This window comes from Megascapheus bottae, chromosome 17 (genome assembly GCF_031878675.1).
Source record: "Megascapheus bottae isolate mThoBot1 chromosome 17, mThoBot2.hap1, whole genome shotgun sequence".
In the NCBI taxonomy this organism is placed as follows: domain Eukaryota; kingdom Metazoa; phylum Chordata; class Mammalia; order Rodentia; family Geomyidae; genus Megascapheus; species Megascapheus bottae.
Window position 1 is genome coordinate 11,901,073 of NC_143525.1, and position 132,345 is coordinate 12,033,417.

General features: G+C 51.0%; 12 protein-coding genes across 36 annotated transcripts in view; 5 read left to right on the forward strand and 7 right to left on the reverse strand.

Moving 5' to 3' along the window:
• Positions 1–217: 217 nt before the first annotated feature.
• Nlgn2 (neuroligin 2) lies at positions 218–16,962 on the reverse strand. Of its 2 annotated transcripts, XM_090349684.1 has the most exons (8): positions 16,297–16,961; positions 12,994–13,694; positions 8,543–8,593; positions 6,359–6,508; positions 5,836–6,021; positions 5,531–5,723; positions 4,316–4,912; positions 218–3,193 (listed from the first exon to the last, which is right to left on the reverse strand). In XM_090349684.1, the coding sequence occupies exons 2-8, from the start codon at positions 13,448–13,450 to the stop codon at positions 2,320–2,322; spliced, it is 2,508 nt and encodes an 835-aa protein (XP_090205810.1). In that variant the 5' UTR covers positions 13,451–13,694; positions 16,297–16,961; the 3' UTR covers positions 218–2,319. The 2 variants fall into 2 exon arrangements, with proteins under 2 accessions (XP_090205810.1, XP_090205811.1); XM_090349685.1 differs by lacking the exon at positions 8,543–8,593 and having other exon boundaries at positions 16,297–16,962.
• A 719-nt stretch (positions 16,963–17,681) lies between these two features.
• Positions 17,682–18,829, forward strand: Tmem256 (transmembrane protein 256). Of its 2 annotated transcripts, none has more exons than XM_090349687.1 (4): positions 17,682–17,891; positions 18,175–18,206; positions 18,418–18,498; positions 18,585–18,829. In XM_090349687.1, the coding sequence occupies exons 1-4, from the start codon at positions 17,807–17,809 to the stop codon at positions 18,726–18,728; spliced, it is 342 nt and encodes a 113-aa protein (XP_090205813.1). In that variant the 5' UTR covers positions 17,682–17,806; the 3' UTR covers positions 18,729–18,829. The 2 variants fall into 2 exon arrangements, with proteins under 2 accessions (XP_090205813.1, XP_090205812.1); XM_090349686.1 differs by lacking the exon at positions 17,682–17,891 and adding an exon at positions 17,903–18,082.
• Positions 18,830–25,765: 6,936 nt separating this feature from the next.
• Positions 25,766–31,539, forward strand: Plscr3 (phospholipid scramblase 3). Of its 6 annotated transcripts, none has more exons than XM_090349689.1 (8): positions 25,766–25,884; positions 26,356–26,536; positions 26,809–27,044; positions 27,121–27,163; positions 27,263–27,483; positions 27,725–27,886; positions 30,422–30,583; positions 30,760–31,539. In XM_090349689.1, the coding sequence occupies exons 2-8, from the start codon at positions 26,530–26,532 to the stop codon at positions 30,814–30,816; spliced, it is 888 nt and encodes a 295-aa protein (XP_090205815.1). In that variant the 5' UTR covers positions 25,766–25,884; positions 26,356–26,529; the 3' UTR covers positions 30,817–31,539. The 6 variants fall into 6 exon arrangements, with proteins under 6 accessions (XP_090205815.1, XP_090205818.1, XP_090205816.1 ...); XM_090349692.1 differs by having other exon boundaries at positions 26,360–26,536; XM_090349690.1 differs by lacking the exon at positions 25,766–25,884 and adding an exon at positions 26,021–26,147.
• A 58-nt stretch (positions 31,540–31,597) lies between these two features.
• On the reverse strand, positions 31,598–40,003 carry Tnk1 (tyrosine kinase non receptor 1). 2 transcript variants are annotated; one of them, XM_090349696.1, is made up of 12 exons: positions 39,728–40,003; positions 39,533–39,603; positions 39,259–39,450; positions 38,016–38,171; positions 37,630–37,913; positions 36,904–37,177; positions 35,394–35,488; positions 34,316–34,480; positions 33,977–34,056; positions 32,524–32,807; positions 32,344–32,439; positions 31,598–32,256 (listed from the first exon to the last, which is right to left on the reverse strand). In XM_090349696.1, the coding sequence occupies exons 1-12, from the start codon at positions 39,966–39,968 to the stop codon at positions 32,143–32,145; spliced, it is 2,052 nt and encodes a 683-aa protein (XP_090205822.1). In that variant the 5' UTR covers positions 39,969–40,003; the 3' UTR covers positions 31,598–32,142. The 2 variants fall into 2 exon arrangements, with proteins under 2 accessions (XP_090205822.1, XP_090205821.1); XM_090349695.1 differs by having other exon boundaries at positions 31,598–32,439.
• A 17,269-nt stretch (positions 40,004–57,272) lies between these two features.
• Tmem95 (transmembrane protein 95) lies at positions 57,273–58,791 on the reverse strand. 4 transcript variants are annotated; one of them, XM_090351599.1, is made up of 7 exons: positions 58,606–58,791; positions 58,339–58,395; positions 58,064–58,144; positions 57,949–57,969; positions 57,717–57,797; positions 57,538–57,625; positions 57,273–57,403 (listed from the first exon to the last, which is right to left on the reverse strand). In XM_090351599.1, the coding sequence occupies exons 1-7, from the start codon at positions 58,769–58,771 to the stop codon at positions 57,370–57,372; spliced, it is 528 nt and encodes a 175-aa protein (XP_090207725.1). In that variant the 5' UTR covers positions 58,772–58,791; the 3' UTR covers positions 57,273–57,369. The 4 variants fall into 4 exon arrangements, with proteins under 4 accessions (XP_090207725.1, XP_090207727.1, XP_090207728.1 ...); XM_090351600.1 differs by having other exon boundaries at positions 57,292–57,403; positions 57,543–57,625; XM_090351601.1 differs by lacking the exon at positions 57,717–57,797.
• A 603-nt stretch (positions 58,792–59,394) lies between these two features.
• On the reverse strand, positions 59,395–61,461 carry Kctd11 (potassium channel tetramerization domain containing 11). Its single transcript, XM_090349713.1, has one exon. It carries the CDS (start codon positions 61,382–61,384, stop codon positions 60,683–60,685), a length of 702 nt encoding a protein of 233 aa, XP_090205839.1. The 5' UTR covers positions 61,385–61,461; the 3' UTR covers positions 59,395–60,682.
• Positions 61,462–62,714: 1,253 nt separating this feature from the next.
• On the reverse strand, positions 62,715–75,806 carry Acap1 (ArfGAP with coiled-coil, ankyrin repeat and PH domains 1). 2 transcript variants are annotated; one of them, XM_090349707.1, is made up of 22 exons: positions 75,725–75,806; positions 75,120–75,177; positions 71,669–71,788; positions 71,434–71,487; positions 71,285–71,343; positions 70,850–71,033; positions 70,667–70,711; positions 70,447–70,542; positions 70,292–70,366; positions 70,105–70,214; positions 67,411–67,462; positions 67,221–67,321; positions 66,745–66,868; positions 66,446–66,657; positions 65,874–65,943; positions 65,629–65,723; positions 65,377–65,543; positions 64,728–64,900; positions 63,917–64,026; positions 63,717–63,827; positions 63,358–63,407; positions 62,715–62,878 (listed from the first exon to the last, which is right to left on the reverse strand). In XM_090349707.1, exons 1-22 carry the CDS (start codon positions 75,775–75,777, stop codon positions 62,778–62,780), a joined length of 2,220 nt encoding a protein of 739 aa, XP_090205833.1. In that variant the 5' UTR covers positions 75,778–75,806; the 3' UTR covers positions 62,715–62,777. The 2 variants fall into 2 exon arrangements, with proteins under 2 accessions (XP_090205833.1, XP_090205832.1); XM_090349706.1 differs by lacking the exons at positions 71,285–71,343; positions 71,434–71,487; positions 71,669–71,788; positions 75,120–75,177; positions 75,725–75,806 and adding an exon at positions 71,195–71,282.
• An 805-nt stretch (positions 75,807–76,611) lies between these two features.
• Positions 76,612–81,395, reverse strand: LOC150051048 (uncharacterized). 3 transcript variants are annotated; one of them, XM_090349709.1, is made up of 9 exons: positions 80,381–81,395; positions 79,940–80,044; positions 79,763–79,834; positions 79,107–79,195; positions 78,486–78,737; positions 77,549–77,707; positions 77,324–77,434; positions 76,905–77,057; positions 76,612–76,758 (listed from the first exon to the last, which is right to left on the reverse strand). In XM_090349709.1, exons 1-9 carry the CDS (start codon positions 80,821–80,823, stop codon positions 76,700–76,702), a joined length of 1,443 nt encoding a protein of 480 aa, XP_090205835.1. In that variant the 5' UTR covers positions 80,824–81,395; the 3' UTR covers positions 76,612–76,699. The 3 variants fall into 3 exon arrangements, with proteins under 3 accessions (XP_090205835.1, XP_090205834.1, XP_090205836.1); XM_090349708.1 differs by having other exon boundaries at positions 77,543–77,707; positions 80,381–81,098; XM_090349710.1 differs by lacking the exon at positions 76,905–77,057 and having other exon boundaries at positions 77,543–77,707; positions 80,381–81,097.
• Positions 81,396–82,092: 697 nt separating this feature from the next.
• Neurl4 (neuralized E3 ubiquitin protein ligase 4) lies at positions 82,093–99,439 on the forward strand. 8 transcript variants are annotated; one of them, XM_090349702.1, is made up of 30 exons: positions 82,093–82,392; positions 83,339–83,783; positions 83,974–84,039; positions 84,188–84,486; positions 84,646–84,757; positions 84,843–84,931; positions 88,007–88,079; positions 88,199–88,463; positions 88,706–88,887; positions 89,672–89,757; positions 89,881–90,043; positions 90,133–90,331; positions 90,413–90,489; positions 90,577–90,655; positions 91,184–91,359; positions 91,444–91,575; positions 92,407–92,552; positions 92,886–93,110; positions 93,209–93,307; positions 93,389–93,550; positions 93,744–93,908; positions 95,183–95,341; positions 95,893–96,072; positions 96,182–96,269; positions 96,637–96,744; positions 96,868–97,012; positions 97,165–97,277; positions 97,348–97,513; positions 98,688–98,739; positions 99,362–99,439. In XM_090349702.1, the coding sequence occupies exons 1-30, from the start codon at positions 82,108–82,110 to the stop codon at positions 99,383–99,385; spliced, it is 4,560 nt and encodes a 1,519-aa protein (XP_090205828.1). In that variant the 5' UTR covers positions 82,093–82,107; the 3' UTR covers positions 99,386–99,439. The 8 variants fall into 8 exon arrangements, with proteins under 8 accessions (XP_090205828.1, XP_090205830.1, XP_090205823.1 ...); XM_090349704.1 differs by lacking the exon at positions 99,362–99,439 and having other exon boundaries at positions 83,339–83,530; positions 83,765–83,783; positions 98,688–99,312; XM_090349697.1 differs by lacking the exon at positions 99,362–99,439 and having other exon boundaries at positions 98,688–99,312.
• A 37-nt stretch (positions 99,440–99,476) lies between these two features.
• Gps2 (G protein pathway suppressor 2) lies at positions 99,477–102,398 on the forward strand. The gene is made up of 11 exons (XM_090349711.1): positions 99,477–99,564; positions 99,774–99,937; positions 100,260–100,369; positions 100,453–100,565; positions 101,047–101,126; positions 101,216–101,298; positions 101,457–101,610; positions 101,694–101,783; positions 101,867–101,946; positions 102,035–102,130; positions 102,236–102,398. The coding sequence occupies exons 2-11, from the start codon at positions 99,844–99,846 to the stop codon at positions 102,317–102,319; spliced, it is 984 nt and encodes a 327-aa protein (XP_090205837.1). The 5' UTR covers positions 99,477–99,564; positions 99,774–99,843; the 3' UTR covers positions 102,320–102,398.
• An 80-nt stretch (positions 102,399–102,478) lies between these two features.
• Positions 102,479–107,291, reverse strand: Eif5a (eukaryotic translation initiation factor 5A). 3 transcript variants are annotated; one of them, XM_090349714.1, is made up of 6 exons: positions 107,127–107,291; positions 105,079–105,264; positions 103,685–103,789; positions 103,369–103,500; positions 103,208–103,281; positions 102,479–103,074 (listed from the first exon to the last, which is right to left on the reverse strand). In XM_090349714.1, the coding sequence occupies exons 2-5, from the start codon at positions 105,241–105,243 to the stop codon at positions 103,219–103,221; spliced, it is 465 nt and encodes a 154-aa protein (XP_090205840.1). In that variant the 5' UTR covers positions 105,244–105,264; positions 107,127–107,291; the 3' UTR covers positions 102,479–103,074; positions 103,208–103,218. The 3 variants fall into 3 exon arrangements, with proteins under 3 accessions (XP_090205840.1, XP_090205842.1, XP_090205841.1); XM_090349716.1 differs by lacking the exon at positions 107,127–107,291 and adding an exon at positions 106,761–106,862; XM_090349715.1 differs by lacking the exon at positions 107,127–107,291 and adding an exon at positions 106,294–106,483.
• Positions 107,292–128,833: 21,542 nt separating this feature from the next.
• Positions 128,834–132,345, forward strand: part of Ybx2 (Y-box binding protein 2) — a 6,311-nt gene continuing 2,799 nt past the window's right edge. The window contains exons 1-3 of one of the 2 annotated variants that reach the window (XM_090349719.1): positions 128,834–129,147; positions 129,748–129,811; positions 131,143–131,176. In XM_090349719.1, coding sequence (XP_090205845.1) covers positions 128,877–129,147; positions 129,748–129,811; positions 131,143–131,176 — 369 coding nt within the window. In that variant the 5' untranslated portion in view covers positions 128,834–128,876. The remainder of the gene's footprint in view (positions 129,148–129,747; positions 129,812–131,142; positions 131,177–132,345) is intronic. The other variant, XM_090349718.1, reaches the window with a different exon arrangement.

Sequence of the window (132,345 nt, forward strand, 5' to 3'; positions counted from 1 at the left end):
CTTTGAACTTCAACCCTTAGACCTCAGCCCTGAATATGGACATGAGCCACTGGCATCCAGTCAGCCATGTACATTTGATCTTCATTTGCCAGACCATTTCCATTACCATGTCTACTTTACCCCAGCACTCACTCTGCCTCCTCTTAGACCTCAGTCACTGAAGGAGGATTGTACTCTTTCCCCATGCCACCAGCCTTCTAACAACAGCAGACACACCAACAGTTAAACTTTTATATTTACAATATTGTCTTCATCTTTTGCCAGGTTTAAAAATGTGTACAGAGCCGCAAAGGATGGGGATAAGGACATGGGATTGTTCTGGAGGGGCTAGGCATTGGAGTCCGTGGCTGTATCTTGGGGTCCCCCAGTCCCCCTCCATGCCTCACTGGGGGTATCTGCCTACAGGGCTCAGAGCCCAGGTCGCTAGCATTTGGAGGGCATGGTTGTTCAAAGAGGAACTAGACCGGGTAGAGGGAAGGGCCAGAAAAGAATTTTTCCATGAGTGGAAGTGGGAGAAAAGGACAGTTGAGGCAAAGTTGTGGGACTCAAGGCCAGAGTCTGTGGATCTGGGTGTCAGTGAAAGACAGCATTCTACTCCGACTCAAGTCTGGCACTAGCATTACATAGGAAGCCACACAGCACATGAGGATTCATTTGCTCCCTGGCTTCCATTGCAAACCCTTCCTGACTTCCTCTTTCCACAGAGGACCAAACCTCCAGGAAGTTGCTTTTCATTGCTTTCAAATTCTTCTTGCTGATATCTGCAACAAACCCTGTCCTCACAGCCCCTCCATCTGCTCCTTAGTGCAGGTGGCCTCATTCTCCAACCAACCTGTCTGGGAAACCTTTTTTTCCTGGTCCTTTCCTCTCCTCCACCCATTGCTCCTTTCCTTCAGCCCTGCTGTCAGGGAGGGTAGGCTGGTTAAAGGATGGAAGGAGAGAGGGTTGATCTGACCCTGAGATGGGGGACAGCTTTAAAGAGGGAAACAGGGATGGAGGAGAATGGGGAGCAACTAGGTAAGAAGACACAGGCGCGGGGAGGGGGGAACCTTCTTAGCTGCCACATGCCCCTGCCCTGTGTTCTATCTGCCTTGCCCTAAGACTGGGGAGATCCTTGGCACATGTTGAGGGTTTTCCCTCCCCCAAACATATCTATTCAGTTTGGCACAGATGAGCAATGATCTGAAGACTAAGGAAAAGTCTGTCCTCTGGCCCCATGAGGGCTTTGGTAAAACATGCATGGCCTCTGTGGGTGGCATGTGCCATGCCCCCCTCTTTTCCTACCCTGTGCCCTCCAATCCAGCATCTCAGAATTTGTTCATCCCTTCCACCCCATACCCCCAGCTCTGTCAACTTGAAGCTTGTTCCCACTTGCTGTGTGAGTAGGAATTGAGTGCTGGGCTGGAGGCACGAGAGGGGGTGGTAAGGGGGACGCAGGGAAGTGCTGGGGAGAGAGGGACCCTCTGCCTGGGAAACACACATCCACATGCAACATGTTCCCACTCAGTGAAATGTGTCCTGGACCATGGGGAAATGTTTCCGGGCAGCACCGGGATGTACAGATCTCCGTCCTTTCCCTGGCAGGAAATCTGTATCTGTTGTCTGTGGAAGGCCAGGGTCTCCCAGGGAGAACGTGCTTCATCTGACTTGTGCCGTGGGGGAGAAACATGCTTTTTCAGGAGTGGCTGGGGGCGGGGGTGGGGTGGGGGGGAGAGTGGGAGTTGGGGGAGGGGCTGTGATTTCCTTGCTGCCTCCCAGACACCACCTTGTGTTGTTTGGCGGCCAAGGGTCACTTTGTGTGATCACATCACTTCCAGGGTCGGGGGTGGGGGGGGGTGGGGAGGGGACAGGAGGAGGAGGAATGGGAAGAAGGCATGAGGGAATAGGATTCTGGGGTACAAATCCCCACAGAAATTCTTCGAGAGGGCCAACATGTGTCCAGGGTGGCAAAACCAAACCGAAACACCTCACCCTGCACATGGGAAAACACCACCCCCCCATGAGGAAAGCATGCCTCCACATGGGAAAACACTTCCCTATTCCCACAGACTGAAGACTGGTATCCCAATAGAGGGCAAAAAACAGCCCCCAGGGGTTCAAAGGTCCAGGTCCAGAGAATGGGCCTCTCTGCATGGGGGGAAAAACAAAAACAAAAAAACAAGCATCCCAGTGAGGAATCCAATGTCCACCTTCACGCTGATCGATGATGTGGGACAACTCCACAGGAGACACGCCCGATGCCATGTCCTCCTCCCTGCCTTGGAGTGGCCTGGGCAGGGGAGGGTAGGGGAGGGGAGGAGGGCCTCCCCAAGCCGCCCCCTATACCCGAGTGGTGGAGTGGGGGTGGGGTAGCGTGTTGTTGTGGCTGGTAGCGGCGGGGGGAGGTGGAGGGAAGGGCCCAAAGGGATGGAGAGAAGGGGGGGGTGGTGGCGGTGGTGGCCCCAGGCCACTGGGCAGCAGGGTCAGGGCCCCCGGGGCCAAGAGAGGCACATCGTCTGGTGCTCGGCGCAGGGCCAGGGTGTAGTCGGGTGGGCAGGCAGGGCGTAGGGCCTCAACAGGGTCCACCCCAACGCCGCCACCCCGCTTCAGCTGCAGTGAAACCAGCTCCTCTTCCGGGGGCAGCTCACGGCCAGCAGCGGGAAGCAGGGGGCCCCCACCGGGCATGCCTGACCCGGAGCCTCCGGGCGGGCTGAGCCGCCGGCACCGTAGCTCCTGCCGCCGGTCCCGCTTGTAGTAGAGGGCAGCAAAGGCCAGGATGTTGAGGAAGAGGAGGGAGGCACCCACCGCCACGGTGACACTTAGCTCCGTGGAGTAGTCTCGAGAATCCCCAGGGAAGCGGTCGTAGGCCCTTGGGCCTGGCTCAGGCTCAGGCTCAGGTGGCAGGGTGGCAGGCGGTGGGGGCCGACGTGTGCCTGGGGCACCAGGAAGCGGGGGAGGCGGCCAGCGCGTGGCATAGGGAGGCAGGCGCGTGGTGGTGGTGAAGAGCTCCGTGTGCAGGTTGTGCAGGTGGGGCACCAGCTCGAGCCAGAAGGCTACCTTGTTGGCACGGTAGTTGTCCCGCACACGAGGCTTCAGGCCGATGTGTAGGTACTGCTTCTCCTTGCTGTTGAACTTGCTCCATACCACCTCCTCGAAGCGGTTGGGCTTGGTGTGGATGAACTTGGTGTCCTGGGGCACCGGCTGGTTGGGGTCACTGTAGGTACAGGAGAGCAAAAAGAGGAATGTGAGGGTGAGGCTCCAGAGGAAGGTTGGTAGTAGAGGGGAAGGAATGGACAGAGAGGCAGAGAGATGGGGAAATAGGGAGAAAGTCAGTTACACAGAAGATCTGAAGATCCCCAGTTCAAAGTCAGTCAGACTCTTATCTCCAATTGAGCACCAGAAACCAAGAAGTAGAGTGTGTGGCTCAAGCAGCAGAGTGCTAGCTTTAAGAAAGAAAGGAAAGGTTGGCCTGGAGTTTGGCCTAGTGGTAGAGTGCTTGCCTCGCATGCACCAAGACCTGGGTTCCATCCCTCTGTACCACATACATAGAAAGAAGCCGGAAGTGGTGCTGTGGCTCAAGTGGTAGAGCTCTAGCCTTGAGAAAGCCCAAGGACAGTGCTCAGGCCCTGAGCTCAAGCCCAGGACTGGAAAAAAAGAAAAAGAAAAAAAAAAAAAAGAAGGAAAGGAAAAGAAAATGAAGAAAGGGAGGGAGGAGGAAGGGATAGATAGAGAAAAGAGAGAGAGAAGAAAACCAGCTACAGGAAAGTCATAGAGGCAGAAAAATAGACAAGGATATGAAAAGACAAAAGAGATTTCCAGAGGCAAGGCTGGAGAGACAAAGAGGGAGGAAGACAAACAGCCAGAGAAAACCAGAGATGAGGACAGAGACAGATACCTAGTGAGACAGAAGCTGAGACTGAGAAAGAGGCACAGAGAGAGAAAGACACATGAAAGACAGCCAGCAACAGATAGCTCACAGCCAGCTACCAGAGGTGGCCAAAAGTAAGCAGATCAGAGAGGAGAGGGAAGAGGTGGCAGTGAGCTTCAGGCACAGAGACAGTCCTTGGAAACAGATCAGAGTGGTCAGACGAGGCCAGAGCACTGGTGGGAGGTGGGAGTCAGTGGGGTAAGGAAGCAAGAGAAGAAGCAGAGCTAGACACCAAGCCAAAGCCACCAAGGGAGCCCAGCCACAGAAAGGACAGGGACCTCTGCTCAAGTTCCAACCTCAGGCCTGGTATAGAGAAGATGTTCAGTGGTATTGGTTGGTCTCCACAACCAAGGATGGTGAGGGTACTTGAACCTGCAGGGGTGCCCCCCCAGACCCTCTGGCCCTCACCCAGTCTTGGCGAAGTTGGTCCAGTAGGTCATGACCACTGCGCTGAGCATGACATCATTCTTGGAGAAGTTGCAGGGGAAGAGGTCGGTGGCGCCCACCATGGGCACCCCAAACACATAGGGCAGCTCATCTCCATGAGCCGCGTCTGCCCACTCTGGCCGGCCCTCGGCCTGGCAGTGGTGATAGAAGGTGTAAAAGTAGACAGGGGATTGGTAGTCAGCATGTAGCTTGGCGGTGGCCACGGCTGGGGCCACCCATTGGTGGTCGGTAAAAAGTGCCAGCAGAGTCTTCCGTCGCATCTCGCCATTGTCCCGGTCCGCCCAGTCTGTGTACATGAACTTGATGGTCTCCCGAAGCACATCCTTGCCCTCTGGGTAACCATATAAATTGTCCACAAAGTTGGAGACCGTAAAGTCGAAAGCACTGGCGGACACACCATCTTCACTCTCTGCCGAATCCTCCACGAACTTGAGGCCCTCTCCCTGGTTGACACCAATGAGCATGTCGTAGTTGAGGAATTCTCCCTGCTGCATGAGGATCTCAGGGTCATCAGGGACCACGTCGCCATCCACCACGGGCCCAAAGGCAATATGGTAGCTGGGGAGAAGGGGAAGGCTCTCAGTACCTGCTCACTGGCCTCCTCTGAGCCCAAGGGTTCACTAAGCCCATATGTAGGCCCTCTGCCTGAAAGACCCTTCTCCCCTACTTGAAAACCTCCTAGAGACCCAGGCACTAGTAGTTCATGCCTATAATTCTAGCTACTCAGGAGACTGAGATCGGAGGATCATAGTTTGAAGCCAGCCTAAGCAGGAAAGTTCATGAGACTCATCTCCAATTAGCCACCAGAAAACTGGAAGTGGTACTGTGGCTCAAAAGTGGTAAGAGTACTAGCTTTGAGGAAAAAAGCTCCGATACGGCAAATGCTCAGGCCCTGAGCCCCATGACTGACCAAACAAACAAACAAAATCCCCCCAAATCTCCAGGAGTCCTTCAAGGCACCTGTCCTTCCTGAAAATCTTCCTGAAGCATTTCGTGGTACCCTGGGCTTATGTGGCCACCTCTACTGAAGGAAGGCTGCTAGAAGAAGGCCACCCGATGGGCCTGAAGCCCACATCTCTTTGCCCATGGAATGCCTGTGGTCACCTTTCACCTTAGCCTCCTTAGAAACAGGAAGGAGAGTGAAGGCTTAAACCCAGGCCGCTCCCACCCCCATACCGGGCCGGCTGAACATCCTGGTCCACCAGTTCCCGGGATGGCTTCCGGCGCAGACATTCCACAGCTTCAGTGCTATCCTCTCGGTCACAGCCCACCTTGGCTGCCAGCAGCCGTGTGTATTTGAGCGGCTGGTAGTTGACAGACCAGCTGGAAATGGCAGTGCCACTCTGGGCAATGGCCTTCTGGAACAGCCCTGGTGGGACAGGCAGATAAGGGGCTAGGTTATGAGTATCAGCCAAAAGGGGAAGGACTTGGTAGGGTCAGGGCTGTGAGAAGAGTGGGACTGGCTAGAAAGGCTGCAGTACCTTCCGAGTGGTGGGAGAGGATCAGCAAGTTGACACAGGAGGCCCCTGCCCCAGATCCAAAGATGGTGATGCGCTCAGGGTCACCCCCAAAGTGGGCAATGTTTTCACTGAGCCAGCGCAGAGCCTGGATCTGGTCCAGGAGCCCATAGTTGCCTTTTGCAGCCTGGTCCCCAGTGCTGAGAAAACCTGGGGATACAAAAAGAAGGGGCTCCCTGGAGGCGTCAACAGTACCCTTGCACCCTTTCTGGGTCCCTTAGTCCAGCCTAAAACCCATTCCACTGAGTTTAGTAAAGCTGCACCCCAGGCTGTATATAGAGGCCCTTGGAATCATTTGGACCGGCCTGGCCAAAGGAACCCCAGGCAGGACTTGAAGTTCAATAAATCTAAGTCCAGGAGTGTTGTTATACATATCCAAATGGTTCTTGGTAAAGTTCCCCACCCCTGAAGAAACCCTTCCCACAGGCCTGCCTCCTAGGCTCTTCCCCCTCCCCCTCCCCCTGCAAAGATGGCCACCCACCCTCACCTAGCACCCCAAGGCGGTAGTTGAGCGTGGCTACGATGACATTGCCATAGGCAGCCAGGACTGAGCCATCAAACATGTTTCCAGTGCCCTCCATGTAGGAGCCGCCATGTAGGAACAGCATCACAGGCTTCTTCCCAGAGTCCCGGATATCTGCGTAAGGAGAGGGTGGCAGGTAGGCCAGGAGATTGGGGATAAGGACACACAGTCAAGACCAGAAGCCACATACCAGAGCTCTCAGGCCTACTGAAGACCAGCCAGGAGCTCAGAGGACTTGTCACTCCCATCCCTGGGGGGGGCAAGACCGGATTCCCCTTCCTCCCTCCCTCCCCAACTATCCCTGGAGGGAGGTCCCTCCTAAACCTCACCAGCATGGACCCCAAGTACATCACTAGATGCTGGGCCGACCTCCCAAGCAGCCCAACCGAGGCCAGGATGGGAGGCAGCTCTCCTTAGGGTGCCTGCTGGAGCCCAGGACCCCTCCACACACACACACACACAGTAAATCTCCCTCCTGGTCCTAGCAAGAGGGCACTGAGGCTGAAGGTGCTGGGAGGGTCCTGGCATTTCCTCAGACTCATGCTTGGGCCCTGACTCTACATGGCACCCTGGTCTGTGGGTGAGGGGTGTCAAATCCTAGGGTCCCTAGGGGCCTGGTCTCTTCCCCGCCCTAATTCCTTTCTAGGTCACCTCCCTAGTTACCATGGCAACCCCCAGTCTAATTACTGTGGCAGGAGGAGGCAGGGTGGGAAAGAGCCTGCCTAATGAAGTCAGGGTGGAGCTCTGAATCTTAGACAGCCCCCCTCCATATACTGGCCTGAGCTCTGGATCTAACACCGGATCACTCCCCTGCTCACCCCTTCCCCAAGGATCCTTTAATAACTGCCACACATAGTAGGCCCACATACTGTTCTCAGGATTGGATAGGGACTGAGGGGCGACAAATTCCCAAAGAGGGTGGGAGTCTCAGAGAGTCTGCCAGGACCCCCAAGGTTATAGTTTTGCATCCACTGGAACTCGTGATTCAGCCACAGCATCAGGGCTGGACCACCTGGGCTTTCTTTAACACCTGCCACCTCTGACTCACCTAGGTGCTCCAACAGGAGCTATGTTTGGACCCAGCTTAGCCGGTCCTCAGCACCTGGGCCACTTCCCTCATCCCTCCTTCAAGCCAGAAGGCCAGCCAGTGGATTCCTAGGACATTGCCCTAGACCCTTCCCACCTAGTTTCTGCCTCTGTCTTTTGGGGCCTAAAGTAGTCTCCTGCTCCCAAGTGGCCAATCCCAAATGTGTCACCCCCAAATCCTCTTTGTTCCTGACTTCCCAGCATTTGCCAGCGGGAATCTCTCTTTCCCTCCAAAGCCCTGAGCTAAAATGTCTTTGGTTTCTCACCCTCCTCCCACCACCCCTCTCCCAGTGTGGGGGAGGGGAGTCAGAAAGGGAAGGTTCCAGGAAGAGGGGCTGGGGCAACAAGAATTCAAAACCAACAACAAAAAAACAAGATCAAGAAAGAAGAAAGAAAGAAAGAAAAAACAAAAAACAAAAAAACAACAACCAAAAAGCAAGAAGCTCTGGGGCAGATTTCAACAAGAAAAGAAAAAAGAAAAAATAAAAAGCTCCATGTTGGAAAAAAAAAAAAGAAAAAAATTCTTTGCATTTTTTTTTCAAAATTTTGAGGTGAAACTTCAAGATATTGGGCCCTGTTTTAAAAAATTTCCAAATGTTTTGATTTGATTCAAATGTTCGCATTTTCTACCTGACTGGCGTTTTGATTTCTGATGTTTCAATTGTGTCATCAATTTGCCAACTTTAATCATTTTTTTTTCCAAATAGTACTGTTTCTCCAAATTAATTTTTTTTCTAAATGGTACATTTCATGTTTCAAAACAGTCCAAATTTATTTCAAATTTGAAATATTTTAGTCAATTTCTTCTGATATTCCAATTTCCACCATATGTTCACCATAGTTTTCTTGCAGGTTTGCTAATGGGTCCAACATTGTTCAAATTTCGTTTGAAGTTTTCGTACTTCTTTTTTTCCAATTAAAATTTTTTCTTTTTTTTTTTCTTCTCTTTTAGTTAGGAGAACAACTGAGGGGCCTTGGGGGCTTTGGGGCATTTAGTTAGGGGCAGGGCCATAAATTCCTCTTATAAGCAACCACATGCAGCAGCGGGATTTTTAAATCTACCTGTGTCTGGCGGATTGAGCGTCGCCTCCTCACGTTTTTTTGTGAGCGGACCTAAGACCGGGAACACAAAACAGAGAAAAAAGGACAATTTTGTGGGGAAAGATGGGGGGTCAGGGGAGGTGGTGGATGGGGAGGGGAGGAGAGAAAGCAGAAAAGGGGAGGGTGGGGAGAGGCAGAAAAAATAAGCCAAAAAAAGCAAAATTTGTTCGCAAGAAAAAGAAACCAAGAAAAGAGAAAAACGTTTCTATAACCCAGTTTTGTTCCCCTCCCCAGAAAAAGTCATGCCCCAAAGAAAAGGTGGGTTTTTGTGGGGTTTTTGTTTGTTTGTTTTTGAGGGTAAGATGCCTGAGCGGTCTGAGGCCTGTCTTAAGACATATGGACTCTTGGCTGGAAAGAATTTGGTTTATTGTGTATTTGCTAGTTGCTGGAAATGAAAAGGTGTTAGCGGGGTGGGGGGTGGGAGGAGAGGGGCCCTGGAGACCAAGGCTGGCTTGCCACCCAGGCCACTTCCCAAAGGGACAGGCAAGTGCTGCCTGCTGCCCCACCCAGGCTGTAGAGAGAGGCTAGGCAGAAAAAGGACTGCTTCCCTCTAGAAGGCTCTGGAGGGCACTGGGCAGAATGGGGTTGGGGGTAACTTCCCCCAGCCCCACTGCTCACAGGCCCCAGAAGCCCTCTGCTCCTCACTGAAAGGTTGAGTAGGTCAGCTACGGCTGCCCACCTACCCAGCCTTGCCTGCTGGCATTTCCCTTTCATCCATACTCACAGGCCTGGCTTATCACCCCACCCCCCCAGAATGGGCAAAGCAGGGAAAGGGGTCATCAGGTCTTGCCCTCCACTCCAACTTATCCCCCCCACACTCCCTCCAACCTCACCCCTTACCCAGGCCTCCTTTTCTCCCCCCACCATAATGGTAAACTTCTCACCAAATTTACCCACCCCCTCCCCAACTCCACTGTCAAAGAAACCTCCGCCCCTCTTGATGGGGGTTCATTCTGCAGCTGAGCCCTGGGCCAGTGTGATACATGGTGTGTGTGCACACATTGGAAAAGGTATTGAGAGGGACAGCATGTCCAGTGGAAAGGCTCCCCTTTGGACTCAGAGATTGGCACCAGGTTTCTTTCAGTTCAGGGAAGAGCTGGAACCCAAAGACATCAGGGGAGGTCTCCAGGCTGAAGGCTTCATGAAGGCATGGGCCTTGCCAGCAAGGCCCAGGCTAGCTCTGAAAGATTTCCCTGACAAGGATGGCCCTTATAAGGACCAGTTGGGAATAGACTCTTTGTGAGATGATGTAGATGGGGATGAAGTCTGCAGGATGTATGCAGGCTTGAGAGAATATGGTGTGTGTGTGTGTGTGTGTGTGTGTGTGTGTGTGTGTGTGTGTGTGTGAAAACCTCTTCCTCCCAGAGCAGGTGTGAAGAGTCAGTGAGATCACCTAAATCAGGCCCCAGGCAGGTCTGCAAAATGCAATGGTTAAAAATACAGAAGGTGTGGAGGGAAGCAGGGGACAGGCAACTTGTATGGAGGTGTTAGGAGGGGACAGACAATTTGAATAGGTGTTGGGATGGACAGTTCAGTGGGGAGAAGTGTTGGTGGTTCACCTGTCCATAAGAGCCTTTGTAAAAGTATTGGGACATAGTCTAAAAAAGTGGAGTTGAGATGAGAGTGTGGGTAGGGTACTGGGAAGAACTCATAGCTGGGAGGGTTCTGTGATAGGTGGCCTATGAGAGGGTAGAAGGGAGCTTGGAGTGGAGAGCTCTTTTGCAGGGGGTGAGAGAGTGAAGGAAAAGGGGAGGATAAATGGGAGATTAGGGTGCTTAAAGTCAGTGGTTTATGTCTATAATCCTATCTATTTAGGAAGCTGAGATCTTTGAAACCAGCCTAGGTAGAAAAGTCTGTGAAACTCTTATCTCCAATAAATTACTAAAAAGGTGGATGGAGGTGGAGCAGTGACTCAAGCAGTAGAGTGCAAGCCTTGAACCACAACAAAAAAGTCTGGGATAGCACCTAGGCTCTGAGTTTCAAAGCCCTAGGACCAAGGTGAGCACACACAAATTCAATTGTGGGAGGCAGGTGTGGGAGGGGCCCAGGGTGTGTGGTTTGCATGGGAGACAGATGTGGGAGGGGCCCAGGGTGGGTGGTCTGCATGGAGGCAGGTGTGGGAGGGGCGAGGATGTGTGGTTTGCATGGAGACAGATGTGGGAGGGGCCCAGTGTGGGTGGTCTGCATGGGAGGCAGATGTGGGAGGGGCCCAGGTGTGTGGTCTGCATTGAGGCAGGTGTGGGAGGGGCCCAGGATGTGTGGTTTACATGGAGGCAGGTGTGGGAGGGGCCCAGGGTGTGTGGTCTGCATGGAGGCAGGTGTGGGAGGGGCCCAGGATGTGTGGTTTACATGGAGGCAGGTGTGGGAGGGGCCCAGGGTGTGTGGTCTGCATGGAGGCACGTGTGGGAGGGGCCCAGGGTGTGTGGTCTGCATGGGAGGCAGATGTGGGAGGGGCCCAGGTGTGTGGTCTGCATGGAGGCAGGTGTGGGAGGGGCCCAGGGTGTGTGGTCTGCATGGAGGCAGGTGTGGGAGGGGCCCAGGGTGTGTGGTCTACATGGAGGCAGGTGTGGGAGGGGCCCAGGATGTGTGGTTTACATGGAGGCAGGTGTGGGAGGGGCCCAGGGTGTGTGGTCTGCATGGAGGCACGTGTGGGAGGGGCCCAGGGTGTGTGGTCTGCATGGGAGGCAGATGTGGGAGGGGCCCAGGTGTGTGGTCTGCATGGAGGCAGGTGTGGGAGGGGCCCAGGGTGTGTGGTCTGCATGGGAGGGGCTCAGGGTGTGTGGTTTGAATGGAAGCAGGTGAGGGAGGTGGCCAGGGTGTGTGGTTTGAATGGAGGCAGGTGTGGGATGTGGTCAAGGTGTGTGGTCTGCTTGGGATGTAGATATACTTGAAGAATTTATCTGTCAAAAAGGTATGCAGTCTCTGCCTGAAATACAGTACAAATGATCTCCAGGTAGCCTCTGGGGTGACTGATGTGTGGAAAGGAGTGGTGTTGGGTACTGCATAGTGCACATTCAGGATTATGAAGGTATGGGGGTGAGTTGGTGTTACTGGGGTGTATGAAATATATTTAGGGTCTGTGTGAGTGATGGAATACCTACCATTTCAGGAAGTCCAGAGCATGGGTACTCTGAAGGTGTTCAGAATTGTGACTTGTGAGGTGTCAGAGCACACGGTTGGTGTACTGTACACGGCTGGGAACATGATCTGTGTTCAGTAGTGGAGACTCTATTCTACTGTGTGAACTTGAGTTTTGGGTCCATATGTAAGGTTGTTGGAGACAGCCTGAAAGGAGGGTGCAGCAGTGGACTGGCTCTGTGGAGTGTCAGCACGCTTTGGTAATGGTAAAATGGTGTATCAGAAGGTAATGTGGGGGCTGCTTATGAAGAAGGTTTTGGGGGTGGTTAGAATCTGTTGTAGATAGCTGAAAGGTGTTCTGATTAATCTTACTCTGTAGGTTGGTGGGTAGAGAACTATCTGGAGGCGTGAGCTGGAGCTTTAGAGAAGTCCTGTAGTAGCCAGGAGTTCATTAACAAGAACAGTAGCTCAGAGCCCCAGGGAGATGTTCTGCGAGGGATGGGCAGGGTGTGCTGGGAGTGGAGGAGCCAGTGGCAAGGAGTTTCTCTGACCCTTCAGGGCGGAATCTCTGTATAGGAGATAGAAATCTCAGCCAGCCTGTTAATCCTAGCCACTCAGGAGGCTGAGACCTGAGGATTTCAGTTTGAAGCCAGCTGAGCAGGAAAGTCTGTGAGACTCTCATCTCAATGAACCACCAGAAAACCAAACGTGGCACTGTGGCTCAATGTGGTAGAGCACTAGCCTTGAGCCAGAAAGCTCAGGGACAGCACCCAGGCCTGACCGATGAAAAAACAAAAAAAAAAACCCTCTTATACAGAGATAGAAAAGGAAGGAGGGAATGAATACCATCAACAAAGGCATTCAGCTTAGTTCAGGGGCTCTGCCCCGGCCCCCAGAGGATGGCCTGATGTCTGCTTAGCTAGCTCAGGAATGTGGCTACAGTGGGTGAGTATGTCCAACTCAAGTTTAGAAGGGAGAGCTGGGGCAAGGCTGGAGCGGGCATAGGGCAGGCGATGGAACCACCATCAGAACACCCAGAGATGTGAGGGGCTGGCTGCGTGCTTCCGTGGAAAGAGGGCGAGTGGGCCTAGTGCCTGCTTACCCTTACCATAGTCTCCAGGGCACAAGGACCTGGCGAGGATGGCTGTCTGAGCGGCTCCTTTGGCTGCCTGGCAAGCGCCCTTACCGTCCTCGGAGGAAGTGCGGAGACTGCAGGGGCTTTCTGCTCCCCCCAGGCCGGCCCGGGGCGGGGCGCCGGTGCAGCGCCCGAGGGTGTGCGTGCGCGCGTGTGGGCGGTGTCCACGGGGGCCCCGGCCTCGTGCCCGCGCCCTTACCGTCCTCGGTGGGCACGTAGAGGTTGAGGTACAGGCAGTCCTCGCTCTGGTTCTGGACATAGGTAGCGGCCGCCTCCAAGTTGTCGGTGAACCACACAGGTAGCATGATGGCCGGGAGGGCCCCGTGGAGGTTCTGCGGGCAGGCGGGCGGCAGGGTGGTGGCGTTGCGCACGCCGGGCCACGAGGCCGGCGCCTCAGGCGGCTGGAAGCGGCGGGCACCCAGGGGCGGCGTGGCGTAGGGCACGCCCAGGAACTGCACGACGGGGCCCAGGATCTCGTTGTTGAGCTCGCGCCGCACTCCGCGCACTCGCCCGTAGGCCGTGTTCACCACCGGGAAGCGCTCCTCCCCGAGGCTGCCCAGCCCCGGGCCCGGGCCGCCGGGGGCGCCGCCGCCGGGACCCCCTCCCCCCCGTTGAGCCCCAGCCAGCCCCACCAGACACAGCGCCAGGAGCCACATGCTGATCGGGGACCCCCCCCTCCCTCCCCGGGACCCCCCCCCTCGGAGAGAGAGAGAAGGGGGGGGAGAGGGAGGGAGGCCCCCCTCGCCCCAGGAGGGAGGAGGGGGCGGGGAACAGGAAGGAGGAGGGGGGCTGGTGGGGACCTAGGTTAGACTGGACGGGGAACAGGTCTGTTCCTCTCCATGGAGGGGGCAAGGGGTGGGGAAAGGGAAGGAGGCCCGAGATGGTGCAGGCAGGCCCGACCTGCGGGAGGCAGAGTGCCGAAGGGCAGGGTGTGCAAGAGACAGACAGACAGGACGGACGGATACAGAAAGGTAGGAGAAGGGAAGGGAAGTTGGATGGGACGGACAGTAAGGGGTGGGGAAAACAGAAGAGACAAGTGGTTAGTGACTTGGATTTCAGACCAAGTGGTTCCGTTCTTCCACTCCTCCCTCCCTCCCCCAGTGCCTCCCCCCTGCCACCTCCCCCCCCAACAGAGACCCAGGTTGGTTGAGGAATGGGAGTGGGATGTAGCAAATACCAAGACAGGAGAGAGGTGAGCACCCTAAGCCTAATGCTACCCTTGCTAATTTATTTGTAACTATTTACTTATTTATTTATTTTTGTGGTGTGCTGGGGGATCAAACCCAGGGCCTTGGGTATGCTAGCATTCCCAGCTTCTTTATCCCTGACAAAGCTAGGCTCTCCCCAGGGGCACAAGAGTCCCCACCTCCTTGGGAGAGGGAATGAGATAGACAAGGAAGAGAAAAATAAAAATACCAAGTCATTAATTAGCAGGAAGTGGCGGGTTTGTTTATACGTGTTAATTACTCCTGAGCTGTAATTTCATGGTGCTGAACCCCCACCCCAGGCCAGACTGGGGCCTTTCTTTGGACTGTACTAATCCAGCACCTTCTCTTCCCTTCAACATACCATTCCCTAAGGATTTGTGCAACCTGGGACCCCCTTCCTCCTCAGGCCTTTCTATTTCCTTCCTCGGAAGTTGGGGTGCTTACAGGCAGGAGTTAGAGTAGGGAGGGGATGCCGAAGGGGCAAATCCGGGGACAGATGCGTGATCCTGCAGCCGGTTGCTGGGCGACGGGATGCTGCCCTGCAATGTTACCTCGGCAACGGGCTGCAGCTTTAACCCTGGAAAGGGGGGGGGGCGTCTAGAGAAAAAGGGGAAAGGGCTGTGTTGGTTGTGGGGTCCACTTAGGGCATGAGGGAAAGGGCAGAGGCATAAGGCAGAATGCTTGAATTTCCCCAATCTTAGCACAGAGGAAGAAGTATATATGTAGATGAAAGGGGAACCTAGGGGTACAGAGAACCATTAAAAAAAAAAACCTCTACCTTTCACCTCCCCACCACCCCGTTCTTAACTAATCATAGCCCCAAGCTCTAGTGACCAGACCTTTAGCTGGGGAAAAGGGCTCAAATAAGGCAGCAAATGAGCCTACTAAGTACCCCCTCCCACTCCACAGGCTTGAACCCCCAACACCTCTTCTTTGCATAGCATTTTGACCTAGGTACTGGGGGCATCCTTAAGCTTTCTTCTTAATCCAGCCCATCCCATCCATTCACTCCCCCCTTCCCCTTGCCAGCTCTGCCACCTTTGCTGCTCTGAAGCCTGGGTAGCTCAGGGCAGCAGGGGCAGGACAGGGAAGAGATCAGACAAAAGGGGCAGACACCCAGGCCATTTCAACAAGCCCCCACTGCCCCCCCTCCCCAAAACCAGCCGCCAGAGCTGTTTGCTGACACGGGGTTTTCAGAGCCAGGCGCCAGCCCGCGGGTGGCTCTCTGCAGGTGTCAATTTATTCCAGAGATGAGGACACAGGAATCCTCACCACTCACACCCAACCATGCCCTCCCCCTCTTTAGGTCTGGTTAAGCTGCTTTGGTCTTCCATCACCTAGGTGGGGTGAGCTGGGTTTACTCCCCTAGGATTTCCACTTCTTATATCAGGCTGGGCTCAGCCACCTTGCTTCCCCCCCCCATCAACTGGGCCTGCTTGCCACCCCTCTTCTTTAGGGTACTTTGGGCCCCTGGCCTCCTCTCCTCTGGCCAGCTTTCTCCCCCGTATTCCCTCCCCCTGGAGGCCCCCTTCCCTCTCACTGTATCCCCCCCATCTTTCTCTTCTCCATAGCTCCCTCAGAGCATCTTTCCTTGGCTTTTTCCGGCTTGCTCCAGCTCTTGCCTTCAGTCTCTCGCTCTTTAGTCTTTTTCATTTCACTCTTGTACATCTCTCTCCTTGGTGCTCCTCATCTTTTTCTCCTCCAAATACCTTCCCCAGTTTCTCTCTCTCTCTCTCTCTCTCTCTCTCTCTCTCTCTCTCTCTCTCTCTCTCTCTCTCTCTCTCTCTCTCTCTCTCCCTCTCTCCCTCCCTCTCTCTCCCTCTCTCTCCCTCTCTCTCCCCCCTGTCTTTCCATGTCTCTGTCTCCCCCATTTTCTCTCCCCATCTCTGCCACATCTTCCTCCCCCTCCTTCTCCCCATCCTTCTGCCGCCTTGCTCTCTCCATTCCAGTCCAGGCCTGACTCCTCAGTCGGGGAGAGTTGAGGGATGGGGGCTCAGGCCGCAGCCCCCCCTCCTTCCCGCAGTGGGGAAAATGGCTTGGCTGGGAAGGGGAGGAGGAGGGGGAGGGGGAGATGGGAACACACGGGGTCTGTGGGCCCATTCAAAGGATCATTCATGGACTGGAGAGAGGCAGAGACAAAGAGACCAAGACGCAGAGACACGGCGAGAGCATCCCTAGGCGGAGACACGCAGACAGAGCAGGCTCGGGGAAACCGGGCGCAGGGAGGAAGACGGGGAGGGAGACCCCAGTGGACCGCCACACAACCCCCCTCCCCAGCCTGACTTAGCTCCTACCTGGCTCAGCCCTGGGGCCGTGGTGCCTCCATCCAGGGCTCCGAGTAGGGGGCGGACGGGCTTCGGGAGGGGGGCGACGGCCTCTGAGCCCCCGCGGCCCCGCAGGCCCAGCCCCCGCCCGCAGCGCCTCACCCGGCGGGGGAGGGGGATCGCCCCAGCCCCGGGGGGGCGGGGCCGGGATCCAGTCGATCCCCGGGAAAAGAGAGCCTAGGGTATGAGGTCAGGGGGAGCCCGAGAACAGGGAACCCCGCAGTGGGGACAGCAGAGCCAGGAGGGGGCAACGAGACAGTACTGGGCAGGAGATCCAGTGGCTCTTGTGCCGGCTTCGAGGGACCAGAAGGCGGTCCAGGCGGATGATCCTAAGGGATCGGGTGCTGGAGGAGGAGTCCACGGCAATCCCCAGGGGCCCGGGGCCTCGGAGCGCAGGATCCGCGGTGTAGGGGCAAGGATCCAGCCGGAATCCTCGGGGAGGGGGAGGGATCTAGTCGATCCCGAGGGCGGGCGGGAGGGGGAGGTCCAAGGAGCCAGAGGAGGGCGGGAGCGGTGTCCAGAGCCACAAGGCAGAGGTCGGCGCTGCTCCTAGGAGGAAGGCGGGGGTGGGGGGGAGGCTTCTGGGGACGCTCAGCATCCAGGAGGCCCGGACTCCTGGTTCTGCGCGCCAGGGCCCGCCCGCCCCGCGTCCATCCCAGCTAGAGAGTGATGATCCGCCGGCGGAGCAGCCGCAGCAGCCCCGCGCGTCACCGCGCGGCCGCCTCCCCCGCCCCCCGCCGAGAGAGCGGCGCACACCCCTCGTTCGCACCCGCCTGCCCGCCCGCCCTCCGGAGTGTGGGGGGACTGGAGACGGTGAAGGGGGCGGGAGTGGACAGACGGACGGATGGACGTGGCTGGCTGGGGCAGGGTGGAGACATTTTTCCGGATCTCCCACCCGCGCGGCTCTCGGGGTGGGGGGGAAAGGGGGGAGAGATTTGAACCACAGGGGGCGGGGCACCACAAAGTGGGCGGGGTCTGTGGCATAGAGGAGGGGCCATCCACGAAGGGGGAGGTGCTTGGTGTTGGTGGGTGGGGCTTAGGATACTGGCACCGCCCCTTTTGGCGAGTGGGGGCCCAGTTCGTGGCTGAACGGGAGGAGCCTGTGGAGAACGGGGCGGAGCTCTGCGCGGGGATCGGGATCGTTGGAAATTAGCCGGAGGTGCGGAGGGGGGGCTCGAAGAGGCGATCAACTTGGAAAGTGGGCCAATCCGTGACGCAAATCCTTCAATCCACCCTCAACCCCGCCTCCCACCGCTACGCTTCTCTGCTTCTAATTGGCTCTAGTTTCTCCGCCCGCCAGACGTCTTCACCACTCAGAAGCGGTTTTACAAAGGTGGGCGTATCCGCGTGAAGACCTAGGCCCTGAAATGAACGCGGCCCTGATTGGGGACCTCTGGACCTTGCTCACTTGGGCTGTCGGGATTGGCTGGCTTCTTGGGTGGCCTGGGCGGTGTTCTTCCCGCGCGTGACCACCCTCACCATGGCTCGGCTAGGGTCTGCTTTCCGCCGCCTGGGTGCCTTGTCCGGAGCCGGGGCCTTGGGCTTGGCCTCCTACGGGGCACACGGTCAGGGGCTGGGGACGCAGCCGGGTGATACTAGCGACAACCTCAGGGTTAGGTGCAGGGGCGGAGCATGCTGGAAATGCTCGACTTCCTGCCGACCGGACAGCCCGAGAAACCTGCCACATCTTTTATAGTCCATCAGAAGCTCTACTTAGTTCGCAGGATGTGTTCCACCAATCAGAAGCGCCCTGGGGGTCGCTTTTTCTCGTCCATGTCCACCTCGGCACCCCCGGGTTGGGTATAATCGGGGATGGCACTAGATCTAACCTTTGCCTCTCCTCCACAGGCGCCCACTTCCCGGATGCGTACGGAAAGGAGGTGAAGTAGCTTCTGTGGGCTTCCCCCGCTCCCAAATCTACACAAAGCGTGCGGGCCCTGCACGTGGGGGTTGGGGTCTGAGCACGGGGCTAGGGAGTAGAAAGGGCTGGAACCCTGTGGTGGGGGTGGGCTGAGGGACCAGCAAGCTGGACTTCAAGGGTTCTGGGTTGCTTAGCAAGTCCTCCTATGGCTCTTTTTCCCCCCCTTACAGCTGTTTGACAAGACCAACAAACACCACTTCTTACACAGCCTGGCCCTGTTAGGAGTACCTCATTGCAGAAAGCCCCTCTGGGTAAAATGTCCCTTATCTATCCATGATTCAATCCCCAGCCACCCCTCAAATATCTGTTCTTACAGCCTGTGTTCTACCTCTGTCAGGCCGGGTTGCTGCTAGCCTCTGGAACCACCTTGTTCTGCACCAGCTTTTACTACCAGGCTCTGAGTGGAGACACTAGCATCCAGACTTTGGGCCCAGTTGGAGGGAGCCTGCTCATCTTGGGCTGGCTTGCCTTGGCTCTTTGAGATCTCTTTTGTTCAATTACTAGGTTTTCTGGGTAATTGTGGTTTTTTTTTTTAGGAGTTGGAGCAGAATGGGAATTAAAAGAGAAAAAGCAAATAAAGAACTTTTTTGAGTCATTGTTCATCCAACCTTGGACAAGAAGGGATAGGGATTCAAGCTTTTGGACTATTTCTGTTTCCTAAAATTTATCTATGTGTCTCGGTTTTGGAGATTCTGTTTTTTCAAGATAATTTGTTTTATTCTCGAAATGGTAGTCATAAAATGTTTGAAATGTTAGTCAAACATGTTTGAAATACCACAAGATTTTTGGAATTCCGGTGCTGCGGAGGTGGAGGCAGAAGGATCAAGAGTTTGAGGCCAGCCTGGAGCCTGGGCTACATTGTGAGATCATGTTTTTTTTTTTGTGTGTGTGTTTTTTTAAATGGAAGAAGAAAGATGCAGATTTTTTTTTCTTTTTTTTTCTTTTTGACGGCCATGGGACTTGAACTCTGGGCTTGGATGCTGTCCTTGAGCTAAGCCCCACTTCTTGGTTTCTAGAGGTTAATTGGAGATAAGAGTCTCATCCTTTTGTGCCCAGGCTGGCTTTGAACCTCAGATCTCAGCCTTCTGAGTAGCTAGGATTACAGGTATGAGCCACTGCACCCAGCAGAAATGCAAATTCTTAACGAGGACTAGTAATCCTTAAACTTGGGAAGTAAAGGCAAGAGGATCTTGAGTTCAAGGCTAAAATGGGCTACATAGCAACTGGCAGCTATATATATTAAACAAGGATTCCTGATGGCTGCTTTGAAAGATTGAGAGGGTAGGCAGTGAGAAATGAGGACTGCAAGGCCAAATGGTAGATGGCCTTAAGCTGAAGGAGATTGGACTCTCTTGGGAGTAATGGAGATGGCAGTGGGCCACTAAAGCATTAGTGCGTGTGCGTGTGTGTGTGTGTGTGAGTGTATATGGAAGTGGTATGATTTGAGATATGTTAGTAGAGGACCCCAAGCTGGTCACATACGTCTTATCCTGCCTCCTTCCAAATGCTAGGATTACATGTATGTCCCTGTCCATTTAAAACTTGCTTGAACTCATGGCCTGGTGCAATTGTTGAGCTTTTTTTCTTTTCTTTTTTCCTTTTTCTTTCTTTTTTTTTTTTTTTTGCGCTCAAGCCTGGCACTCTAAGCCACAACTCTACCTTCTGGTTTTTTGGTTTTGGTGGTGAGCTGGAGATGTCTCCTGAGCTGGCTTTGAACCATAACCCTTGATTTCAGCCTCCTGAGAAGCTAGGACTACAGGTGTGAGCTATCGGTGCCCAACCTAAAAACAAACCCCCCAAAAAATCATTATTTTAAGATGTTAGGACCATGTAGGCACTGTTGGCTCATGCCTGTTAAGAAAATGGAGAACAGAAAATCAATTCATCAGGCTCGATCATTAACTGGCTAGGACTGTATTGCCAGCGAGGGGCACAGACCTTCTGGTTAGTTTGGAGGTTGTGTGAGAAACTGGCTTTGGGGCTGAGTTTATATGGGGCTTTAACAAGAAAGGAGAAAAAAAAATAGGCTGTAGTCTCTTAGGGGCTGAGGATGGTGTCCTTGGCCCGGTCCAGAGTGCAATGCTTGGCCTGGAGTGAGGGGAGTTGGAGTGACCTGCCTTCGGATACGCCCATGAGCATGTATGTGGTATTATGCTTGACCTGGAGGAATAAGGCTGGAGTCAATCCTTCATATTCCATCTTTAGATACACAAAAAGATTGGGCTGAGAGGAGGAGCAACATGGAGTTATAAGAACAAAGCAGATTCCCATCAATGCCTGGAATCCTAGTGTTTGTAAGGTGAAAATATAGAAAAGCCACATTTTGAGAGGCTGAATCTTGGAGTCTTTATTAAAAGGCCAGTGACCACATGGTGGACTCCTGTCTCAAAAGACCAGCAGCCAGCAAATACACTTAATACAATTAGGAAGCAGGCCAGAGAGGAAAGAAAGAACACAAAAACAATACCAACAAACCAGTTCAGCTTCACTGGGGAGCTGAATAGGGATTCATGGTGACCAGAGAACAGCCAGGAGGCAGGACCCAGAACTTGAACATGAAGACATTTCCCATGTTGTAATGGTGCCTGAGCTGATCTGAGCCTAAATAGGGTCAGGGTCAGGAAGCTCCCTGTCCCAGGCTTTGGACTGATAGGTCCAGTAACCCATCTGCCAAGTTCCTACCTCTGTCTCTAGGGATTCAGACACACTCATCACCTGGGAGAGGGGTTCACCTTCCCCCACCATGAAGACAAGATGGCAGACCTTAAATGGACATACTCAGGTACCAGCAGAACTTTTCCATATAGGGCTTACTTAGAGGTTACTCAAAGGCCAGTGATTCTAGCTAGCCAGTAAGAGGCAAGAAGTTACTTAGGCTCAGCCTCCCTACTTCATTAGTTACTCAGGAGGCTGAGGTCGGAGGATCATAGTTGGAAGCCAGCCTGGGCAATAAAGTCTGTGAGACTCTTGTTTCCATCTAATTATTAAAAAAAAAAAAAAAAAAGGAGAAGTGGCCCCGTGGCTCGTGTGGTAGAATACCACCTTTATGCATATAAGCTCAGGGACAGTGCCCAAGCCCAGAGTTGGCTTAGTGGTAGAGTGCTTGCTTAGCTTGCAGGAAGACCTGGGTTCTGTTCCTTGGTACCACCTACATAGAAAAGCCAGAGGTGGTGCTATGGCTGAAGTGGTAGAGTTCTGGCCTTGAGGAAAGCCCAAGGTGTTCAGGACTGGCAAAAAGAAAAAAGAAAAGATGATATAGAGGACCTGCAGAGTGACCTAAATGCCCAAGAGCTGAGACTGAATCTCCAGGTTCTTACCTCCCCATTCAGTGTTGTTATTTCTGCATAGGGGGAATTTTTCCATTGCTATGGTTCCATAGACATCCATCCTAGCCAGCCTCCAGGTAATGGCATCTTTAACACTCTAGCTCTGACTGTGAGCTGGGCTCTTGGGGAAGTAAATAAGGCTTGATAACTGGTTCCTATAGTTACTATCATGGCTTGCTAAGTGAAGTGTTTAAGTGAGATGTGCAGATGAGAATAGTGAACCGATAATTATGAATTTCTGACCCTGGCTTATCTTACCCCTAAGCTAAGCTGTATATTTTGAGGTGTTCTCATGCACTCCTACTTTTGTGTTATCTAACAAGGTCAGAAAAAAAGATAGAAGACAAGGGCTGGGGTGGGCCTTACTGGCTGAACACTTGTTTAGCACATGTAAGACTAAATTGCTGTTGATTACCAGTCCTGAGGCTTGAACTCAGTACATGGGTGCTGTCCCTAAGCCTCTTTGTGCTGAAAGCTAGCACTCTATCTCTTGAGCCACAGCACCACTTCCAGCTTTTTCTGTGTATGTGATACTGAGGAATTGAACCCAGTACTTCATGCCTGCAAGGCAAGTACTCTACTGCTAAGCTTACTACATTCCCAGCCCTGTAACATAGAGTTCTATCCCCAGCACCACACACACACAAACCAGAACAAACAAACAAAAATGGCCACAAAAGTAGCATTAATATAGATGGTAGGATCATTTCTGAATATGGTGTCAGGGTTTCAGACATGCCACTGCAAGTTAGTATAAGGAAAGCTGAGAGATAAAAGCAAACTGTTTTATATTATACAGCTACAAACTGGGTAAGCTGTGAGTCAAATTCTCTGTCCAATTCTCAATTAGATTCTCTCCTTCAAAACAAGAGATTCAGATAGCAATGGAGACAGGACCTTCATGAAGAACATGGGATATATGTGATGTGTCCAGTCTTACAAGGAGATACTGAAGTTGGTATGTTTGTCTTTGGGGACTAGTTAAGACTATAGTTCATGTGCTGTTCCCCCCCTGCCCCATGAATAGGAATTCATCAGACAAAACAGGGGAGAAGATTTTAAGAATGAACAGGAAGCTAGGTGCTGGTGGCTCATGCCTCTTATCCTAGCTTCTCTGGAGGCTGAGATCTGAGGGTCATGAAGCCAGCTCAAACAGAAAAGTCAATGAGGCTTACCTCCAGTTAACCAACAAAAAGCTGGAAGTGGAGGTGTGGCTCACTTCATAGAGTGTCAGCCTTGAGCAGAAAAGCCAAGTGACAGTGAGGCCCTGGTTTCAGTCCCAGTGTTGGTACAAGAAGGAGAATGTGGGCTGGGAGTTTGGCCTAGTGGTAGAGTCCTTGCCTAGCATGCACGAAGACCCGGGTTCAATACCTTCATACCACATACATAGAAAAAGTCAGAAATGGTGCTGTGGCTCAAGTGGTAGAGCTCTAGCCTTGAGAAAGCCCAAGGTCAGTGCTCAGGCTCTGAGTTCAAGCCCCAAGACTGGCCAAAAAAAAAAAAAAAGAGGAAGAATAGGATACCTGAACCCCAGAATTGGGTGGAAAGACAGAAAATGGCCAGAGTATAGGCAGAGTGGTTGAGTCTCCTAAACTAAACATGAGTCAAAACTTCAAATTCTCCTGTTCTCACATCCTGTCAGTGAGCTACCATGAAATCATTTTTGACTCAAACAGAAAAATGCCAGCCTTGACTGAATAAGGCTGGGTGAGGTGGCTCACGCCTATAATCCTACCTACTCAGGAGGCTGAGAGCTGAGGCTTGAGGTTCAAAGCCAACCCAGGCACTAAAGTCGGTGAGACTCTTATCTCCAATTAACTTCCAGAAAACTGGACATGGCTCTGTTGCTCAAGTGGTAGAGTGTTAGCCTTGAGCTAAAGAGCTCAGGGACAGCGCCCAGGCCAAATTCAAGCCCCAAGGTGGACAGGAAAGAAAAAATAAAGCTAAGGAATAGTGCCCAGGCTCTGAGTTTAAGCCCCAGTACCAGCCTGATAAAAACAACAACAACAAAAAACACCCTCCAACACTTTACCTCAAAGTATAATCCAGTAGTATGTAAAGACCATGTGTAACCTAGCTTCTTGTGTCTTTTCCCTTATTGACTCTGTTACAGCCTTACAAGTCTTTTTTTTTGATCACTGAACAAATAAGGAACAGTTCTGTCACAGGGCCTTTGCCCTTGCTGTTCCTTTTGCCTCAGTCTTCTTTTCTCATAGCTCAATACCTCTCTTTCTTCAGTTTTTTACTTAACTGTAACTTCAACGGTGTTTTCTTTTTCCTTTTTTTTGGGGGGGGGGGTGTCATGGACCTTGAACTGTGGGCCTTGGTGCTGTCCCTGAGTTTTTAATCAGGGTTAGCATTTTACCACTTTAAGCCACAGTTCCACTTTCCCCATTTTTGAGTGGTTAATTGGAGATAAGTCTCATGAACTTTTCTGACTGGGCTGACTTCAAACCGCAATCCTCAGATCTCAGCCTCCTGAGTAGCTAGGATTACTAGGTGTGAGCCACTGGCAGTTGGCAATGCTTTTCTTTTTAACTCAACCAAGCACAGGAATATACACCAGTAGCCTCAACTGTTAGGAAGGCTACAGCCAAAGGATTACTTGAGCTCAGGAATCCAGATCACTGTGACTACTCTGCAGTCACATACCAAAATCTTGTCTCTGAAAACAAACAAAAGAAATTGAAGTCAAGTATGGTGGCTCACACCTGTAATTCTAGTTACTCAGGAGGCTGAGATCTGAGGATTGCAGATCAAAGCCAGCCTTGGCACTAAAGTCTGAGAAACTCCAATTAACTATCAGAAAACCAGAAGTGGTGCTGTGGCTCAAGGGGTAGGATGGTAGCCTTTAGCTGAAGAGCTCAAAGACAGGGCCGCAGCCCAGAGTTCAAGTCCCATGACTGACAAAAAAAAAAAAAATTACAGGCTGGGAATGCGGCTCCAATGGTAGAGTGCTTACCTAGTGCGCAAAGCCCTAGGTTCGTTTCCTCAGACCACATACACAGAAAAAGCTGGAAATAGAACTGTGGCTCAAAGGCTCAAACAATAGAGCACTAGCCTTTAGCAAAAGAAGCTCAGGGACAGTTCAAGCCCAGGCCTGGCTCACCTGGGCAAGATCCTTATATCACTTATCACCCTCTGACTTTCCATTTGTCTTACTATTGCCTTCTCCACTAGAACATATGCCCCAAATTTTCTTTGAATTTAAATATTGTTATAAGCTGTGCACTAGTGGCCCATGGCTATAATCCTAGCAACTCAGGTAGCTGAGCTCTGAGTATTGTGGTTCAAAGGCAGTCCAGATTCTCATGGAGTTTCCTGCCTTGGCTGGCTTTTGAGCCACAATACCCAGAGCTCAGCTATCTGAGTAGCTAGGATTGCAGGCATGAGCCACCAGCGTCCAGCTGGCAACTTATGTTTTTGTGTGTGCTGGTACTGGGGCAACCCATGTTTGGTGTTCTACCAGTTGAACCATGCCTCCATTTCTGCCTTTTTTGGTGTTAGTTGGAGGTAAGTCTTTTGGATTTGTCTGTTCAGGATGGCTTTGAACTGGCTGGTTAGATCTTAACTTCCCAAATAGGGTGATAGCTTGAGCCACTGTGGCTTTAAGGCTGGCATGGTAACTTGGCACAACCAATGGCACAACCATCATTTCCTGTACAATGTTAACAGCCTAGGTTACCTCCACTGTCTCCAAATTGCAGTTTGAAATGATCCTTCTAAAGCACAAATTTGATCTTAGATTTTACAATCTTTTGGTGGGCTCCTGCCTGCAAAGCCTTCCCTGCACGTGATTCCCCCCCCCCCCCCCCCCCCGCCATGCATCTTCGACTTAACTCAGTTCCAAGAGTGCAGGGCTTTAAATTCTTCAAACTCCCTCCACTTAGAACCCAGACCAAGAAAACCCCTCTTGTGAGGGAGCATTTTTTCTGGCCAAGCTTCCTCCTCAGGCTCACCTCACGCATGCTTATTACTGACACCCTTTGGCGGCCTGTCCCCGCGCGGTTGCGGTGCGTAAAGAGAGTACTGCCATTGCAAGCGCTGGTGTGGGTCACCTCTGCGTCAGCGAGAGAGAAGACAGGCAGGTCGCTCCTGAGAGGCCAAGAAGCCGGAGCCAGATCTGGAAGCCAATGAGCGCGGGTGAAGGGTGTTCCACTGCGTCAGCGAGGCCCGAACCGCCCTTGGGAGGAGGAGCCCAGGCGCCTGGCCGCGCGAGCGCGGCGACCCCACTTTCCACCAAGGGGCGCTGAGCGCGTAGGGCCGGCGGATCGGGCGAGGGAGGCCGGACTGGGGCTCAGTCGGCCTCTGGTAGGAGCTCGCCAACCCCGGCACTTGCGGCAACCAGAGCGGAAGGGGCGGAGGGGGGGCCGTGGTGAAGTCCAGACGCCGGGTCCAAAGTCCGCGGCCCCGGGGGAGGAGCGGCGGCCTCCCCGGTGCGCAGACGCGCCGCCCAGGTTCGGGGGGCGGGGCCTGCGTGGCCAGGGGGCGGGGCCAGGCCTGGACCCGCCTCCGCCAGCGCCTGTGAGCCGCCGTGTGCGTGGCTCCGGGCTTGTTCTGGTGGGGGGCTTCAGGTGAGCCAGGGCATGGAGGGGTCTGGGAGACCTCCCTTGAGGTCAAGCAGTCGGTCTGGCCGCAGGTCTGTCTATCCTTCCGTTCACCCACAACTGCTTCCGCGGAGAATGGGAGAACAAAGGGAGGGGGCGGCTCTGGGGCCCCTGAGGGATTTCGGGGTCCCAGGTATCCGGCTCCACCCACTGACACTTTCGGTTTCTCCTCGAGTCAGAGGCGCCGCTCAAGAGACCCTGGGCGGGCGCTGGGCACAGCCGCCTCTTCGCGTTTGCCTGTCCGTCTTTGTATCTGTCTCTGTGTCTGTCTGGCTGTCTCCGATCTTGCCTCCGCTTCCACAACTAAGCCTCCAGGACTCGATCCCCTGCACCCCCTCGCCTCTTCCCCATGGCAGGTAAGCGGGCGCTAGCTAGGGGAGCGGAGGGGGGGGTCCTCCGTTATCCCCACCCCACCAACTTGGGTGCCAGCTGCCGTACACATCCTCCTGGAATGTGCTCCGACGGGCCGCGCGGGGCCCTCCCTTCCTCCCGGGGAGCCACCGCCCTGCTCCCCCACCCCATCTTTCCGCCAGTTCCCATCACGCTTCCCGCGGAGCTTCGTGGCCCTTGGGCTGGGAAAGAAGATGAAGCCGAGGTTATCTTTCTAATCTCCTTTTGCTCTCCACAGGCTACTTTCCTTCTACAGGCTTCTCCTCTTCGCCCCCACCTCCCTACCCAGTGACTGCCGGGTACCAGGAGCCCGCGCCGCATCCTGGCCCCGGGCAGGTGCCGGTACCTGCCCAGGTGCCTGCCCCATCGCCTGGCTTCGCTCTCTTCCCTTCGCCGGGGCCTGTGGCCCCAGCGCCTCCGGCTCCCTTCTTGCCTCTGCCAGGGGTGCCTCCTGGCCTCGAATTTCTGGTGCAGGTAAGTGGGAGGGTGATGGCGGGAGGTGGGCGTTCAGGTTGGATGGTTGAGTCAGCGCTGCTCCCACTCTTTTCAGATTGATCAGATCTTGATTCACCAGAAGGCCGAACGAGTGGAAAGTGAGTGGAAGGCGGAACCGGGTTGGGCCTCGGAACTCTAGCAGGGACGGTGGGCGCCTCGATGGGCGAGGCGCCTGAGCCTTCGCGTGTCACCCTTAGCGTTCCTAGGCTGGGAGACCTGTAACCGGTACGAACTGCGCTCGGGGGCCGGGCAGCCTTTGGGTCAGGCTGCGGAGGAGAGCAATTGCTGCGCCCGTCTGTGCTGTGGCGCCCGCCGGCCTCTGCGCGTCCGCCTGGCGGATCCTGGGGACCGCGAGGTGCTACGCCTCCTCCGCCCGCTCCATTGTGGTTGCAGCTGCTGCCCCTGTGGCCTCCAGGAGGTGGGCGGGGTGGAGCGGTGCCGCCCGGAGGCTGGGGTGGGGGTGGGGCGGGGAGAAGTCGAGTAGGCAGGCCAATGACCGGGCAGGCCAGGATGAGGGGCGGGGCTCGCAGGGGAAGGGGTGGGGGTGGTGGGAGTTTAATGAAGCCGCCCACCGGCCGGATGGGAAGAACCGGAACCTGCGAGAGCTTGGGCCTGGTTGCTCTGCCTCCTCCAATGAGCTTGTCTGCCTCTCACTCCAGATGGAAGTACAGGCTCCTCCTGGCACCACCATTGGCCACGTGCTGCAGACTTGGCATCCCTTCCTTCCCAAGTTCTCCATCCAGGATGCTGATCGCCAGACTGTCCTCCGAGTGGTGGGGCCTTGCTGGACCTGTGGTTGTGGCACAGACACCAACTTTGAGGTACCAGGAGGAAGGGAAGATTTCCCAGCCCTTCATCCACCAAGACAGCAGCTTTCGTGAGGCAGGATGGTTCCATGAAGGTCAAAGCACTTGAGATCATCAGTCCAAGTCCGTCGTGACTCCTACCGAATTTCTAGTGTTCTTCTCAGAAAAGGGATGCTATGCCGGGCGCGGTGGCTCAGGCCTGTAACCCTAGCTACTCAGGAGGCTGAGATCTGATGATCTGGGTTCAGAGTCAGCCCAGTACTAAAAAGTCGTGAGACTCTTATCTCCAATTAATCACCAGAAAACCGGAAGTGGCACTGTGGCTCCAGGGGTAGGGCAGTAGCCTTGAGCTGAAGAGCTCAGGGACAGCAAACACCGGGGCCCAGAGTTCAAGTCCCACAACCGACCAAAAAAGGAGAGAGAGAGCTGGGAGTTTGGCCTAGTGGTAAAGTGTTTGCCTAACATGCATGAAGACCCAGGTTCGATGCTTCTGTATCACAAACATAGAAAAAAGCCAGAAATGGTGTTGTGGCTCAAGTGGTAGACGTCTAGCCTTGAGAAAGCCCAAGGACAGTGCCCAGGCCCTGAGTTCAAGGGCTGCTAGAGAAGGAGTCACTTGGGCACGCAGGAAGAATAGTGGGGAAGGGCCGCTTACCCCACTAACAGGCCTAACAAGCTCCAATCTCCAAAATAACCAGCAAAAACACAATGCTGAAATAGTAGCTCAAGTGTTAACATGCCAGCTGAGCAAGCAAGCAAGCTGAGTGAGTCAAACCGGGGTACTAGCAAAAGAAAAAGGAAAACAAAGATGATGCTTAGTAAAGCATAGCAAAGAAAATTCTATTTTCTAACTGGAGAGATAGAAGGATGATTACTCTTTAGTCTGCTCTGCCTTTAAGTCTGCTGTGTGCTGCTCCTTATGTGGCTAATGTGCTTGAGACTCTGGTTTAGACCCTGCCACTCTACCAGTTTAGCATCCTGCCTTGTCCTGCCAACCTCAAAGTCCAAATGACCCAACCAAGTTGAAGTCCTGGTGATAAACTTCTCTCCATGCCTTCATGTTACCAACCTGGAGCCTGGAGAACTCAAATGGAAAGAATTTTGGAGTGAGGCCTGGAAAAGTCCTTAGTATCTATCTAGAAGACAAAGGAGGCTCTCTACAGACTCTTGAGTTCTTTGTTGTTCCTGGGGTTTGGACTCAGGGCCTGGGCACTATCCTTGAGCTTTCTCAAGGCTATGGCTCTACCACTTGAGCCACAGCATCATCTCCAGCTTTTTCTATGTATGTGGTACCGAGGAATCAAACCTGGGCCTTCGTGCATACTAGGCAAGCACTCTTACCACTAGGCCAAACTCCCAGCCCCGACTCTTGAGTTCTTTAGGGCATTATTTCATGTGCAGATTTGGCAAAGAAAAAAGGTGTCAACCTGTAGTCTTCTGATCAGATGCTTTAAATAGGCTAACGTGTAAAAAGTGAGTCACTTGCTAGTCAGCAGGAGATTCTATGATGAAAACCAATTAGAATGGAGTTAATGAGTGCTCTCTGGATGGGAATACATGGAGTATGGGGTTCTCATACTCCATATGAGAGCCTCTAGTCTTGAGCCTTTCCCAACCTCACTCTGGCCTGCAGGAAGTGTCCCAGAACTATAGGGCAGTGGTTGACGCAGGTGGACAGGATATAGAAGGAAATAGCTTCAGTCCTAGTCACTGCAGACTGAACATAGAAAAAAAAAAGTCAGGACGTGACTGAGTTACCACCCACTCCACCGGGCTTGTTTGCCTCTAGGCTGAGAGGCCATTGGAAATTTTGTTTTTGTTTGCCAGTCGTGGGGCTGGAGGAACTCAGGGCCTGGACACTCCCTGAGCTTCTTTGCATTCTACCACTTGAGCCACAGCACCACTTCTAGCTTTTTCTGCTTATGTGGTATTGGCCTAGCTCTTCATACATGCTAGGCAAGTACTCTACCACCAAGCCACACTCCCAGCCCACCCGTGGAAATTGTACACAAAGCCTATTTGCGTGTACACTTTCCCATATTCATAGGCTTGGGTCATCTCTAGGTGAGAGCTAGACAGATGTAATGCTAGATAGAGTGTTCCCTGCTTTACGGATTACAAAGTCACTGCTCTGAGTAGACATAGCCTCTAGGAGCCTGCTTGGCTGGTGAAGTATACGCAGGTGGTGGCAGCTTCTTTTGCCCTCTCAATTAGGTTACTTGTGTACATGGCACACACACTACCAACTGTGGTTGTTAGGGACATTAGTAACCAAAGCAAATCTAGCAACAGCGTGCACCGCTGACTTTCAGTTATGTCAGGCACGGCCTTTGGAGAGTAACAGATTGGAGTCTGAGTCCTCGCTTTTGCTCTACACTTGTAGTGTGACCCCAGGGGGAGCACTACCCCCCAGCTGTCATATGGAAGCCCAAAACCATTAGAAAGGCTCACTGAACATAGAGTCGCCACCCAATTGTAGCATGAGGTGGGAAGTGTGTCAAATGAATCGCTTCCACCCCAGCTGAGACCCCCCTCCCTCCCTCCCAACAGGTGAAGACTAAGGATGAATCCCGAAGTGTGGGCCGCATCAGTAAGCAGTGGGGTGGGCTGCTCCGAGAAACCCTCACAGATGCAGATGACTTCGGTCTCCAGTTTCCAGTGGATCTGGACGTGAAGGTGAAGGCTGTGCTGCTGGGAGCCACGTTCCTCATTGTGAGTGGGCTGCTCTCTTCCTATCACTTTCATTGGAAACTTCCTAACTTCTTGCTAGAAAGAGGTTAGGGGCAGTTGTTATGGGCAGGGCAGGTTTACCAATCCAGACCTGGGTTGTAATAGTTGAACCAAGTTTGCTCACCCAGATCTCCTGTTGACCATGGCTTCCCCTACAGGACTACATGTTCTTCGAGAAGCGAGGAGACACTGGACCCTCTGCTGTCACCAGTTAGAAGCCACCTTAGGGTGGGGAGACGATTGTCTCCTCAAGAATTCAAGATGGTTGATGCTCCTGGCCTGGCTCCTCCTCAGAGGCAGCCCCTCCCATGTAGAGGACAAACAGGGGTGTCTGGAGTGCCTGGAATCTATGCTGCCCTATCCCTAACCTCTTCCCCTCCCCCTACCCCCCCCCACCTCCTTCACCTGTGGCCCAGAAGAAGGGGTGCATATGAGTCTTTCCCCACTACCACCCACCACTTCCCAGGAGTTCTGAGCACACTGGTGTATCTACTTTCAAAGTTGCCACACCCTTCCAAGGGCCTTAGTACCAAAGGCCTTTTTTGTTGTTGTTGTTGTTTACTGGGCTTTTGAACCCTGAGTCTCCCACTTGAGCTATGACCCCAGCCCCCAGAGGCCTGCTTTGAAACCCAGAACTGTGGCTGGTGGGAGACGAGTAGCACCAAAGACAGAAGATACGCCACCCGTCCCCAGCATCAGCATGGCCAGTTAGTTCAGTCTCAGACAATGGCACTTGGAGGGGCTTCCCACCGCTCCACCACCAGCTGTAGAGGCTGGACCCCAGTGCCAACTTCCTTTCCCCCTTGGGCCCTGCCCACAGCTGGTGCTTGCTGCAGCTTCCTGTGCCTTATTTAACCACTCCCTCCTTCCCTTGCTCTAGGGAGGAGGCTGCATCTTTGTATGTTGTTGTATTCATAAAAACTTGGTAACTTTTTGAACACTGGAAGATGTATGTAATTGGGGAAGGGAGAAGAAAGTTGATATGGAGAAAATCAAAAGGAACGAATTACAACAATTGAGCTGTTATAGTTCATCTGTGCTATTAGGATCAAATACCCTTGAGTTCAAGAGGGCAATTTTCATTACCCATGGTGGCTCTGGATCCAATCAAGACATTTGGAGTCATGTACCTCGATTCAATATGGCAGCTTCCATCATCCAAGATGGTTGCCCACAGAGCATCCACTGAGGTAGCTTATGAGAGTTGAAGATGAGCACTTCATCAAGGCTGCGAATAGAAGCTCCTCTAACTACGATGTATTGCAGCTCTTAAGTTCTCCTGATGGGTCAGGCATGGTAGATCCGATTCTTCTTGGCATGGTTGATGGTTCTTTGGCCCTCGGAGGCCAGTGGGCAGGAGAGGAAGGAGATACCTATCAATGCCTGACTCCAGGCTCCCCTGGTTTCTTCCTATACCTGCGAAAGCAGGTGAGATCTCCACAGGTAGAAAAGTCTGCCTCTTTTCCGACTGGGTCCTCTGTCCGCAGTCCTTGAGGGCTTCAGGTGCTCCATGCTGGTGTCTGTGTCCAAGGAAGCAGGTCTCAGGACCGGGCCAGGACATAGCGGCTAGCCGCTGAGAGGTCCCACTGATAATGCTCCAGGATGCGCCGGCAGTCGGCTCTGGACCGGCTACTCAGGTGGAAAAGCTGGTCTACCTGTGAGACAGGAGGGAGGGCAGCTGACAGCCAGACAGCAGGGTAGGAGAAAAGAGCAGCCTGGGAGAAGAGTCTGGCTTTATTTACCTTGAGGTTCTTAATGGCTGAAACCACATCTCCCCCAGTAGCTCTTAGTGCCACCTGGCACTCCTGGTGGGTGACACCATGCACCTTCAGCTCCACCTGTGGGTGGCAGAAGTTTTGCTCAGGTATCTGTGCTGTTCTGCAAGGACCTTTGGATCCCAGGGCATTTCAGTGAGACCTTACCTCTATAATCTTCCTCTGCCACTCAGGGTCAGGTGAGAGGCCTCCAGACAGGGAAGTGGCTTTACTGGTTCCAGGTGCTCCAGGGCAGTGATTGTGGGGAAATTCCCTTTTGGCTAAGGGAGGCCGTGCTCTGGGGGGCTGGCTGGGCTGAAAAGGAGGACGCGGAGGCAGGTCTGGGGGTCCTCGGGGCACAGCTCTGGCATGTCGAAGTTCTGGGGGACTTGAACCACCCCCTGTAGGGCGAGGGCCCAAGGATAGAACTGACTCCAGACTCTTGGAAATGCCTGTACAGTTGAGAAAGAAATGGCTTGACAGGATGCCCGGATGTTGGGTTTCAGTCTCCTGCTTGCTGTCTTCATCTGCATCGAGCTTTTTTTTAACAAATATTTTGATATAAGTGAGGTGTATTAGGTAGGATAACAAAGCATGTGGGAAAATGAGCGTTAAGACCGAGGTGGCTGGATACAATGGCTCAAGCCAGCAATCTTAGCTATTTGAGAAGGGGAGACCAGAAGATCACAGTTCAAGACCAGCTTGGTATTAAATTTCTTGAAACACTATCTCAGTCAATGAATGGTTGGGCACACATACCAGCTATTAGAAAAGCACAATGGCTGAGACCTGCTAGCCTCAGAAACATGAGGAGGCCCAAGTGAAAGATCATAGCCCAGGCCAGGCTGGGCATAAATGAGAATCTAAAAAATGACCAGTGCCAATTGTTCACACCTGTAATCCTAGCTACTCAAGAGGCTGAGATTTGGAGGACTGTGGTTTGAGGTCAGCCCAGGCAGGAGAGCCCATGAGATTCTTACCTCCAATTAACAACCAAGAAGCAGGAAGTGGCTTTTCATGTCTCAAGTTGTAGAGCCCAAAAGCTCAGGGACAGTGCTCAGGCCCTGAGTTCAAGCCCCAGATGGACACTTTCAAAAACAGGCCCAGAAGTGTGGCCTAGTGGTAGAGTGCCTGCCTAGCATGCACGAAGCCCTGGGTTCAATTCCTCAGTACCACATACACAGAAAAAGCTAGAAGGGGTGCTGAGACTCAAGTGGTAGAGCAGTAGCTTTGAGAAAGACCAAGGACAGTGCTCAGGCCCTGAATTCAAGTCCCAGGACTGGCAAAAACAAAAGAAAAACCCAAAGCACTAATGGAAAAAGGGGCAGGAGGTATGATTCAGATAGTAGAGCACCTGCCTAGCAAGCTTAAGGGCCTAAATTCAATCTCTAGTATGATCAAAAAAGAAAAACAAAAAATGAGCTAAGTGGCTGGGGGCCCAAAGAATTGAGAGCTTAGGACCAGAGCGGGAAGTGCTGACCAATGGGGGAGGTAGCGGACCTCCAGTCTCAGGAAGAGCTAGGATGCCCACAGACAAAAGTCGGAGGGAAGAAATCTTATGTGCAAAGGCATGGCTCCAGCTGGATGTGATCTCCAGCCCCTGGAGTCCTATGAAACCCACCTTTCATTTTCTGCAGGGGGACATTCCTTCTCTGGCCTCGGGCTGGTGGTAGATCCCGAAGATTTGCCTTCTCTCTGTCCCTGTCAGAGAATGACCCAGTTCATCCTCCATCCTAATCCCCAGTCTCACATAGCAGTCAGTACTCTCTTACCAAGAAACAGGGTTCCAGATGTGCTGGAACTCAGGAGGAGTGCTAGCTGGGAGATCAGCCCAGCCCCACCTCCAGCTGTGCTCTGGTCCTATCCCCAAAGTTTTCTCCCAAAGAAGTTACTACATTTTGTCAGATACCACCACTTTACCACCCCAGGCCAGCTGTCTCTCCCACTTTCAGCTACTTACCCATCTGTGTTTCCTCGGTGTCGTTCTCCCCTGACAGGGGAGCCTCTGTGGGCTGGACGGGTGGCCGGTGGGCCTCCTAAATCCACCAATGTCACTGCTGAGGCTGGGAAGTTGCCTATTTTGAAGGTGCGACCATTCTGGCCTTTCCAGGTTGTAGAATCTGGGCTAGAAGAAGAAGAGCTGGTGAAGCAGACAGACACATGAAGAGTGGCACTGGTGGCTCATGTAATCATAGCTACTCAGGAGGCTGAGATCTGAGAATCATGGTTCAGAGCCACCCCAGGCAGGAAAAGTCCCTGAGACTAATCTCCATTTAACCAACAGAAGACCAGAAGTGGTGCTGTGGTTCAAAGTGGTAGAGGTCTAGCTAGCCTTGAGTGAAAAAAACTTAGAGGCAGTGTCCAGGCCCTGAATTCAAGCCCCACAAACAACAAAAAAAGAGTAACCACATTTAGCTTACCAGGCTACCTCTGTCTAGAAAGAAAGTCTTTTTCCCTCCCATAGAAAAAAGCTCTATGGATTATCTGGGGCTCCAGAAGAAAGGGTGAGACACGGCTAGACCTGGGCCAAGAAGGGAGAGAAGACCCAGAAGACCAGAAACTATGGTGTTGGGGAAAAAAACTAAAGGGGGAACTAGGTCTCGAGAAGGGTAAGCAGATAAGCCAAGTGCCGTAGCTCATCCTTGTAATCCTAGCAACTCAGGAGGCTGAGCTCCAAGGATTGTAGTTTGAATCCAACCCAGACAGGAAAGCCCATGAAACATTTTATTTCCAATTAACCACCAAAAAAGCCGGAAGTAGAACTGTGGCTCAAGTTGTAGAGCACCAGTTCTGAGGGGGGTGGGGAGGGACAATAACAGCAACAAGAAAAAAAAAAAACCCTAAATTTTGAGCTTCAGTATTGGCACAGAAGAGGAGGAGGGAGGGGTGGGGTCGGGATTGAGAAGAAAGAAAATGAGACCCACAGGTCAGTGTTTAAGGAAGTGGGGCAAAGTAGAGAGGTGGACTCCTGAAGGATGAGAGGAAGAGTAGGAAAGGAGACTTCCCCTGCAAATGCTTGGGACACCTGAAGTGGTCACCTGCCCTCGATGATAGTGATGGGGTCACCAGACTCCATCCGCAAAGCGCCTGGCTCTGTGACATCTCTCACGCAGCGTCCCTCACAAGGCCAGGCCTGTGGAGACAAAAGAAAGGACCTCCAGGTTTGAGGCCTGAGTCAGCAGGGAAGAAAAGGCCTTTGTGCACCCACCAATCAGATTAGGCATGTCTTTTAGGCTGGGCCCCGGATGAGACTATTCCTATCTCCTAGCCGTAAGCCATGATTCCTTCCCAACCTGGACATGCTCAGGATGCACAAAGCATCCTAGGGAGACCAAGGAGAGAACTCTACTGTTCACTGATTTTACTCTACACCCAAGCCTGCCAGGTCATAGGTACCTCTGGGTAATTTCCACTCCTCACCAGCTCTACTTCCTCAACCCTCACCCATACCTCTTCCTCCATTGGCTTTTGTTTTGTTTTGCCATGTTGAAGTGTGAGTTGAGGGCCTTTGAACTTGCTAGATCAGCATGATAGCACAGCCATAACCTTTAACCCATCTTCCTTTCACTTCTAATTCATGGTCATCATCAAGATAATCCCGCTAAACCATTCTTGAATCAGACTAGAGTGAAAATAACATGTAAAGTTGGCTTGTAATTCATTGCTTTTCAATGGCACCCTCAGAATGAAGACCAAATTCCTTGAATAGTAGAATACAGAGTTAGGGCTGAGAATGTAGCTTAGTGGTACAGAGCTTGTCTAGTGTGCATAAAACCCTGGGCTCATTCTTTACTACCACATACACAGAGAAAGTGGAAGTGGTGCTGTGGCTCAAGTGGTACAATGCCAGCCTTGAGCAAAAGAAGCTCAGGGACAGTGCCTAGGCCCTAAGTTCAAACCCTAGGACTAGCAACAAAGCAAAACAAAAAAACAAACCAGGGATTTACGGAAGAACCTTAGAGTTGTGTAAACTGGTGGACTGTGTGACTGTAAAGTCACTAATCTATCATACCTAAACCACTCTATTTTTTTTTTCAATGAAGATAAAAATAATTACCCCATGAAGTTGTTGAGATGACTAAATAAATCACTGTGTAGGAAGGTCTTAGTACAGTGAGTAGGAATGTCTGTGTAAGAAGGCCTGTAAAGCACGGTATAGCGAGTATCTCCCACTGTTAAGTACTGTATGTCTAGCCAGAAATTTCCTAACATGCCCAGGAACCCTCTGGGAGGCAGCCCTGCTCATTTGCTAGCTTCTTTACTTCTATTTCCCCTCACCCCACGTGAGGCTTCTTTTCCTCCCATCAAACTCACAGGGACCTAGTGCCCTCTCCTTTGAGCCCCTTTCTGGCTCACACACAGAAAGCCCAGCCTTTCAGCTCACTGCCTCCCCAGGTCTCAAAGCTCTCTGAAGGCAGGGATTGACTGTCTTGTTTAGAGCTGGATCCCAGAGAGCAGCAGGTTACGTTGGTCTTAGGCATGGAATCCTTTGATAAGACAACAGAGGGAAGTGAGGCTACGTGTATCTAGACAGATGAGGGTCCCCACCTCTTGAAGCAGCCCTTCCAGGCTGGAAAAGCTTGGTCTATCCTCAGGGTGGGGGGCCCAGCAATGCAAGGCAAGCGAGTAGAGGGCTCGAGAGCAGAGCGGAGGCCTTGGCAGCCGGGCTCGTTCCTTCTCCAGATGATGCAGAATGAGATAAGGTGGGACTCCAGCCCAGGGTTCTTCACCTCCAGAGAACATCTCCCACAGGGTCACTCCAAACATCCACACGTCGGAGGCAGACGAGAAGGCTCCAGAGCGCAGGCTCTCTGGGGCACACCTGCGGAAGTGGAAGCTGAAGGGGGCAGGCTGGGAGCCCCAGGAAGTTTGCCTTCTACTCAGTAGAACCCACGTCTAGGGTGCACCTTTTTATTTATTTATTTTATTTATTTTTTTTTACCAGTCCTGGAGGTTGAACTCAGGGCCTGAACACTGTCCTTCGGTTGGGCCTTCTCAAGGCTAGAGCTCTACCACTTGAGCCACAGTACCACTTCAGGATTTTTTCTACATAAGTGGTACCAAGGAATTGAACCTGGGACTTCGTGCATGCTGGGCAGACACTCTACCACTAGGCCATCTTTAGAAGTCCTCCTTTCCAAGCCCTCCAGCTCTGATGAACTTCTGCCCCCAGAGCTCCTTGTGAAGACCAGCACCCTCCAAACGGAGACCCCCCCCAGGTCTGTTCCCCCATCCCAGCTGGTGCCCCACCATCAACAGAGGTGCCACCCTCACCAGGCATAGGGGATGGGCCGGGGCCCGCCCATGACATAGCGACCGTGGGCGCCACCCAGCGGCCGCACCAGCCCGAAGTCGGCCACCTTGATGGTCTGTGGGGAGGCCAGCAGCAAGTTGCGGGTAGCAAGGTCCCGGTGCACTAGCCCGCGGGTCCCCAGGTAGGCCATGGCCCCTGCTAACTGCCTCAGGAAGAGGCACAGCAAGCTCACAGGAAGGGGAGGCGTCGGGGCTGGGGCAGTTAGGCGAGCATGCAGGGAGCCCAGTGGTGCCAGCTCCATCACCTACGGGATACAGAGGTCTGAGCCATGTTCTGAGCCCAGCAGACACTCCTGCCACATACCAGCTCCAGGGCTGTAGGGGAACCAGCGTTAGGATCTTCTCACCATCTGCACAGGCTGGCCCAACACTAGACCATGCAGACGCAGCACGTGGGGGTGCTCCAGGCTTATCATGATGGATGCCTCGCGAAGAAAGTCTCCCAGCTCCGTGCCTGCTGGACCTTCGGGACCCACCCTGAGGGATTTGACAGCCACTGGGACCTGGAAGTAGAGGCAGGTGTGTATGTGTGGGTGAGGGAGGGGGGTGGGGGAGAAGGGGACAGCCACACTAAAGCCAGAGCAGAGCAAGCATGAAGATTGCAAGGGAGGGCCGGGAGTTTGGCCTAGTGGTTAAAGTACTTGCCTAGCATGCATGAAGACCTGGGTTCGATTCCTCGGTACCACATACATAAGAAAAAAAAGCTGGAAGTGGTGCTGAGGCTCAAGTGGTAGAGCTCTAGACTTGAGAAAGTCCAAGGACAGTGCTCAGGCCCTGAGCTGAAGCCCAGGACTGGCAAAAAAAAAAAAAAAAAAAAAAAAAAGATTGCAAGGGAGCTGACTCATGCTTATTATCCTAGCTATTAATGAGGCTGAGATTTGAGGCTCCCAGTTCAAAGCCAGCCTGGGCAAAAAGGACATAGGTGTGACTCAAATGCTAGTATCATATTTGAGTTAAAAAAGCCAAGTGAGGGGGCCGGGAGTTTGGCCTAGTGGTAGAGTGCTTGCCTAGCATGCACGAATACCCGGGTTCGATTTCTCGGTACCACATACATAGAAAAAGCTGGAAGTGGTGCTGAGGCTCAGGTGGTAGAGCTCTAGCCTGGAGAAAGTCCAAGGACAGTGCTCAGGCCCTGAGTCCAAGCCCAAGACTGGCAAAAAAAAAAAAAAAAAAAAAAGCCAAGTGAGGGGCAGGCAGTTTGGCCTAGTAGTAAAGTGCTTGCCTAGCATGTACAAAGACCTGGGTTCAATCCCTTGGTACCACATACATAGAAAAAGCCAGAAGTGGCACTGTGGTAGAGCTCTATATTTGAGAAAGCCCAAGGATAGTGCTCAGGCCCAGAGCTCAAGCCCAGGACTGGCAAAACAACAACAACAACAACAACAAAAACCCAAAAAACATAAAACAAGTGAGAGCTTGAGACCTTGAATTCAAGCTCAGTACAGGTTCATGCACATGTGTCTGTGCACCTCTCACACACATATATGAGCATACATGCATGTGCATGCCCCCTCCCCCACAAAAAAAAATAGGTTGCAAAGAACGGCTTGTTCAGGTACTCTGGATGACGTTTACTTCCTGAACACTCACTGTCTGGCCATTGGGCAGTGTCCATAGCCCTCGATGTACCACGCCAAAGCATCCTGAGCCCAACAGCTTGCCTCTACACACAGCGCCTTCTGGGATCAGACATTTGAGGCCCCCATCTGGCTCTGGGTGGCCTAGTGAGCTCTCTGAGGGTGTGGTGGCCTCTCTCTGCTCAGGGGCAAATCCCCCCAGGATCTGAAATAGGAAGAAGACTTCATATGTAAACGCCTGCCATTGGGCCTCTCCCTTTAAACCCCTTAAGTACCAGCACACCTACCTTGTAGACCCACTTCTTAGGCTTGACTCCTGAACGGTATCGCTTCAGGGACTCAGCCAGTCTGCGCTGGGCTAAAGGAAGCAAAAATCAGAGGGCTTGGGTAGCGGTGGAGTGCAGAAAGATGTCTAGGCAAGATGAGGGCTGAGGTAAAGGGGAGTGGGGCTGGGAAAGGGCATCAGGGCAGGGGCTCCTCACCAGGCCTGCCCATGCCAATTCCATCCAGGTCCTCAGGCCTTACAAACTCAAAATGCTCTGGCCTCGTGACATTAAGGTCTTCAAGGATGGGCCGATAAAACTGGGCTAGCTGGATGTCCCGGAGAAGCTGAAGTAGCCAGAGGGAGCTGGCCTCAGGGAGCATGTCTGGAGAAGGACCTGTAAGGATGACAGCAGTCTGCTTCAGATACATAGCCAGGGCAATCACCCAACACACTCGCATCTCATAGACAGGAAATCTGCTACCACTCTCAGTCACCCCCCCATCAGAAACTCAGAATACAGGGAACCTCAGGGGGATCAAGAAACCCCACCATTTAGATACAAACCTCAGGACGCATACTTCCTTATCCCCAACACTGTAGGCACTCTACCCTTGTTCCACTGAGAAACACATCCCGCTCACACTTGAGATTTTAAAATACTGCCTACGTGGATTAGACTTGAGCTACTGATCCTGTATCTCCAGGATGCCCAGAAATAGAATTCTATGGACCTGAGCTACACTTTTGTGTGCACTTGAGATACCTCTTCTCCTCATGCATGAGGCCTGCCTTTCTTTCTTTCTTTTTCTTTCTTTCTTTCTTTCTTTCTTTCTTTCTTTCTTTCTTTCTTTCTTTCTTTCTTTCTTTCCAGTCCTGGGGCTTGAGATTGAATTCAGAGCTTGAGCACTATCTGTGGGCTTTCTCAAGGATAGTGCTCTACCACTTGAGCCACATACCACTTCCAGCCTTTTCTGTGTATGTGGTACCGAGGATTAGAACCCAGGGCTTTGTGCATGCTAGGTGAGCATGTGGCATTTTTACCTGGGACACATACTACAGACATTCAGATATACCTCAGACACACACACACACACACTGTCTCCCAAACATACTGAGACAGATACATTGCAAAACATGCCTAAGACAGCTATATATACTCAAGTATGCGGTATGAAATTCCAAGTTTGCTATTCCATGCTCTCTCACATGCAAGTACCTGAGACACAGAAATTCACAGCCTCATACATCTAAGATACCCAGTTAGGCCACCCTACATGTCTGAGGCCCCAAGACTCATAAACTCACACAATAAGCAGGACACCGATGGCTCACCTGTATTCCTAGCTACACAAGAGGTTCAGAGCTCAGGATTAGAATTTAAAGCCAACTCTGGAAAGATATATCTGAGAGATTATTTTTTCTTCTTTTTTATGTGTGAAATTGGGCCTTGAACTTGGTACCTGACACTCTGGCTCATTGGCTAGTGCTCTACCAACTGAGCCAAGTTTCTAATACCCTGAGGTTCTTATCACCAATTAACCATTAAAATGCTGGAAGTGGGGTAGTGATGGCTCAAGTGGTAGGACACTAGCCTTGAGTAAAAACAAAAACTAAAACGAGGGGATAGCATTCAGTCCCTGAGTTCAAGCCCCAGTACTGGCAAAAACAAAAACAAAACCTTCTCCTAAGACACACCTGAATTAGGCAAGCATCCCTCCCCCTAAACTGCACACCACCCAAAGGTCATCCGAGGAGCCTAGCTTTTTAGCTATGGAAGAAAGTAAACACTGGAGAGGAAATAGGCGTTTTGTGATGGGCTGCTACGGGAAGGCCCGTGAGAGCTCAGGTACTGCCCACAAGGCCACCAACCACTTGCCTTCAATAAAAAGGAGCCTTCAGCCTCTGGCTGCCTGCACAGACGCATTTCTGCACACACTCCTGGCCTCTGAGTGGGCCACCTGCCCGCTCCCCCACATTTTCCCTCCTCTCTTCTTAAGCATAAAAGCAGCACAGGAACCCAGGCCTAAAAGGCAGGCCGGGCACTGCTTGTTAGAGAGAAACAGGAGGAAGGGAAGGATCCAAGAGCTGAGGGGTGACTTCCCCCCTCCCCGCCACACGCACCTCAAGGCCTCTGTAGACGGCTGCACTGCTGTATGGTCTGTTGGCAGAGCGCACTGTGTTCCAGTTAGGTGCCGACCCTTACTTACCTGGCCCAGGCGGAAGCAGAGGCTGTGGAGCCGCCCAGGCCGCCAGCACTAAATCCTGGGCAGGGCGGAACCTGGGCCACAGAGGGCGGGTCCTGGCAGCTGGCCCAGGACTAGGTAAGAGCCACACCCCCAATATTCCTGGTGGCACCAGAGGAGAGTGGCCTGGGGGCCTGACACTCCCTCCTTTCTGCTAGACTAGCTGGCCCCCAGGCTATGAGAAAAGTCTCTTGACTGACTTCCTTCACGTTCTCTTTCCAGCTCTCCAAACAACTTTCCAACCCTATTGACTTCTTCCTTTGATGAAACACCCTCTCTCTCCAATTCCTCCAAATGGGTCTCACCAGGAACCACCCAGCCAGTGAGTAAGCACTGACAGAAGACCCTGCTCAGGCTCAGGGAGTGTAGGCAAACAGAGCATAAGCATCTCCCTGTACTAGGAGAGGGGCCCCTCCGAGATTCAACTCAAGAGGAGAAGCCCAGCCACGCAGGGGTTTAGAATGGGCCCACAGCACAAGGATATTAATGTTGTCCCAGAAATCACTCTCTCTCTCTCTCTCTCTCTCTCTCTCTCTCTCTCTCTCTCTCTCTCTCTCTCTCTCTCTCTCTCTCTCTCTTCTGGACCCACCACAGAATTGATTAGGTGTAATCTACACTCCATGTCTCCAGGGACTCCTTTCACTGGTGTGTGTGTGTGTGTGTTGGTACTGGGGTTTGAACTCAGGGCCTTTCACTTCCACTTGACTCTTTCACTCAAGAGGAGTGCTCTATCACTTGAGCTAAATCTCCACTTCCCACACCTCCACTTCTGGATTTTTTTTTCCTTATTAATTAAAGAGAAGAGTCTTACAGGTTTTTCTGTTCTGGCTGGCTTTAAACCAAGATCCTCAGACTCAGCCTGGATTCCTAGGATTGCAGACATGAGCCACCAAGGCCTGCCTCACTGACCTATTTTTGTATAATATTAGCTCTTTTAGAGGGGGGGGGCATGGGGCTTGAACTCAGCCTGGGTGCTATCCCTGAGCTCTTCAGCTCAAGGCTACCACCCTACCCCTTCAGCCAAGCCCCACTTCCTGTTTTCTAGAGGTTAGTTAGAGATAAGAGTCTCAGGTTCTTTTGTGCCCAGGCTGGCTTTGAACCTTGATCCTCAGATTTCAGCCTTCTAAGTAACTAGGCTTACAGGTGTGAGCCGCCATGCCTGGTGTGGGGTTTTTTGTTTTGTTTTTTGGTTTTTTTTTTCCAGTCCTGGGGCTTGAACTCAGGGACTGAGCACTGTTGTTTGGTTTTTTTCTTCAAGGTGAGCACTCTGCCACTTGAACCACAGTACCATTTCCAGCTTTTCTATGTATGTAGTACCAAGGAATCGAACCTGGGTCTTCACGTATGCTAGGCAGGTATTCTATCACTAGGCCAAACTCCTGGCCCCAACATTAGCTCTTTCATGTACCCTCGCCCTTTCATGTACCATTAGCTGTTTATATACCATCTGCTCTCCTCAAGGCCCTGCCACTCAGCCTGTGCTCATGGAGTTACAGTCTCTGCCCCCAAAGAAGACTCTGTGTAGGATTGTGCCCTCTGCCTTTTCCAAGAAAGGAAATCCAAGAGTCTTTGAACATCTAACCTGTCTTCTGTCCAGAGGAAGGATGTATGTGATCATAGTAGTTGCTGCCCCTTAAAAACAGCCCTTTCCTGGGCCAGGAGTGTGGCCTAGCGTTAGCGTGCTTGCCTAGCATACACAAAGCTCTGGATTCAATTCCTTGGTATCACATACACAGAAAAAGCCAGAAGTGGTGCTGTGACTCAAGTAGTAGAGCATTAGCCTTGAGCAAAAGACGTTCAAAGACAGTGCCCTGAGTTCAAGCCCCAGGACTGGCAAACAAAATAGCCCTTTCCTAATTGGTAAACACAGGGAGATTCCAATATTAGTAGGAAAATATTCATAATGTTTTATATAAATATATTTGTGTTTGCCAATTCTCTTGCCCTCCCATCAGGCCAGATTAACACACTGTAATTGTTTCCTCTACATCATCATACCTGATACATCGTAAACTCTCCAGGGAGGGGATGGGCCTGTCTTACTCATCTTGGTGTTTCAAATTCCTAGGAAATGTAGGCATAAAATAAGTGCAATGCATATTAACTGTAAAGAACTGTGTTCAGCCTACACTCTCTTTCTGTAATGAAGTTTGGACTTAGGACCTCAAGTTTTCTCAGCTTGATTCCTTAGCTGGGGGTCTACAAATCCTGAGCTAACTGGTTTCCCAACTGGCTCCTCAGGTCACTCCCCTACCTCCGGTTTTAGAGATCAAGTCCCATGGGCTTTTCTGCCCCAACTGGCAATGTGCTGGTTAATCAGAGATGGAGCCTCCTGAACTCTTTTGCCTGGACTTTTTTTTTTTTTTTTTTTTGTCATTTGTGAGGCTAAAATCGGGGGTTGGGCTCTGTCTCTGAATTCTTTTACTCACAGCTAGTGCTCTACCACTTTGACCCACAGCACCTCTTCTAGTTTTTGAGTTGCAAGTTAAGTAGAGTCTCATGGGGCCTTGTCTGCCTAGACTGGCATTGAACCACAATCCTCAGATCTCAGTCTCTTCAGTGGCTAGGATTATAGGTGTGAGACACTGGTGCCTGGGTACCTGGCTGCTTTGTAAATCTTATTTAATAATTCTTTTTTTTTTTTGCCAGTCCTGGGCTTGAGCTCAGAGCCTAAGCCTGTCCTTAGACTTTCCTCAAGGCTAGAGCTCTAGCACTTTAGCTTCAGCTACCCTTCTGGCTGCTTTTTCTACGTATGTGGTACCGAGGAATCGAACCTGGGTCTTCGTGCATGCTAGGCAAGCACTCTACCACTAGGCCAAACTCCCGGCCTATTTAATAATTCTTAAGAAATTTTAACTTCGGGCCTGAGTGTGGCCTAATGGTAGAGTGCTTGCCTAGCATACACGAAGATCTAGGTTTGATTTCTCAGTACCACATACACAGAAAAAGCCAGAAGTGGTATTGTGGCTCAAGTGATAGAGCTCTAGCCTTGAGAAAATCCAAGGACAATGCTCAGGCCCTGAGTTCAAGCCCTGGGAGTGGCAAACAAAAAAAAAAAAAGAAGAAGAAGAAGAAGTAGAAGAAATTTTAACTTCAGCAATTACATTTTCATTTTATTTTTCTTTAATTTTTTTTTTTTTTTTTTTTTTTTTTTTTTTTTGCCAGTCCTGGGCTTGAGCTCAGAGCCTGAGCACTGTCAAGGCTAGAGCTCTACTACTTGAGCCTCAGTACCATTTCCAGCTTTTTTCTATGTATGTGGTACAGAGGAATCGAACCCACGTCTTCATGCATGCTAGGCAAGCACTCTACCACTAGGCCAAACTCCCAGCCCTCTTTATAATTTTTTATTGTTAGCCGAGCATGGTGGGTCACGCCTGTAATCCTAGCTACTCAGGAGGCTGAGAGCTGAGAATCAAGGTTCAAAGCCAGCCGGGGCACAAAAGGACCTGAAACACTTATCTCCAATTAACCTCTAGAAAACCGGAAATGGGGCTTGGTTCAAGGGTAGGGTGGTAGCCTTGAGCCGAAGAGCTCAGGGACAGTACCCAGGCCCAGAGTTCAAGCCCTATGACCCATACACAAAAAAATTTTTGTTATTATAAAGGTGATGTACAAAGGGGTTGCAGTTCATAATTCAGATAAAGAGTATATTTCTGGAAGTAGTGCTGTGGCTCAAATGGTAGAGCACTAACCTTGAGCTGAAGAGCTCAGAGACAGTATCCAGGCCCAGAGTTCAACCTCGAAGACTGACCAAAAAAAGTACATTTCTTCCTTTTTTCTTTTTTCTTCCATTTCTGTGCCCCCCCCTTACAGCCACAAAGACATATAAATAAACAAACAGAACAAAAAAAAGTATCAAAGAAAAAAAAAGCCTAGTTTTTATTTCCTAGCATTCATTTCAGTAAATACTATTGTGTAGGATCATGTGCACATAAGCATTGTGCTTTTCTGTTCCTCTCTTAAGCGTATCCTCCTTTGCTTTCACTGTGTGTGAACTCCTAGAGACTTGTATAATTAACTATGTCCTGGTATATTTCAGATCTAGCTTACGCATATCAGAGAAAACATGGGCCATTTGTCTCTCTGACCTTGGCTTACTTCACTCAGTTTATTTTTCTTTCTGTTTTTTTTTTTTTCTTTGTCAGTCCTGGGCTTGAGCTCAGAGCCTGAGCACTGTCCTTGGGATTTCTCAAGGCTAGAGCTCTACCACTTGAGCCACAGCACCACTCCTGGCTTTTTTCTATGTATGTGGTACCGAGGAATCGAACCCAGGTCTTTGTTCATGCTAGGCAAGCACTGTACCACTAGGCCAAACTCCTAGCCCTTCATTTTATTTTTTCTAATCAAAATTAATTTTGGTTCTTTTTTCAAGTTCTCCTGTTGCACCCCTTCCACCCCACTCCCCAAGTACCAGAGACTAGTCTCAGTGCCTCAACTGAGCCATGTGCCTCAGCCCAGCATCTGAACTCTTTTAATAGTTTCCTGTTCCATTCTCATTTCCTTGAAATATTTCATTTATAGTTAGAGATGTTTAGGATTCTAGTCTTTATATCTTTCTAGCTCAAAATCTGTGGTTTCTGAAAATCCTCACTTGTGGACTGTTGCCTTGTCTGTCAGTGACTCACAGTTGTGAGATCATATATTATTGATCTTAATCTGTAGGCATCTCAAGGGCCTAAATTTGAGATGTTTTGTGCCAGACAGAAATTTCATCTATTCTGCCAGGAACCAGACACTCAAGCAACTTGAGAGCACTTTAGCATTTTTCAGGAGTCCCCAATGAATGCAGGGGTCTCTAGTCAGCTTCCACACCTTGCAGAAGGCTCACAAATTAGTATGCAGTACTAGTGCTGTGAGAATAGCGGCTCTTAACATGTTTCACTGACTGAATATAAACCAATGCGTGAATGAATGTCACAGGTCTCATGTAAGGAAGAATCAAGAGGGCTTTGGGAATGCAGAAAAGAGTGCATTTTCTTACTGAACTGGATGAAACTAAAAAAAGATTTCATGAAAGAAGGAACATTTGGGGCTGGGAGTGTGGCCTAGTGGTAGAGTGCTTACCTAGCATCCATGAAGCCCTAGGTTTGATTCCTTGGTATCACATGCACAGAAAAAGCTGTAAGAATTGCTGTAGCTCAAGTAATTGAGTGCTAGCCTTAGTAAGCTCAAGGACAGTGCCCAGGCCCATGTCAACACAAAATGGAAAGAAGGAAAAGAAGGAAAGCACCAGGTACTGTTGGTTCATGCCTGTAATCCTAGCTACTCAAGAGATCTATTACTGAGATCTGAGGATAGCAGTTCAAAGCCAGCCCAAGGGAAAGAAAATCCTGAAGACTCTTCTCTCCAGTTAACCACCAGGAAACTGGAAGTAGGGATAGGGTCAAAGTGGTAGAGCACTAGCCTTGAGCACAAAAAAATGGAGGGACAGCATCCAGGCTGAGTTCAAGCCCCACCAATAATAAGAGGAAAAAAGGAAGGAAAGAGATAAAAAGGAAAGGAGTCTTTGAGCTGAGCTCTGAAGTTCAAGTTGGATGTTGACGAAGGCATTTCAGTTTGAAAAGACAATGTAAGAGATGCCCATGTTCTTTGCAGGAAACACAATGGTTGCATAAGCTTCTTCATGGTAGACCATGTGCTATGTGAAACCTGATTTTTCTTTGCACACCCAGTGTCCTCCCAGATCTGGGTGCATTTGAGGTCCTCTGGGAGTTGAATAAACATGGAATGTAGGGCACAGAGGGACATAAGGCAGATGGAGCCCAAGAGTAGACACCAGACTAGGTGTCCAGTCATTGCCTAGCAAATTTTCCCAGAGCTAGGTTCTAGGAACCTGATGAACAAAGGAAGAGAATGAGATTTCTGCCCTGACATAACTCCGTATAGAAGGCTTGAAAAACATTGAAAGCAGCTGGGGCCTGGGTGAGGGCTCTTGACAGTGGTCTTAACAGCCTACAATAGTAAGAGGCTAGAAACAGGCATAAGAAGCCTTTAACACAAGGAAATAATGCCTTCTCTCTTCCCATTGTCTCAGGAGAGAAGGGCTGTCCCACTCCAAGCCCATGGAGTGTTTGAAGAGGGAAAACGGTGTAGCTGAGTAGCAGACTTCCTTCTGAGCTCTACCTTCATACCATACAAAACAAAACTAAAGAAAAAAAAATAAGAACATTTCTGAAGCCAGGTGCCGGAGGCTCAAGCCTGTAATCCTAGCTAGTCAGGAGGCTGAGATGGGAGGATTGTGATTTGAAGCCAGCCTGGACAAGAAAGTCTGTGAGATTTTTATCTCCAATAAACTATTCAGAAAAGGCCAGAAGTAGCCGTTTGGCTCAAGTGGTAGAGCACTAGCTTGGAGCAAAAGCAGCTCAGGGACAGCGCTTAGGCCTTGCGTTTAAGCCCCAGAACCAGCAAAAGAAAAAAGAAGGGAAAGGAAAACCTTTCCCAGGTGCAGATGGCACTCATACCTGTAACCCTAGCTACTCAGGAAGCTGAGAGCTGGGTGCTGGAAGGTTTGAAGCCATCCCAGGCAGAAAAATCTGAGATGTGCTGAAATGACTCACAAATGTCAAGGAAACATTTATTTACATCTATGAGTTTCTTTAGCCTTTCTTGTTTTTTTTCTTTTTTGCCAGTCCTGGGCTTGAACCCAGGGCCTGGGCCCTGAACTTCTTTTGTTCATGGCTAGCATTCTACCACATCACCACTTCCTGCTTTTTCTGTATTTGTAGTACCAAGGAATCATACATGCTAGGCAAGCACTCTATTGCTAGGCCATTCTTCTGGCCATATCTATCAGTTTCTTATAGAGGACAGTGCAGGCCAGCCTTAGTGGCACACATCTATAATACCGGCTACCCAGGAAGCTTGAATCAGGAGGGTTGCTTGAATCCACAAATTTGAGACCATTCTTGGTAATACATTTGTGTGTGTGTGTGTGTGTGTGTGTGTGTTGTACATGATGCATGGTGCGTGTGCAAGTACTAGGTCTTGAACTCAGGGCCTGAGCACTGTCCTTACCACTTGAGCCACAGCACCACTTCCAGCTTTTTCTATGTATGTGGTACCAAAGAATTGAACCCGGGTCTTTGTGCATGCTAGGCAAGCACTCTTTCCACTAGGCCAAACTCCCGGCCCCTCTGTTGACTTTTTCACTCAGGGCTAGTGCTCTACTACTTGAGCCACAGCTCTACTTCTAGCTTTTTGATGGTTAACTGGAGATAAGTCTCACAGACTTTTTCTACCTGGCTTTGAACTGCAAATCTTCAGATCTCAGCCTCCTGAGTAGATTACAGGTATGAGCCACCAGCAGTGCATGGCATAGACATTCTCTTGGTACCTTCAAATACCAACTCCAAAGCTTTGAGAATGCCACTGTGTAGGATAATATAGAGGTTCTATCGCATAGGCAAAGGTTGATTAAATACTGTCCTTTGGTAACTGAATTGAATCTCCAGCCAGTCTCCTCACAGCAGTGGTTGCGGGGTAGGGACAGAGGAGACTGAAAATTTCCACCTGGCAACATGCCATCCTCTAGAGCCCCCTCATTAGCATAAACTCAGGTATGATTGAAAGGGATTTGCTGTGAGCAGCAGCAGATGTCTCTGGCCCACAACCACTCAGGAAATTCTGTCTCTGGCCCACAATCACTCAGGAAATTCCAAAGGTTTTAGGAGCTTTATGGCAGGAACTGGGACAGAAACCAAATATATATTTCTTATTATATCACAGTACCACAGATGGAGAGGAGGCTGAGAATTGGGGCACTATAGCTTGGACTACTGGCCTAGGTCTTCCATGTTGCCTTAGCAGGAAACCACAGAGACTCCATTCCTTTTCCTTAACTTGGAAAAAAAATCTAGAAAATTAGAGATTTAAAAGTTTTTTTTTAATTTCTCCCCTTTTCTAATTCTTTATCTCTTCCTTTTAGAGTTAGCTCTATCTTTCTCTCTCTCTTTCTTCTCTCTCATCCTAGTCCTGGGTCCTGGCCACTTGTTCCTGAGTTTCTTTTACTTAAGGCTACCACTTAAGCCACAGCACCATTTCCGGTCTTTTCTGTGTATATGGTACTGAGGAATCGAACCCAGGGCTTCATTCATGCTAGGCAAGCTGCCTTCCCAGCTCCTCCTTATTTATCTGATTCCCACCTTTACCCACAAAAGAGTGTGGGGTGTGATGTATACAATCTGGCCATTCTAACTATTTATTCATTCGCATAGATACTGGGGCTTGAACTCAGGTCCTCTCACACTTGCTCGGGTTTTTTCTACTCAACATTAGCACTTTACCATTTTACCACCATTGGAGAGGAAAGTCTCATAGGTTTGTCTGCCAGGCTTGCTTCGAATTTCCATCTTCATATCTCAGCTTTCTGAGGAGCTAGGGTTATAGGTGTGAAGCTGGAAGCCCCTTCTCCATGCCTGGAAAGGCATCCTGTTAACATTCCCTCTGGAAAAGTTTTATTTATTTTTTGCCAGTCCTGGAGCTTGAACTCAGGGCCTGAGCACTGTCCTTGGACTTTCTCAAGGCTAGCATTCTACTATATGAGCCACAGCACCATTTCCAGCTTTTGCTATGTATGTGGTACCAAGGAATCCAACCCATGTCTTTGTGTATCCTAGGCAAGCACTCTACCACTAGGCCAAACTCCCAGCCCTGGAAAAGTTTTCTTAACCTAGTCTTATAAGAACAACAAGCCTATCCATCACTCTCTTTTTCTGCACCCCAAGCCCCCTGTATTTTCTTATCATTGCATCATCACTGTGGCAGAATTTGCCAGTAACTTGTCTGTCTCCCCTCATAAACTCCAACCAAGCAGGGATTTTACCCTTTGCATTTGTATATATATCTCCAAGCCTGGGCTAGTACCTGGCTCCTGTGATAGGTACTCAGTAACTTCTTTGAACACATGGATGGGATCCAATCATCTGAGTCAGGCAAAGCCAAGGAGATTTTGGAAATCAAGAGTTCCTTTGTTGGAAGTAGTGATGATGGAAATTTCCAAACCTTATCAATAAGCTTTTTCTCTGGAAACCCATCCTTGCCCCTCCCCTAGTCTGGTGTTCCAGGCCCCATGTGGATGTCTTTTCCCAGACACTTGGATAAACCCTCACTTTTTTACCATCTCATCCTATCATCTTCCTGAACCCCGAGGCCCTTCTTGCCCTAATTTGCATGCGAGGGGGTGTAATTGGGGCTTGAACTCAGGGCCTGGGTACCGTCCCTGGGGTGCATTTTGCTGAACTAGCTCCAATTCTGGCTTTTTGCTGGTTAATTGGAGAAAAAAGTCTTACAGGCTTTCCTGCTCAGCTTGACTTCCTCAGATCTCAACCTCCTGAGTAGCTACAGGCATGAGCCATAGCACCCAGCTTCTCCCTTTTTCACTCAGTACTGGTGCTCCACTCAATTTTCACTTGCCTCACTCATTTTCAGAGTGATTGCCACCATCTTGCTGTTCTTTTTCCCAAAGCTAAAGCCCTCTTAACCACCATGTTCCTTCAGGCTTACCTGAGGGGGGACCTAAGGGGATGTCCCCAATACCAGAAGCTTTAGCACTCAGCTCTGGAGTCTAACTGCCTGAGATTAAATTCCGCATGTACCTCCTACCTAGCTGTGAGCCTGGGAGCTGTGAGCCTCCACATACCTATACCTTCATTTTTACCTTTTCAGAAGAAGACCTGAAGATTTTTTTTTTGCCAGTCCTGGGGCTTGAACTCAGGGCCTGGGCACTGTCCTTGGACGGACATTTTTTGCTCAAGGCTAGTGCTCTACCTCTTGAGCCACAGAGCCACTTCTGCCTTTTTTCTGTGTATGTGGTTCCCAGGGAATCAAACCAAGGGCTTCGTGGTTGCTAGGTAAACACGCTATCACTCTGGCCCAAGACCAGAGGATTTGCCCTGAGAGCATTCTTGAATTAAATTCTGTCTACATGTGCAGTAGATAGTCTCCAAAATGGCCTCTAACAGAAGTCCTCTTCAAGCTTCATCCTGTTTTAGTCCTTTCCCACAACCAGTACGGCTCATGTATATAACAAAGGGTTATTGCAAGAAAACATGGTGTATAATTTTTGAGCTTGACCAGAAAGGATAGTACTATATTGTCTCAGGACACCAGACAACTATGCTATGGGGGCACTTGACAGAATCCCTTGGAAAGTGCCATGTGTCATAGAACTAAGACTTCCTGTCAGCAAGCAACATGAATTTCCTACTAAGCCATCTGGAAGAGACTCTTCCAGAACCTCTCACACTTTAGATTTCTATAATCAAGGCCAACATGGCATCCATAATGTCATGAGAGTCCCCGGACTAGAGTCACTCACTCATCCCTCACATTAGCTGTTCTCAAGGGTTTTCTTTCTTTCTTTTCTTTTTTTTCCCTTCCTTCCTTCCTTTTTTTCTTTTATTGTGGGAATTTGAACTCAGGGCCTGAATCCTGTTCCTGAGCTCTTTTGCTCAAGGCTAATGCTCTACCACTTTGAATCCCAGCACCACTTCTGATTTTCTGGTGGTTAATTAGAGATAAGAATCTCATAGACTTTCCTGCCTATGCTGGCTTTGATCTTTCAGATCTCAGCCTCCTGAGTGGCTAAGATTGCAGGTAGGAGGCACAGTGCCCAGCTAAAACTTTCTCCTGTTATGTAATTGCATTTTAGAACTCATTGCTTGTGAATTTGTTGCACAGAAATTATGGGTATGCTTCTCATTTTAGGTCTCTTGAATTTTAGAATAATTTGTTACACAGATATTTATAATATAGTACACAAAATACTTTGAATGGTGTTGGATGACATTGTCTCTGCTTTACAGATAGAGATGGAAGTCACTTGGTGTAGTGTTCCTTAGTAGCTGCAGCTTAGAAACAACAAGACTGCCAGGTTGGAAGTCCAGGATATACAGTGCCAAGTCCTAGACTTTTTTGTTGTTGAGTCATGGGCTTTGAACTCAGGGCCTACGTGCTGCCCCACCTCTATTTGTTCAAGGGTAGTGCTTTACCACTTTGAGTCATGGTGCCACTTTTTTCCCTCTTTATTTCTTTAATTTAGTTATTTTTGTGCAGATACTGGGAGTTTTGAACTGGCCTTGCACTTTCTTGGCTTCCTGCTCCTGATACCATTTGAGCTACACCTTTGCTGATTGTTTTGGAGATGGGATTTCACAAGCTTTTCTGTTCCAGCTACCTTTAAACCTCAATCTTCTAGATTTTTTTTTTTTTTTGCCAGTTCTTGGACTTGAGCTCAGGGCCTGAGCACTGTCCTTGGACTTTCTCAAAGCTAGAGCTCTACCACTTGAGCCACAGCACCACTTCCGGCTTTTTCTCTGCATGTCGTACCAAGGAATCGAACATGAGTCTTCATGCATGCTAGGTAAGCACTCTACCACTAGGCCAAACTCCCAGCCCCATCAATCTTCTAGATCTTAGCCTCCTGAGTAGCTAGGATTACAGGTGTGAGCTAAAGTCTGGCCCAATTCTTGTTAAGAACGTAACGTGACCGTTACGTCTCTGAAGCCAGCAAGTCTGAAATTCCAGTGGGACCTGAGGGAATGACTTCTCCGCATTGTGACGTTGCGACATTAGTTAGAAAGACGGGTTGCACTGACAGCTGGAGGCTGTCTCATGTGTCTGGCAGAAGTGCTAGCTCTGGGCTGGGAGCTTTCCATATGGACTCTTCTTGAAGGTGGGCCCAGTAGACTGAGCTCCAGAGTAATTGTCCCAAAAGGGAGAGAGTGGAAAGTGCCAGCTCCTTAAGGCCTCGGTCCAGAAAATGACACAGCATCACTTCTGCCATATTCTATGGGCCAGGCTTCCAAAGAACTAGAACCCAGATTGAAGGGTACATGGACCTCCCTACCTCTCCATGGGAGACCTGGAAGGAACTAGTGGACCATTGTTTGAATCCGCCACACTCATAACTGCCTCTACTGTTTGGTGAAGGGTTCAGGGAAGCCAGCCCTCTTCTGACAGGCCTATTCCAATCAGTTGACTTTATTTGCAGAGAAAAGAAACACAAGAACTGGAGGTCTAGCCAGGAGTAGATTGTTTGCCTAGTATATATGAGTTCCTGAGTTTACTTCCCCACAAAACACACACACACACACACACACACACACACACACACACACACACACACGAAACCAAACTTACTAACCTTTTATGTCACTTATTCATGAAGAGTTTACTAGAAGAATGTAGCTGGATGCTCACATCCATAATCCTAGCTACTCAGGAAACTGAGATCTGAGGATCTTGGTTCAAAGCCATTTCAAGCAAACAAATCTCTAAGACTCTAATTTCCATGTAATCAGCAAAACACCAAAAGTGGCTCAAGTGATAGAATGCCAATTCTGAGAGAAAAAAAGCAAAATCACAAGGCCCTGATTTCAAGCCCCAGTTTCTTTCTTTCTCTCTCTCTCTCTCTCTCTCTCTCTCTCTCTCTCTCTCTCTCTCTCTCTCTCTCTCTCACACACACACACACACACACACACACACACACACACACACACACACACACACGGAATATATAAGGTTCAGAGAAGGGAATGGAATTATCAGAGATGTCCTAGTGTCTACTACGTGCCAGGAATGATTAAAAAGCTAGGTACCAATGACGTATACCTGTAATCTTAGCTACTCAGGAAGCTGAGATCTGAGGATTGCAGTTCAAAGCCAGCCCAGGCAGGAAAGTCTGCATTGAGTTTCTTATCTCTAACTACTCTAAAAACCAATAGTGGTTCTGGGGCTCAAAGTGATAGAGCCCTAGCCTTGAGCAAAAGAGCTCAAGGACAGTGTCCAGGCCTTGAGTTGAAGTCTCAGGACTGACCCAAAACAAAATAAAACAAAACAAAACTTAGGGGAGCAGATGATCTAAAAGGAAGAAGGTAAACCAACACTGGTACAATGATGCCACCTCTGAAAGATACTCTCTGCCCCAGCAGCTCAGGCACCTTTGTAGAAGAGGTATTGTCTGAAGCATTGCAAGCCAGGGACAAGCCAGGGCAAAGGCAGAGAGAAACAAAGTGTTAGAGCAACTACGAGTGATTCAGTGTAGCTGCTGAGGTGGGGTGGGGTGGGTGTGCTGAGGGATAAAGTTCCAGAGATATGGAGGAGCCCAAGTCCAAGAAATATTAAAACGGTAAAATGGTGGGTCACTTAGTTATTGTTAAAGAGTAGGGGACTAGGCGTATGGCTCAAGTGTCAGAGTGTCTGCCTAGCAAACCCCATTAACACCAATAAAAAAGAAAAGGGCTGGGCATCAGTAACTCATTCCTGTAATCCTAGCTACTCAGGAGGCTGAGCTCTGAGGATGATGGTTCAAAACCAGCCAGGACAGAGAAATCTGTGAAATTCTTATCTGCAATTAACCAGCAAAAAGCCACAAACGGAGGTGTGGCTCAACTGGTAGACCATCTGCTTTGTGAGACACAAGCCAAACATGAATGCAAGGTCCTGAATTTAAGCTCCAGTATAGAGGATGCACACACACACACACACACGCACAAATGCCATGCAATTACAAGTTTGTCTTTGTTTTTGAGATAGGGTCTGACTGCATAGCACAAGCTAGCCTCGTAATTGAAATCCTTCCACTAGCCTAGCACTGGTGACTCATACCTGTAATCCTAGCCACTCAGGAGGCTGAGATCTGAGGATCGCTGTTGAAAGCCAGCCCAGGTAGGAAAATCTATGAGACTTCTATCTCCAATTATCCAGAAAACCAGAAGTGGCACTATGTGGCTCAAGGTGGTAGAGCACTATCCTTGAGCAAAATTGCTCAAGGACAGCACCCAGGCCCAGGCTCTGAGTTCAAGCTCCATAACTGACAGAGAGAAAGAGAAAGAGAGAGAAAGAGAGAGAGAGAGAGAGAGAGAGAGAGAGAGAGAGAGAGAGAGAGAGAGAGAGATATTCTGTTTTAGTTAGTCCCAAATACTGGGACTAAACACATTTTATGAGTCTAATTAGACTTCCCAACATTCCTGTAATAAGGTAGGTATCGCTGCATTTAATTGAATTTAAGATATTATTAATTGTAATGCATACTATATTTTGTCTTGCTAAAGAAAAAAAAACATGGCATATCTTCAATTTAGGATACACTCTGATTTCAGAGATGTGAAAACTGTAACCATAGAAGAAAAAGACCATTAAATAAAATAAATAAATATCTGCACATTATCTGTATTTAGAAGGTGAGAAGGAAGCTGGATAGCAGGGACTCACTCCTGTAATTGTAGCTACTCCAGAAGCTGAGATCTGAGGACTGCAATTCAAAGCCAGCCCTGGCAGGAAAGTTTGTGAGACTCTTATCTCCAGTTAACCATGGAAGAAAGCTAGATGCAGAGCTGTGGCTTAAGTGCTAGCCCTAAGCACAAAAGCTCAGGGATAGTGCCCAGGCCCTAAGTTCAAGCTCCAGGACCAACACACACACACACACATAGACACACACACACACACACACACACACACACACACACACACACCAGCTTGGAATGTAGCTCAGTGTAGAGCACATATCTACTAGTATACCTAAGGGTCCCAGAAATAAATAAGACCATAGGCATAGAGAAGGTAAATGAGCTACTCAACATCCAGTAAGAGAGCTGAAATTTAAAATCAGTCTAGGGGCTGGGAGTATGGTTTAGTAGTAGAGTGCTCGCCTAGCATGCACGAAGCCCTGGGTTCCTGGGTTTGATTCCTCAGTACCACATACACAGAAAAAGCTGGAAGTGGTGCTGTGGCTCAAGTGGTAGAGAGCTAGCTTTGAACAAATGAAGCCCAAGGGAGGGCCAGGAGTTTGGCTTAGTGGTGGAGTGCTTGCTTAGTATGCATGAAGACCTGGGTTCAATTCCTCAGTAGCATAGACATAGGAAAAAAAAAAAGCTACAAGTGGTTCTGTGGCTCAAGTGGTAGAGCTCTAGCCTTGAGAAAGCCCAAGGACAGTGCTCAGGCCCTGAATTCAAGCCCTGGGACTGGCAAAAAAAAAAAAAAGTCTACAGGCATTACTAAACGTGAGGAGGATGGCAAATCACTCCCTACCCCAATCCCCCCTTCAGAGTCCCTGTCCCACTGAGAATCTTCAACCCTCCTAAGTTATAGAGAGGCCAGGCTGGGCTTTTAGAAGGCATCACACAGCAAGTTTAGTTAGGGCCCAGCAGGCCGGGAGGCCTGGGCTACACAACAGTAACACAGACAATGGAGGGACAGTGTGCCAGCGGACTGACTGATGTGGTCTCACCCCAGAGGGAGGGACTTTTCCAGAACTCTCATTCCCGGATTCCCAATCAGTCACAGGAGGGCCTACAGCAGCTTCCCAGAATGGGCAGAGGGGGTGTGGGAGTGCTAGTGGTGTGTGTAGAGGATTCTTTCCTTCTGTAGATAATTTCCTGGCATGGGTCACTGCTGTCTGATTGGTGGAGGGTGGAAGGGGGAGGAAGTCTCAGCTGGGGGCTCCTGGGTTGCTGGAGGCCATCTGGCTCTGGGATAGATTTGCTGAAGAGTCTGGGATTTAGGGTCTGAAAGACTGAGCCTGTGGGGCTGGCAGGCACTAAATGGGGGCTTGTTTCCCCCTCCCGGGGGGTGTGGACAATTAGGGCTGAAGGGTGAAGGTGAGCAGGCTTCAGCATCTTCACAAGTCAACTTTTGCTTGAAGGAAGTAGGCCCTGAGAGAAGACAGAAGAGCCCGAGAGTCAAGCCTGGGGTGGGCGGGGAGGGAGGAGGAGGAGGAGGGCAGGGATGGTGGTGGTGGTACTGGGCGGGGCCGCAGGCCGCTCCCAGGGGTTCTCCGCCAACTCACTCCACCTGCAGGCTCAGCCCACCCAGCAGCAGGGCAGCTCCGAAGATCCAGGAGAGCATAATCCTGGTTTCCTGCAGACCGTAGCTTCCTGGGGGGAACCCAAGAGGCCGTGGCTGACCCGGGGAGCCCTGAGGACTCGGGGATCTGGGCAGGGCCGGCCCGAGGTGGGGAGTACGGACCTGGGACGCAGCGCCTTCGCGGCCAGCAGGCCGCCTCGGCGCCCTCGCAGGTGGAGCAGTTGTACAGGGTGGTGCTGCCCCCTGCCGGACACAGCGGGAAGCGCGCTGGCGGGGAAGCCCGGGCCTTCCGCTCCACCAGCTCCCAGTCTCCTCCTGCCGCAGCCCGGCTCTCCAGGCCACCCTGGAAATCCCCCCACGCCCGTCCACGCGACCCCTTCTGATTTCTACTCACGGCAGGCGGGGGCGCAGAGGGCTGACAGAAGAGACAGAAGAGATGAGGGGCGGATGAGCCACCCTCCCCTTGGCCACATGCCACTAGGCATCCTCCCTGCCCTTCCCAGCAGTACCTTCCCTGGTGTACTGGGGGATCTTGGTCTCTTGAAGCCATTGCCAATAGGGAGGAAGGGAAGAGATGGACCCTCTGATCTCTGGGGAGTTAAAAGGGCGGCTATATTGCCTTGCCGACTCCGCAGTGACAGCTCACAACACACTTAACTTGTACACCCAGTCCTGTCCCTGATAATCTCCCCCACACCCATAACTCCATCTGCCCCCACCTTGCACTGCCTCCCATTCCCCTCCTGCTGTCCTCTCAAGCTCCAAGTTGTCCCTTTGACCTCACCTATGACTCTCAGGACTCTGTGAGTCTTCTCTGTGATTTTGTTCATAGTTACTTCATCTATGGAGATAAGAGCCAGTGACTCCCTAGCCCTGATGATGCTTTTGAGGTCTCTTCTGTTTTTCTGGGATCCAGAATCCTCCCAGAGGGAGAAGCCAGAGAGGGCTGTGGGCTGAGGTAATGACTTGGGAGACATAAGTTGGAAGTCACATACTACTCCATTCCCTGGGTCATGGGCCTGACAGTTTCAGGACCTGACCCTGGTCTTACCTAAGGCAAAGGCTGAGAAATCTGGGGCAGCCCAATCCTTCCACTGAGCATCCATCTGGCTGGTGAGCTGAGCCAGGCGGCCTTGCAAGTCATGGGCTGGCAGGCGACAAAAGATACAGGCCTGGGCAATTGCCAGGAAAACCCCACTGAAAGCCAGTACCCACATGAAGCCTGGGGGTGGGGAGGGCTGGGGTGCTTCCTTATCCCACCTGAGCTAATAAGGTCTCAGAATACACAGTGAGCTTGGTTCTAGCCACTGGCCGGGGAGGTTCTAGAGTGTTCTGAAACAATGCCACTGGAACAGAGCTTCTGGGTTTTTTTTTTTTTTTTTTTTTTTTTGCCAGTCCTGGGCATGGGCTCAGGGCCTGAGCACTGTCCCTGGATTTTTTCTCAAGGCTAGGGCTCTACCACTTGAGCCACAGCACCACTTCTGGCTTTTTGCTACATATGTGGTACCAAGGAATCGAACCCGGGTCTTCGTGCATGCTAGGTAAACGCTCTACCACTAGGCCAAACTCCCAGCCCTGAGAGCTTCTGGTTTTTTTTGTTGTTTTGTTGTTTTTTTTTTTTTTTTTTTTGCCAGTCCTGTGCTTGAGCTCAGGGCCTGAGCACTGTCCTTAGACTTTCTCAAGGCTAGAGCTCTACCACTTGAGCCTCAGCACCATTTTCGGCTTTTTTCTATGTATGTGGTACCGAGGAATCGAACCCGGGTCTTCATGCATGCTAGGCAAGCACTTTAACCACTAGGCCAAACTCCCGGCCCAGAGAGCTTCTGTTTTAAGAGGAACAGTAACCTTTACAAGACTTGTGATTCCAAGGAAATTTTATTTTTTCTTCTTGTAAGTCATCAGTGATAAATAACGAACAATTTCCCCAGGTGAAGAAGTCATACATGCTTCTCCCATCCAATCAGGGTCCCAGAAATCCCATCCCTTCCCATATCCTCCCCCACTCTCCCAAACTCTTCATCTCTACTCTCTGCCTAGGGCAGCCTTGGGCCTTCCCTAACTATCTCCTAGCAACAGACCAATGGTTGCCTCAGCAACCAAGAGTTCCCTACAGGTCTCAGAGGCCAGCTAAACCCAGGGACTTCTATTACCTCTCACAGGAAGATCCTAGTGACTCAAACCCACACAGGCCCCTCCTGGCTATGTGGTAATGTGGGCATCTAAAAGCATACATGTATGCACACACACCCCGTGATTAAACTAAATCTCCATCTAGTCACATACATACCACAGATAGGCCTGTGCCAAAACAGTTGCTGGGCAACCCCACACAGGCCTGGACATGCAGAAACCACAGAAGGACCAGCACGTAGACACAGCAGTCAGCAACCCAGATGGGATCCAGGGTGCCAGGGACCCACGCATCCGTCACACACATTGGCTGACACGAGCACATACACATGAAAGAAATAAGACCAGGACCCCAAAAGATACGCTTTTCCTTCCCATGGCCAACCCCACCTACAAGACCGGATCCTTGGAATTCCAGAGAACTGCTCCAGCCCCTTTTGCTAAAATGGGGATTCTCCCAACTCCCAATGTCAACCTAGGGTGGAGTGTGGGCTGTTTATAAGTAGCTTAGTGCGCAGCAGAGAACTCCACCTTATGCTCTGGTCTCTCTTTGGCCAACCTACCCAGTTCTGGACAGGAAGCCACAGTCAAGGAGACCAAATGAAGATTCCCCTGTTCCTGGACCTCAGTATCCTCCAAGATTCTGCTGGGTCTAGCTTGGGCAAAGAGGTGTTATTTCACTTTTCAGACACCCCCCCCCACACACACACACCAAATACTGATTGTCAACCCAGGAGGTTACTAGGGGTCCCAGCTTTGGCCATGAACAAGCCAGAGAACCTTTGCTGCCCTCTCCCCCAAGATAAGCACCAGTCGAGACCCCTGGAGCACCACTGCCAGCTTTCCTAGGCTGGGGCTTGGGCATCCCTGCCCCATGTGTGCTCCTGTCAGGTGCAGTGGACTCCCGACTCTCATAGCTCCCCCACCAGAGCTAGAAAGAGGCTCCATTCCTCCTCCCATCCCCTCGCGTCCCCACCATCAAACGCCTGGCAACGTCCTCAGTGGCGAACAAAGCGCAAAGATCTGGAGTTGAGGAGGTCTTCGGGGTCTGGGAAGACAGAGTCCAGTCGGAAGCCATGTTCCAGAGCCACCCGTAGCACCTCCTCCAGGAAGCCCGGCGTGCCCACCACCTCCCGACGATCTGCCGGTCCCCCCGTCCACAGGGGCTGCAGCCCCAACCTCCGGTACTCCCCGTCCGGGAGGTCTGCGGGACGGGGGGCCCACTCTAGATGGAAATGCGGGCCTCCCTCCGCCCTGTCTCCGTTGGCCACGCCGAATCGGGTCCTCAGGGCGCCCAGACACTCGGCGTCGGTGCAGAAGAGGTTGGCGCGGAAGGTGTCCAGCCGGACGGAGCTCAGCTCGTAGTGGTGCGGGCCCTGGCGGGCGGAGAAGTGCACCAGGCGGGGGCTGACGTCGACGTCGGCGTGGAGCAGGGCGGCCGTGCGCGCCGGCGAGCCCTGCGAGGCCTCCAGCTCCCCGAGGGCGTCCAGGAGGGGCTGGATCTGGTAGAAGTCAGCTTCCGCCCGCAGGAGAGCCGTCTCTCCGTACCCGCGGGGCAGGTCCAGTCGGCCCAGCCGCAGGAAATTGAGGATGTGCCTGAAGGCCTTGCCATCCCTGTCGATGAAGTAGTGGCCGCCGCCTCCTTGGGGGCTGACATTGGGAGGTATGGGGGTGTCAGCCCTAAACATGGCCCCCAGCATGGAGTCTGGGAAGCGGGTCAGGGTCTCCAGGGTGGTGGAGTATAGCGTGCCCCCCACATTCAGGGTCACGGGGCCCCCAAAGGAAGGGGGCGGAGAGGGCACAGGGGGAGGGGAAATTTTGGGAGGTACAGAAGACAGGGAAGAAAGGAAGGCAGAATTTCCTGGGTGTGTGTCGAATTGAGTGAGCACAGTTCAGACTCGATGGGCCGGAGGCACAGTGACCGGTACCGGTACCAGGCTCGCAGCTTCACCCCCAGATGCCTGGGTGGTAATCGGGGGGCGTTCCGGGCACAGGAATCTCCGCCAAGATCGGAGAACAAATGAAAAGAGCACGAGACAGCCAGAGAGAAGGGAGTTCTCGTCCAGACGTGGCGGATTCCGCGTCGTCAGCGATTCCTCGTCGTGGTCTCCGGACAGTGGGTTTCCGGAATCCAACCAGCAGGTGACGGTGGCGAGCACGGATCGGACTCGGGCGGGCTCAACTACCGAGTCTCAGGGCGGATCGTGGTCGCCCGGCGAGGCCACACCGGGCTCCCGAGACCAGTCAGAGGCCAAGCCAGGCTCCGGGCACGGGTTCCAGGAGATGGAAGAGCTGCTGACCGGAGCCGACGGCCAATCGCCCGGGATCGGCTGGGCGCCCGCCGAGGATGCGCACTCAGTCTGAGCAGGGTGGGTCCCGGGGATCCGATGGAAGCAGCCGCGAGAAGCTCGGAACCCCCGGGCCTCCGCCTTTCCTAGTTATTGCCGGCTACTGAGGTCCTCTCCGCCCCCAGGAAGTGGCCTAAGGGCAGCGGCCACTGGCCCTTTAAGAGAGCCCCGCCCTCCCGGCCCCGCCCCCGCCCCGCCCCCGCGGCCCCTGCGGAGGTGGGAGCTGACCCCCGGGGACCGGGCGCGGACGGGACCCGACGGGCGGGACGCCAGGGTGACTCACGCGCGTCTCCCCGGATGTGGCCGCGATGGCCCGCGGCCCTCCAGGTGTGCCCGGCCTCACGTCTGCTCCCTGGTGTCCGGAGCGCCCAGTGCCCACCGCCCCCAGCGGGGGGACCGAACCCCGGCGGCGCCCGGGCATCCCCGAGGGGGCGAGCGCTGCTGAGCCACCGCATTCCGGGGATGCCTCCTCCGTCCTGGGCACACTGCCCGGGGCAGGGCCGACCCGACCCCCGCCCCGAGCCCGGGGCCTTCCCCCGGGAGCCTGGCCCCGTGGGGCGCCCCGCCCCCCGCCGCTGGGGCGAGGCCACGCCCCCCCGGCGGCTCCCCCGGCGCCCGGCCGCAGCCCCCACCCCGGGGTGGCGCCCCATAAATGCAATACAAAGGAAAAAGCAAAGCATAGAGGCTTTAATGGGCGAAGAGGCCGGGTGAGGGGGGCAGGGAGGGGGAGGGGACGAGCTCGGGATCAAAGCGTGTGGAGGTCGTGACTCCGACGGCTCAGCTTTTCTGGGTCGTCGGATGCCATGAGGGAGAAGTCTCGGAAGATATCAAGATAAGTCTCATCTCCTGAAAGGAAGGCGGGGAGTGTGGGAAGGCAGCTGGGGAGCGCAGGGGGGCGCAGGCGGCTACCCTTCGCTGCATTCCGAGAGCCTAGTGTGTGGATGGGCCCAGTGCGTATTTGTGCTGGGTTTGTTTTTTCCTCGTTGTTGTTTGGAGGTGGGGTGGCTTGAACTCAGGGCGCTGTCCCCGAGCTCTTCAGCTCGAGGCTGGCGCTCCGCCACCTTGAGCCACTTCCTGTTTTCTTGGTTTAATTGGAGATAAGAGCCTCAGGGACTTTTCCTGCCCAGGCTGACTTTGAACCATGATTCTCATAGCTCAGGCTCCTAGGATTACAGGCATGAGCCACCAGTGTCTGGCCCAATACATATTTGTTGAATAAACAACGGCGTTAATGCAGCTGGACACGAGGGGGGTGGACAGGTAAGCAAAGGCCAAAATACCAGAATTCCTGTGGGGCCTGGGCTGAGTATAGGTGAATACTTTACCTCCCTGGCCCTGGGCTGCTTCAGCCTCCCTCATCTTTGCCAATCGGAGCCTGCAGAGGTGGGAGTTACAAAATAAATGACGTTAGTTTCACCCCTTCCCAACACCCCATCCTTTCACCGGAATTGTGTTTCATTCGTCTGTCTCATCAGAATCTTAAAAAGATTCCAGTCAGCGAAGTCAGCAAAGTGACTGCGCTTACCTTCCCACTCCACACCCCCTATCCACACAGGGAGTCTCCTTTCTCTTGCCTAGCCTCACTCCTCCCTGGATCTTAATGACAAATTTGGGGCCTGGCATTAGCCACATCCTGATGGATAGATTGTTCAAGCTGTAGCCCCAGCCTTGGGGGTTTTCTCACAAGGTGACGATGTCTGCGTTGGCTGTTTCCATGGCGATGGTTAGAGGATCCCTACCCTCAGAGTCCCGGGCCCCCAAATCAGCACCCCGTTTCAGGAATAGGCAGGCGAGCCTGGAGAGAACAGACAAACTCAGCAGCCCTATCCCTCAAGTCAACTGCTCTCCCCCACAGCTATGAAGTAGCGAAGTAGCAGGTCTTACCCAGTGTGGCCCAGAATGGTTGCATGGTGGAGTGGTCCACGGCCGGCACTGTCTGCTTGGTTCACATTTGCTCCATTCTGGAGAAGAAACTCGCAGGCCAGAAGAGAATTCTGCATGGGGGAGTCAACAAAGAGCATCTTTACAGGTGCATTTCCAAGTGGTTTAGGTATGGTAAGTAGGCTTGGCTGTGGCTGTGTGTGTGCCAGTGTGCCAGCGTTGGGTGCCTGGTCCCCGTCCCTGAGCTTTTTTGCTCAAGACTAGTGCTCTACCACTTGAGCCATAACTCCATTTCCACTTTTTTCTCCCTGGCTAGTACTGGGGTTGAACACATCCTTCCCCCCCCCAAGGCTGGCACTTTACCACTTGATCCATAGCTCCATGTCCAGTTTTTTGCTGGTTCATTGGAGATAAGAATCTCATAGACCTTCCTGCCCAGGCTGGCTTGGAACCTTGATCCCCAGATCTCAGCATCCTGAGGAGCTTGGATTACAAGCCATACCTGGCTGGCTCTGGCTTTTATATATGAAATCCATATATATATTTGCAGTACATAGTAATAGTCTTACATATGGAATGCATAGCACAATGTTATCAGACTAGATTTCTTATCTGTTATGCTATCTATATTTTACAGATTTGGATACTGAGGCAAAAAGAGATTGTGAACTTCTTCAAAACTGCCTGGAAGTGGCCTGAACTTAAATTTAGGTTATCTGTCTTTAAATCACACACTTAGCAACCAATGTGTATTGCTTATCTCTCCCAGGAGCCTTCGGGTAGGGTGGGGTAGGGAGGTCAGCTTGGCTCTCACAGCAGCCGTGGCACGGATCAGTGGTGTGGCATTCTCCTGGCCCCCATTGACCCAGTTGACATCAGCTCCATGGGCAAGGGCATCAGCCATGGTGGGAAGGGATGGAGGCTGCCCAGCAGACCGGAACAGCAAGGCCCCGGGGTGTAGGCTTCCCAGGTCCTCACAGGGAGTCTCTGTTAGAGGAGTGAGTTTAGTTAAGAGAGGGAATCAGTGCTGAGTCTGCAGAGGGAACCTTCAAGCTGTCCCCCCATGCGGCCATGAAGACAGGTTACTTTGAAATTGTGGGAGGCCTTTGTGACTCAAGATCATGGTGACATGGGTGTGATTACATGAAAGTGTGTGTAGGTATATGGGGAGGGAGGAGTAGGGGTTAGCTACTAACCTCATCCTGTCCAACCACCCCAACGGGCTAGATCTCAAGTGAGCTGACAACAAGACTCAGCTCCCGCCCTTCTTCCTAAGGTCTTGGAGATCCCCAAATCTCCTGTCTCTTCTCATGCTGTAGATGTCTCTTATGTAGCCTTCCCCAGCCCATATTCTCCTTATATTTAGTACTACACCCCATTATAAGCCCCTAGTGGCCCCTATAGGGCCTGGCACAATTCTGGCACATAGAAGACATTCAGCAAATGTCCAACCAACTCTATACCTGGCTTAGATATATTCCCTGGCCGGAGCCTGATGCAAGGCTTTGCGGGCACAGGAGGATGTCCTCTTGGGGGTCCCCTGCCACCCCTTCGCCCTCGGATCTCAGGAAGTTTGGTCAGGAACTTCTTCTCTACATATTTAGCATGAATCCAGGCCTCCTTCTCCTGCCTGTTGGGGAAGAAAAAGGGAACATTCTTTCTCCCCATCTTCCTCCACATGGGGGGACCCCTTGGCACCTGCACCCCAACCTCACCGGGAGCAGGTGGGGCCTGGCTTCTTCACTGCCATGGACTCCACACGGGCCTCATAGATTTGGTTAATGACAACATTTCCCAGTTCACACATAAGCTTCAGGGGGCCCAGACATGGGCAGGAGTGGAGGAGACAGACAGACGGAGGAAAAAGGAGAGAAAGAAAGATACTATATAGTTAAATGTCTGGGCCTTTAAGGGCTCTCCAATCCTTCGTGTTCACAGTCTTTATCAAACCCCCGGTTACCTTCACTAGTTCTGGCTCCCAGGAGTCCAGGGTCAGAGATCGGACTTTGGAGAAATGAACACCAAGGCTCCTAGAGGAGCAGAGAGGGAAGTATGGCTTCTGGGGCTTGAGACTGCTGTCACTCTGGAAAGAACTTGAAGCAGAGTTCTGGTAGTTTCTTCTACTTTATCTATGTTTCATCCTCTCCAGCTACCTCTCTTCTCCAGCTACCTTTCTTCTCCAGCTACCTCTCTTCTCCCATAGCACTTTGGCCTGAACAATTCTTCCCATGTCATTCTCCTCCCTCCTTGCACCAAATCGACTGGGGATAAGAGCCTTATATCTATGCTACAAGCCTCACCACCCCTTCTTCTACCCAAGCCAATACCTCCCTGTGGGAGGCCCCCAAACTTGGACAGACCAGGTCACTTCATTGGGCTATGCCCACCTCGTTGCGTCTTGTACCCCTGCAGGCATGGTCCAGCACGGGACACACATGACATAAGCATCAGGGAAGAGGAAGACAGGGCAAAACAGAGCAGGGCAGGGAGGCCACCCAGGAGCGAGGAGAAGCAGAATTGTAAGGAAATGACCTGTGGATTCCGGAGCACTCAATGCAGAGGGTGACACCAAGATTGATGCTGGCCCACTCTGGGGCTGGCTCCCTGCAGTCACAGCACTGGGCGTTGCCGTCCACACTCTGCACCTGGGCTGCCACATGCCCAGCTCCCCCCGGCTCCCTTCCCCTGACTGTCCCTCCACAGCCCAGAGTGGCAGCATAGCCAAGGGCCAGGTGTCCTGGGGCCTGACAAAGATCAGAGAAGAGAGGATGACCAGGGGACCCGTCCATCTCCTAGGGAAGCAGGGCTTTTGCACCCACAGATCAAGGTACCTGGCCGGGCCCTCTGGGGCTGTCGTCTAGGCGAGCCTGGCTGAAGGCCGAGGCAATGCTGCTCTGCACAGCACTGATCCACAGCTGCAGGAGGCGCTCAGAGTCAGCCTGGAGCAGGCAGGACCTAGGGTCGGGGTTGGGGTGACAGGGTGGGGCCAAGGAGTAGAGTGGACAGGCTGAGAATCAGCTTATATTCCACTTTTTTTTTCCAGTTCTACTGAGGATGCTGTTTATTGTGGGGCCTAGTGGTAGAGTGCTTGCCTAGCCTTGAAGCCCTGAGTTCAAATCATCAGTACCACATAAACGGAAAAGGCCACAAGTGGTGCTATGGGTAAGTGATAGAGTGCTAGCCTTGAGCAAAAGAAGTCTGGGGACAGTGCTCAGACGACATTGGAGATGAGGGCTCCATTTTGACTGCCCTGCCTTTCTGGTTGCTAAACAGACTTTAGAGTGTCACCTCTGGGGATTATACTCACTTGCTGGTAGAAACCACCTCAAAGCAGAAGCGCCTTTCTGAGTCTGGGCAGTGTTTTACTGTGCAGAGTCGAAGGTCATCCACCACCACAGTCACAGGGTCCTGGCAGAAGGAGGTGATGAGGATGCTGATGACCAGCCACAGGGAACGGCTGAGTTTCCCTGGAACCCAGGCATCCAGCACCTACCCACCTTATACTTCTTCTGGTATACCAGCTGGTTGTTCTGAATGGTGAACCAGCGTCTGGAGGAGGTGAATATAGTCATAAATAAGGACAGCCTTGGATAAGGCACAAGAAGGGACAGAAGAGAGGCTGTGGGGGGCCAGGAGCGTGGTCTAGTGGTAGAGTGCTTGCCTAGCATCCAGGATTGCTTTTGCTTAGCAATGTCTGAAGACCTAAGGTTTGATCCTCAGCACCAAAAGAAAAGAAAAGACAATTGCACTGCCTGCACAGTGTGCCATGTTCTCCACTGTATTCTTTTCTTTTCTTGCCAGTCTTGGACTTGAACTCAGGGCCTGAGCACTGTCTGTGGGCTTTTTCAAGGCTAGATACCACTTGAGCTATAGCACCCTTTCTGGCTTTTTTTCTACATATATGGTACCAAGAAATCAAACATACACTATACACATATTTTTTTTTCCATTCCTGGTAGGCAAGCACTCTACCATTAGGCCAAACTCCCAGCCCCTGTATTCTTTCCTTTCTATGGCAGTATTATTATTTTTTTGGTCCGAGGCCTTGAACTCTAGGCCTGGGCACTGTCTCTGGGCTCCTTTTGCTCAAGATTAGCACTCTGCCACTTGAACTACACCACTCTTGCAGCTTTCACTATGATTAATTGGAATAAGACTTTCCTGCTCAGGCTGGCTTCACACTGCAATCCTCAGATCTCAGCCTCCTGAATAGCTAGGATTATGGGCATGAGCCGCCAGCACTGGCATGGTATTCTTTTTTTTTTTTTTGCCAGTTCTGGGACTTGAACTCAGGGCCTGGGCACGATTCTTGAGTTTCTTTATTTTTTTTTGCTCAAGGTTGATGCTCTACCATTGAGCCACAGCACCAACTTTTTCTGTGTATGTGGTACCAAAGAATCAAACCCAGGGCTTTATGCATGTTAGATGGGCACTCTACCACTAGGCCACACACTCGGCCCTTACTTTCTAATATAACAAACAACCTAACTTACTTCTTATGCTTATTGTCTGTTTTTGTTGATGGAATGTATATTCTATAAAATGGTTTTTTGTCTGTTTTTTTTTCTTCTTCTGTACTTGGCACATTAAAACCACTACTCAGAAAATGCCAGACACAGTGGGATGTAACCCCAACTACTAAGGACTCAGGGTCACAGGATCTTGAGTTCAAGACCAGCCATGGGCATTTAAGAGGTTGAATGAGATCTGAGGATCATGGTTTGGAGCCAGCATGTTCAGAAAAATTCTAATTAATTAACCAGCAAAAATCAGAACTGCAAGCCCGCACAGTGGCTCACGCCTGTAATCCTAGCTACTCAGGAGACTGCGATCTGAGGATCGCTGTTCAAAGCCAGTCTCGGCAATCTAAAGCCAAGAGACTTTTATCTCCAATTAATCACTAGAAAATGGGAAGTAGGGGAGGTCAATAGCCTTAAGCTGAAGAGCTCAAGTCCAGAGTTCAAGCCCCATGAACCCCCCCACAAAAAAAATTAGAACTTCAGGTATGGCTCAAGTACATAGAGCATCAGCATGAACAAAAAGGACAAATAAAAAGCATAAGGTCTTTGAGCTGAAGAGCTCAGGGACAGTGCCCAGGCTGAGATCAAGCCCCATGACCAACCCCCCCACCCAAAAAAAAAAAAGGATAAGCATAAGGTCTTAAAAGACCTTGTGTTCAGGGCCGGGAGTTTGGCCTAGTGGTAGAGTGCTTGTCTAGCATGCACGAAGACCCGGGTTTAATTCCTCGGTTCCACATGCATAGAAAAAAAGCCAGAAATGGTGCTGTGGCTCAAGTGGTAGAGTTCTAGCCTTGAGAAAGTCCAAGGATAGTGCTCAGGCCCTGAGCTCAAGGCCCAGGACTGGCAAAAGAAAAGAAAAGAAAAAGAAAAAGACCCTGAGTTCAAGTCTCAGTACTGGCAAAGAAAGGAAGGCAGGCCAGGCAGGCCAGGCAGGCAGGCAAGCAGGCAAACAAACAGGTAGGCAAAAAGCCATGTACCAATGGCTCACATCTATAATCCTAGCTCCTCAGGAGGCTGAGATCTGAGCATCCCAGTCTCAAGCCAGGCCAGGCAGGAAAGGCCATGAGACTCTCATTTCCAACTGACGACCAAAAGGCCAGAAAAAGAGTTGTGCTTTAAGTGGAAAAATGTCAGCCTTGAGGGAACAAGCTGAGAGACAGTGCCCAGGCCCCAAGTCAAGCCCCAGTATAACACACACACACACACACCTGGGAAAAGGACTTAGCAAAACCTTAACTCAAGCACAGCTTACAGAAGGTGATGATGGCTCACACCTGTCAGCCTAGCTACTCAGGAGGCTGAGACCTGAGGATTGACATTCAAAATCAGCTTGGGCAGGAAAGTCCATGAGACTCATCTCCAATTAACTACCAAGAAGCCAGAAATGGATCTGTGGCCCAAAGTGATAAGAGTACTAGCCTTGAACACAAAAGCTCAGGGACAATGTGCTGAGTTCAAGCCCTAGGACCAGCATTACATACGAGTGCATATGAGCACACACATACACACACACACACATAAACACACAAGCATAACTTATAAACAAAAGGTCTGGGACTGTGGCCCAAGTAGTACAGCACATGCTAGGTGAGCATGACGCCATGGGTTCAACCTCTCAGTACCAGAAAACAAAATGACTTTGGTTGGTTTACTTGAGTGTCCTCTCCTTACCTGCTCCAGGTCTTAAATGCGTTGCTGGCCCGTTTGAAGAGATGTCCTTCCACAATAAGGCCATTAGGCCCCTGCTTTAGACTTGGCTCTGGTTCTTCCCCTCCTAGCTCCTGGGGACACAGGACAGTCAAGTGAGGTGGGCAGAGACCAAAGCCATACCCCTGTTACCCACAGTCCCAGCCCTCACCTTCTGTTTCAGCAACACATGTCTCTGTTCCATGTCTCTTGTCTCTCGTGCCGAGTTCAAGACCAGCTGGTGCAACTGGGCATAGAAGAGGCATCTCAGATATGCAAGCCTCCCTCACTCAAGCCTAACAATCTTCTGATTCCAAGGGGTCCTACCTGGGCACCTAACTCCTTGCGATACTGGGCCAGCTGGCTCAGCTCCTCGTGGCCTTGCTGGAAATAGGTAGCCTGAGCTTCCACCAAACGTAACACCTGGAGGACAAGATGGGCAGGGCACAGAGCAGAGGAAGAACCTCTTTCTCCATCTCCCTTCCTGCTGTTGGTCAGCAGGCTCCCTTCTGCCTGCCCCCACCACCCCACCAATACCAGAACTTACAAACTCCATGATGTCAAACTTCCTCTTGTCCTCAATCACATTGATCTGAAGGCCCCAAAAGTCCTCACATGAGTTTTGAAATCATAGCAGCACCCCTCACTACTACATACGAGGGATTTACCAGCCTTGAGATTAGGACACCTGAGGCCCTGGCACCCTGGGAGGAGAGGCTGGGGCAAGCACCTGAAGGGCATAATCCAAAGCTCGTCCCCGGTACCCAGCTCGAGCAGTCTTCAGGGCAGCTCCAGCCTCTTCTGCCTCCTGGGCACGGCGCCTGGGGACCTCTGCATTATGGGCAAGGGCAGCTTCCAGGCTTTCAGCTCCCCGCCAGAAATCCCGACGAGCCTCTCGGAAGTCCCGGAGGCCTCTGGGAAGGAGAGGACAACACAGAATCACAGATGGATCCACCTGCTCCCAGTAGAGTAGTCCCAAGAAAGGCCCACCAGCATGCACCCTTATGCACAGTCAGAAATCCAAGGGCATCCTTAGGATGGAGGGATAGAGATCAAGCCACTAGAAACCCCCAACCTCACAGCTGCTTCCATCAGAAGGGCCCCTGTGGTAAAGGGCTAGAGAGCTGGTTTCTGGGAAACGAGGCCCCATTCCCTCCCATCTCACTCCTTGACCAGGGACTGGATTTGCTGCTGCAGTGTATGTTGAGTAGCGTCAAGAAGTTCCTAAAGGAAGCAGAAGATGGCAAGTGGGGATCAGGACCACAGGCAACCATGCCCCATCTCTGCCTCCCACCCCTCCCTTCCCCCACTCACTGAGTGGCTGTCTAGCTTGTGGTTCAGGCTCACAGTGAATTTCTCCAGACATTCCTGGGAGAAGAAAAGGCACAGAGAGAGTACCAGGTGTGGGACAGCAGGGACTTCCCATTCTAGACTCTTCCTACTAAGGCTGCCCTAAATGGCACAGACTTAGCCCTGCTAGTCCTCTTCTCCTTATAGCATCTCCTCATCCCCAGCTCTCCCCAGCTCACCCAGGTTCAGACTCACATACCGCCATCATGGGCTCTGGTGGACCCAAGTGAGCTAAATCACAAATGCCAACGATGAAGGCACGGCTGGCAGCGAGGTAATGACGCCCACTTTCCAGGAGGCCCGTGCCCAGCTTGAGGAGCTGGGGAAGAATGAGGGAAACAGAGAATGGTGCTGTCAGCCCCCAGAACAGCTGACACCCTCCATCCATGCCCCAATTCTCTCCTTGCCCAAGGCGATGTTTCCCTTTTCCGGCTTCACCCACTTTCCCTCCAGCCAGGTTTAGCTTTCAGCCCTAATAAGCACCTGCTCTGTGAGCTCTGCCTGTTTGGCTGTTGTTGGCTCTGATACAAAACCCTGCCCATTCCTCTCAGCCAGTCTCTAAAGCCACTGTCAGAAGAGAGGAGGTGGGGGGAGGAAAAGGAGAGGGAAGTAGAGAGGGAGTAAGGGGTAGAGAAGGAGCAAACTTCATTGTTAAGTGTCTTATGCCAATGTTACTTTCTTTCCTGATACTGGCAATGCAGCAAAGTTGTGTAAGCTCTGCCACTGAGGGAAGCTGGGGTGACTGAGTAAATGGGCCTCTTGGCTATTACTGTAATTTATGATTAACTCAAAAATTTGGATTTTGTTTAGTTTTTGTGAAGCAGCCCTGCAACTTGAACTCAGAACCTGGGTTCTGTCCTACTTTGGCTTTTTCTGAGTATGTGGTACCAGGGACTCGAAACTAGGGCTTCATGCATGCTAAGCGAGCACTCTACCACTAGGCTACGCTCCCAGCTCTCAAATTTTTTTTTTTAATTAAACCTTTTATTTTCACCAAATACACAGGTCCATCACAGTAGTAATTTTAAAAAAAAATAATAAAAATAATTAAACTGAGATTCTCAGATCTTATCCTCTTAAGTAGCTATATCCTGGGGCTTAAACTTAGGGCCTGGACACGAGCAGAGAAGGCCAAATGATAGCTTGAGACCCCCAAATTGAAGCCCAGCTCCCTGAGCTAAAGAGCTCAGGAACAGTGCCCAGGCCGAGTTCAAGCTCCATGACATATATATATATATATATTTCCATATATATATACATACATACATACACACACACACACACACACACATATTTTTTTTTGAGTGCCAGGAGCAGAGTGTAGCCTCCTGGTAGAGTGCTGTTCTAACCTGCACAAAGCCCTAGGTTTGATTCCTTGGTACCACATACACAGAAAAAGCTGAAAGTAGTGCTATGGCTCAAATGGCGGCAGAGTACTAGCCTTGAGCAAAAAGTGTCCAAAGACAGTGCCCAGGCCTTGAGTTCAAGCCCCAGAAAACAAACACTGGCTGAAATCTGAAGATCACGGTTCAAAGCCAGCCAGGACAGGGAAGTCCTAAGACTCATCTCCAATTAACTACCAGAAAACCGGAAGTGGCGCTGACCCAAATAGTAAGAGTACTAGCCTTGAGCTGAATTGCTCAGGGACAGCGCACAGGCCCAGAGTTCCAGCCCTATGACCCACCTCCCCCACCCCCACCCCCCAAAAAAATGTGTACAGTTGAGTGTGTCTGTAGTCTCAGGAGGCTGAGGCAGGAAAAAGTTTGAGCTCAAGAAGTGAAGGCCAGCTGCGTGTAGTGGCTCACGCCTGTAGTCCTAGCTACTCAGGAGTCTGGGATCTGAGGACTGTGGTTCAAAGCCAGCCTGGACACTAAAGAACATGAGATTTTTTTTTTTTTTTTTTTTGCCAGTTCTGTGCTTGAGCTCAGGGCCTGAGCACTGTCCTTGACTTTCTTAAGGCTAGAGCTCTACTACTTGAGCCTCAGCATCACTTCTGGCTTTTTTCTATGTATGTGGTACCGAGGAATCTAACCTGGGTCTTCATGCATGCTAGTCAACCACTCTCCCACTAGGCCAAACTCCTAACCCAAGAATGTGAGAATCTTATCTCCAGTTAATCACTAGAAAACGAGAAGTGGGGCTGTGGCTCAAGGGTAGGGTGGTAGTAATGGGCTAATGAGCTCAGGGACAGCACCCAGGTCCAGAATTCAAAGCCCCATGACCCACAAAAAAAAAAAAAAAGAATTGAAGGCCAGCCTGGACAACAAAGTGAGATATGAGATGACCTCCCTCAACTTCACTTTATCTCAAAGAATAGAAACAGAAAGAGAAAATAGATTGGTAACCTACTAGCTTTCAGGCTATGGTATAGGCCTGATGGCATATAGCATTCCGCAAAAGCAAAACACAAAACCCTCCTGTCACATTCTAGCAAGGGAAACTGTATAAGAAACAAATAAGCAAGTGTGGCAGATATGCTCCAATGATACACATATGTAGAATCCTATTCTTGGGTGTAGCAAGAACTAGCTGCCTTGTTGGGCGCTGGTGGCTCATGCCTGTAATCCTAGCTACTCAGGAGGCTGATCTCTGAGCATCACAGTTCAAAGCCAGCCCCAGGCATGGAAGTCTGTGAGACTCATCTCCAATTCACTACCAGGAAACGAAGTAGATCTGTGGCCAAAAGTGGTAGTGTTAGATTTGGGTAGAAAAAGCTCAGAGACAGTGCCCAGGCCCACAACGGACAAGAAAAAAGAAAGGGGGCCTGGGAACATGGCCTAGTGGTACCAGTGTTTGCCTAGCATGCATGAAGCCCTAGTTTGATTCATTGGTATCACATACACAGAAAAAGCCAGAAGTTATGCTAAAGTGGTAGTGGTAGAGTGGTAGAGTGGTAGAGTGGTAGTGCCTTGAGGAAAGCCCAAGGGCAGTGCTCAGGCCCTGTGTTCAAGCTCCAGGACTAGCAAAAAAAAAAAAAGAAAGAAAGAAAGAAAGGAGGAAGAGAGAGAGAAAGAAAGAGGGAGAAAGAGAAAAGAGAGAGAGAAGGAGAAGGAGGAGGAGGAGAAGGAAGAAGAGAAGAAGGATGAGGAGGAGAAGGAGGAGGAACAGAAGGAGGAGGAGGAGGAGGAAAAGGTAAGGAAGGAAACTAAGAGAAGCTGGGTAATGCAAGCGACTTAGGAAGCTGAGACAGGGAGACCCAAAGTTCAAAAACAGACAGATCAGAAATCCAAGACTCTATTTCTAACTGACCTGCAAAATGTTGAACTACAAGTGTGGCTCAAAAGGTAGAGTCAGCTGTGAGTGAAAAATCTGAAGAAAAATTGAAGGCCCTGAGTTCAAGCTCCAGAACTGTAAAAAAAAAGCCAGGTAATCCTAGCTACTCAGGAGGCTGAGATCTGTGGATTGTGGCTTGAAGCCAAACTAGGCAAGAAAATATGTAAGATTTGTATCTCCAATCACCCACCTAAAAGCTGAAAGTAGAGCTGTGGCTCAAGTGGTAGAGCATTAGCTTTGAGCAAGGACATAGAACTGCTTTTATTTTTCTACTTCACAGAATTAGCATTCAGTAACCCTTTAACTCATTCCCGACTGCCTAGGCCTTCCCCTCTTATCCTAATCTGATTCTGGGTCAGTCTCCATGTCTGGATCACCTTTTCCAGACGAGTTTCCAGTTCTGACACTTCAGCTTCCACCAGCTCTATAGAGGCTCTGGAAAAGAAGGAATGGGGTTATGGGAAAGAGATTGGGCGTACTGAGTTGTCTATCTTATCAGGGTTTATACTGGGGTCTTGGGGTGGTGGGCACAGATAAAGCTTCTGGTTCGAGGGCTGTCATCCACCTGCTCTTACACACTTGGCATGGTTGAAGCTACTATAACCCAGGCCACAGCCGGAAGAGTGAGAAGAAGGGTGGATGTGGCTAGGACAGGAAGTTGCTAACCACCCTAGAGCAGGTGCTGGGGGAGGGGCAGGATCCCAGTTGGAGGGGAGGTGGGGGGACATAGAAAAGCCAGAAGTACTGGCAGAGGGTGGAAAGCATTGAAGAACCCTGGTTTCATAGGTACCACTTTGGGCTGCCACCTCCATCTTGTCGCTGTGAGGCCTTCTCCCAGAAGGGCAGTCTGGCCTGAGGAAAGGTAGGGGTGTGTGCGTGTGCGTGTGCGTGTGCGTGTGCGTGTGTGTGTGTGTGTGTGTGTGTGTGTTGAATCTTCCCTTCCTCAGATCTCCAGACCCACATACACTTAGCATGCACTTACCGGAAGCGGGGTGAGTCCTTAAGACACTCTTCAAAATCCAGCTTGACCGTCATCTTAGCTTGACTGCTGCGGGCTGAGGGCCCTAGAGATTCGGGCAGGGGAGGATGCAGATGGAGGTACTCCCTGCCCCAGGAGGAGCGTTGATGAGGAAGGATCCTCTGCTGGGTCGGACCTGGGGGTGCAATTCTTTCCCCCAAGGGCAAGGGGTATCCTAGGAGGAGCTCTCACCCCAAACTTGCAGACTGCTGGAAGTAGGAGGGGGTAAGGGTGGGGCCTGGGAGGAGGAGGGGGCCTGAGATCAGACAAGCCACAGCCCCGCCCCAGGGACTATCTGCCGTCACCTTCCTCTTGGGGGCCCTAGTGTCTCTGTCTCTCTCTCTCTCTCTCTCTCCTATGGTGATTTAAGTTTGGGGACTTATCCAGTTAGGTTCAAATCTTAGCTTTGTCACTTTCTGGTTCCTCAGTTTCTCATCTGGAAGATGGAAACGAAAATCCCTCCCTCCAGGGTGAAATGAAAAGGTTTTACTGGGAAATTTGTGGCAAAGTAAATTAACTGTATTAGTCATTGCCATCCTGCTGTAGCTTGGATCCTGTTGAAATCCTAGATTCTTTGCTTTTGTGGTTTTGGGTTTGGGTTTTTGAGACAGGGGTTTCACTAGATAGCCCTTGACTTGACATCTTTCAGTAGTCTCCTAAATGCTGAGATGACAGATTTGCATCTCCATGCCTGGCCTAATCCTATTTCTTGTTGAGTCCAGTCTCTGAGCTATCCCCAGCCTTCTTCTCTCTGATCTGTTTCCTGATTTCCTCTGTGTGAATACCCTTGAAAAAGCTTGACTCCTTAACAGAGCAGGTCCAGCCTGGGCACTCAATTCACAGCACCCGGATTCCTGATCTTCATTTCTTTATTGTCTATCCCTAGGGCGGTGCAGGCAGGGGAAGAGCGCCCTTACCCTTACCCCCACCCCAATCAAGCTACATCTTCCATGGTCTGGTTTCCTTTTCCAGAGTCCATTGGGGCCGCAGGGTTTCATCTGGAGAGAAGAGGTTGGATTAGGGGCTTTCTTGCAGCAGGCATGAGATCTTACCCCTGTGACCCCTACACTTCTTAGATCCTACTCACTTAGCCCCTTTGCCTCCCTGACCAGTGAAAGCACCCCTTATTTCTGCCCGAGCTCACGTGTGCGCCCATTCCGACTTGGAGGATTCTGGCTACTTTCACATTTACTTTCTGAGCTCCCTGGGCTTCGGCAGTTTAGTCCTTTGGCCCTCAGCCACTGACACCAGTTGGACGACACCTGAGACCTATGGTTTTTGTAGGACATGGTAGTACCTAGAGTGGGGTGGGATGGCAGAGAAGAGTCAAGAAGCCATAGAGCTAGTGGTAGTGCCAGGTTCCATGGAAGTCTAAGCAGAAACCAAGGGAGGCTTAAGACCCCTTCTGACTACAGTGGCAAACTCAGAGTCTGGGATGTGTTAGGGTCTCTCTTAATCACTACCTGTTGCTGATGTACTCTAGCCTAACAGGACTGGGAGGCTAGGAGATGGGGAGCTTGCCAAGAGCCTAGGCCCAGGGAGATGGTGACCTGGTGCCCTCACCTGGCTGTAGTCCTGTCACTGCCATATCCAGGGACTCGTGGGCAGCCTTGTGCTCTCTATAGGTGCTTCCTGCATGGTCCAACAGATGTACCTCAGTGCTCATGGACAAGCCTGTGGAGTGTGGAATGGGGATTGTGGGATGCAAGCTGGCTGTTGGTTCTCAGCCACGCGCCCCCCCCCCCCCGCCTCCCACCACACCCCCAGGCTGTCTGCCCTCACTCTCACTGTCCTGCTCATCTTCTGTGTCCTCTTTACTCTCCGGGTGGGAGCAGGACCTCAGGTATCTTCCTTTGCTGTAAAATTCCTTACGTTGCTGACTGACATTCTGCTCTATAAGGATGGGACCTGAAGCTTTGGGGAAATGACTTCCATAGGCAGAGGAATCTGGGGAAAACACCAAAACAGAGTCTGTGACAACCAGCTGTGGCCATGTAGTCCATACTCTCATCTCAGTTACGTCTCTTACTTTGTCCTCCATATTAGGAAACCTTCAGTGACCTTTCCATTCTCAGTGGTCTTCTTGGTGTGTGTGTGTGTGTGCGCGCTGGTACTGGTGCTGGCCCTCACTCTCTCATGTGGCTCCCCTTATCCCCCAAGTTTGGTGCTTTACCACTTGAGTCACCTCCACTTCCAGTTTTTTGTTGATTCCTTTGAGATAGGAGAGTCTGGGCCAGCTATGATCTGTGATCCTCAGATCTCAGCCTCCCAAGTAGCTAAGATTATAGGGCTTTCTGTTCTTCACCTTCTGATGGCCACCCTGAGTAGGGACTCCACTCTTGCTGCCCTCTTTTTTTTTTTTTGGGCCAGTCCTAGGGCTTGAACTCAGGACCTGGGCACTGTCCCTGAGCTTTCTCAAGGCTAGTGCTCTACCCACTTGAGCCACACCACCACACCTGGCCTTTCCTGTATATATGATACTGAGGAATCAAACCCAGGGCTTCCTGCAAGTTAGGCAAGCCCTCTAGCAAACTCCAGGCCCTGTCCTATTTTTTTCCTGGGATCACCTTCTATGACTGTCTCTGCCAGACAGCAGGACAGTAGGCCCTGCTACAGAAGACTATGGTGGTCAAGTGAGGAACATAAAATCTAAGAGGAACATGGACTTTGAAACTGGCACTCGACTACAAAGTCTTTTGAGATCCCAGAGCTTCCCACTGCTAACCGTTGGCATTTCCGATGCGACTTGAAGTCCCTGGACCAGTCTTGTCTTTGATTTCTCTGGTCAGTCTTCCTGTCCAGTCTCTCTCCACAGGCTTGGGCTTTGGATTTATCATCACACCTTGAATACCACTACTGATGCCAGAACTACTCTCACTGCTGTCCATGTCATTGTCCAAAGGCAGGTTTTTCTGAGCTTTGAGAAACTTCCCTTCGTTGTAGTGTATCTTGCGATGCTTGTCAAAATCACTGGAGTCTATGGACCAATGTGAGAGCTTGGCTTTCTTGACAGACTCTCACTAAAGCCTGCCCTTTCTCCTTTCTCCTTCATTCCTTCCTTCTCTTTTTCTTTCCTCCCTCCTTCCCTCCATCTATCCCTCCCTCCCTTCCTTCCTTTGTGCCACAACTAGGGCTTAAACTCAGGGTCTATGCACTCAAGCTTTTTAGCTTATGACTTTTTGGAGGTAAAAGTCTCCTGGGCTTTACTGCCTGGGCTGGTTTTGAACTATGATCCTCAAATCTTAAGTCTCCTGAATAGCTAGGATTACAGTTACCAGTGAGCTACCAGTGCCTGGCTGAAGCCTTCCCTTTCGATTTAGTGCCCATTCCCCTATCTGTATCTCACGTGTCTTGGAAAAATCATCTGTAGTCCTCGAGTTTCTGTTATCTCCATACTGGAGGACCTTGGGGAGGAAATTGTCCATTGTTGCAAACCTGAAGGGAAGGGAGACTAGTTGGGGATGCAGAAGGGAGAAAAACATAATGGGAACAGGTGGTAGGATGGACCAAACTAGCAGATTCCACCCCCATGGGTCCTGGTCAGACTTGATAGGCATTTTTTTTTCTGTATTGGGGCTTGAACTTTAGGCCTGGGCACTGTCCCTGAGCTCTTTAGCTCAAGGTTATTGCTCTACCACTTGAGCCACAGCACCACTTCTGGTTTTCTGGTGATTAATTGGAGATAAAGAATCTCACGGACATTAGTGCCTGGGCTGAATCTGGATACTTTGATCTCAACCTCCTAAGTAGCTAGGATTTATAGGCATGAGCCACTGGCACACAGCTAACAACTCTTATCTTCCACTGAGCAGCAACAAAGTTGGAAGAGGAAGTGTGACTCAGGTGGTAGAGCACCACCAATTTGAGAACACTAAGGGACAGGGCCCAGGCTCTGAGTTCAAGTTTCAGTACAAAAAATATACCCCTCTATTTTAGAGGGCAAAAAGAAAACGAGCTGCATGGTCACATTTCAATGCATACCTCCACTGACAGAACACTCACTTCTCTGACAGTGTTTCCGGAGTCACCTTGAAGGAGGGCCCCGCAGATAGGTCCTCATCACTGTCCTGCATCCTGCAAAGAGGAGCAGTGCCAGGATTGGGGCAATATGGAGTCCCCAGGTCCCTTTGTTAGAACAAAGAATAATCTCGGTGGAAAACCCGACCAAGGGCTTGGCACCTGTGGTAAGGGGTGCTGGGCTCATCCACCTTCATAAAGCCATAGTCTTTGTCAGAAGGGTGGTAGGTAGCCAGGATGTTCATCTCATCCCAGCGCTGAGACTTCCTAAGGTGGGGGAGAGAACATAACCGAGGGGAGGGGGAGGAGATCGTTCAGTGGCCCGTTCCTCCCGTTTCCTCCTCAGTCCCTTTCAGAGATGAGGGTCAGACCAATGACGACCTTGATCCTGTGTGGCTACGATTTGTTGGGCATCTGATGCTGTACCAGGGACCAGAAATCTGATTCCCCACCCAGTTGCCCTCAGAGATTCTCCCGGCCAGCTCTCAGGAACCCCGCCCCTTTCTTCATAGCTCCGCCCCTTCCCATGGCTCCGCCTCCTGGGTGCTGGGAACTCCACCGCAGTCTCTGGTTAGCCTTTTAAGAAGGGGGAGTGTTTCTTACTTCTCCACAGCGGGTGATTTCTGCACTAATGTGGAGCTGCTGTTTTTTAGGATGCTCCGAGGCCGCTCCTCACAGCAGGTAGATCCGGAGTGCCCACTGCACCCCGGGCTGAGCCCGCCGGGGTCGCAACTGGACGCCCCAGTTATGCCGGGGACGCTGGCTCGACCAGGGGTGGTGGCGGGCCCAAGGCCATGGCCAACCACCTCCCCAGGCCAGGAACCGAGGGTCAGGACTCCGTCCGAGGGCCGGCTGGAATTAGGACAGGGAATTACGATGCCCCCGGAGTACAACGGAGGCCCAGAGCCTTGAAACGCAGCCGCCCTCGGGGGCAGTCTGGCGTCGGCGTCCGTGGCTCGGCCCCCGCCGGACCCTTCCCTGGTGGTCCTTCCGGGGATCTCTCCCTTGACGCCACCGGCAGCTCCAAGAGACCCCGTCTTGTCCATGGCCCCACCCGGGGACACGCGTTCAGTCCGCCCGGCCCGCCGCTCCGCTTCGCATAGCCCCGCCCCAGCCGCCCTCCTCGCCGGGGCTCGGGTCGGGGTCCGCCCCGCCTCGGCTTCCCGAGAGGCGAAGGGCGGACGCGGGACTCTCGGGATCTCAGGCCGAGCGCCCCGCCCGAGGGCTCGCCCGGCCCAGCGGTCCCACCCAGAGATTTTCTTTGTTTGTCCCAGCGACTGGTTCCCGCCCTCCCCCGGCCATCACCGCCCTCCCCCGAGCCAGCCAATCGTAGGCAGGGGGCCGGGCGAGGCCGCGCCAGGTCGGAATTGTGACGTGCCCGCCCCAGCCCTGCTGAGCGGGGGCGCCGGGGGCTGGGCCGGGGGAGCGGGAGCGCTGTGGTTCCAGGTTGCCTGTCGGGGTTTCTTTGGGTTATCTGTGGCCTTCAAACCTAGGAGCTTGAAGCGGGGCGCCGGGGGCTCACGCCTGCCATCCTAGCTACTCGCGAGGCTGAGGTCTGAGGATCGCGGTTCAAAGCCAGCCCGGGCACTAAAGAACGTCAGCCTCTCCTCTCCAGTTAATCACCAGAAAACCGGAAGTGGGGCTGTGGCTCCAGGGTGGGGCGGGGCCCTGGGGCTCAGGAGCTCAGGGACAGCGCCCAGGCCCAGAGTTCAAGCCTCACCACCGACCAAAAAAAGAAAGAGTTCGCTCGGAGTTGGGCTTGACGTGTCCGCGAGCTCCTCCCGCCGCCATCTAACGTGCTTTCCTCTCCGGACAGGAGTGATGTAATGTGAGGGGGGACTGCGACTGCGACACTTCCGGTGTGGACGACGGAGACCCCCACTTAGCGAGCTACCGTTTTTCGGTGTCCTCGACACCGATTTTACTGCTCCAAATCGAGGACCCCGTCACCTCCCCCCCCCTCCCGAGCCCCCCGCCGTCGAGCGATCACTTCAACGCGGGGGCGGCGCCCTCGAGGATGCCGTCGCAAAGCGCGTCTGGGCTCCCGCAGCCTCCGTCGCAAAGATGCCTGCGGCGGGCGTGTCTTCCACCCAACGTCGCAAAAGCTCCTCATCTCGCCGTGCCGTAAAGCAGGCCTCCCGACCCGGTCGTCCTTCCGTTCCTACCGCGGTATCAGCTCCCTAGCTCATTGCCCGGCAGTGCCGTAAAGCACATCTGGCCCCAGCTCCCTCCCCCGCCCCCCGCCCCCCGCCGTATTCCCTTAGGGTGTCCGCCGCGGTTGCCACGGTGCCGCCAAGCGCGGCTGTCGCGCGGCCCCCGTGTCAGCGGCGATGGCGGCGGGGTCGGTTGGGAGTGGGGGGTCTGGGGGAGGCCCCGGGCCAGGGCCGGGAGGGGGCGGGGGCCCCGGCGGCGGCGGCGGGCCGGGGCCGGCGTCCAGCGGGGGTCTCGGCAGCGGCGGCGAGCTGCACCCGCGTACCGGGCGCTTGGTGAGCCTGTCGGCCTGTGGGCGGACGGCGAGGCGGCAGCAACCGGGCCAGGAGTTTAACCACGGGCTGGTGCTGAGCCGCGAACCTTTGCGCGATGGACGCGTCTTCACCGTCCGCATCGACCGCAAGGTGCAGAGCTGCGACCGCGAAACCGAGATGTGGAGGATGGTGGGAGGGGACCCGAGGGAGGCGAGGCAGGACCGCCCCAGCCCTGGGCATCCAGAGGGCACGGCGGGGGGGCGAGGAGGAAGAGAACACGAAGCAGACATTCAGCCTCAAGGAAAGGAGACAAGGAAAGGCCACCGCGGCCCACCCACTAGAATGACTGGGGAACAGACCTCCTGGCAGTTTTGGAGGGATGGAGGAGAGAGATGGGACAGAGGTGTGATGGCAAGAGGGGAGACATAACCCAGGGAAATACAAACTATTGAAGGGCACACTCGCAGATAGGGCCAGGAAAATGGGCGAGGAGACCCAGTCAGAGAGAGGGAGGCATGTTTGATTTACTTGATCCCGAAGGATTTGGGAGGAGAGTGGATCCGGGTGAGAATTAGGAGGAGTAAGAGAGATGTACAGAAGCAAGACAGGTATGGGCGTTTGAATTTGGGTGTCTGATGAGCCATTGAAACAGGCACATTAAGAGGAGGCTAAAGGGTGGAATTTAACCTGATTGGTGGGAGGGGAAAGTAGTGTAAACATTGAGTACTTGAGTATGAGGAAAACTATTATTCACCGGCACTGGTGGCTCGCCTGTAATATTGGCTACTCAGGAGACTGAGGACCATGGTTTGAAGCCAGCCCCGGCCAAAAAAGTCCCCAATTAACCCCTCAAAGGCTGGAAGTGGCACTCTAGCTCAAGTGGTAGAATCTAGCCTTGAGTACAGAAGGACAGTCCAGGCCCTGAGTTAAAGCTCCACAACCAACAAAACAATTATTCCCTCCATAGTATCACTGAGGAAATTACCGGTGGGCCTGATTTCTGGGTTAGCATCTGAGAAGTGTGCCATGATGCCAGTGGATGTGGCTTCCAGTAGTGGGAGACGCACTGAATCTTTGTCCACATCTCTCATCTTAGGTCAACTCCTGGAGTGGCTCCATTGAGATTGGGGTGACAGCGCTGGACCCCAGTGTGCTGGACTTCCCAAGCAGTGCCACAGGACTGAAGGGGGGCTCATGGGTAGTGTCCGGCTGCTCGGTGCTGAAGGATGGGCGCTCTGTGCTGGAAGAATACGGCCAGGACCTGGATCAGCTGGGCGAAGGGGACCGTGTGGGTGTGGAGCGCACAGTTTCCGGGGAGCTGCGGCTCTGGGTGAATGGGCGGGATTGTGGTGTGGCTGCCACAGGCCTCCCTGCCCGTGTCTGGGCTGTTGTGGACCTTTATGGCAAGTGCACGCAGATTACAGTGCTTCCCCCTGAGCCAGGCTTCAGCCCCCCTACTCCCATCCCTACACCTCCCCTAGAGCCCTCAGCCCCCCCTGAGGATTCTGCCTTGGCTCAACAGGGGACCTCTGGGGATGAAGGTAAGAAAGCAGTTAGGGTGGTGTTGGAGGGATGGGACAGAGGGCAAATGCAGTGGCAAGCTAGCCTGGGTGTGGACAGGGCCATTGAGCCTCCACAGTCTGTTGTTGGGGAGAGCAGGGTGTAGAGGAGAGGGCCTCCTGGCTGTGGGCTCTGAACCCTTATTCCCCTCCCGTCCTACCTGGTCCCCAGCCTTCATGGTGCCCCCAGCGCAGGCCCGGCCGGAGACGTTTCCTAACAGCCTTGAGTCGCATAATGGTGAGGGCTTCGGGGAAGGTCAGGGAAGGGGGAGTGGGCAGTGAGGTGGATAAGGGTGGGACCTTAACAGAGGGTTAGGGAGAGAGTTCCCCAAGCCAGAGGGGGTAGGGTTTCACCTCAGATGTCCTCTCTCATCCTGCCAATGTAGACTTTGCCAGCATGGAGCTCTCTGAAGTGGTGAGCAATGCCATCCTATCCGCCTACAATGGAGGGCTCCTGAATGTGAACCTGAGCTCTCCTCCAGCAAGGGATGGACTGGGATCCAGCGGTGCTGCTACCTCACCTGTCCTCACCTCCAATGACGCCCTGCTCTTTCATGAGAAGTGTGGCACCCTCATCAAACTCAGTAACAATAATAAGACAGCTGAGCGCCGCAGGCCCCTGGATGAATTCAACAATGGTGTTGTCATGACCAACCGCCCGCTTCGGGACAATGAAATGTTTGAGGTGTGCAAGATCCTGAAGTCTGACAGGGCTGCCTGCTCTGGCAGCTAAAAGTGGGGCTTAACCATTGATGCCTAGAGGGTAGGAACTGGGGAGAACCATGGGCTGAAAATCTCTTCTCTACATTTCTTGCCTTTCCCATCTGCCATCCTTCAACCCCAGATCCGTATCGACAAGCTTGTGGATAAATGGTCAGGCTCCATTGAAATTGGTGTCACCACTCACAACCCCAACAGCCTGGAATACCCAGCCACCATGACCAACCTCCAGTCAGGTACCAGCCCAGAACAAGGGGAGAGCTACAGCTTGGGGGTGCTGAGGAGAAGGCAGCCTATACCCAGGTTTCTATCTTCTCTCAGGCACCATCATGATGAGTGGCTGTGGGATTCTGACCAATGGCAAAGGCACCCGCCGGGAGTACTGTGAATTCAGTCTGGATGAGCTGCAGGTAAGAGTGGGTCACAGCCATTCCAGGGGAGCCCTGGGTACTCTGTTCTGTGTGGGCAGCCCACAGTGTTCTCTGTTATCTAGAGGAAGCCCCTTGGTGTTCCTTTTGAAAAGCCAAGGGTAGCTCAACAAACTAAACGCCTATATGTTAGATATGGTGGCATATGCTTATGCTTGTAGTCACAACTACCTGGAAGGTAGAAGCCGAAGGATTTTGAATTATAGGCCAACCTGAGCCTATGTGAGTTCCTCTTTTAAAACTGTCCAGTATGGGGCTGGGAATGTGGCTTAATGGCAGCATGCTTGCCAGGTATGCATGAAACCCTGGGTTTGATTCTCAGTACCACATACATACACAGAAAAAGCCAGAAGTGGTGCTGTGGCTCAAATGGTCTAGTGCTAGCCTTTAGCAAAAGAAGCTCAGTGCCCAGGCCCTGAGTTCAAGCCCCAGGATTGGCAACAAAAAACAAACAAAAAAACCCTGTTGAGTACTGGTCGCTCATACTTTTAATACTAGCTACTTTGGAGGCTAAGAAAAGAAGGATTAAAATTTGAGGCCAGTAGCCCGGCGTGGTGGCTCACACCTGTAATCCTAGATACTCAGGAGGCTGAGATCTGAGGATCAAGGTTCAAAGCCAGCCTGGGCACAAAAGGATCTGAGACTCTTATCTCCAATTAACCGCTAAACAGGAAGTGGGGCCGTAGCCTTGAGCTGAAGAGTTCAGGCACAGTGCCCAGGCTGAATTCAAGCCCCATGACCCACAAAAAAAAAAAAAAAAAAAAAATTGAGGGCAGCTGGGCAGAAAAGTTCTTAGGACTTCTTTTTCTCCCTCCTCCTCCTCCTCTTCTTCCTCCACCTCTTCCTCCTCCTCCTCCTCCTCCTCCTCCTCCTCCTCCTCCTCCTCCTCCTCCTTCTCCTCCTTCTCCTCCTTCTCCTCCTCCTCCTCCTCCTCTTCTTCTTTGTGGTTGATTGTGGGGTTTTGAACTCAGGCCCTGGGCACTGTCCCTGACCTCTCTTTTATTACTCAAGACTAGCTATGTACCACTTTGAGCCATGGCACCACTTCCAGTTTTCTGGTGGTTAATTGATGATGAGTCTCATAGACTTTTTCTGTCTAGGTTGGCTTTGAATCACAATCCTCAGATCTCAGCCTCCTGAGTAGCTATCATTACAGGTGTGAGCTGTCAACCTGGCTTTTGAGACCCCTTTCATAACCCATAGTTGTGTTTATTGGCATGTGCCTGCCACCCCAAGCTATGTGGGAAGCTGAGATTGCAATGTCAGACTAGCCTGAGTCGAACAGTGGAGGAGACTCCCTGTCCACAGAGGGAAGCTGGATGCAGTGGTGTGCTCTAGTTACTATGGGAAGCCTAAGTAGTCAGATCAAAGGTCATATACACTCTTAGGCAGGAGACAAGACCCTGTCTCAAACATAACCAGTGGAAAAATAGCTGAAAGCATAACTAAGTGGTAGACTGTCAGCCTAAAAAGCATAAAGCCCTGAGTTTAAGTCACTATTTTTTTTTTTTTTTGCCAGTCCTGGCGCTTGAACTTGGGGCCTGGGAACTGGGCGCTGAGCCTCTCTGTGTTGGGGGACAGCACTCTACCACTAAGACACAGCACCACTTCTGACTTTTTCTGTGTATGTGGTACTGAGGAATTGAACCCAGGGCTTCATGCATGCTGAGCCACGCTCCCGGCCCCCTAGTACCACTTTTTTTTTTTTTTTTTGCCAGTCCTGGGCTTGAGCTCAGGGCCTGAGCACTGTCCTTGGACTTTCTCAAGGCTAGAGCTCTACTAATTGAGCCTCAGCACCACTTCCGGCTTTTTTCTATGTATGTGGTACCGAGGAATCGAACCCGGGTCTTCATGCATGCTAGGCAAACACTTTAACCACTAGGCCAAACTCCCAGCCCCCTAGCACCACTTTTAAATACCTTATAAATAGAATGGCTGGGGTTGTGGTGCATGACTCAAGTGGTAGAGCACTTGCCTATCACATGCAAGGTCCTGGGTTCAATACCCAATGCTACAAAAAAGCTCCTTTTTGTTGGGGGTGGGGTGAGGCATGGGCTTGAACTCAGGGCCTTGGCATTACCTCTAAGCTCTTTTTTTTGGGGGTGGTGGGAGTGGTTGTGGTTGTGGAGCTTACTTGAATTCAGGGTCTGGCACTGTCCTTGAACTTTTTTTTGCTCAAGGCTAGCACTCTACCACTTGAGCCACAGCACCACTTCCAGTTTTTTTTGTGTGTGTGGTATCAAGGAATTGAACCCAGCTTCACGAAGCATGCTACGCAAACATTCTACCACTAAGCCATTTTCCCAGCCCCATGCCTGGGCTGGCTTTAAACTAAGATCCTCAGCTCTCAGCCTCCTGAGTGGCTAGGATCACAGGTGTGAGCCACCAGTGCCCAGCTGAAAACAAGTGCCTTTTTTTTTTTTTTTTGTAGTACTGGAGTAGAACATTGACCTTTCACGTGTAAGGCACTTTGGTCTCCCTCTGAGCTATACCACGAGCCTGTGGAATAATTACTGTGTAGGAGGTTGAGATTTGAAGTAGTTTCTTCTTTTCTTTTCTTTTTGGTCAGTCGTGGGGCTTCAATTCTGGGCCTAGATGTTATCCCTGAGCTCTTCAGCTCAAGGCTAGCACTCTATCACTTTGAGCCACAGCACCAATTTCAGTTTTCTAGTAATTAATAGGAGAGGAGAGTCTCACAGAGCTTAGTTTTTAACTGCGATCCTCAGATCTCAGCCTCCTGAGTAGCTAGTATTATAAACACAACCCACTGATGCTTGGCACAAGAAGTTTTTTTTTTTTTTTTTTTGCCGGTCGTGGGCTTGAGCTCCTTGGACTTTCTCAAGGTTAGAGCTCTACCACTTGAGCCTCAGCACCATTTCTGGCTTTTTTTCTATGTATGTGGTACTGAGGAATCGAACCCAGGTCTTGTCTGTCTGTCATTGTGCTGCTGACAGTCATGAAAATACCAGTGGAATGGGATAGTGGAAAGACCCAGGACTACTCTAGACCTTGACTGTCACTAGATTCCAGACTGAGCTGTTTTTCTGCTTTGAATAGGAAGGTGACCACATTGGCCTGACAAGAAAGTCCAACTCTGCTCTGCACTTTTTCATTAATGGCATTGACCAGGGTAAGAGGACACTGAAGGAGGCCTTGGGCTGGGACTGTGGTTGGGTCTGGTCTCTGTCTTCCTGTCATCCCTTCTTCTGTGGTTCTTGCTTTCTTAGACTCTCCACTTCGCCTCTGCAGGTGTGGCTACCCCACTGACACCTCCGGTAGTCTATGGTGTTGTAGACTTATACGGGATGGCGGTGAAGGTGACCATCGTTCACAATAATAATCACAGTGATCGTCTTCGTCGGAACAATGCCATCCTGCGGGCACTGTCACCTGAGGGTGCTCTCCGCCGTGCCACTCCTGCTGCCCAGGCAGAACCTGAGCGCTTGCTCTTCCACCCCAACTGTGGGCAGAAGGCAGCTATTACCCACGAGGGACGCACTGCCCTGAGGCCCCAGTATGGCCCATGGGGTGGGGAGAAGCCTACAGAAGGGGCTGTACTGGCATTGGGGCAGGGTGGACACGCAGAAGCCCGTGGGGGTCTGGTTTGGGGGGTCCTGGACAGAAAGATGGGGAGCTTCTGGAGCATGAGGTCTGGTTGGTGGCTTAGGGCAATGGTATGGGGCAGCTGTTGCTGGGCTAAGCCTTGATAGACTCAGGGTGTGTTGGGATCTGAATTCCTACTTTCTGTGTTCTCAGTGCCACTGATGACTTCAACCACGGCGTGGTACTGAGCAGCAGAGCCCTTCGCGATGGAGAGGTGTTTCAGGTGCGCATTGACAAGATGGTGGACAAATGGGCTGGCTCCATTGAAATCGGTGTCACCACCCACAACCCTGCCTACCTCCAGTTGCCCTCTACTATGACCAACCTGCGCTCTGGTGAGCTCCTGAGGAGGACAAGACTGGGTTTGTTTGGGTCCTAGCTAGAGAGGAAGTGATTCCTACATTCCTGGCCTTTATTCTCTTTTTCCTTTTCTCTGTCTCTGTCTCTGTCTCTGTCTCTGTCTCTCTCTCTCTCTCGCCTTTGTTCTTCAGCTCTTGAGTGCTCATGCTCTCTCACCCCCCCCTCTTGTGCTTGTGTGTGCTTTTTTTTTTTTTTTTGGTGCCAGTTCTGGGGCTCTAACTTAGATGTGGGCATTGTCCCTGAGCCTTTGTGCTCAAAACTAGCTCTACCACTGCTTTTTTGGCAGTTGTTTGGAGTTGAGTCTTCGGCATTCTTTCCAGGGCTGTGTTATAACTGCTTCCTGAGTAGCTGAGATTCTAGGCATGAGCCCTTGGTACCCAAGGGCTGATACTGAAGCTTGAACTTAGAACCTGGGTGTTTTTTCCTTAGCTTTTCCACTCAAAGTTAGTGTAACTAGCACTTTACCATTTGCGCCACAGCTTTTTGGTGGTTAACTGGAAATGAGTCTCCCAGACTTTCTTGCCCGGGGGCTGGTTTGAACTAGGATCCTCAGATCTCAGTCTCCTGAGTAGCTGGGATTATGTGTGTGAGCCCCTTGCTTATACTTGTGCAAGCTCATCTTGTGGGCTGTCTAAGGAACTGAAAGACAGAAGCCAAACCTTAAAGGAAAGACAGGGTAGGCTCTTGGTGGTGGGGAGGAATGGTTGAATGCTGTCACTACTGTCCTTCTCATGCCCTCTGTCACTCTTGCCCTCATAGGGACCTGGATGATGACCGGGAATGGGGTGATGCACAATGGGACAACCATCCTGGATGAATATGGGCACAACTTGGATCGCCTCAAGGTGGGAGAGTGGGCACCACTGCCTGGGCAAAGTAGTAGGGCAGCCAGAGAGGCGGGGTGGATACAGGCTCAGTCCAGGTAGGAACTCTGCCTGACTCCTCACTCCAGCCCCACTTCTTCCAAGGCAGGGGACACGGTAGGCGTGGTGCGGCGGGAGGACGGGACTCTCCACTTCTTTGTCAATGGAATGACACAGGGTCCTGCTGCCTGGAATGTACCCCCGGGTGTCTATGCTGTCGTTGATCTCTATGGCCAGGCGGCTCAGGCCACCATTGTGGACGACTTGGGTGAGGGCCGGGCAGGCTGGGGCATGGGTTAGGGTGGCTTTGGGAAGCCTTACACCTGAAAACTTAATAGGGGATGTTCACTTTCGCAGAGGTGCCTCCTGTCCCTGAGCCACTCTCTGAGGGGAATAATCAGGTGTCTCCAAGCTCCCCATCCTCAGGGGCAGGGGCCTCTGACCTGCGCTTCCACCAGTTGCATGGCAGTAATGCAGTCATCACTAATGGCGGCCGCACTGCACTCCGCCACAACTGCCGTAGCGAGTTCAATGATGCTATCGTCATTTCCAACCGGTCAGTCTCTGCCCTTGGATGTCTCCACTGTCCTGTTGTTCATATAAGCAGGGCCTCAGTGATCCCTAATCTCCCTACCAGGGCCCTGCGGGATGGAGAGCTGTTTGAAATAGTTATTCAAAAGATGGTGGACCGCTGGTCTGGCTCCATTGAGGCTGGTGAGTGGCTGTCTGTGTGTGAACATTTAGGGGTGCTGGATGCCTGCGGCCCCCAGGTCAGCTCTGACTTCTGCTCTCTTCTCCCAGGAGTAACTGCAATTAGACCCGAAGACCTGGAATTCCCCAATACCATGACGGACATCGACTATGATACGTGGATGCTGAGGTGAGGCTCTCTGCTCCCGGGGTCAGCTTGATAGGGCTGAGATAAACTGACTGGGATCAGGGAAGCAGGGTTTAGGCCCAAGGAGTAAATCTAGGGGATCTGGCTGCCTCTTCTGCTCAGTTCTGGAAAGTTAGGGATTCCAACTAGGGGAATCCCAAGGGTAAAAGAGATGTGTTTCTACCTCCTAAGGGCCAGGAGTTTGGCCTAGTGGTAGGGTGCTTGCCTAGCATGCATGAAGACCTGGGTTCGATTCCTCGGTACCACATACATAGAAAAAGCCAGAAGTGGTGCTGTGGCTCAAGTGGTAGAGCTCTAGCCTTGAGGAAGCCCAAGGACAGTGCTCAGGTCCCAAGTTCATGCCCTGGGACTGGCAAAAAAAAAAAAGGCCTGATTAGACTAAAGACCAAGATCAAGAAATATGCGCGTGCACATGCGCGCGCGTGCACACACACACACACACACACACACACACACACATCCACTGACATGCTTACTGAGCTGGACCCACCCTTTCTGCCTTCCCCACAGTGGCACAGCCATCATGCAAGATGGTAACACCATGCGCAATAACTATGGATGTGACCTGGATGCACTGGGCACAGGTGCCCGAATTGGCATGATGAGAACTGCCAAGGGGGATTTACACTACTTTATCAATGGCCAGGACCAAGGCGCTGCCTGCTCAGGCTTGCCTCCGGGTAAAGGTGACTACTGTGGCTTCCAGCCTGCCCCACTTGGTTCAAGCTGCCTGGACTCTCAGGCTTCTGATGCTTTCCTTTTCTACACAGAGGTGTATGCAGTAGTGGATCTCTATGGCCAGTGTGTTCAAGTGTCCATCACCAATGCTACTGGCCCCATGGATAACAGCTTGACGACCAGCAACACTGCCACTGAGAAGTCATTCCCCTTGCACTCCCCTGGTACCTATGTGGGCCTGACAGAACATGCTATAGGCTATAGGAGGGAATGGGGGGGGGGCGGGGAGAGGGAATTTCCTTTGATGACAGGCAGCTCAGAAAGAGGGGACTGCCCTGGGGCACAGAGCCTGGTTGTTTCCCTACCACCCAGAAGCCAGAATGCTATGTTGGGACATCGTGTTATGATGAATGGTTTAGGTGCTTCTTTTAGCGATATAGGATTTTTTTTTTTGCCAATCTCAAGGCTTGAACTCACGGCTTGGGCAATGTCCTTGGGCTTTCTTAAGGTTAACACTCTACCATTTGGGCCATAGCACCATTTCTGGCTTTTCCTATGTATATGGTACCAAGGAATCGAACCCAGGGCTTCGTGCATGACAGGCAAGCACTCTACCACTATGCTTTACTCCCGGCCCTGTGATATAGGATTTGAATATAGGGACCCCTGAGTTTACTAAGCTGGCATTCTGCCACTTGAGCTACATCCTCAGTCCTTATTTGCTTTAGATAATATCTCAAGCTTTTTTTGCCTGGAACTGGGGCTGGCCTGGGACAGTAATCCTCTCATGTTTGCCTTCTGTGTAGCTGAGATCACAGCTGTGTGCCACCATGCTAACTTTTTGCCCAGGCTGGCCTTGAACTAAAACTCTCCTGGTTTCTACCTCCTAAGTCACTGCATTTGCGGGCCATTTTAGGCTAGGCCTAAAATGAACATTAGCACTTGAGGTCTTAGTGTCGGCTTCCAGTTTCATTCAAAAGCTTTGCTCTGTATCTTACCTGAAGCTAGTTGCCCTAATCCTCCTCCTTTTCCTGGCCATCTACATCTATCCACAGTGGCTGGTGTGGCTCACCGATTCCATAGTACGTGCGGCAAGAATGTCACTCTGGAGGAAGATGGCAAAAGGGCAGTGCGTGTGGCTGGCTATGCACATGGCCTCGTCTTTAGCACCAAGGAGCTCAAAGCTGATGAAGTCTTTGAGGTGGGTTCCAGAGATGTGAGCAGGGGAGGGAGAGCTGGATCGTCCTTCAGAAAGGGTCAGCTGCTAGACACGGTGGCTCGCACGTGTAATCCTAACTACTCAGGAGGCTGAGATATAAGGATCAAGGTTCAAAGCCAGCCTGGGCACAAAAGGACCTGAGACTCTCATCTCCAATTAACCTCTAGAAAATGGGAAGTGGTGCTTGGCTCAAGGGTAGGGCAGTACCCTTGAGCTGAAGAGCTCAGGGACAGTGCCTAGGCCAGAGTTCAAGCCCTGTGACTTGCAAAAATAAATAAATAAATAAAAATAAAGCTGATATTCTCTGTCCCCTAGGTGAAAGTGGAAGAACTAGATGAAAAGTGGGCAGGTTCTCTCCGGCTAGGACTGACCACACTGGCCCCAGGGGAGACAGGTCCTGGAGCAGGTGGTGGTCCAGGGCTGCCTCCATCCCTGCCAGAGCTCCGGACTAAGACTACCTGGATGGTGTCCAGCTGTGAAGTGAGGCGTGATGGGCAGCTCCAGAGGATGAACTATGGCCGGAATCTCGAGAGACTGGGGGTGAAGCAGCTGACGCCAGGGCAAGGAGGTAGGAGGTGGGGAATGAGAGTGTGTCACAGAGCAAACTAAGCGTCTGTCCTGTTCTTCCTTCCACCTAGGTGGGGAGCCGGGTGGGTATTCGTCGGGGAACTGATGACACGATGCACATCCTGGTGGATGGAGAAGATATGGGGCCTGCAGCTACTGGCATTGCCAAGGTAGACCTCAGCTTCCTTGGGGTGAATGTGTGGGAGTTTTGTGTTGATCTCTGACTTCCTCGGCCTTATCTCTGTCCCCAGAATGTATGGGCTGTGTTGGATCTGTACGGGCCAGTGCGTAGTGTGTCCATTGTCAGTTCCTCAAGGATGGAAGAGCCAGAAAGTACTCAGCCTCCCTCCCCCAGCTCCGACACTGGCAGTGAGGGCGAGGATGATGATGAGGGCGAGGAGCGTGGCCTAGGAGTAAGAGATTGGCAGGGCCTGCTGGGCCAGGGCTAAGCAGTTGGTGGGCCACTGGGGGAGAGCCAGGCTCTCCATGGTTCTCCAGTGACTCACAGAAGCTCATGTGCTCAAGCTCTGTGCACATTCTAGTGGAGAGGGTGGGTCAGGCCTGCCATTGGTCTCTGGGGCAGTTCAATATCTTCCTCTTTGCCAGGACCAGAACCAAGTGGGTATTATACCCACAGCCCTCGAGTTCCTGGAGAACCATGGGAAGAATATCCTTTTGTCCAATGGGAACTGCACAGCCACGCGGGTGGCCAGCTACAATCAGGGCATCGTGGTCATCAGCCAGCCCCTGGTGCCCCAGCTTCTGGTGCAGGTGTGTACTTGGCCTCCTTCTGCCTGGCTCCTCCTGCTCCATTGTGATCCAGGACTTCCCGTAGTGGAAATTTCACCTACAAACTGAAAGATGTAGTTTGCCCAGTGACAGAAGCCTCTAGGAACAAGAATCCTTATGCAGGTGATAGTAAGATGAAGGCTTACAAAAAGCTATAGCTTATTGGGGAATGTGGCTCAGTGATAGAGTATTTACTTGGCATGTCCCAAGTCCTGGGTTCCATTTCCAGCAGAAAGGAGGGTGAAAAAGAGGGCCAGGTACCACTGACTTATGCCTGTAAAAATCGCTTCTTAGGAAACTGAGCCAGTCTGCCAGCCTGAGCAAAAATGTTCCAGATACTCTTTTTTTTTGCCTGTCCTGGATCTTACACTTAGTGCCTGGGCTATGTCCGTGAGTCTCTTTGTGCACAAGGCTAGCAGTCTACCACTTGAGCCATAGCACCATTTGCAGCTTTTTCTGTTATGTACTACTGAGGAATCCAGTGTTGGGCTTCATGCATGCTAGGCTAGCACTTACCACTATGCCACATTCCCAGCCCCCACCCCATATACTCCTTTTTTTTCAGTTCCCCTCCCTCCCCCTCACCCCGTCATGAGGCTTGAACTCAGGGCCAGGGCTCTGTTCCTGCGCCTCTTTGTGCTTAAGGCTAGTGCTCTACGACTTGAGCCACAGCACCACTTCTGGCTTTTTCTGTTTCTGTAGTGCTGAGGAATTGAACCCAGGACTTCATACATGCTAGGCAAGCATTCTACCACTAAGCTACATTCCTGGTCTCCAGATATTATTTTTTTTTCTATTGTCAGAGGGGTTACAGTTACATTTGTCAGGTAGTAGCCCAGATCTTCTTATCTCCAATTAACTAGCAAAAAGCTGGAACTTGGAGGCATGGCTCAAGTGTTAGGGCAGTGACCATGAGAACAAATGACTGAGTGCTGAGACTCTTGAGTTTTAGTTTAGCCCCAGTAGTAAGAGCATTCTCTCTCTCTCTCTCTCTCCCTCTCTCTCTCCCTCTCCCTCTCCCTCTCTCTCTCTCTCTCTCTCTCTCTCTCTCTCTCTCTCTCTCTCTCTCTCTCTCTCTCTCTCTCTCTGTCTCCCCCCCCCCTCTCTCCCCCTCTTCCCCCACTCCCTCTGAGGTTGTGCTTTCTAAGAATCATGAAGGGTAGTATCCTAGGTCCTGGCCCTGACTGTGGAGAAAGGCTAAGTGAGTGGCCTCTGCCCAGGAAGCCATGGTTGTAGATGAGTTTCTTTTCTTGCAGATACGGATAGACTTCCTAAACCGACAGTGGACATCTTCCCTTGTCCTGGGAGTCATCACCTGCCCACCGGAGAGGCTCAATTTTCCTGCCTCTGCCTGTGCCCTCAAACGGGCAGCTTGGCTGTTGCGAGGCCGAGGTGTTTTCCACAATGGTCTCAAGGTAAGGAGGGAGGCAGAGAGAGAATGGTGAGAGACATGTCTCTAGTAGCAAAGGAAGCCACAGCCCTGGGGGTAGGAGCTCGGGTCTGAAGGGGGCAGGTGTGTGTGTGATAAGCATGTGATATTTACATCATCACTTTTAGGCCTGCCTCATACTCATTTTTTTTTTTCTTTTGCCAGTCCTGGGGCTTGACCTCTGGGCCTGGGCACTGTCCTTAGGCTTCATCAAGGCTAGCACTCTATTACTTGAGCCACAGCACCACTTCTAGCTTTTTTATGTGAGTGACCGAGGAATCAAATCCAGGTCTTTGTGCTAGGCAAGCACTCTACCACTAGGCCAAACTCCCAGCCCCCTGCTTCATACTCTTGTGCCTCTACTGTTACAGTTGGGCTAAGAGAGGGAACTCTACATAATGAAATTGTAGCACGTTCTCAGGGGATGGTGAGAGTGGAGGCATAGTGGAGAGATGGGCGCCAGAAGCCCAGTGAGGACTGGATGGCTGCTGGCCGAGTGAGTCTGATGTCTGGAAGACAGTAGTTTTCTCTTCCCAGATCTGTGAGAAGTTTGGGCCAAATCTGGATACATGTCCTGAAGGTACCATCCTGGGACTGCGGCTAGACAGCTGTGGGGGGCTGCATCTCCATGTCAATGGGGTGGACCAGGGGGTAGCTGTGCCTGACGTGCCCCAGCCCTGCCATGCACTTGTGGACCTCTATGGGCAGTGTGAGCAGGTTAGTAGCAATGGAGCTGGAGAAACTGGGAGGTTCGTAGTCCACGGAGGAAATGAGCAGACCCTGGGGGACTGAACAAGCTCTGGCTGACCACTCCTGGGCCCTACAGGTGACAATCGTCAGTCCTGAGCCAGGGGCTGCCAATGGGAAAAGTGCTGGAACCCAAGGAGACATGGAGAAAGCTGACATGGTGGATGGTACGTATGCCTGCCCAAAGGGAGCATGATCCTACCCTTCCTCCCTCCCTCCTACTCAACTCTGGTTCTTTTTTTTTTTTTGGTGGGTCATGGGGTTTGAACTCAGTCTGGGCGCTGTCCCTGAGCTCATCAGCTCAAGGCTATCACCCTACCCTTGAGCCAAGCCCTACTTCCAGTTTTCTAGAGGTTAATTGGAGATAAGAGTCTAAGGTCCTTTTGTGCCCGGGCTGGCTTTGAACCTTGATCCTCAGATCTCGGCCTCCTGAGTAGCTAGGATTACAGGTGTGAGGCACTGCAGGTGTGAGGCACTGTAGCGGCCCAACTCTGGTTCTTCTAGCTCCTCCTACTGAGACCTCTGTTCCTCCAGGTATCAAGGAGAGTGTATGCTGGGGTCCCCCACCCACTGCTAGCCCTCTAAAGAGCTGTGAGTACCATGCCCTTTGCTCTCGCTTCCAAGAACTGCTGCTGCTTCCTGGTGAGTTCTGGTCTCCCTAGAAACCACCTCCTTCCCACAGCCAGACTAGGGGCCATAGCCAGGCCCAGAGCCTGGCTGAGGGGCAGCAGTGGGGTTGAACCTAAGTTTGTCATTGCCCCACAGAGGGTTATTTCATGCCTCCACCGAAGCGTAGCCTGTGCTACTGTGAATCTTGCCGGAAGCTTCGAGGAGATGAGGCCCACAGGCGCAGAGGGGAGCCCCCACGGGAATATGCCCTGCCCTTTGGCTGGTGCAGGTTCAACCTCAGGTATACTTTCAGGCTTTTTCCCTACTGCTTTTTTCCATCTTGTGGAAGAGTCCCAGGAGGAGGTGCATGCGAAACTAATGATTGTTCTTTCTGTGTAGAGAATGAACTTGGGGACACACATGCATGACTTTTGTCCTGTCTGCCTATCCTAGAGTGAATCCCCGCCTGGAAGCTGGGACACTAACCAAAAAATGGCACATGGCGTATCATGGGAGCAATGTGGCAGCTGTGCGAAGGGTGCTGGACCGAGGGGAGCTGGGAGCAGGTATCGTGGAGCAGGCAGGGGGGGAGCAGGCTGTCCTGGGAGAACTGTGCTGACTCAGCCGTCCTCACAGGAACTGCTTCCATCCTGAGCTGCCGGCCCTTGAAGAGCGAGCCTAGAGTGGGGTTTGAGGAGCCTGGCGAGAACTGTGCACCTCCCCGGGAGGAGCAGCCCCCTCCAGTGCTGCTCTCGCCCTCCCTTCAATATGCTGGGGCCGAGCCCCTGGCCTCCAAAGTGCAGTGAGTACACTGGATCGGGAAAACCCATGGTCCCTTGGGTCCTTTTGATTTGTTACTCCCTCTCTTCCTACCCTTGTTTACTGGTTGCTGCTTCTCCAGCTGAGGCCTCTCCTCACTTACCTTAGTGTTGGAAAATTAAGAACCTTGCTCTTGTGAAATTTGATATATAGATATAGATAGATAGATACACACAATGTCATATATATATATATATATATATATAACTACTCAGGGGATTGCGATCTGAGGATCAAGGTTCAAAGCCAGACCAGGCACAAAAGGAACTGAGAATCTTATCTCCAACTAACCTCTAGAAAATGGGAAGTGGGGTTGTGCCTCAAGGGTAGGGCAGTAGCCTTGAGCTGAAGAGCTGAGGGACAGTGTCCAGGCTGAATTCAAGCCCCATGACCCACCAAAAAAATAAATAAGAGTCTCACAGACTTTTGTGCCTGGGCTGACTTCAAACCTCAATATTTAGATCTCAGCCTCCTGAGTAGCTGGAATTACAGGTGTGAGCCATGAGGTAACAGCATCTGGCCTCTCCAGAGTGTATAGCTTAATTTAGTCTAGTTTTTTTTTTTCCTTGCCAGTCCTAGGGTTTGAACTCAGGGCCTGAGCCCTGTCCTTGAGTTTTCTCAAGGCTAGTGCTCTATCACTGAGCCACAGCTCCACTTTGGCCTTTTTCTGTGTATATGGTACTGAGGAATCCAACCTAGAGCTTCATGCATTCTAAGCAAGCACTCTACCTTTAGGCCACACTCCCGGCCCGTCTTAAGTATTTTTTAAAGTGATAAGTCAATGCTGTGGAAACGAAGACAGTGAGTGAAGTAGATGAGAAGTGCACTTGGAGTGGCTATATTGTTAAAGAGGGTGGTGTCAGAGTGGGCATAAGGTGAGGTTTGAGTGAAGGCATGAAGAGGGTGGTGGAGCTAGCTAAGCAGGCTCTGGGAAGGAAAAAACGTTTCCAACAGAGTACCTACTGCTGGAGCTGAGTCCTTTAGGCAGGAATATTTCTCAGGAAGAACCAACTCTGTAGTGAGAGGGATTAGCTAGGGGAACTGCAAGGGGACTAGAAGGCCTCAATCCCCTAACTCTGCAGTGTCTTGTGTGTGACCCCCCCTCCCCAGTTTTGGTAGTGCTTGGGTTTGGATTATTTCTGCTTCCTGTCTGACAGATTCCGGGACCCCAAATCCCAGCGGACGCACCAGGCCCAGGTGGCATTCCAGGTGTGTGTGCGCCCTGGCTCCTACACCCCTGGCCCTCCTTCTGCTGCACTCAGAGAACCTCCCGACCCACACTTCAGCCCAGCCGAACTTGAGTGGGTCACAAAGGAGAAGGGGGCCACACTCCTCTATGCCCTGCTGGTACGGGTGGAATGAGGGGTGAACCGCCACTACTACAAGCACAGCTGGGCCTAGGCCCTGGACTCTTCAGTGAAGACTGACTGCCTCCACCTCATTCCAGTGACTCATGGCATGCACAGGTGCTGTTCTGGCAGACATGGGAGCACTAGGCAGGCTCTCAGATTCACAGCTCCAGGCCCTGGATCCCTTCATGCACTGACTTGGGGAACGTGACTCCCTGTTACTCCCCTCCCATATTATTTATTTCCGGTTTTTTTGTTTTGTTTCTGGTTACTGTGAATTCCAGAGGGATCTCTCCCTGTGCCCACACAAAGCTGCTTTCTCCCGGGCGATGGGGTGGGAGTGGGGAAGGAAGGGCGGGCCCTAGGAAGGGGCGGGCTCTGTACAGTTGATACTGACTCTGATTTCTAAGAGCCAATAAACGCTCTCAGAGTATCTGCCTCCGCCTCTGTCTCGCGCGCCGCTCCGTGTCCGCGATCTCCAGGTGCAGAGCTCCGAGGCTGGCTAGCTCGCGGCCCGAGACGGCCCCGACGCCCACTCCGTCCGTCCCGCAGCGCTTCCGGGGCTCCCTCTCGCCCAACCGGCGAGGCGGTTCCCCCTGGTGACTCCGGAAGCATTCGGCCCGGTCGCCGGAAGTGACGCAGGCACCAGGCGCTCCAGAGGCCGCAAAGATTGCTGAGGAGGCGGGTAGGGTGGTGCTGGTGCAGGCTGAGGGGGGCGGGGGGAGGTGTGGGCGCCGAGCCGGGGACCCCCGCGCGGCCAGCGCGCGCTGGGCGGGAGCTGTGGCCCAGCGGAGCGCCCGCGCTCGGGACACGTGACCCGGGGGCGAGCGGGCCGCGCCGCCTGGCTTCCGCCCGGGGCGGGTGCGTTCTTCCTGACGGTCGGCTTCCCAGCAGGCCCCAACCGAGCTCCAGCCGTCAGTGACAAGAGCCGGGCGCCTGCGGCCCGAGCGCCCCCGGCAGCACCATGCCTGCGCTCCTGGAGCGCCCCAAGCTTTCCAACGCCATGGCCAGGGCCTTGCACCGGCACATCATGATGGAGCGGGAGCGCAAGCGGCAGGGTGAGCCAGGGCCAGAGGGGGACGTCGAGCACACCGAGCATGGGACGCCCACTGTCCCAGCGCTGGCCTCCACACGCGAGTCCGCCTGTTGGGCGAGGACAGAGGGAGGCAGGGTGGGAACGGGGCCGTCGGGATCAGGTGGAGGCCTGGATGGGAAGGACCTTGGAGAGCACCTTAAAAAGCCTCCTTTTCCCTTCTGCATGAAGCCGTGTCCTAACAGCGTCCCCAGGAGTGATCAAACTAACTTTTGCTGGCTGTCAGTCTAACTTTAATACTTTTTCTCACCACTCTGCCCACTTCCCCCTTCATACTAATTCTCCAGAAGAGGAAGAGGTGGACAAAATGATGGAACAGAAAATGAAGGAGGAACAAGAGAGAAGAAAGAAAAAAGAGATGGAAGAGAGAATGTCACTAGAAGAAACCAAGGAACAAGTAAGCAGGCCCCAGTGTCTCCAAGCCTTTGACTTCCTTTCTTGGCCCTTCCTACCTTGATCTTCTCTCCCCTCTGTTCTCAGATTCTGAAGTTGCAGGAGAAACTTTTGGCCCTCCAGGAAGAGAAGCACCAGCTTTTCCTTCAGCTCAAGAAAGTTTTGCATGAGGAAGAAAAAAGGAGGCGGAAAGAGCAAAGGTGATATTTAGTGAAATGTAAATGTGGAGGCAAATGGGACCAAGACTTAGTGTCTAGCCAGTCTGGTGGCTCGTTCTTGCAATTGTAGCTACTTAGGAGACTGAGATCTGAGGATTATGCTTCATAGCTTGCCTAAGCAACAGAGTCCATAAGACCCTTATCTTCAACTAACCACCAAGCGGTGGGAGATGGACTTAAGTGGTAGAGCACCAGCCTTGAATGAAAAGGCTCAGGAAAGGCCGGGAGTTTGCTCAACATGCATGCACGAAGTCGTTGGGTTTGATTCCCTGGTACCACATACACAGAAAAGCCAGAAATGGTACTGTGGCTCAAGTGGCAGAGCACTAGCCTTGAGAAAAAAAGTGTCCAAGGACAGTGCCCAGGCCCTGAGTTCAAGTTACAGGATCAGCACCAAAAAAAATGTCTAATAGCAAGAGGGGTCACATATCCTTGACTTGGACCTGCTTTCCTTTCACTGTAGCGACCTGACCACTCTGACATCCGCCGCCTATCAGCAGAGCCTGACAGTTCACACAGGAACTCACCTCCTCAGCATGCAGGGTGAGGAACTAAAGAAACCCATGACACAAGAGTCCCTCCTGGAGTTTGCAGCCTCCTGTTTCAGCATCATGAAGCCCTTCTCTTTGTAGGAAGCCCTGGAGGACACAATCGCCCAGCCACCCTCATGGCGGCCGACAGAGCTAAACAGATGTTTGGACCTCAAGTGCTTACGGTGAATGTGTAGCCCCAATTGCTTTTCTCTACTTTTCTCCCCAGCATAGTGGCCACCATCATTCAAACCTCAAACATACCAGGCATGCACTGGATACCAGGAAAGTGGAGCAGAAAAGTTTCCATTTCCAAGGACTGAGTTTTCATCCTTCCTTCTAGACTCGGCACTACGTGGGCTCAGCTGCTGCTTTCACAGGGACCCCAGAGCATGGGCAGTTCCAGGGCAGCCCAGGTGGTGCCTATGGGACAGCTCAGCCCCCTCCTCACTATGGACCCACGCAGCCAACCTATAGTCCTAGTCAGCAGCTCAGAGGTGAGTGTTGGGAAGAAGTTGTGGGTCTTTCCTCAGAGCCCAGAGGAAAGAACACTAATGGCTGTGCCTCCTGCCTCCCTCAGCACCTTCAGCGTTTCCTGCAGTGCAGTACTTGTCTCAGCCACAGCCACAGCCCTATGCCGTGCATGGCCATTTCCAGCCCACCCAGACAGGTGATAACACTCTGGATGGCAGCCCTGGCTCCATGGGTCCACCCTCATTGTCTATTCACTTATCATCCCTTCTTGCTGTATAGGGTTCCTCCAGCCTGGTGGTGCCCTGTCCTTGCAAAAGCAGATTGAACATGCTAGCCAGCAGACTGGCTTCTCTGATTCAGTAAGTATTGAAGTCTGGGGAGTGGGGGTGGGAAGGTGTAAGCCTTAAGGAACCCAGTATGCTTCAGGTATACCACTGTCTTCTGCAGTCTTCCCTGCGCCCCATGCATCCCCAGGCTCTGCATCCAGCCCCTGGACTCCTTGCCTCCCCTCAACTCCCTGTGCAGATGCAGCCAGCAGGAAAGGTAAGAATAGTCTCGCACTACCAGGGAAGAAGGATATACTGTGGGTCGTCCCTTAGTGTGAGGTGAAAAGCCAGTCTACCCACTGACAATGACTTTTTCACTCAGTCAGGCTTTGCCACTACCAGCCAAGCTGGGCCTCGGCTGCCCTTCATCCAGCACAGCCAGAATCCTCGGTTTTACCACAAGTGAAGTGTGCCTTGCACTTTCCCTTCCCCATTCCCCTCGGGTGAGAGTCCCCCACACCAATAAAATGTATCTACCACCGTTACCTGCTACTGCTGTTTGTGTGTTGACTAAGCCTTGGGAAGCAAAAAACACTTAATTCAAATAAGCAACTGAGTTGGGGGCTTCATATTAAACTTGTAGTTTTATTCAGGATTCGATTTTAACAAATGTGTCGGGGAGAGAGCCCACAGGAAAGGGTGAAGCCCGTGGGGGCAGGGTCCCCTCCCCTTCCTTCCCCCCCCCTCATACAAAGGGGTTAGGAGACCCAGACAGGGGAGGGGACTGGTCCCTAATCTGTGGTGCTTGGGGTAAAGGGCCATGGACAATGGGACCAGACCAGGGACAGGATGGGGAGGGCAAAAGGATCATTTGCCAGAATCCACAGCGTTCTGATTCCAATTGAATTAAAAAAACAAAACAAAACCAAAACCCCCCAAAAAACTAAACCACAAGCAGCACCCACCCCTTTCCCCCACCAGGGCTGTAGTGCGAGGGGAGAAGAGGAAGGCAGCTTCTCCAAAGCCATGGCTCCCTCGCTCCTGGCCAAGGGAGCTAGGTGAAGGGCAGGGGTTCCCCGACAGTTTGAGGGGGTGGGTAAAACCAAAATAAAACATCAAATAAATTGTATAGGAGTCCGGCCAAGGGCCCGGCCAGAGCAGGGCCAGGCTGGGGGAGGGGCCTCTGCAGGCTCAAGGATCACTGCTGCCACCACCACCATCCTGAATAAAGAAAAAAGCCATATTAAAACATGGTAAGAACAAAAAGGGCAGGAAGGATAGGACTAAATTAAAGAGTTGGAAAACCAACCCAGTAACATTTAAAAACAGGATAGTGGTGAGAGTTGTTACCAACCTGGGAGCCAGTTATTTTGCCATGGCCTTGATTGCAACAGCTGCCTCCTCTGTCATGGCAGACAGCACCGTGATCTGGGAGAGAGAAATAAGTCTAGAGATGCCAGAACTCACATATAATTTTAAGTCTATAAAACACAACAGGGGAAAGAAGCAACCTACCAGGATCTCTTCTCCACAGTCATACTTCTGCTCAATCTCCTTGCCAAGGTCTCCCTCAGGCAGACGAAGGTCCTCTCGAACCTCCCCACTGTCCTGGAGCAGTGATAGATACCCATCCTGGATGCCAATCAGCTGAGGACAGAAAGGGAAGGAAGTTGGAAGGAAGTTGAAGGGATGTCTAACCAAGGATAAAAAATCTGGTAAACTGGAGTGGCAACTAACTGCTACCAATCAATATCTTCTGCCATTCTCCTCTTACAGCTTCTCAACAATCCACATACACCCCTAAACTATTACCCATCCTCATCCTAAATACCTGGAAGTCATTCCTTTTGATGTTGGGGACATCCATGTTATGAGTTGACGGGCAGATATCTTCATATTTCTTCCCAGTGAAGATGTCAATACCAACCAGATGGACCTGTGTACGCATAAAGAGAAATTTAACCAAACTCTAGCACAGAGAAGAGACAAAGCTTATTTTGTTAGCTAGCTGATGGGGGAAGTAAGCCTGCCACCTCATTAGAAGGAAGATTAGGGGAGTTGGAAGTAAAACCAGTCAGCTTGGAAACATTAAAGCAAACAAAACACCAAAACACCACCAACAACAAAAAACCCTGAAATTAAAAGCCACTAATGAGATGTGAGTGGGATAGCACAGGCAAGTGGGAGAGCCAACTTGAAGTCCATTACCTTGGATTCCTTCCAAAAAAAAAAAAACACTGATTAAATGCCCCTAGTCTAGGAGTTAATTTATTCTAGGTACTCACAAAAAGGACTGAAGACTGAAAATAAGGGAGAAGGAACAGAAAAGGCCTGTGAAAAGATCTAGGGAAAGACTAGAATAAAACCTGCAGTTAAGAAATAAGGAGACAGGAGCTGGGAGTCTGGCCTAGTAGTAGAGTGCTTGCTTAGCATGCACGAAGACCCAGGTTTGATTCCTTGGTACCACATACATAGAAAAAAGCTGGAAGTGATGCTGTGGCTCAAGTGGTAGAGCTCTAGCCTTGTGAAAAGTCCAAGAAGAGTTGCTCAGGCCCTGAGTTCAAGCCCCACAACTTAAAAAAAAAAAAGAAACCAACCAAAGAGGAACCTAAGCACTAGAAGATAAATGTAGAATCAATGGCCAGACAATAAGATGGAAAATTAGGGGACAAAACTACAAACACAAAAGGGAAAGCCTATAGTGACAAACACAAGCAAGAATGCCAGAAAGCAGGGAATTTAAGGAACTTAAAGCACCACTTAAGCACCAAAAAGCCAGAAGTGGTACTGTGACTTAAGGGGTAGAGCAGCAGCCTTAAGCAAAAGATCACAGGCCCAAGTTCACACCCAGAAAACACAAAAGAACAAACACTGTACAACCTCCCTGTGGAGGTCTCCAGGCAATGCTATCTTCTATGTTAGGATCTAAGAAACTAGATAAAGTAAAGGAAACAAAACCCACAAAGGTTTAGAAGAAAATGAGCACTAAAGGCCAAGCATAAAGGAACCACAGTAACATTCAAAGTAGTACCATTAAATGATGGAAGAGGCTGAAGATTGGGAAGTAGGTGTAGCATGATTGGGTGCATGGGCTATGTGCTGAAGGAAAGGTCTAAAACACAAGAAGAGCTAAAGAAAAGTCAGGGCCAAGACTGAGTAGCCTGCTGCCAGCCCCAGGGATGACAAAAGGTACAGGGAAGAAAACTGCAGATGTAAAATTCTAACCTTGGCATGGCCATGCTTGCCCGTCTTGGAAGTAGACATCTCCACGATCTTACATGGCCGGCCCTTGAGCACCACAAAGCCATTCTTACGTAATGCTGAGCACTGCATTGGGAAGGTGGCTGAGGCCCCTGCATCTCCTGTCTCGAAGTCCAAATCATCTGCCATTTTAAGAGGCTTCGATTCCAACTAAAGCCAAGAAGAGAACTGGGGTTAGTGAGGGTGAAGGATAATCTCCCATTTGAATCTATCCCATTCTTCTGTTTGAAGCATTGCTCCTTCCCCCCTCCCCAACCCTCTATTCCATCACCCACCTAAAAGAAACTTAAAATTCTTGGACTAACAATGACTGGGGTTATATACACTTGTGTGTTTGTGGAAGGAGTATATGGCTGAGCCCTCCTAATGAAAGCTTAGTAAAGTTGAGTTGGGAAAGTAAAGCTCCAGGGAGCTGAGATGCCAAATCTCACAGATGAGGAAAGGCCTACTTCCTAGGGGGAGGGAGGACTCAGGTGTTACTTGCCACTGAAACCAGCCACCTCTCTTCTCCACACATGGCCAAGGCTATAATTAGGTGAGCAGCTATGAGCCAGCAAAAGGGCGGGGCTAATCGGGAGGGTGGAGCCTGGAGGACAAGGCCCCACCCAGCTGTTACACCCCCCCACCCCATCCACACACAAGCTAATCTTTGGCACAGGAAAACCACAAGGCCTCTTTGGGGGATTCCCGCCCTGTGCAGTACTAGATGGAGCCAAGGAGGAAAAAGTAAAAGTTGCTTTGCCCATTCCCCTCCACACCATCTATCTGGATCTCAGTTCTCAAAGGGAACCCAGGACTAGCCTTTCCTCAAAGGCCCTCCCCCTTCTCCCAAGATGCACCGGTCCTGTCGGCTTTTCAGGCCCGGCCTGTACAGTCAGTAGAAAGTGGGAGAGTGAAGGGGTGGTGAGTGACAATAAAATGGAACTAAAAGGCTCGTACGAAGTAGTGAGTAGTAGATCACACTAGGCTATGGGAGTTAGGAACTCCTAAAACCAAGGGATCTCTTTCCCAGTCACATACACCGAGGAAGACAGTGACAAGGTGAATAGTGCAGATCACCGAGAACTCCTCTGCACCACACTTTTAAGACGCTTCGGATGGCGACAGAAGAGTGGGGCTACCCGGCTGCCCTCGGTCTCTCCCTTTCTCTGGCCTCCCTAGCTCAGAAGAGCCACTTACACCTTGCCGGCGGCCTCACTTCACGCGAAGACTGGGAGGGAAGAGCCAGGAGCCCATGAGGTCTGGGTCGGCTAACATATGCGGGCCCTGCGGAGTAATCGTGACCCGGGCCCCGGGCTTCCCTGGCACCTCAAAAATCCCAGGCTCTCTCCCTCGTCCGCGAGGACCTGCCCTCCTCGCGCCGAGGGTTGCCGGCTCCCGCCCACCATGTGGCCGCCCGGGGCTTCCGGTGGCCGAGACCGGGGGGGGGGGGGTAGGGGGAGGGGTCTCCGCGCTTCCATGCGGTCCCGGTCCACGTTTGGCCATGCGGCCTCCGACCCCGAGCAGTGCCGCCCGCGGAGGCCACTTCCGGTGCCGCGGCCGCCCCCTCCCCAAAGGCTGCGCCGGGCCGGAGTCACGCCGCCTCCCCTCCCCCCCAGCCGCCAGCACCCCCACATGCCCTCTCCCCGCGCAGCCCCCTCCCCCACCTCACGTGGCCGCGCGGCGCCGGGTCCTCAACGGCCCAGGGACCCCCTGCCCCAGCGGGGCCGATCCGGCCCCTGGCCCTCTCCCCGGAGTGGCCGCCTGGCGGCCTCTCCCGCGTGGCGGCCTCGCGGCTCGCCGTCCCCCCGCCCTGCGTCGTTCCAACGTCACCCGGCCGGCCCCAACCGTCACCCCGCGTGCCAAGCGGGCCGCGCGCCCGCGCCTCTCCGCACCTCGCGCCGCTCCCAGGCCGAACCTGTGTGGCGGTGGCTGCCGCTCCCCTCTGCCCCCTCCCCGACCCCCGCACAGTTCCATCTCTCCTCCCTGGCCCAAATCGAGGTTCCGCGCAGGCGCACCCTGCTCCCTCTCACCTCGCGGGAACGCACTGACTCGACCCCGTCCACTCGCCGCGAGCCCAACCGCTGCCTCCGAGCCCGCTGCCGCCGCCGCCGCCGCCGCCGCCTCTACCGCCGCCGCCGCTGCTGCACACGGGTCTTAGTACGCAGGCGCCGACTTCCCACTGACCAACCAAGCAGCCCTATGACAGCCGCGCAAGCGTGCTAACTAGGTCCTCCGCCCTCCACCCCCGCACTGCGCAAGCGCATCGCCCCTCCCCGGTCTCCACCCTCTCTCCCACTACCCATCCAGTGACGCGCGTACGTGACCCCGCCCCTCGCAAGCCCAGAGCGGTTCCAACCAGTCAGCAACGCGCAGGCGCACCCGGTTTTTTAAGCCCTTCAATCTCCTCCTCCCCAGCCTGCTTAGACCACTTGCCCTACGGGACAGTCCTTGCGTCTGCGCAATAAAAAAACCCCCTGCACTCCACACCCTCTGAAGGAAACGCCTCGGTCCACAGGACGCATGCGTATTGGGAATCCTAACCGCCCCTTCCACTTTAGACGTCGCCTGTACGCCGGGCGCTGAAAAGACCACGCCACTCTAGCGCTGGTCCTGGCCACGACGCATGCGTCTGGGGAAACGCCCCACCTCGTCTTTCACTAGACTTAAACGACCCACAGGGCCAGAAAACTTGCACTGTGGGGTGGGACTCCAGTTCCGGAGTCTTCCCCCCCGCCCTCGCTCCAGTTCTGCACATGCGCGGGAGGTCCCGTCGCCCTGCCCCGGTGGCGTTACGTGCGGTCGGGTCGCCGCCCACCGCAGCTTCACGTTCCGGGACTCTGGGCCTCCGGCGGGGCGGTGGAGCGCGGCTCGCGGAGACAGAGCGGCCCTCTCCCCGCCACCATCTTGTTCCGGCCCTGACGGCTGCGGGTCCCCGTGGCGTCCCGGGGGAGGTGGGGGATCCTGAGAGATGTTAGCGGCCCTGTGGTTCCCCGGGGAGACCGGGGGGGTTTCAAGTCCCGAGTCGGCTTTAGGAGGGCTGTGTTAAATGGCTGCCCTTGAGAAGGCCTGGAAGCAAGTCGTCTCCCGAGCTGGTCTCCCTGACCTTCGCGCCGGGGAAGACGCCCCAGCACGCGGCGGGGGTGATGGCTGGATAATAGGGTTAGAAACAAGTGACCAAAGCCTTGATGTCTTTCCCATGTTGCTAGTGTTAGTTCCCTGGTCCTGGGGCTTGAACTCGGAGCCACAGCGCCACTTGTGGCTTCTTCTGCTGATGGGGTGCCGAGGGCTTCATGCATGCAACCACTAAGCCACGTCCCCCCCTCCCAGTTTAAGTTAAATAACGGATTGGATATGTGAATCGTCTAACACCTTGGTCAGCTGCAAACATTCGTTTGAACTTTTATTTTTCTCGGTCATGGGTCTTGAACTCAGGGCCTGGGTGCAGTTCCCGAGCTCTTTCTGCTCAAAGCTAGCACTCTACCACTCTGAGACGCAGCGCCACTATTTTCTGGTGAATTGGAGATGAGAATCTTGGGGGGGTTTTTTTGTGTTTTTTTTGCACATGACACACCGTTCACCCTGGACCCTTTCGATTTCCGGAACTTCCATTCCTGCCCGGCACTTGTGGCACATACCTGTAATCCTAGCTACTCTGGAGGCGGAGGGCTGAGGATCATGGTTAGGAACCAGCCTGGGCAGGAAAGTCCAAGCAGGACATGCTTATCTGTAGGCAACAGCAGAAAAACTAAAAGTGGAGTTGTGGCTCAGAGCTGCAAGCCAGAAAGTCAAAGGAGAGCACAAGGCCTCGAGTTCAAGCCCCAGTATTGGCATCAAATAAAAAGGAGGGGAAAATGGAGCACTTGCCTCACAAACATAAAGATCCTGGGTTCAATCCCTATCATTGAAAAAAAAAAGGATAGGTAAATACATAAAGCTAGTTCTAGCCTAACATATTGAGGACTTTAGGGAGTGAATACTAATACATACAAGGGAGCATGAAAGGTAGGAGAATCTAAGATAATGAAAACATTCTAAAATTAAATTAACGGTTGCACAACTCATATTAAAACATTAATTTTAAATAAGTTGTGCTTGATATGACAGCCGTAATTGGTTCTGTTTTTGAGACCTGGACATAGTGTCATTTCTGAGCTAAGGAGCTAAAGCACAAGTGACCACAGACCCCAAGCACTTCCATTCAAAATAGAAGAGGCACAGCCTGGGATGGGAGTTCAAATGATAGAGCTTGTCCAGCAAAGTCAAGGCCTTGAGTTCCATCCTCAGTACCAAAAAGAAAAGAAGGGAAAAAAATTCTACCACCAAGGTAGGAGAGGCACAATCTTGACAGAAGACAGATATACACAGAGCAAGACAGGGAAGAACACATGATTGTCTTTCCGAGTGAGGAGATGGGAAGATCTGGGTCCACTCTGCCTCCCTGGGGGCAGAGAATCTATTGGAGGACCAAGTCCAAGTTATCCACTTGAGGCAATTCTTCACAGATATCTTCATGGAACAAGCAGACTACGTCAGCTTCTCCTATAATATGCTTCCATAACAAACATTTGGGTATTTGCAAAAATTGTTATCATTATTTCTACAATTAATTCCTTTATTAATGTCTGGTCTTCGTTACAATGAACTTCTAGAATGACATCTAATACCAGCCAAGCACAGCAATGGTGCTAGTAAATACTCAATATACCATGAATATCAGTTTAAGATACATCTGTTGGCTCGGTGACTCACACCTGTAATCCTGTAGTTAATCAGGAGGCTAAGATCTGAGATTCAAGGTTCAAGCCAGCCCGGGCACAAAAGCACCTGAGACTCTTATTTCCAATTAACCTCTAGAAAAGGGCACAAAAAGACCCAAGAGTCTTATCTCGAATTAACCTCCAGAAACTGGGAAATGGGGCTTGGCTCCAGGATTGGGCCGAAGCCTTGAACTAAAGAGCTCAAGGACAATGCCCAGGACAAGTTCAAGCCCCATAGCCCACAAAAAAAAGCCAGCCCGGACACTTAAGTCTGTGAGATTCATCTCCAATTAAACATGAGAAAACCGGAAGTGGCGCTGTGGCTCCAGGGGTAGACCATAGCCTTAAGCTGAAGAGCTCAGAAACTACACCCAGGCCCAAGGTTCAAGCCCAATGACCAACAACAACAAAAATACATTTGACTTAAGGTTACCAAATGCACAATAGATTGTCAAAACGGGAACAATGTTCATTTATAAGCAAATTGAATTGAAATGGCTAAAGCATCAGAACTTTTTTTTTTTTGGTAGGTCTTGGGGCTTGAACTTGGCCTGCGCGCTGCCCATGAGCTCTTCAGCTTAAGGCTACCACCCTACCCCTGGGCCTAAACGGTGTCCCTAAGCTCTTCAGCTTAAGGCTATTACCCTACCCTTAAGCCAAGCCCCACTTCTAGTTTTCTAAAGGTTAATTGGAGATTAAAGTCTCAGGTTCTTTTGTGCCCAGGCTGGTTTTGAACCTTGATCCTCAGATCTCAGCCTCTTGAGTAGCTAGGTTTACAGGTGTGAGCTACAGCACCCAGCTAAGCATCAGAACTTCTATGTTCTGTGTTGACTGGTCCATTTGTTCATTCTTTCCCTAAGAAAATACAAATGTTGCTGGGCACAGAGCCCATCACCCTAGCTACACAAGAGACTTGAGGACATGCAGGGCAAAAAGTTGGTGTGTCTCTCTCCAACTATAGTGGTTCTTGATTTTCCAGTTATGTAGGAGATGGAATAGAAAGATCACAATTCAGGGGATAATGGTAGAATGCTCCCTTAGCATGCATGAAGATCTGGGCTCGATTCCTTGATACCACTTAGACAGAAAAAGCTGAAATTGGCGCTGTGGCTCAAGTGGCAGAGCACTAGCCTTGAATAAAAAGTGTCCAAGGACAGTGCCCCAACCCTGAATTCAAGCTCCAAGACTGGGGGAAAAAAAAAAGATTACAATTCTAGGGCCGGGAGTTTGGCCTAGTGGTAGAGTGCTTGCCTAGCATGCACGAAGACCCAGGTTCGATTCCTCGGTACCACATACATAGAAAAAAGCCAGAAATGGCCGAGAGTTTGGCCTAGTGGTTAAAGTGCTTGCCTAGCATGCCTGCAGACCCGGGTTCGATTCCTCGGTACCACATACATAGAAAAAAGCCAGAAGTGGTGCTGAGGCTCAAGTGGTAGAGCTCTAGCCTTGAGAAAGTCCAAGGACAGTGCTCAGGCCCTGAGCTCAAGGCCAGGACTGGCAAAAAAAAAAAAAAAAAAAAAAAAGAAAAGAAAAAGAAAAAAGCCAGAAATGGTGCTGAGGCTCAAGTGGTAGAGCTCTAGCCTTGAGAAAATCCAAGGACAGTGCTCAGGCCCTGAGCTCAAGCCCAGGACTGGCAAAAAAAAAAAAAAAAGATTACAATTCTGCCCAGGGAGGCAGGGAGTAAGATCCTGCTTGAAAAAATAACAGAAGCCAAAAGTTTGGGGGTCTGAGTCAAATGTTAGTTCAAACCCTAGTTCTGCCAGAAAGATGGGGTATGTGGAGACTATAGTGGAGGAGCCTTGAAATCAAGACAAAATGAGTTTAGTGAGGTGTGGTGGCTCACCCTGTAATCTTAGCTACTCAGATCTTATCTCCATTTAACATCTAGAAATTGGGCTGGGCTCAGGGGAAGAGTGGTAGCCTTGAGCTGAAGAGCTCAGGGTCAGCGCCCAGACTGAGTTCAAGCCCCATGACCCACAGAAAAAAAAAAAAGAAAAGAAATAGTTGTTCCTACTCTATGACTAGTACCAAAGTTCTAAGAAAATAATGTATTTTCCCTTTTAAGAAAAAGGCCTGTTTTTTCCAGAAGACTCCTGGACTATTAATAATTCTCGATCGGAACTCTCCTGAAAACTATTAGAGAACTTCTCATGTCTCTTTTAATTTACATGTTGAGTCTGCCTCTTCTAGTCATATATAAATATCTTAAGAATTGATTCAAATATTACTGGTTGGACTACAGTTTATTTAAATAGCATTTATAATCCTTTCCTGTCTTCCTTTTTTTTTGGGGGGGGGATCCTGGGCACTCACTGAGCTGTTCAGCTCAAGGCTACCACCCTATCCCAGGGCCTGGGCGTTGTCTCTGAGCTCTTCAGCTAAAGGCTACCCCTTGAGCCTCAGCTCCACTTCCACTTCTCTAGAGGTTAATTGGAGATAAGAGTCTCTCAGTCTTTAGTGCCTGGGCTGATTATGAACACTGATCCTCAGATCTCAGCCTCTGGAGTAACTAGGATTACAGGCGTGAGCCATGGTGCCTGGATTCCTTTCCTGTATTCTTATGGTAACATCTACTCACTCAAGATTACAACTCAGACATTCTTGAAAACTCTTCAGGCCAGGAGTTTGACCTAATGGTAGAGTGCCAGACTAGCATGCACAAAGACTGGGGTTCAATTCCTCAGTACCACATACATACAAAAAGCCAGAAGTGGGCCGGGAGTTTGGCCTAGTGGTTAAAGTGCTTGCCTAGCATGCATGAAGACCCAGGTTCCATTCCTCGGTACCACATATAGAAAAAAAAAAAGCCGGAAGTGATGCTGAGGCTCAAGTGGTAGAGCTCTAGCCTTGAGAAAGTCCAAGGACAGTGCTCAGGCCCTGAGCTCAAGCCCAGGACCGGCAAAAAAAAAAAAAAAGCCAGAAGTGATGCTGTGGCTCAAGTGGTAGAGGAAAGCCCAAGAACAGGCTCAGGCATTCCCCAGGTCTTGCAAAACAAACAAACAAACAAACAAACAACCAAACCCCTTCAGCTATTCCAAAAGATTTTCAGAGCAAGTGAAGGGGTGGGTTGGGAGGAATGGGTGAGAAGGTTGAAAGTGGTAATGGGAGTCAGGCACAGTGGTTCATGCCTATAATCCTAGCTACTCAGGAGGCAGAGATGTGAGGATTTAGGTTCAAAGCTAGCATGGGCATTTAAGAACCTGAGACTCTTATCTCCAATTAATCACTAGAAAACGGGAACGGGGACTGTGGCTTCAGGGTTAGGACAGTATCCTTGAGCTGAAGAACTCAGGGACAGTGTCCAGGCCCAGAATTCAAGCCCTGCTAACCAGAAAAAGAAAGAAGATATGTAGCCTTGGGTTCATAAACTGTTTAGTGGCCACTCCTTTGTAGAACTAGATAAAAATCATAAAATAAACTTTTAAATCTTTAAGTGACTATCCCTATATGAAGAAAAAATTTTAGAAAAAAGACTTTCAACGGCTTTGAATGACATACTTGTAGTGACAATCACTCATTACTGAGAAGGTAACATTACAGGGTACAGGTATTCTACTGAGAAAGAGGTTTGTTCATGAGGCTGAGATTTGAGGTTCATTGTTCAAAGCCAACCTGGGCAGGAAAGTTCCTGAGACTCTTACCTTAACCACTAAAAAAGTGGAAATGAAACTATGGCATAAATGGTAAAGTACAAACCTTAAGAAAAAAAAAAAAAGCTAAGCCGGGGAAGGTGGCTCATGCTTGTAATCCTAAATACTCGGGAGGCTGAGATCTGACAATCACGGCACTAAACTCCAGACTCTTTTTTTTTAATTGTAATTAGTAAAAGGGTTACATGATATTTTCCAGATAGAAGGTGCATTAATTCAGACTCTTATCTCCAGTTAATCACTAGAAAAAGGGAAGTGGGGCTGTGGCTCCAGGGGTAGGGTGGTAGCCTTGAGCAAAAGAGCTCAGAAACAGCGCCCAGGCCCAGAGTTCAAACCCCATGACCCACAAAGAAAAAGCTAAGAGACAGTGCCTAATATCAGTGAGCATGCACACAACATGTTTGTCAACTGAGTCTAGTTTTGTTCTGGTATAGTTTTAGAACTTTTTCTAGTCCTAGAGCTTGCAACCAGGGCCAAATGAGCCATAGCACCACTTCTGGCTTTTTAGTAACTAGAGATAAGAGTCACACTTTCCTGCACCCACGCTGGCTTTGAGCCAAAATCTTCAGCTGTCAGCTTCCTGAGTAGTTAGGATTGCAGGAGTGAGTCACTGGTTACTGGCACCTAGCAGCTTTGTGCCTGTGTGCCAGTCCTAGAGCTTGAACTCAGGGCCTGAAGACCATCCATGAGGGTTGTTTGGTTTTGTTTTCCCCTTTCTCTGGAGGCTGGAGTTCTATCACGTGACCTACAACTCCATTTCCAGCTTTTGGTAGTTTAGTGGAGATAAGAGTCTCCATGGCCCACAACTGACCAAAAGAAAGTCTGAGTTTCCTGCCCAGGCTGGTCTCACACCATGATCATTCGATCTCAGCCTCTGAGAGAGGCTGAACCACCAGTGCCGGGTTTAGAATTGTTCTTTTTCTTTCAGTTTCTTTCTTGTGAGTCATGAGACCCGGGTTGTGTCCTCAGCTTTTGCTCAAGGCTAGCACTCTACCTCTTGATACCATAGTACCATAGTGCCACTTCTGCCTTTTACTGTTTATGTAGTACTGAGGAATAGCACCCCAGGGCTTCATGCATGCTAGGCAAGCACTCTACCACTAACCTACACATTTTTGTTTTCAGTCATATAGCTTGAGCTCTGGGTCTGGGCATTGTCCCTGAGCTCTTCAGCTCAAGGCTACTGCCCTACCCCTTGAGTCACAGCCCCACTTCCAGTTTTCTAGTGGTTTATTGGAGATGAGTCTCATGGTCTTTAGTGCCCAGGCTGGCTATGAACTGATCCTCAGGTCTCAGCCTCATGAGTAGCTAGGATTACAGGCATAAGCCACCTCACCCAGCTTCTGTGCAACTTTTATTTCCAATTAACCAACTTAAAACCAGAAGTGACATTATGGCTCAAGTGGTAGAGCATAAACCTTGAGCTGAAGAGTTCAGGGATAGTGCCCAGGCCCTGAGTTCAAGTCCCATGACTGATTAAAAAAAACAAAAAGAACAAAAGATTATTCAGAGCTAGGCGTTGGTGACTTATGCCTGTAATTGTGGATGCTCAGGAGGCTGAAATTTGAGGATTCCAGTTAAAAGCTTGGCTGGGCAAAAAGTCCACAAGAAGCTAGGCGGTGGTTCACACCTGTAATCCTAGCTACTCAGGAGGCTGAGATCTGAGGATCAAGGTTCAAAGCCAGACCAGGCACAAAAGGACCTGAGACTCTTATCTCCAATTAACTACTAGAAAATGGGAAGTGGGGCTTGGTTCAAGGGTAGGGTGGTAGCCTTTAGCTAAAGAGCTCAGAGATAGCACCCAGGCAGAGTTCAAGCCCCAAGACCCCCTCCACACACACACACACACACACACACACACAAAAGTACACAAGACCCTTATCTCCAGAAGGGGTATAAATGTGTGAGAAGTAATGCACCCACTACCTGGAAAATGTAACTGTAATCCCTCTATACATTACCTCGATAATAAAAAAAATAAAATGAAAAAAAATAGGAGTAAAAGCAGCAATAGTAATAATAAAAAAAGACTTATCTCCAATTAACCACCAAAAGGCCGGAAATGGACTTATGGTTCAAGTGGTAGAGTGCCAGCTTTGAGTTAAAAATCTGAAGGACAAAGCATAGTCCCTGAGTTTCAGTCCCATTGCCAACACACACACACACACACACAGAACTATAGAACTATTCAGGAAGCTGAGATCTGTTGATACTGTTTGTCTGCCAGGGCAGGCAAATCCAAGAGAAGAGACTTACCTTCAATTAATCAGGAAAAAGCCAGAAATTGAAGTGTGGCTCAAATGGTAGAGCACCAGCTTCGAGGGGGGGAAACAAAGACTGTATGCTAGACTACATAATGGATTAAGACACTGCTGAAAAATAAATGCATCCATGCAGGAATTCTCTTAAGGTCCTGGGATTCTGAGACCCCTGGGAAGAGTGCTTAGATTGGATAAAGTACGCCTAAGTCCCAAAGGAGGATAGGCTTGGAAAGTCGGGGTAAGACTTGGAGAGAGAGCAAACCAGTTTGTTTGTTTTGGGTTTTTTTTTTTGCCAGTCCTAGGGCTTGAACTCAGGGTCTGGGCACTGTCCTTGGACACTTTTTTGCTCAAGGCTAGTGCTCTACCACTTGAGCCACAGGCCACTTTAAGCTTTTTCTGTGTATATGGTACAGAGGAATCAAACCTGGAGCTTCATGCATGCTAGGACTAGGCTATCACTAGGCCACTCTCCTGGCCCCATACCAGTTTTTGTTGTTGTTGTTGTTGTTTTTGGTGAGTCTTGGGGCTTGAACTCCTCAGCCTGGGCACTGTCCCTGAGCTCTTTAGCTCAAGGCTACCACCCTACCCTTGAGCTAAGCCCCACTTCCCATTTTCTAGAGGTTAATTGGAGATAAGAGTCTCAGGCCCTTTTGATCTTCAGATCTCAGCCTCTTGAGTAGCTAGGATTACAGGTAAGAGCTACCACTCCAGCCTCAAACCAGTTTTTTCTTATCTGCTATCTCCTGCCTGAAAGGAAGGAATTGGGCTCTCTTAGTAAAAAGGGAAATGTTTTTTCATCCATTATTATTATTTGGGAAGCTGAGGCTGAAGGACTATCCATTCCTGGTATATCAATCTGATCTCCAACTCACTCAAAAACTAGAAGTAGAGGGCCGGGACTTTGACCTAGTGGTAGAGTGCTTGCCTAGCATGCATGAAGACCCAGGTTTGATTCCTTGGTGCCACATACTTAGAAAAAGCCAGAAGTGGTGCTGAGGCTCAAGTGGTAGAGCTCTAGCCTTGAGAAAAATCCAAGGACAGTGCTCAGGCCCTGAGCTCAAGCCCAGGACTGGCAAACAAACAAACAAACAAACAAAAAAAAAAACTAGAAGTAGAGCTGTGGCTCAAGTGGTAGTGTTGAATGGTGAGAAACCCACATTTTTGAAGGTCTAATCGAGAGTCTTTATTAAAAGGCAGGCATGGGGGACTCCTGTCTCAAAGATCAGAAGCCAGAAAATACACCAAACACTGTCAGGAAACTGTCATGAAGGTTGGAGAAGGAAAAAAGAACAAAAACAATACCAACAAACCAATTCAGCTCCAATGGAGAGCTGAAGGGGGATGTCGTGATGCCATGAGACAGGACATGAACACAGAGATACATGGCTTGGCATAACGGTGTCCAGGTTAGGAGGCAGGTCAGCAGGTCACAGGAAACTTGGGATCTAGGTACTGGACTGACAGTTTTCATAACCTACCGTCCTTGTCCTTGCCCTGCTTCTAGGGATTTGGGTACACCCATCACCTGGGAGGTAGGGGTTTCATCTTTTTTCTACCGAGAAGACCAAATGCTGGACATACCATCCACCAGGTGGCACTGACCAGGCTTCTGTGGGGTGCTAACCTTGGGCAAAAAAACCCAGGTACAGTGTCCAGGCCCTGAATTCAAGTCTCGGGACTGAAGAAGAGAAATAAAAGCTCAGGCTAGGGTTATCTGCATCTGTAATCCTAGCCACTCAACAGGCTGAGATCTGAGGATCAGAGTTTGAAGCCAGCCTAGGCATGAAAGTCTTGAGATTCTTATCTCCTGTTCATCACACACGCAAACAAAACAGGAAGTAAGTTTTAGTGCCGGTGGCTCACACCTGTAATCACAGCTACTCAGGTGATATAAATATGAGGATCTCGGTTCAAAGCCTACCCAGGCTTTAAAGTCCCCAAGACTCTCATCTCCAATTAACCCCCAGAAAATCAAAAGTAGTTCTGTGGCTCAAAGTGGTAGAGTGTTAGCTTTGAGTTGAAGAGCTCGGGAACAGCACCCAGGACAGAGTTCAAACCCCAGAACTGGCAAAATAAATAAATAAATAAATAAATAAATAAATAAAGAAGGAAAAAGAAAGAGAGAAAGAGAGCTAGAGATGTAGATCAAGTGGTAGGATGCTTGTCTATCAAGAACAAAGCCTTGAGTTTGATTCCTAGTCCAATGAGAAAAAGAAAAAAAAAGACTAGATTTTTTTTTTAAATTATAAAAATGAGCAAATTGAACCGGGCATGGTGGCTTACAGCTGTAATGCTAGCTAATCAGGAGGCTGAGATCTGAGGATTGTGGTTCAAAATCAGCCTGGGCAATAAAGCCCATCAGACCCTTATCTCCAATTAACCACTAGAAAACCTGAAGTAGCGCTGAGGCTCAAAGGGTAGGGCTATAGCAGTAAGCAGAAGAGTTCAGTACAGCACCCAAGCCCAGATTTCAAGCCCCATAACCAACCAAAAAAAAAAAAGAAGAGTCAACTGTACAAATATTTTGGACAATAAGCCAGGTGCCTGTGGCTCATGCCTATAATCCTAGCTAATCAGGAGGCTGAGATCTGAGAATCACTGTTCAAAGCCAGCCCTGGAAAAGAAGTCTATAAGACTCTTATCTCCAATCAATCACAGAAAATGCCAGAGGAAGAGGGGGACAGTGGCTCACGCCTGTAATCCTAGCTACTCAAGTGGCTGAGATCTGAAGAACAAGGTTCAAAGCCAGTCTGAACACAAAAGGACCTGAGAATCTTATCTCCAATTAACTTCTTAAAAAAACTGGAAGTGGGGCTTGTCTCAAGGGTAGGGCAGTAGTCTTGAGCTGAAAAGGTCAGGGACAGTGCCCAGGCTCAGAGTTCAAGTTCTACAACCAACCAAAAAAGAAAAAAGAAAAAGTCAAGCATGGCAAATGAACCTTGGAGACTGGAAGACACATAATCTTTTTTTTTTTTTTTGTCAGTCATGGGGCTTAGACTCTTGGCCTAGGCTCTGTCCCTGAGGTCTTTATCTCACAGCTACTACCATACCGCCACGGGCCACTTTTGGTTTTCTAGTGGTTAATTGGAGCTGAGTCTCTTGGTCCTTCGTGCCTGGGCTGGCTTTGAACCTAGATCCTCAGATCTCAGCCTCCTGAGTACCTAGGATTACAGGTGTGAGCCACCACACCTAGCTAGATAATCTTTTTCATGGGAATTTCACAAGCCCTGTTCCCAGAGCACAGGCTTCTGGGATTGTAGCAAAGCCTTGACTGCATTCACTCATTTATTCATTCAACTAATATTCTGTGGGCCTATTAACTAGCAAGCCCTTATCTTGTCACAGGGCCAACAGCGTGGCCTAGTGGTAGAGTGCAAGCCTAGCATACACAAAACCCTGGGTTCAATTCCTTTGTACCACATACACAGAAAAAGCCAGAGGTGATGTGTGGCTCAAGGGTAGAGCATTAACCCTAAGAAACCTCTAGAACAGTGCCCAGGCCTCAGTTTACATTTTGAAGTTATGGATGGGTAGACAGATAATATATAATCTTGGCCTGTATGCTCATGTCACTTTCAAGGTGTCTACCATCTGTAAATGATAAGGGTTTTGTTTTGTTTTGTTTTTTTTGCCATCCTGGGGCTTGAACTCAGGGCCTGTTGGCTCTTTATATCTCTTAAGTTGTTTGTATTAGGAGTCTTGTCTTAGCAACAACAAACTAACAAAGTTTTCATTCTGAAATCAGGCAGTGGCTCACGCCTGTAATCCTAGCTGCTCAGGAGGCTGAGATCTGAGGATCTAGGTTCAAAGCTAGCCAGGACACAAAAGGACTTGATACTCTTATCTTTAATTAACCTCTAGAAATCTGGAAGTGGGGCTAGACTCAAGGGTAGGGTGGTAGCCTTGACTTGAAGAACAGAGGGACAACACCCAGGCCCAGGGGTAGGTCAATAGCCTTGAGCTGAAGAGCTCTGGGACAGTGCCCAGTCTGAGTTCAAGTCCTATGACCCACACAAAAAAAGTTTTCATTCTGTAGCAATAATGTCAATGTCATGGCCTACTTGGATTTAACAATAACACTGAGGTAAAACCCAACTGTCAGGAAGATGATGGAAATGATCTTTCCCATAATTAAACAAAGAAATGAATTTGCTCAACAAAATCTGTTTGGAGCTAGGTACCAGTGGTTCACACCTGTAAACCTAGCTACTCAAGAGGCTGAGATCTGAGGAGCCAGGTTTGAAGCCAGTCCAGGCAGGAAAGTCCAATTAACCACTAAAAAAATCTAGATGGGCAGCTTTTGCTCAAATGATAGAGCACTAAGCCTTGAGCAAAAATCTCAAGGGTTTGGGCACTGGAGGCGCAAGCCTTTAATCCTAGCTACTCAGGAGCCTGCGATCTGAGGATCATGATTTAAAGCCAGCCCAAGAAGGAGACAATGATCTCCAATTAACTACCAGAAAACCACAAGTGGTGCTATAGTTTCAAGTGGTAGAACACTAACCTTTAGCTGGAGAGCTCAGAACAGTGCCCAGGCCCAGAGTTCAAGCCCCATGACTGATAAAAAAAAAAAAACAAAAAAAACAACAGAAGTGGCTAGAGTCAAGGTAGAGTTGCAGGTCTCTTATCTAAAGGCCCTTTTTTTCAGGGCAGGAGACGCTGGAGATTTCCATCTGGCAGTTAGCTGTCATAGCCCAAAGATGAGGATGACATCAGGGCTGGTGGCACAGGACTGGAGAGTCACCTGTATTTTGGATGTGTAGTGGTTTCGATGGCAGCCAATACCTCAAACTTGATACTTAACATAATAAAAAAACTTCTTCCCAGCTCTGGAAGCTGGGAGCCTGAAATCAAGATGTAGGCAGGAAATTGGCGCTGGTGGTTCATGCCTGTAATTCTAGCTATTCAGGAGGCTAAGATCTGAGGATCACAGTTCAAAGCCAGCCTGGGCAAGAATGTCCATGAGGCTCAGTTTTTCTTTCTTTCTTTCTTTCTTTCTTTCTTTCTTTCTTTCTTTCTTTCATTCTTCCTTTCTCTTTGTTTTTTTTGTTTTGTTTTGTTTTTTGCCAGTCCTGGGCTTGAACTCAGGGCCAGAGCACTGTTCTTGGGCTTTCTCAAGGCTAGAGCTCCACTTGAGCCACACCACCACTTCTGGTTTTTTCTTTGTATGTGGTGCTGAGGAATCAAACCCTGGTCTTTGTGTAAGCACTCTACCACCAGGCCAAACTCCTGATCACAGTCCTAGGGTTTGAACCCAGAGTCTGAGCGCTTTCTCTGAGCCTCTTTTGCTCAAGGCTAAACCACTCTACTACTTGAGCCATAGGGCCACTTCTGGCTTTTTCTGTGTATGTGGTACTGAGGAATTGAACCCAGGACTTCATGAATGCTAAGCAAGCACTCTACCACTAAGCCACATTTCCAGCCCTCATAAGACTCAATTCCAATAAACTAGTCAGAAAAAGTCGGATATGGCACTGTGGTTCAAGTAGCAGAACACTAGCCTTGAACACAAACAGGCTCAGGAACAGAGCCCAGGCCCAAAGTTCAAGTCCTAAGATAGGCAAAAAATAAAATGAAATAAAACATGTAGGTTGAACTTGGTAATGGCAGCTCATACTTATAATCCCAATTATTCAAGAGCCTAAGATCTGAGGAGAAGGTTTAAAGATGGCTCCTAGCAGCAAAGTCTGTGAGAATCTTATCTCTAATTAACCAGAAAAAGCTGAAAGTAAGCTATGGATCAAGTGGTAGAGCATAGCCTTGAGTAAAAAGCTAAGGGACAGATCCTAGGCCCTGTGTTCAAATCTTAGTACTGGTATACATGCGCTCGCTCTCTCTCTCTCTCTCTCTCTCTCAGAATTAAAATTAAAAAAATTTAAAATTCAGGATATTGTTTAACAAAATGAGTACCAGGAAGCTGAAATGTGTTGAGAAGGGGGAGGCATACAAATGGAGAGAGGATGAAAAAACATAGTCATTATAGTCAATGTAGATTATATAAAAATTGAATGAGGTGGGCCAGGAGTTTGGACTAGGGGTAGAGTGTTTGCCTAGCATGCACAAAGACCTGGGCTTGATTCCTTGGTACCACATACATAGAAAAAGCCAGAAGTGGTGCTGAGCCCTAAACTTGAGAAAGACCAAGGACAGTGCTCAGGCCCTGAGTTCAAGCCCCAGGACTGGTATTAAAAAAAAAAAAACTGGCCGGGAGTTTGGCCTAGTGGTTAAAGTGCTTGCCTAGCATGCATGAAGACCCGGGTTCGATTCCTTGGTACCACATACATAGAAAAAAGCCGGAAGTGGTGCTGAGGCTCAAGTGGTAGAGCTCTAGCCTTGAGAAAGTCCAAGGACAGTGCTCAGGCCCTGAGCTCAAGCCCAGGACTGGCAAAAAAAAAAAAAAAAAACTGTACTCATAGCCTTCTAAAATAATTAAAACCCTTTCATACAGATACTTAATATAAATATTTTGAGAGCTTATGCCTATAAAACTGGCTACTTAGAAGGCTGAGATCTGATCATCGCAGTTTGAAGCCAGCCCAGACAAGAAAGCTGGTGAAACTCTTCTGTCCAATTAACCACCAAAATGTCAGAAGTGGAGCTCAAGTGGAAAGTGCTAGATTTGAATTGAAAAAAGCTCAGGGACATCTCCCGGGTCCTGAGTTCAAGCCACATGACCAATTAAATAAAAAAAAACAACACTCCCCTCCCCCAAAAAAATAGGTTGGAAGTTGGGTGCTGGTGATTCACGACTGTAATCCTAACTACTCAGGATGCTGAGATGTGAGGATCACAGTTCAAAGCCAGCTGGGGCACAAAAGTCTGTGAGACTCTTATCTCCAATGAACCACCAGAAAACTGGAAGTGGCCCTGGGCTCAAGGGGTAGAGTGACAGCCTTGATATGAAGAGTTCAGGGACAGCACCCAGGCCCAGACAGAGTTCAAGCCTCAAGACCAATTAAACAAAAAAAGGTTGGAAGCAAAAACCTGCCATATGAAAAAATCTAGAAAGGATATGAAGCCAAGGAACGATGGATAATGAAATAGCCGAAAGATCTTTATGATTAAAAAAAATATGGGTGCAAACATAGTAGAAGGGAAACTGGAAACTTACACCAAGCTGCATGAGAACCCCAGCTGTGCTTGTTCCCAGCTGTATGAGTTTAGCTAGCTGTTTAACTTTATTATCCCTTCTTTCTGTCTCTATGAAATGGGGATTTTTTTTGGAGGGGGCGCTGAGCATAGTTTAATACATTTTTTTTTGTCAGTTGTAGGGCTTAAACTCAGAGCCTGGGTGCTATCCCCGAGCCTCTCTGTGCTCAAGGCTAGCTCTCTACCACTTGAGCCACAGTACCAATTTCGATTTTTTAAGTGATTTATTGGAGGTAAGAGTCTCACAGACTTTTGTGCCTGGGCTGGCTTTGAACCATGATCCTCAGGCTGCAGACTCTTGCGTAGCTATGATTATAGATGTGAGCCACTGGTGCTGGGCAGTTGAACACATTTGTAATCCCAGCACTTGAGAGGCTAAGACAGGAGGATTCTGAAGTTAAAGTCCTCCTGGGTTATATACTGGCACTCTGCCTGAAAACAAACAAACAAATTAGGTGGAAGATGGTTTAATTTACTTTTTTTTTTTTTGCCAGTCCTAGGCTTGGGCTCAGGGCCTGAGCACTGTTCCTGGATTTTCTCAAGGCTAGAGCTCTACCACTTGAGCCACAGCACCACTTCTGGCTTTTTGCTATCTATGTGGTACCAAGGAATCTAACCTGGGTCTTCGTGCACGCTAGGCAGGCACTCTACCACTAGGCCAAACTCCCGCCCCCCCCCTTTTAATTTACTTTAAAGTATCTATTTCCCAAGATTGTTATTGGAACCACATGATTTAATGTATCAAATGCACTTAAGATTTCTGCATGGCACCCAATGAATGTTCAGTAAAGGGTGGTTCTAACTGTTGCTACTAAGAAAGAAAGGAAGAAATGATAAGGAAGAATTTCCAAGAAGGGGATGATAAGTAAGAGAATCAGATACAGCAGATGGAACCAGGAGGTGGAGGGTGGAGAAAAGGTCAAGTATTTGGCACAGTTGCTAGTGGAGCTGGCAAATGGGAGGGCAGAGGTGAGAGAACAGTTGTAGTGGGAGAGGAGAAAAGAGGGCTGAAGCTCTGGAACCATTTAGTAGTTCAGAAAGAAAAGAACAGCTATTAGAAGAGTGACACTGGGTGCCTCTGGTTGGCTCCCTTTACCCTAGCTACTCAAGAAGCTGAGATCTGAAGATCAAGATTCAAAACCAGCTCAGACTATTCTCTTCAATTGAGCAGCAAAAAAGCTAGAAATCAGCTTGTGATTCAAGTTGTAGAGCGCATGTTTGGACAACAAAAAAAGCTTAAGGGACAGCATCCAAGCTGGTTCAAACCACACAAAAGGGGCCAGTAGTGTAGCCTAGTGGTAGAATGCTTAACTAGCATGCATGAAGCTCTCGGTACCACATATACAGGAAGAGCTGGAAGTGGTGCTGTGGCTCAGGTGGCAGAGCAAAATGTCCAATTTCAGTGCCCAGGCCCCGAGATCAAGCCCCAGAACTGGCAAAACACACACACACACACACACACACACACACACACACACACACACACACACCAGTCACAGACCATCTCAATTTGATATCATAAATCTTCTCTCTCTTATTCTATATGAAACCTGGGCCTCCAGGGTTGACTTCTACACATGTGTAATGAGTCCTAAAAATGATTGTCTCTGAGCAAGTAATGTGAGGAGGATGGGGAAGAGAGATTTAGGACTGGATTCAGCATCTGTTAGAAAATGGAAGGAGACAACTGGGAATGTGGCTTAGTGGTGGAGTGCTTGCCTAGCATGCACAAAGACCTGGGTTTGATTCCTCGGTACCACATACATAGAAAAAAGTTGGAAGTGGTGCTGTGGCTCAAGTGGTAGAGCACCAGACTTGAGAAAAAAGTCCAAGGACGGTGCTCAGTCCCTGAGTTCAAGCCCCATGACTGGCAAAAAAAAAAAAGAAGGAAAGAAAGAAAGAAGAAAAATGGGAGGATTCAGGGTGGAGAATCATCAGAAATTCACCATCAAAGCCAGGGAATGGGGAAAATGCTCTATAGAGAGCAGGAGAACGTCATCCGAAATGATGTCAATAGAAAGCCAAGCTAAAAGGAGAGGAGGAAGAAGAAGGCAGATCCAATTGCAGAAGTTGTGACAGGATCCCATCACTGAATGGAGTCAAAGGAGAACGAAACACATTCAGTGAACATCTCAGTTAAGAAGGGACTGCAGCCAGGCACTGGTGGCTCACACCTGTAATACTAGCTACTCAGGAGGCTGAGATTTGAGGATCATGATTCAATGCCAGTCCGGGTACAAGAAAGTCAGGCACAAAAAAAGTCTCTTATCTTCTATTAACCAACAGAAAACCGGAAGTGGTGTTGTGGCTCAAGTGGTAGAGTGCTAGTCTTGAGCTGAAGAACTCAGGGACTGCACTCAGGCCCAGAGTTCAAGTCCCATGACTGACAAAATAATAATAATAATAATAATAATAATAATAATACGAAGAGGAGGAGACTGCAGGACTTGGAATGTGGCTTAGTGGTAGAGTGCTTGCCTAGCATACATGAAGCCCTGGGGTAGATTTCTCAGTACCACATACACAGAAGAAAAGCCAAAAATGGTTTTGTGGCTCAGTGCCCAGGCCCCAAGTTCAAGCCTCAGGACTAGCAAGAATAAATAAAATAAAACCCAAGGTGGAGCTGTGGCTCAAGTAGTGGAGCACTAGCCTTGAGCAAAAACACAGTGCCTAAGCCCTGAGTTCAAGCTCTAGTAATGGTGCAAGCGTGCGCGCGTGCGCACATTATTTTAAATATGAAGGAAAAAAGGCTGGTAATGTGGCCTAGTGATAGAGTGCTTGCCTATGAAGCTCTGGGTTCAATTCCTCAGTATCACATAAACAGAAAAAGCTGGAAGTGGTGCTGTGACTCTCATGGTAAAGTGCTAGCCTTGAGCAAAAAAAAAGCTCAGGGACAATGCCCAGGCACTGAGTTCAGGACTGGAAAATAAATAAGAAAAATGAAAACAAAAATATTAAATAATTAGAATATTACATGCACAAACTTACTACATCTCTCAGTGACTTCTGCATGTTCCTTTCTATGGGGACGCAGTCTCCACCTGTTCCAAATATAGGTAGTGTTCATCTGCCACGGGTACTTTCCCTGCAATTCTCATCCCTCTACTCACCTGATATTTCCTTCCTTCTTTCCTTCCTCCATACCTTTCTCCTCCCTCTCCCCCTCTCTTTTTGTGGGTCATGGGGCTTGGCTTGAACTCGACCTGGGCACTGTTCCTGAGTTCTTTAGCTCAAGACTACAGCCCTATTCTTTTATTTATTTATTTTTTTTGCCAGCCCTGGGCCATGAACTTGAGGCCTGAGCACTGTTCTTGGGCTTTCTCAAGGCTAGAGCTCTACCACTGGAGCCATAGCCATAGCACCATTTCCAGCTTTTTTTTTTTTTTTTTTTTTTTTTTTGCTATATATGTGGTACCAAGGAATCAAACCTGGGTCTTCGTGCATGGTAGGCAAGCATTCTACCATTAGGCCAGATTTCCAGCCCCAGCCCTACTCTTGAGCCAAGCCCCACTTCCCATTTTCTAGAGGTTCATTGGAGATAAGAGTCTCATGTCCTCTTTGAACCTTGATTCTCAGATCACAGCTTCCTGAGTAGCTAGGATTACAGGCGTGAGTCATCGCACCCTTCTCTCTCTCTCTCTCTCTCTCCCTCTCCCTTCTTCTCAATGCCAGTTCTTGGACTTGAACTCAGGGCCTGGGCACTGTCCCTGAACTTCTTTTGCTCGAGGCTAGCACTCTACCACTTGAGCTAAAACGCCACTTCCGTTTTTTTTCTTCTGTTTATGTGGTACTGAAGGATTGAACCAAGGGTTTCATGCATGTTATGCAAGCTCTCTACCACTAAACCACATTCCCAGCCCCCAAACTGACTTAAAAAAAAATGGTGATCCTTAGATTTCAGCGTCCTGAGTAGCTAGGATTACAGGTGTGAACCACCAGCGCCTGGCTGCCTGATGTTTCTTAATCTTTTCACGAAAAGAGCTCATCCCTCCTTTATGCTGAGCTTTCTCCCACCTCACCTTCAAAGTCATAGTTAACTAGCCCACTAGTCTGGGTGATCTCTTACCTTCCATGTCATTATTTTGCGGCCTCGGCCAGGCTGTGAAGGATCTTGCTTGTCTTTTCCCAGTCTGGGTCTCAGTCAGGCTCCTCCCTTCCCCTGAGGACCCACGGCTGGGCACAAGTAAATCGGTCCTTAATGATGTAAGAAGGAAGGTGTGGGCATATCAGTATCTTCCATGACCTCTCCTTGCGATTTCGTTGTGTGTCTTCTCTCTCTTTTCTGTCCACTGGGCCAAACGCCTTGGAAATCAGAATGCTTAGCTCTTGAAAGGAGTGGCAAGGTGAAGTGCTAAGTTCTGGGTAGCTGAACATCTCCAACTAGGGAAGCGCAACCGGACCGTCCCCAGCAGCAACCGGCAGAGGGCGCGCCAGGACCGGGAGACGCGAAGGCCGCGGTCGCGGTCTGCAGGACCGGGGCCCTGGCACCGACTCCAGCGCTGGGGAGGCGCACGTGGGGTGGGGCGGGGTGGGGCTGGCGGCGCGGCGCGCGCGTGGGGCCACGTGGGCTGCTCCCGGGTGAGGTGCGCTTGCTAAAAATACGCGCAGGGCCAGCGGGTCGACTTCTGGAGCCTCCTTGGTTTGGATGGGACATGGAAGCTTCCTCCCTGACCAACTTCCACAGGCTCTCCAGAAACCTGAGCGCGCAATCGCATCACAACTCAAGTCTTCCCGTCTGTGGATTGGGAATCATTCATTTATTCAGTAAATATCAATCCTGTGCACTGTCCCAGGCATCAAGCATAACTACGAGGTTCTCCCTCCCACAGCGTAGTACGTGTGTTCGTTGCCGGTGGGCAGAGAAGGGGAAAAAAACAAAAAAAAAAACAAAAAAAACAAAAAAACAATGGTCAATGGTCAAGATCCTTTAACATTGTCTAAAAGTCTATAAAAAGAGTGATTAGCTGATATCCATCCTCACTAGAGGAAATGACGTGTCAAGGCCGGGGACCCTAGATTCCCCACATGTAGACTTGAAAGACCCAGAAACTAGTAGAGGATGGAGACCTAGAACTGTGGCCCGTGGTGAAGCTGGGGTGGCGTGGAAGAGGCTCCAGGGGATCCTCCTGGGGCAAGGATATAGTTTCATTAGGACATGGGTTACACAGATGGATACATTTAGCAAAACTTCAGTAAGCTGTCTATACATATGCACGCAAACTGTATCTCAAAAAGAAAATAAGATTAAGGGCTCTCGGTTTGTGACAACTTGAGCTGGAAAGACAGTCCCGCTCCCATTTCCAGCCTGCCCTGCGGGCTGTGCGGGGCATTCCCAGGGTGGGAGTGGGCGGGAGGCGGAGTCTACACCTGTCAATGTTTAGGCACCTGGGGTCTGGAGAGTGCAAGCTAGCAGCACCCCGAACAGCTACAACTGAGGCTGCCGACTGCTGCCCCCCACCTGGGTCGTCAGGGGCAACCTGGGAGCCGCGCCCCCGGCCCCGCCTTTCGCGCAGAGACCAGGTGGCAGTTGGGGCGGGACCAGCCCGTTTGATTTCCCGCGGCCGGTGGCAAGGGGAGAAGGGGGAGGGGAAACGAGCCGCCGACCAATAGGCAGGCCTGTCGGGCCATGTGACCTCAGAGGGGCGGGGCCCAGGTGTACTTACAGGGCTGCGGGCCGAGAGCCTTCGCCTCCACGCGAAGTCCGGGAGGCGGGGCCGGCGTGCGGGCCCGGGCGCTGCGCGGCTGGGATTGGCTTGCGGCCGGGAGGCGGGGCTTGCGCGCGCCGGGATAGCGGGCTGCGATTGGCCTCGGTTCGGGGCTCGCTGCCGGCGTGCGGGCTCCGCCAGGGGCGCGAGGACCGAGCGGGGCGGCGGGTCCGCGAGCCGGGGGGAGGGGCCGGGGCGGTGGCGGTGGCGGCGGAGGCGGTGGTGGCGGCGGCGGGGGCCGGTACTGGACCCGGCGGGATGAGCGAGGCGGAGGCGGCAGTGGTGGCGACAGCGGCCCCCGCGGCGACGGTGCCCGCGACGGCAGCAGGGGTGGTAGCAGTGGTGGTACCCGTGCCCGCGGGAGAGCCGCAGAAAGTAGGCGGCGGGGCGGGCGGCGGCGGAACCGCCTCGGGCCCCGCTGCCGGGATCCCCTCGGCGCCAGGCTCTCGCACCCCTGGCAACCCGGCGACGGCGGCCTCGGGAACCCCCGCGCCCCCGGCCCGGAGTCAGGCGGACAAGCCGGTGTTGGGTGAGGGGCGGGGGTCGCGCGCCCGGGCGGCTGGGGGGGACAGGCTGGGGGAGGGGAAGCGGGGTCTGGAAACGCTGATGGCGGGCTGGTCTCAGAGACCCCACCACTCTGGGCTGAGAGCTATGGAACGAACTAAGTGGATCCCTCTGGTGGGAAATCCCGCTGTACCTCCGTGGGCGGGGCCAGCAGGTCCAGCAGAGGGGTGGGGGCGGGAGGTGGAGAGTGAAGCCGTGGGGTCCTCCCACACCCCGGGTGCAGGAGACTTGGCCTCGCTGCCTCTGGTTAGTGCGAGAACCTCTGAGCCTGGGAAGCAGGTGCACTGGGGACCCTTAACATGGGGGAGGGCTACTTTGTGGACCAGGTGAGGACCCGATTCTAGGTTTGTAGGGTGTGAGGAACATGTCTTCGCGTTTGGAGAGCCTATATTCCATTTGGTAGAATTGGGGTAACAATACCTTAAGACTAGTCGGGAAACCTGGTCAGCTTAAAGGAAAGCTTCATGCGGGGGGGGGGGCAAGCTAGATTTTGGGAGTGTCTCAAAACTCAGTCCAACTGCATCTCTCCCCCTATCTTACTGTCCCCACTGCATCTGCCTGGCAGCAATCCAAGTCCTGGGCACTGTCAAATGGTTCAACGTCCGGAATGGTTACGGATTCATCAACAGGTATCCGAGGAACCCAGGGAGGGGGAGGAATGGGTGTCTTCAGAACTGGCCTGTGGGACTGGACACCTTCCCAACCTCATCTCTACTCCTGCCAAGGCACAGGGCTGCAGTGTCCAGCTGGTGGTGGTTGAAAGGCTTTAATGACAGCACGCATGTGTGCTCAGTGGCAAGATGAAGCCACCTCCACATCTTCAAGGGCAGCAGAGGATTAATGATCTGGGAACTTGGCACACCTAGCCCTGACCTTCCTGCCTTTTCTGTCTCACCTCCTGAAATTGCTTCATTATGTTTAGAGGGCTGTGTCTTTGGTGGGGGGTTAGTGTTTGGGTTCTTTGCACTTCTGGGCTCTGTGCTGAAGTCCTCTCCCATTTCCTAATTAAAGACAACCCTCAAGCACAACTTAGCTCACTTAAAGAGCTGTGGCTCGTTTGAACCCCTCACCTGCTGACACTGAGCTGGTCTGGTATAGGAAAAGGAGGGAGGAAGGAGTTAGCCTAGCCAGGGACTGCTGCCCCACCCTTCAAGTCCTAGGGAAGGCTGTGGTGGTGGATTCTGAGCAATGCCAGATCTACCCCTGTGGGGCCATCCCTAGCCTGGGCACCCTGCCCAGCCGAGCCCTCCAGGGAGGCCCAAGTTCCCTCTTAACAGGCTGACCTTTGCGCAGATCCCTGTGCTTTACAAATGAGAGCATTTGTTCTGGGAAAGGCCGAGTGAGGTGCAGAGCCCTTCTGCTCTCTTCCCTGTAGGGAATTCTAGGCTGAACCAGGGTTAATAGTCATGGTAATCATACAGAATGGCTAATTTTCTTCTCTTGACCTTGGTCCCTCCATGTCAAGAGGAGGCTCTCCCCTAGGTTCACTTCCAAGTTGAGGTGGTAGTTTGGAGCAAATTCTGGATACCTTGTCCTCTTAAAGTTGTTCTGCACCTCTGGCCCTGGCCTTCCTTTCTTCCTCCTTGAGGATAGAAGGAAGAGGTGGAATTTTCCAGAAATCCCAGTGTACGTGGGGAGGAGGGGATATTGGCCAGGGACAGTTATACCCAGCACCAGCAGGTTCTAAGGTGCCCCTGGGCAGTGAAGGTGGAGCACTGGCAGGTAAAGAGTTGTTCCAGCTTCTTCCAAGGTGCCTTTGCCGCCTCCCTTTGCCCTTTCACTGAGGTTGAAAGTGTACTTCCTCCTCAGTACCAGCTTCTGAGGGCCCTGATGGCTTTTACAGTTACCTGTGTACCCCCTGGTTACTGGCACATGGGAGGGGAGGGGCAGGTAGAGAGGCCTTAGTGGAACTGAGCCCCTTGCCAAAGTCAACCCCTTAATGCGCGATCCTGTTCTGCAGGAATGACACCAAGGAGGATGTCTTTGTTCACCAGGTAAGAGCTAGGCTTGGCTTTAAGGGGAAGAACCGGCCTTATCTTTGAAGGCCTTTGCCACAACCCCTTAGCTGCACACTGTTGTTTATCCAGCTCTTTAACTGCACAGTGGCCTGCCCACGTGGAAATAGACGCCCTCCCACCAGCCCTGGGTGCCTGTGTCAACCACACTTGTGTTGGGTTACTGACTGGCCATCAGAATTGTACGTGTTGCCCTCTTAAGCATGGCATGCTCACCACCTTCTGGGACCTGTTAACACCACAGGAAAGAATCCGGGCAATTTTCCGAGGGAAATAACTCAGCCCAGAGAGACTGACTTGGGTGCTATGGGGTCTCAAAAGTGTGGTCCCTGCACCTGCAGCAGCAGCATCACCTGACATCTAAGCTCAGCCCTCCCGAGGTACTCAATCACTCAATCAGGCGTGGGGCTGGGATCCAGCGCCCTTGTTTTAACAAGCTCCCAGGTGGTTCTGCTGCTCACTAGTTTGAGAATCACTGCTTTGGTGGACTGAGCTCTCGGGATGGAGTAAGGAGCGTAGTATGGTTGTCCCATTTTACCACTTTAGACCATCTCTGTATAGTCTTGCCCCCTGCCCATTTTTTAAAGTCTCTGAGCGGGGGAGGGGGAAGGGAAGAGCCTCTTGTGAGAGCAACAACTTCACAGTGGATTCCCAGGCCCTAGTTTACGACTTTTCCCCTATTAAAAAATTTTTTTTTGGTGATGCTGGGGATCCAACCCAAAGCTTTGCTAAGTAGGCAAGTGCTCTAACCCCACCCCTGCCCTAACTTAACTACCTTCTTGCTCTGCCTCCAAGTAAAAGTGTTGAAATGGACAGAAGTTGAATCGGGCATCAGTGGTCACACCTGTAACCTAGCTACTTGAGGCTGAAATCTAAGGATGTGGCTTAAATCCAGCTCAATCAAGTCTGTGAGACTCTTTAACTGCCAGAAACATGAAACAAAACCACCAGAAGTGGAACCATGACTCAAGTGGTAGAGCAATAGCCTTGAGCAAAAAAAAAAAAAAGCCCAAGAACAGGCTGGGAATGTGGCTTCATGGTATAGAGTGCTTGCCTAGCATACATGAAGCTCTGGGTTCCATTCCTCAGTACCACGTATACAGAAAAAACCAGAAATGGTGCTGTGGCTCAAGTGATAGAGTGCTAGC

Bases quoted from the DNA above. Each gene is read 5' to 3' on its own strand.
- Tmem95 (XM_090351599.1), bottom strand. From the start codon at position 58,771: ATGTGGGTACTGGCTTTCAGTGGGGTTTTCCTGGCAATTGCCCAGGCC. The intron at 58,396-58,605 runs GTAAGACCAGGG...TTATCTCCATAG, and splicing joins TTTCTCAGCCTTTGCCTTAG to ATGAAGTAACTATGAACAAA. The intron at 57,404-57,537 runs GTGAGTTGGCGG...GTCTTCTCTCAG, and splicing joins GGGCTGAGCCTGCAGGTGGA to GGCCTACTTCCTTCAAGCAA.
- Gps2 (XM_090349711.1), top strand. From the start codon at position 99,844: ATGCCTGCGCTCCTGGAGCGCCCCAAGCTTTCCAACGCCATGGCCAGG. The intron at 101,784-101,866 runs GTGATAACACTC...CTTGCTGTATAG, and splicing joins TTTCCAGCCCACCCAGACAG to GGTTCCTCCAGCCTGGTGGT. The intron at 101,947-102,034 runs GTAAGTATTGAA...TGTCTTCTGCAG, and splicing joins AGACTGGCTTCTCTGATTCA to TCTTCCCTGCGCCCCATGCA.
- Nlgn2 (XM_090349684.1), bottom strand. From the start codon at position 13,450: ATGTGGCTCCTGGCGCTGTGTCTGGTGGGGCTGGCTGGGGCTCAACGG. The intron at 8,594-12,993 runs GTAAGGGCGCGG...TCCCGGTCTTAG, and splicing joins CTACGTGCCCACCGAGGACG to GTCCGCTCACAAAAAAACGT. The intron at 5,724-5,835 runs GTACTGCAGCCT...CTGTCCCACCAG, and splicing joins CCTCTCCCACCACTCGGAAG to GGCTGTTCCAGAAGGCCATT.
- Tnk1 (XM_090349695.1), bottom strand. From the start codon at position 39,968: ATGCGAGTGTGTTGGGTGATTGCCCTGGCTATGTATCTGAAGCAGACT. The intron at 37,914-38,015 runs GTGAGAAGATCC...TGTATCCCGTAG, and splicing joins TGGGCCAGCCTGTGCAGATG to GTGATGGAGCTGGCACCACT. The intron at 37,178-37,629 runs GTGAGGGTGGCA...CCACTTCCGCAG, and splicing joins CGGCCCATCCCCTATGCCTG to GTGTGCCCCAGAGAGCCTGC.
- Eif5a (XM_090349714.1), bottom strand. From the start codon at position 105,243: ATGGCAGATGATTTGGACTTCGAGACAGGAGATGCAGGGGCCTCAGCC. The intron at 103,790-105,078 runs GTTAGAATTTTA...ATGCGTACACAG, and splicing joins GCAAGCATGGCCATGCCAAG to GTCCATCTGGTTGGTATTGA. The intron at 103,501-103,684 runs GTATTTAGGATG...TTCTGTCCTCAG, and splicing joins TCAAAAGGAATGACTTCCAG to CTGATTGGCATCCAGGATGG.
- LOC150051048 (XM_090349708.1), bottom strand. From the start codon at position 80,823: ATGGACAAGACGGGGTCTCTTGGAGCTGCCGGTGGCGTCAAGGGAGAG. The intron at 80,045-80,380 runs GTAAGAAACACT...CCCCCACCTTAG, and splicing joins AAATCACCCGCTGTGGAGAA to GAAGTCTCAGCGCTGGGATG. The intron at 77,708-78,485 runs GTTAGCAGTGGG...TGTTTTCCCCAG, and splicing joins TCGCATCGGAAATGCCAACG to ATTCCTCTGCCTATGGAAGT.
- Acap1 (XM_090349707.1), bottom strand. From the start codon at position 75,777: ATGACGGTCAAGCTGGATTTTGAAGAGTGTCTTAAGGACTCACCCCGC. The intron at 71,344-71,433 runs GTGAGTGGGGGA...TGCTTCCTTTAG, and splicing joins ACAAGCTAGACAGCCACTCA to GAACTTCTTGACGCTACTCA. The intron at 63,408-63,716 runs GTGAGAAAACCC...CCACCTCTGCAG, and splicing joins AACGCAGACATCGTCACCTT to GCTCCGATTGGCAAAGATGA.
- Plscr3 (XM_090349689.1), top strand. The intron at 27,164-27,262 runs GTGAGTGGAAGG...TGTCACCCTTAG, and splicing joins GAAGGCCGAACGAGTGGAAA to CGTTCCTAGGCTGGGAGACC. The intron at 30,584-30,759 runs GTGAGTGGGCTG...CTTCCCCTACAG, and splicing joins TGGGAGCCACGTTCCTCATT to GACTACATGTTCTTCGAGAA.
- Neurl4 (XM_090349697.1), top strand. From the start codon at position 82,108: ATGGCGGCGGGGTCGGTTGGGAGTGGGGGGTCTGGGGGAGGCCCCGGG. The intron at 84,040-84,187 runs GTGAGGGCTTCG...CTGCCAATGTAG, and splicing joins CAGCCTTGAGTCGCATAATG to ACTTTGCCAGCATGGAGCTC. The intron at 88,080-88,198 runs GTAAGAGGACAC...TCGCCTCTGCAG, and splicing joins CATTAATGGCATTGACCAGG to GTGTGGCTACCCCACTGACA.
- Tmem256 (XM_090349686.1), top strand. From the start codon at position 17,959: ATGCTGGAAATGCTCGACTTCCTGCCGACCGGACAGCCCGAGAAACCT. The intron at 18,083-18,174 runs GTCGCTTTTTCT...TCTCCTCCACAG, and splicing joins CAATCAGAAGCGCCCTGGGG to GCGCCCACTTCCCGGATGCG. The intron at 18,499-18,584 runs GTAAAATGTCCC...TACCTCTGTCAG, and splicing joins ATTGCAGAAAGCCCCTCTGG to GCCGGGTTGCTGCTAGCCTC.
- Kctd11 (XM_090349713.1), bottom strand. From the start codon at position 61,384: ATGCTGGGGGCCATGTTTAGGGCTGACACCCCCATACCTCCCAATGTC.